This window comes from Artemia franciscana, chromosome 15, assembly GCF_032884065.1.
Source record: "Artemia franciscana chromosome 15, ASM3288406v1, whole genome shotgun sequence".
Lineage (NCBI taxonomy): Eukaryota > Metazoa > Arthropoda > Branchiopoda > Anostraca > Artemiidae > Artemia > Artemia franciscana.
Window position 1 is genome coordinate 35263495 of NC_088877.1, and position 101004 is coordinate 35364498.

The window sequence follows — 101004 nt, forward strand, 5'->3', positions numbered from 1 at the left end:
TTCGATATGATCTAAAAAGAATATTATGAAATTAAAGTTTTTCCCAAATGAAAGTGTGCCAAGGACAATTTTTCAGGTGGAATCGTCCAGAAGAAATTTCCCTGGGAAGAGTGAAAGATCTTAAGCTGAACTGGCCAGCTTTGACAACGAACAAAAAAAAACACAGAGAAAACTCAAGAAAGAAACAAACAAACGAGACTACGGCCAGTAGACAGAAAAGAAAAAAAACCTAAACGGCTCGGATATTCCGTCTGTATCAAAAGAGGCGTCTTCAGCGCAGAAGAAACTAAGATCAAAACTAAAATAAACTAAAAGCAAATAAAGACCATCACCAATATTAATAAACTACAATTATCCTTGAGGGGGTTTCAGCGAGGACAGAATTTTCAGGAGGGGGGAATTTTCCAGGAGGAGAGGGATTTTTCATTAGAAGAACTTGGCTTTGAGGAATTTTGTGTGGGAAAGAATTTTTTCTTGGAGCAGGCTGGATTTCTTTGGATTCTTTGAAAAACGATCCTAAACTGAATTTTATAAAACAAGTTTCTTCAGCTGAAAGTAAGAAGCATCATTGAACCTAAAACAAACAGAATTTATTCTGTATATGAGGGGAGTTACCCTCTCCTCAATACCTTGCTTTTTACACTAAAGTTTTACTTTTTGATCCATTTCCTTAAAAACAGCATCTGAAACAAGGGCCGTTTAATTAGAATAAGAAGCTTTTTCTAAAGTCCTAAGATACTTTAGCATGAAGAGCGATGTATGTAGGAGGGGACAACTTTCTCATAAAAGAAATAATTTCTTTTCATTTTCAGTTCAATTTTGCTCCTTACTTTTAGTAAAAAAAACTTTTTTATTCAATTTAATATTTTAAGGCTATTTGACTCATATTTGTGAAGCCCACAATTCACGAGATGGAGACGAGAATTTGCATCCTTTGATATAAGCGATACAGCTTCATCAAATTTAAGCCTATTGTCAAAGTAGAAACCAATGATCCTGCTTAATCAGTTGTTGTTGGGTAAATTGAACAAGTTGACAAGTTCATTTTTATGCGTGATTCAAGGTAGTCAAAGCTTTCAAAGGAATAATTTAAGCTTTTGCACTCAGCTACAATGGATCTTTTTTTCTTTTCTTTTTTATTATTACGTATATTTAGTATTAAAGGGTATTTGGTATTTGAACACGGACTCCAAACTCTCAATCTTATGAATAGTCCTACACTCATATTTTCTAGTCTACCGCATGCTGAGTTAAGGGTAAATTTCACGATCTATTAACCTCCGCTAGTTTTTTCCAAGTCATGTCGTAAGGTGAATATTGTAGATCTAAGTAGCCTATCTATAAACACCGCCTAAACACTCGGACAAGATATTACATAACTAGGCAACAATGAAAGAAAGAGAATTCAGGGCTTATAAATATTGTGAAAAACGCTAAGAATTTCTATAAAGACAGTATTAAAAATTACAAAGAAAATTGGAAAAGTCACTGAAAATGCCTTAAAAATTGCGAAAACGCCGAAAAATCGGCAGTGCGCCGCTGATAGTGCTTCGGTGGCGCGCTGCCAAAAAATTTACGGCACGCCGGTGGTGCGCCCTCGCCAACATAAATTCTCTCCGCCGCCACCGAATTTCGATTCGGCGCGGCTTCGGGGACTAGAGGTGACACACGCTTCTTAAATATCTTTACAGTAGGATGTAAAGCGATTCGGTATAAATATACAACCTTGAACTTTATAATAGACGACAATCCGGTATCTTAATCACACCTGTAAACTATCTGTGTACCACCAAATGAGGCACACATTGGATTGTTGGCAGATAAATTGGGATCATTGTCAGGGTACTTCATATAATGATGTGTGGCAGCTGGCAAACATTTACAGCGTTGGTGAAAAAAATTAAGTGGTGAGATGTTTTTCAAGTTCATTAATGGAAGTAAAATTATTTCTTTTGGATGTATGTATTACGTACACTTTGCTTGCTAATATAGGCCACAGCACTGTCACCATCCAACCTTCTTATCATGGGTCTGTAATCCCTTGGGCTCTTCTTAATACCACAGAAACGTTTCAGTCTTGGTTCTATAACACATGCTGTCTTAGAAAATTTTGATTGCGTTAATATGTTTCATTGTTTGTATTTCCAAAAACGATCGATTTTTCAGTCGTTATTTCTCGTATATAGTACTCAATAGTACAATTTAGGAAGGATTCTTCAAAAATTCGTTTGGGAAGGGCGATTGCACCCATCACCTCCCCCCCCCTTTATACGTGGTTGCCTGAGGTGTCTTGTTGCTGCGGCTAGTTGTTAGTAGTTGTAGCTTAGCATTTAACTTCTAATTCTCTGGAAAACAAGATTATAAAGATACCGAATGTAGACAAGCACAAACACAAAGTGGGATTTATTCAGATGTCGACTTGATCAGTTGCAGTAATATTTTTTTAAGGAAGGTCATCTATCATCTTCTAAGCGCCACAATTTTGAAAGGCATAAACGTTAAACTTAAATTTGAGTAAGTTATTTGAAGAATAAAACAATTTTTTTTATTCTGTATGATAGCTCATGGTATTTTAGATTAATAACTTTTTGAAATAGCCCTGATTTGACTTGAAATCCCCACTGAAATCATAGAAACTGTCTTGGAAACCTATAGCAAAATAAAAAGAGACTAGGCTAAAAATTTAGACCAAGATAAAATACTAGGTGTAGACTTGCGTTTTATGGAGTTTAGTAGGCCTACAAATTGCCTTGAATCAGACTTGCTTGTAACATAGAAAAGGCCAGTGTATGCCAGCATTAATGATTATTGTTTGGGACATCTGCTGCATCCTCTTGATTGAGCCATGATTTATTCACACCTTGCCAGGCTTGGTTTTAAAGATGTTAATGGTTAGTGTACTCACAGTTGTCTTGCTTAAACTGTTTTAAAGGTTTATGATGCATTTCAAGATTTTTCTTGCATGTACATAGGCTAATTACAGAACAACTTTGTTGACTGGCCTCTGGTTTATTATTGCTGGGCAAGTTGAAACAAGTAGGCTATTTCTCATCATAATTGACTAAGTTGTAGGTCATTATCTTGTTAGCTCTTCATCAATACCATTACTATGTCAGAGTTGGTTTCTTGTTGCTCTGCAGTTGATAAGTATAGCCTAGGGTAAAATACCTCTTTTGGGAATGACCACTTTTCTTTGGGATTCTAAAAAATAGAGACAGGTTTTCAGACTGTCCCTATTTTACTGTAACATGACACAATGTGAGTATAGACCCATAACATGTTTTCTTCTCAATATCCCTAATTTTACAGGCTAGTATAGGTTTGTCAGCTGACTTGAGACTGATAAACCAAGGATATTTCAGTGGCATTGTAATCTTTAGGTGCTTCATCCTTTAATAACACACTAACCATGGGTTAAAACTCAATCATAAATAAAATCAATCAACATTTAACTCAACACTCATTTAAATTAATCTTGTGCAGTTGGTCCCTGTGCAACTGAGCACTTATGTCAATGAATCCCTGTTTGAGTTGACCCCCATTAAACTCAACATCAATATAGCTTAACCCAATGTCTTATGGGGGGGGGGTAAAGTTATTTTGCTGGGAACATGGGAGCTTTATAGTTAAGGGATATAGATTGGGAGGGTTCTATTGACAAGTCTCCATAACTATGGATACAAAATCATTATCATGATGTTCAGGTCTCCCAAGTTGGGCAGATTCCCTTGGGAACAATCCAGTAGACAATAGGAACTGTACCTGGTACCTTGACTCAAAGACAAACACAATTATTGACAATAATTTTATTTTCTTACTTCATATACAACTTCAGGTAAAATGACTTCAATGAGAGATAGCAGTATAATGCACATCAAAGACTGAGTACTGAATAAAGACTGAATCAGGACTGAATATGCTCCTAACTTTTGGTCCACCTTATATATCCAGAATCAACCCGGATTTCTAAATTAAGCACTGGGTAGACTGACCTCAGAAATGTTGCAATACAACTCTTCTTTTAATTATCCAACATATGGCCTAACCTCCTTGCAAAAGATTTATAACAATGAGGGTTTTCACCTCTAGTTTGTTGACCAAACCAGTAATAGAAATCTGGTTTCTAATTGGCTTTAGTCAAAAGTTACATTTTTGAATCCAATTTTGATACTTTAAAAAGTATAATTTTTGCTTGCTGTAAAACTTATGCCAAGGTAAAAAGTATCTTTTTTGCTTGCTGTAAAACTTGTGCCAAAAAGCACAAATCCTATGAGATGATGAATTTGCACTTTAAAATCTTTAGATGTATAAGAGATTCTTATTTTAAAACTTTCTAAAGTGAACAAATGAGAAATTTGGTTTTGAGTTATGTAAGCGGGAGGGGGGCTGCTGGTCCATATATCACAAATGCTACTCAAATGTCATTCAGCTCAATTCCTGTTTAACTCAACCTTCATTTAATGCAATTTGTTAGACTCAACCCTACTCAAATTGACAATATAAATAGAAAATGTTATTTGGACTGAATATCAGAAGTTGTAAAAATGAATACAAATGAACTGGTTGTTTTTTATTGGTAAATTCTTATAAAATACCTTGAATTACCTTAAATTGCACTGTCCAGCAAAATAAGGATTAAATCCTGCAGGTTAGTGATGATGATGGTCAGATGTCTCAATAGCATCCCATGCACTTTGCCATGGCTTCAGTGACCTTTCTCTGTCAATGGCTCTTTTAAGGCAGCAGTGCTAGGGGTAGTGACTGCTTCTTTGGTGAGCAAATTCCATAAACTCACTATTCTGTTAGTGAAGAAGTTATTGCATAGTCTAGTGGCAGATATATTCTGCTGTAGTTTCCTACTATTTTCCCTAGTTCTGGCTGATCAGTCAAGTTGAAATGACTTATTTGATAGACAGAGAGTTGGAATCAAGAAGCTTATGCATCATAATAATGTCATGCCTTTTACATCTGTAGACAAAAGTGGGGAGTTTCAGTTTCTTCAGATAGGATGAGTAGTATAAGTATTTGCATCCATCAGTTGCTTTTTTAGCCCATATCTGAACTGATTCTAACTTCTGTTGGTCACCTTTGTTGAGGGGGCTAGCAACACACACATGCCAAGCTCCAAATTAGGCCTGACTAATACCTTATATAATTTAGTCATCACCATAGGTGGCCTACTAGTGTTTGTTCTTTTTAGAATGCTTTGGCTACAGCTGTCTGTGTGTGCATAGTTAATTTTAATTCTTTATCAACTATGACCCCCCAAGTCTCTCTTTGCTTCAGACAAGATGATAGTCTGTCTTGATCAATCTATCCCTTATATATGATAAGGGCATTTCTCAATTTTCTTTCCAATGTGGATTGTTTGACATTTAATTACATTGAATAAAAGCCTCTTGCCCACTGGGAAAGTACCCTTAGGTCATTCTGCAAGAAGGCTCTCTTATCAGGTGTATCAACAGGTCCAATAAGTTTAGAGTCATCATCATAAAGACTTACTTTATTTTTGACTATGGTTGGTGTTTCATTAATATAAAAGTTGAATAGTATTGGTTCCAAAATGGTTCTATGGGCCACTCAACTTAATACTTCTGCTTCTTGTGGAAAGAATACATATCCATTTTTTCTAAATATTTCCACCCTTTGCTTTCTCTCAGAAAGAAACTGAAGCACCCACTCTACAATGTGATTATGTATTCCAATTGCAAATAACTTGGTCCTTAGTCAATGGTAACATACTTTATTGAAGGCTTTTGCAAAATCCAATAGAACCAAGTTTACAGGGGTTACTTGATCTAGATGCTCAGTAATATAATCATATGCATCAATCAAATTAGTCTCAACTGAGCATCCATATCTGAAGCCATGCTGACTATTGCTGAGCAGCTTATTGGTGGTCAGGTGTCCAATAATGTGATTATTCACGATTTCTTCTAAGATTTTTCCAGCTATAGGTTCAGGTTCATTTTAATAATAAAATAAGTTACAAAATGTTCAGAGCCTGGCTGAAAAGACAAATTTGTAATGCATGGGATGGAAAAAATTTCTTTAAATAAGTACAACATCCATACTTTACTACATGCAATTCAAACAAGTGTAATTAAACATATTCCCCCATCAATTGCCCAGTCAACAGCACCACCCGTTGACACGTCCAGTGAAATAAACATAAAATACATAAAAGATACCAAGAACCCTGGAGAATGCCTAGGTCCAGTATCATAAAAAACCATATAAAATGGGAACTTAACATCCCAAAGGCGACCCCCACCAACCAACAACAATTCACTTATCACGAAACATTTTATCAATAAATCAACATAAATTTAAGTTTTCATTTAGCTGTTTTAATTGATTTTGAAGCATCCACATTTAGAAGTATAAATATTCCAATACCAAATTACTGTGTTTTGAAGGGAAAATTTTGATCTTTCATTTATTATTCTTGGCTGATATAACTTATTGAAATTTCTAGTTAGATGTCTGTGGTCAATACCTTTAAGTGGGAAAAGGTTTTAGCTATAGATGTAAGACTAATGGGTTGATAATTGGAAATGCTGTTGCAGCTATCCCCCTTTGTGTACAGGTGTAATGTTAGCATTCCACCAATCCTGAGGAATCTGCTTAGCATCAAGAGACTTCTGAAACAAGTTTGTAAGGGGGAGGGCTATTTCTGCATGAGCTTCTTTCAATACTCATGGGAGAACTTCATTGGGGCCAACAGATTTTTTAGGATTTTTAGCTTCAGTCAACTCTCCACATCAGTGGCAACCGCAGTTATTGTTCACATAGGTTCCCCAATAGAATATACTCGTACTCCTGGTAAGGGGGCATCATCAGGGGGCGTGAACACCGACTTAAATTGACTACTCAATTCTGTTGCTATATCTATTGGGGTACTAACTGTATTGCCATTCACAAGTGGATCTGTAACTGAGTGTCTCCCTGGTTTCTAAGCTGAACCATACTTCCAAAATCTCTTAGGGTTAGATTTTGAATCAAATGCCTATCCCTCTTCATATTCTGTCATGAGTTTTCTCATGAGATACCTAATTTTATTTTGGCCTTCATTTCAAGCCAAGCCTCCTCCATATTCTTAACATCAATGAATGGCCAATCCTAGTGTGCCAATTCTTGTCTGACCTGGTTATAATTTGTGTATACATGCTCAATCCAATTATCCTTTTGTGGGTACAACCTAAGCCTACAAGTAATTGCAACATGGCCACTTGCTCCAAATGGTGGTTCCTAAATGACACTAATGAGTATCTCATGCTTTTAGTAAAATTAATAAACAAAAGGTCTTTTAGGCTTAGGTTCTGCCCACTTCTATACCTGGTTGGAAAATCAATTGCTTGGTATAGCGAATGTTCATGAAGGCACTCTAGAACTGGGTCATTGGGGTTTTCTACTCCTTCTGTGACAGCAAGCCTATCAATCCACTATAGTTCTGTTAAATTAAAATCTCCAACAGTAAGAACTTTCTTATAATATTACTTCATCAGATTATTAAGAGGATGTGCAATTGCTAGAAGGGAACTTGTCTGACAAGGGGAGCTGTGACTTCTATAAAAACAGCCTATGACTATAGGGAGAATTTACTGTAGAATCATTATTCATATTTGTTCAACCCAAGGTTAGTAATCTGAATTTACTGTAAGAGTTCTTATCTGGAGCAGAGATCTGACGTACACTGCTATCCCTCTACCACTTGGCTTTGACAGATTGGTGAGTAGGTCAAACACAGGTACTTGAATTTCTATATCTGTAAGAGCAAATGGATTATGTTTTGTTTTCACCTCCATGAAGGCAAAAACACTTGCTTCATGCCTTGTTGACATCACCAACTTAATTTTGTTCATCTTCATAGTTATACAGTCTGTGTTACTATACAGTACCATAAGTCCCTCAATAATAGTATTGTCATCATCAGCTTCACTTGATCAAGAATTACATGATTTAAAAGAAATGTTATCTGATATGGGTTCATAATTTCTGTTATCTAATCTAGCACAAACATACAATTCAGTTTCTGTATATTTGGTAGAGCTATCTTCACAAGTCTTAAATGAATACCAGATATATCTATGATTCCATGATATTCTCTTGCAATGGTGACTGACATGTCACAAGGGTCTAGAAGTTTTTTGACACAATCTCATTTCCTGTGATTACTATGTCCACTTCTCCACTCAATCTTTTTTTATGCTGTTCTTTAAACAATATTTGTCTTTTTTTGTAATCATGCTTTGACATGTCATTTCTAAATTGAATGGCATCCTTTCTTTCAAAAGATTTCTGAAGGATTAGCTTCTTTATTTTGAAATTAGCCACTGAGAAGATAATCAGGATAGGATGTTGAGTACTGGGCCCTGGACGGTTGTTATGTTCCCTTGTCTGTGAACATTCAGGACAGTAACATCAGGGATTCCATAATCATTAGCCAAATAATCATGTACAAATCAGGCATCATCAGTTTGTGGAGGAACTCCAAAGACCATTATATAAAGGCAAGCATTGCCTTACATGATTTTCGAACTGTTTGTCTAAAGCTTCTCTTGATGTAGCTACTTTGGAGGTCACTAAGTTTTTTAAGGTGTTATTGTCCTTTGCCCTAAGTAAGGATTGCTCAAGAGAATGAATCCTATCTTTTATTGCCTTATACTGAGTGTCAGTTTCCACTTTAAGTTCATATCTAAAGCTAGCAAAAGAGTCCTTAACTGTCTCCTTAATTTTAACACCCAGGATCTTTACTGCACACTCAAAACCACTAAGAGAGTTCTTAATAGACACATTAACAACTCGCATAATCTCTGAGGCTTTAACATTGCCCACTTAGGTGTTTCCCCTGCATAGACAACCCATATGACAAGTCATTTTTGTAAGTAACATGTATTCTGGTTCCAGGAGCTCAAGACATTCAATACATAACCAGCAATTGCAATCATCACAATTCATAGCACTTGATTCTTCACTTAAATTAAATAAAAAACGCAAGTTTTTTTTAACAGAAAGTAAGGAGCAACATTAAAACTTAAAATGAACAGAAATTACTTCGTATATGAAAGGGACTGCTTCCTCATCAACGCCCTGCTCTTTACGCTAAAGTTTGAATCTTTCTCTTAACTCTACTTTTTAAAATAGTAAAAAAAATAGCGTAAAGAGCGAGGCGTTGATGAACATACGAAGTAATTTCTGTTCGTTTTAAGTTTTAATGTTGCTCCTTACTTTCCATAAAAAAACTTGTTTTTTTTATATTTAATTTCTGAACGTTTTTTAAATCAATGCATGTTTGATTTTGGCTCTCCACAGATGAATAATTAAAAAAGAAATTTGCATATTTTTTTTTGGCTAAATGGCTTTCTCATAGTTTTGATTGGATTTTGAGAAAAAAAGGAGCAGGGGAGGAGGCCTAGTTACCCTCCGATTTTTTGGTTACTTAGAAAGACAACAAGAACTTTTAATTTTTTATAAATTTCTTTATTAGTAAAAGATGTACATAACTTATAAATTAGCTTACATAACGAACTTCTGTATTCTCATGTTTTTATTAAGTATATAAGGGGATTCACCCCCTCGTCAGTACCTCACTCTTTACACTAAAGCTTAAATTTTGTCCCAATTCCTTAAGAATGACCCCTGAATCACAAAAGCCATAGAATAAATAGTTGAAATGACTAAAAATACTTTAGCGTAAAGAGCGAGGTATTAGGAGGAGGTGAGCCCATCATATGCATAATAATTTCTGTTCGTTTTAAGGTTTAATTCTGCTCCTTACTTTCAGTTGAAAGAACTTATTCATATTTATTTTTTATTGTTATTTTTTTAAATAATGCTAGAAGTCCTGTGCTCCCTTCATAGAAATTTTCTTCCCCCCTGATAAATTCCTCCAAAGAAAGTTCCCCCAACATTTCCCCTCTTCTCAAGCCCCCCCCCCCCCCCCCTCCCCAACCAAAAAAAAATATCCCTGAAAACGTCTGTACACTTCCAAATAACCATTACTATATGTAAGCAACTGGTCAAAGTTTGTAACTTTTAGCCCCTCCCATGGAGACTGTGGGAGAGTAAGTCGTCCCCAAAGACATAGTTATAAAGTTTTTCAACTACACTGAATAAAATGGCTATCTCAGAATTTTGATCTGGTGACTGGGAAAATAATTAGCGTGGGAGGGGCCTAGGTGTCCTCCAATTGTTTTGGTCACTTAAAAAGGGCACTGAAACTTTTCATTTCCCTTAGAATGAGCTCTCTCGCAAGATTCTGGGACCACTGGGTCGATAAGATCACCCCTGGGAAAAAAACAAACAAATAACCATGCATCTTTGATCTGCCTTCTGGCAAAAAATACAAAATTCCACATTTTTGTAGATAGGAGCTTGAAACTTCTACAATAGGGTTCTCTGATACGCTAAATCTGATGGTGTGATTTTCGTTAAGATTCTATGACTTCTAGGGGTTGTTTCCCCCTATTTTCTAAAATAAGGCGTTTTTTCTCAGGCTCGTAACTTTCGATGGGTAAGACTAAACTTGATGAAACTTATATTTAATATAAGTTTATATATTTAAAATCAGCATTAAAATGCGATTCTTTTTATGTAACTCTTGGTATCAAAATTCTATTTTTTAGAGTTTTGGTTACTATTGAGCCGGGTCGCTCCTTACTACAGTTCGTTACCATGAACTGTTTGATAATCATGGCAAAGAAAACAACGACTCCTACACTTACTAACTTTTGAAAAATCGTTCCGAGTTCCGAGGCTAATATTCGTATTTTGTTGCATTAAGATTTTAAAAAATCAATCCAAAACAAGCGAACATCCAAATCGAAGGCCAGCAATCAAAGTCCAAGAATCGTGCCAAGGTCGATAGGAAGATTCAGATTCTAGGACCACTGGGTCGATACGATCACCCCTGGGAAAAAAAAAAACAAAAATTAACCACACAAGATGGACACTTGTCCTGTCCTTTTTTCCCGGATCGAACGCGCCTGTTTGTTACCAGCCATAACTCTTGGAAAAATGGTTAAATATTCAGTGGCAAGTTACAGATAAATAACAAAGCACAAAGTTTAAAAAAGACCTATACCATGGCCGCTATCCAAGGAAGGAAAGAAGGCTTCATTCTTCACCTAAATGTGTATAAACTGCTTATGTAAATCTCTGATGTTTATTATACAACTGTGTGTTCTTGGGGGTTAATTAAATGATCTTAAAAACTCACTAATAATAATAAATTTCACAGAGCAGAATTTCAAATGTGTTAATATTTTGGCATCATCACTGACGAGTGTTTTTTTTTATTTATTTGTTTTATGTTGCTTCAATCCAAAACTATTCCTCCTCCTCCCCCCCCTAAAGAAAAATAATTAACTTTCTGTCTGATATATTAGAATATTGGCTAAAACAACCAACAAGGCCTGAAACAGACTTGAATCTTATGGTTACAGTAATAGCTGCTACCTATCACATAGTAGCCACACCTTAAAAACATGTTTTAAAAAATATCTTGTAGTCATAGGTGCTGATTCAGGAATGATAGCTATTATTTAAATCTTAAAGTAAAATTTTATTGTAGAAACAAATCTATGGTAATTTTCAAAAAAGAGCTAGAAATAGCTCTTTTTCTTTTTTATTTTTCTAGTACTAATAGTGCACTAGAATATCATAAAGAGTGTTTAAGGTCATACAGAAGCTAATACTGGTAGTTTTTGTTTTTCTTTTTTAAGTGTCTGTCTGACACTGTGTGTCTGTGCCTGTGGTTTCCCCTTTTTTTTATTTTGACAAGTTTTTTTTTATTGTAATACTTGATGTAAAGCGCTAATTTGGCGCCACGTGCTGTGAAAGTCATTTTTAAAATAAAAGTCTTTCTCTCTCACTACCAACATCTATGTCCTTATTATAATTGTGTCATGACAATTGATAGCACCATTACAAAATGCTTTATGACACCAAGATGCAATTTGATTGTCATTTCTGGATTGTAAAGGCTTGAAACTGTAAAAGGTGCATTGCTGAAATTTCAATTATTGAAAACCCTTTAAGTGGTGTTTAAAATTCTCCTCTAATACCCCCTTTCCCAATTCACTTTGCAAAAGGAAAAAAAAATAATATCAAGTGTAAAAAATTTATTCAGATACAAAGTTGATTTGTTAATGCTAGATGGATGTTATTCATTTTATCTCAACACTATGATTAATACAAAGCAGATTTTTTTCTTCCTTTTTATTTTCCTTTTTTCGTCCTTCTTTTCTAGCATTAGCAGGTCACTGGAATATTGTAGAGGCACTAAAATGAATAATCATCAGAATTTTTGACGAATTAGGGCGGGTTTATTTCCCCACCCCCATAAAGGTATGCATTAACTGCTCACTGTTTTTAATGTTACATAGCATAGGCTACTTCACTCAAAAGTTTCAAATACAAAAAATAAATGATTCAACATTCAAAGCTGCTTCTAAGTATGATAGTCACCACTGTTGCAATCTTATCTTAGAACTGAGAAAAGGGAGGGGGTTAGGATTTTTTTTAAATAACTTAAATTGTATCATGAAGACAGCTTAGCCCATAAAATAAGAAATGCTGACAAAATAATTAAGATGTAGATAATTACAATTTCTTACAAGTGAAATTTCTATCAGGTGCAACAAAGCATAGTCATATGTGATTTAATTAGGGTTTATTTAAATGAAGCTTGAGCTGCAATATCAAGGGTTGCGTTGAACTGGGGGAGGGGGTTAGTCTTGAAGAGGCTAAATTAAATGTAGTTTAGTTGAATGGAGGGTGATCTGCTTAGATTGAGTCAATGATAAATACAGTTGAATTGAATACGGCTGAGTCTCAATGGAATCATTCATATTGGCCTGTTGTCTAGATTAGCCAGCTTCTCAATAATATTGGAGAGTCTTTGATGCTATACTAGTTCTTATAACGTACATTACAACCTAGATTATCGAAATCAATGAGTGAATATTTTAAAAGTGCTTTTTGCATAATGTGTAATGTCAGTATTTTTTTATTCAAAACTGTATAGGGAAAGCTTTGATTTTTGTGCTGGAGACACACCCTCTGTGTTGGCAAAATTAGTATCTTCTTAGCCAAAGTAAATTTTCTTTGTAAAGAATGTCTCTAAAAATCCTTAAAAAATACGAATGCCATTGCTAATATGCAACGGGTCAATAATATAGGGGTCTAATATGCGTACTGCTCAGCAATTTAGAAAACTCACAATAGTTTTTTTCCAAGCAGCTTTAACAAAGACTTACCTCACCTTTAATTGCACTTTATACAAATCCAGCGTACACCAGTCAGTGATGATAGAGCTGCAGTCAAGGCTGTATCCAGGGGTAGGGGTTATGGGCTTTGAACCCTCCCTCAAATTTTTGTCTCACCTATAAAACATAACAAAATGCATATAAACACATTTTGATTTGTCCAGAAAAAAAAACTCTTCCTGAACAAAAATCCTGGCTACAGCCTTGACTGGAGTACCTCTGCTGTATCCCATTGCATGAGCCATGATTTTGTCACCCAATCTTGAGATTTGCTTGGAAATTGTCTATATTGGATGAACTCACAGACATCAAACTTAGACCATTCTACAGACTTTTGGTGTAGTTTGCAAAAAGAAAAATGGCACTGTGTTTTTTTTGGAACAGCATTGCTGTGTGATCTCTTGTTCTTGATGACTTAGCAAGCTGAAACAGTTTTTTGTGGTTGAACTGGATAGATTTTAGGTTATTATCATGTTGCCTATTTGTCAATTGTAGTGGTTGAATATAAGGTCTTCTGTGCAATTGTCCCCAAGATCTCTTTCCAAGGTTGACTTGGGTAGTGGCTGTCTGACATCTGTACTTTTTGAGAATAAGTATTGGTGTTTTGAGTTGTTTCTTCAGAGGTAGACAGCTTATACTTTCTAGTATTAAACTTGAGTCTCCATATCTTGGTCCATCCATCAAAATTGTTGAGATCTGACACTATTGAGCACACAAATTCCTCAGTGTCAACAGGACCATTGTACAGACTTGGATTTTCAATGTACAATCTAGGTTTCTGTGTACTATATTTTGAAGTGATTTTACTTTGTTCTTTGAAAAGTGTGTGCCCCAAAACAGTTCCTTGGAGCACCAACTTAAGACCTCTGCTTTTAACAAAACATTAATATTACATTTTCAGCATAAAAACATGTAAAAATTACTGATATTATCAACCTTATTGACATTAAACTTTTACTGAAAGCAGTGCTTAAAAGGAGATAAAGAGTGTTCAAATATCCAGTAAACTTTTACTGGATTGAAACATTACTTTTGTTTTCATCATATTATATCCATTGGTTAATTTAGAATCAATTGCCTATGTTAAACTTGTTGAACAAAGACATGTATTTTGTATTCAGTGAAGTGCTTTCCAATCTTTTTTGTAATTCGTTTAATTTTGCCCTAGGTAGCCTCTCGTTTCCTTTGGTTCAGCTGCCTTATTCTTCAGTTTATGCCTTAAAGGGTTAAATTGTAAAGTTCCTTAAATGTTTTTTTATGCACTCTACAAAAGCCAGTAAGATGTAAATTTAGCTTAAGTAAAAATTGATGTCTGACCTTGTATTTGCACATTGACTGACATGTTACCATGATGAAGTAGCAATATTGACACGCAGAGTTAAGATCCAAGAGATTTGTAAGAGCCAACCTTTAGATTTTAAAAGCAAGTTACTAAGTTGAAATCCTGATTTAGTTCCATAAACCCAAAAATGTTGGGGTTCCTAGGGCTCCAAGCCAAAGTAGAAAAATAGGGAAAGAGCAGAAGTCCCAGTGATTATATATCACCTACTATAGACAAAGGTGAATGGGTCACTGTATTGGTGGGAGGGGGGATAAACTCTTATTAAATAATGCCTTTTAACAGTAGCTGGCTATCAGGGTGGACTTCAGCAGATTTTTTTTTGCTGGGAGGTGGAGCACCTAAGGCTATAGCATGTTTAGAAATGCTTCCAGGCTCACTAAGGACTCTTAGGTGCACATCTGAAACATCAGGCATTCAGAACTAGCTTCCCACATCTCAATGGTTTACTAACATTTAGAACATATCTGGATACAGAAAAAGGGAGTTTTTCTACGTTGGTCTGAGGAATGTCCATTGCTCCCCATAAATATGGACTGTGTGCATCAATGTTTGAAAAGTTTGGCTATGTTTATTTTTCTTCTTTTTGCAGGATGTCTGAAGCCGCACAACTTATTTTAAAGTCAATTACATCAGCTATTGAAACTACATTAAATCCCTTGGCATCACAATCTGATCGACATGATGCATATTTATTTATTGAGGAATTTAAGGTGAAATTTGGAATGTTTCTGTTTTAAAATATCTGCAAATCAAACCTTGAGGTCATCCTACAAAAAGTGAACTTCCACTCACATGTTGAGCCTAAATAATTTTTGTTCCCTTAGAAGTCCCTCCCTCCCATTTGAAACAAGTCAGCTAAATTTGGAAGTTTTATCATGGTCTCTATAATATTTAATAATACCACCAACTTTCTGTTTTCTATAAAATACTGGAACGTATTAGAGAACCCTACTGTAGAAGTTTCAAGCTCCTATCTACAAAAATGTGGAACTTAGTATTTTTTGCCAGAAGACCGATCACGGGTGCGTGTTTATTTGTTTGTTTGTTTGTTGTTTTTTTCTTAGGGGTGATCGTGTGAACCAAATCCTCTGTGAACCTAAGGATACTAAAAAGGTCAGAAGTGCGGGGTCAGCTTCCAAGTTTAAAATGGTAAGGCAAACAACTTTTAAATAGTTAAATTCTGCATGAAAAACAAGGCATATTTTATTTTTGAAATGTAACACATAACAATCAAAAATTACATGCATTAGGAATTTATCTGTCGGTTTTACAGGGCAAAGTCCAATAAAAGCCTAAATTTTACTGTCACCTCCGAATACTGATTACTTTTTACGGGAGTATTTTTTAAAAACCAACAATAGACTAAACATGCTTCCTTTTTGCTGTTCAATTCATCTCAAAACCTGCTGGACAACAAGCTTTACAGAAAAAAAACAATAATGTATATTCTTGTTAGGACCAGAGAGAAACTATTTTCCCCTTTGCCCCATCACAAAATTTGAAATCATATTGTGTTTTTCGTTCTGTGTTGATTATCTATTTTTGCAGCTTTAGTATGAATATAATATAACTTTTTAGGAACAAATTACACTGTGAATCTGTTTGGTATTCTTCTTTTTTCTTAATTTTTTGTGTTCTTCTTTCGTTCTTTTTTTTTCTTTTCTTTTTTTTAGTGATCAGAAGTACTGCAGAAATAAGAATAATTCATTCATATTACGTCTATTCTAGGACTAATGGGGGAATGAATACCAAAGAGAAATTTTTTTTTTTTTAAGATTTGAAAACACAAGAAGGTGCATTTCTAAGCTTGAAATATCTGGATTCTAATACGATTTTGCTGGCCAATTTCTGGATCGAAGGAAACCCCTTTCTTTTCAGGTATGATATATGTTTGTAGGAACATTTTAAATTCTGACTTCTTTATATAGGAAAAATCACCCCTCTGCTCAGAGGTTGGATGGATTCTTGTAAAAAACCCTGGCTTACATATAGCAAGAAATTTTGGATTACAGCTTTTAGAGCATTCTATACGCTACAGATGGAATATTATTGGCATCCAAGAAAAGCTTTTTATAAAGGTAAGGGTCAAAAATTAATTTTGTTGAAATACATAAAAGCAATCCGAGATTAATGTATAAATTTGTAAAAGCGGCTCCGTGATTAATGTATAAATTTGTAGAAATAATGACAATGTAAAGAAATCAGACCATTCATTTCAGCAAAATTTTCAGCATTTGTTGATATTTTTTTCAGTTCGTTGCCCCCTCCTCCCTCAAATAGAGTCCATTTTACTAATCTGAGTAAAAACTTCTCATTATTTTCATTGTGAACCTATTGTAATTAGAGGTAGCCTACTTATAAAAGGAGATTTGGATGACAAACTTTGCGTAAAAGGGTTACCCCTCAAAGAAGACGCTGTATATGGACAGAATTATTCTTGTGCTTTCACCCAGTTACATAACTCTATTTTCGACTTTCCAACATTCTATCTCAAATATTAAAAGCTCATATATTTTCTGTAATATTTTGACGATAATAGTTTTTAAAGTACCTAATTTTCTAATAAAAATTATTAATTAAATTACTAAAGCAATAGATTATTGACCCTGTGTTTGGCCATTCAACTGCCATTTTGACGAATTTAGAAAAAAAATGCATGTGTTACCTCTCCCATGATCACTCGATTTGTTTCTTTTTTTCTCGTAGGTTATGGTTTTTACTATTTGCTATATAAATCTGGGAGGGGGTGGGGGCATCTGAATGTAGAAACATTGCATCTCTCAAGGGTTGGCAGCTCACTTTCCCAAATGGTGTTAACATCTCCGGACCAAGATGCCATATTTACACATTTTAATATCAAAGACTTGAACTTGAACTCAATCAGGGAGAAAAAGAAAGATCGCTATTACCGTTGTGTTGTAATGTGTGCTTTGGTTTCGTTGGCTTATCTGTGTGACCTAATTTTGTGAGCCATTCGCATCATTCCTTATTTCTTAAGAGGCAAATAACTCCACCTTTTCAAAGGCGTTTCTAAGCATGCCAAGCGGTTTATGGGTACGAATTTTACCCTCAATTTTTTGAAAAAGTTAAAAAAGTGCTGTAAATCTTTCCAAAATGTGTCACAGTCACAGAAGAAGCTAAAATCCGGAGTTATTACAAATTTAATTGATTCCCTTTAAATGAGAAATAATTTGCCCTTATTGGATACATCTACCATGAGTTGTGTCGGTTCAGTTTAGGGAATTTATTTTTACCTTGACAGGTTTTTATAACTATGAACAAATTAGTGTCTTTGCCCTAAGTGACTTGGTCATGTCTAACTAAAAGCGTCACCCTTCATCGAAGGACGGAGGGAGTGATTTATTTCTAATGAAATTTTGATATTTTATCTACTGTTTACTAACTAAAATCTGGGTCTTTGCATCTATCAAGATATCATCAAGAAACCTAAAATTTTGTATACTACGTCATAAGACTTATTTAATAGAAAAAAGTTATCATATTTGTTCGTAAGACACAAAGAAAATGTGTCATTTTCTCTTTTGGGCTTTGGGCTTCATTTTCTCTTTTAGTGTCATTTTCTCTTTGGGCTCGAACAGATCAAAGATACCAGTTTTCTGTGTTATAAAATTGTAATTTCGAAAATTTGTGCAGAGATTATTTATTTTATGTTTAATTCAGTGAAAATTCTGTTCCCAGAGATGTTTTTTTTTCACCCTTTCCATTTTGCTTGTCGCATTGCCAAGAAACAACTGATTTCTTTTTCGTGATTGTGTTAAAATTCCTCCTCTCTAACATCGTAAGAATTGAATTCTGCAAAACCCAATTGCTTTTCTTCATTCAATACAGAGGGCACGGTAAACTTAAAGGAGATAAAACTGGCGCTAGCGTCGAGAAGCAAAATCACCAAAGCCATCTATCATTTTGCGGTGTTGTTCTATTTTTCAGACTAACCTAAACTGTGTCATTCTTGTGTTTTATATACTTAAAAATCTGCATCTGAAATATACAGAAGGTAAAATTCAGTCACCAATAGGCTTACCAGGTTAAAATCAACTACTTAACTTGCCAGCGCTTTTCTGAACTAACCAAAATCAACTGTGTAAACTGGATTATCACTTAAATAACTCTTGAAAGTAAAAAATGGTGGTTAATTATCACTTACGAAGAATATAAATTTTAATTTTAACCGTGTAAAATTGCAGATTAATCGTGTCAATTATTACATTAAAAAAAAAAAGTTTTTATTTAAGCCGTCAGGTGCTCCACTGTAAGTGCCGCTCGTAGTTTTGAATTATCTTCAAATGATTATTCTTCAAATCATCTTCAAATTCTATCGTATTCTTTTTAACAAATCCTCCCGTGTTAATTTGTTGAAATTTCAACTGCTATGAGTTTCTAATTGCTTTGAATTAGTGTACTATTGAAATAAGTGTATTTGTCGATTTCGTTATTTTCTTTTGTTTAATTGACAAATAACAGGGTTAATTATGCATGATTTTAAAATGTAATTTGAATACAGGAATGTTTAATTGCCTCTAACTAAATTCATTCATAAGTTTTATTTATTATTGTTGGTGTTGTTACCTTAAATTAATTTAATAATTATATTTAATTAAAATGGTTGATGTAGACTAATTTTCACCCTTAAAAAATTAATTACAAATAAATCATAATTAAATAGAGTGTAGATGGTTTGCATTCATTTGAGTAATTACATCCATCTTGGGCTACTGCATTCTTTATTTCAAAAGAATGCAGTAAAATGATTCTGAACTGAGATATTTTTTCGCTAAAACATTTTATTAAAACGTAACTAAAATCAGCACCGAATTGCTAGTTTTTATAATTATTTTATTTTTTAAAATTGGCTTGTGTGTCTTTTGTATAATAATAGTGTATTATTTTGCATAATAATTGTTTATGGGGATATCTGTTACTTTTGAAAAAAAAATACGTGACACACTACGACCTATATAATTGATTAACTACCACAGTTAAGATTAATTACACAGCCAGTATTATTGATCAAGCTACAAAAATTTTTTGAAATCAGAAAAAAAAGGATCTTTTAGTACAATTTAATAAGACACTGAAACGTTGATTAAAATTAAAAAAAAAAATGTTTCTCTGTTCTTATAAACAAGTGATTATAAGAAAGGCATGTTTGACACACCTAAGAGGCGTAGTTGAGGCAGCTAAGAGGCGGGATTGACATGCCTCTTACACTTGCATAGTAAAAACGGATCCTGAGAGTAAAATCATGCTATCCTGGTTACTAGTCTTCACCATCATAAGCCACCGAAGAAAAGATTAAGCTGACATATTTGGACTATAGAAAGATCGAGAAGTAGTGTTCAATATATTTAATCGTATATTTCTTAGAATGAATTCGGAACAATAAGACAATTTTGCTCTCAGGTTGCAATATACGTATACCCACTAACAAGGCCATCACTCTCAATCCCTATCATACACTTGGAAGTTTAAAAAGAAGGACTGGATCGTATCCCTATCATCAATCAATCCAAGTATAAATTTGTATGAAGGCAACTCCTTGTTATTGTTTTAAAAGTGTAAAAGTAAAAACAAACATATAAACAAATTTTTATGTGTTTTGTAAAGTTGTTTTGGTAGCCTCCTTTTGCCTACCCTCCAACGAAAATCCTGGATGTGGCCTTGGAGACAACTGTTAGATTTTCTCTTTTTGTAAATAAAAACAAAGTTGTAGTTTTAATAAATTATTTTTTCTCGTGACTTAGAGTTTGAGTTGAAACGTCCTGGGGCAATTTTGTTGTCATTTTCCGACTCTCGCAAATATTTTGGTGTTGAAAAATTTAAGTCTATTGGATTTTGAAGTATTTTTGTATTAGCCTGTCATTTTACTCTTTAAGCGTGTGTAAGAAAAGGAAGCCAGGTAATAACGCTTTTTTTTACAGGCTGTTGTTATATCAAAATTTTGCCCAACAGAACTGATGCAATCCCTAATTGGCTCTTAAATTTTAAAGACCGGTTTATTCGAGTTATTGTTTACAAATAAACTCTATGTTTCTCTGTGCTGTGACTTAAGTTTCCTTATAGAATCCGTAAGAAAAGTAACTTAAAACTGTATTTCTATTATGTCTTTGCGAGGGGGACTTCTCCATTTTTCTGTGTTGATTTAAATCTAAAAGCGATTCTTCAGTGTCTATTATCCATAGCGATTATCCATTCCGCATATTAATGTTATAAAAAGAATACTTCGAAAAATAAGAGTTTTTGCCCGGTTTCCACCAATTGCTTAAACAAGGAATTGCGTGTGAGGGGATGAAAAATTTGTTTATTTTGAATTTTTACTAGCGAAAGTGTGGTGAAATTTATGGAATTAGTTTCTGCTTTGCTTTCTTTTACGGTTCATTGTGGAAAGACTTTCCAATTGTGCAAAGATTTTTACCTGAAGTGTAACAACTAAAATAAAATCATAAAAAAGATGCCGGTATGAAAAAACCTAATATGGGGTCAGGAGGCAAAAGATGTTTTTATTTTGATGTCCTTGGTACTTGAAGTTCCTTTATAGAATTTATAAAAAAAAAATCAATTAGATTCTTTTTTTAAGTTTTTGCTGGTGGACTCCTCCCCCTTTTTTGTGAATTTACAGCAAAAAGCAATTATTTTCTTTTTTTAAATAGGATTGCGCCATGGAGCTACTCAATGGAAAGATAGAAAATATAGCCAGGGAGCCTAGTTATCTCAAAGATGGAATTGGTCGTCTGATTGTGGAAATGGCAAAACGCGAGTGGCCACAACAGTGGCCTACTTTTCTGACAGAAATATTTGAGGGCTGTGATATGCCTAATCATGATTTCAAAGTTGAAGTTTCTTTACTTGTTCTTCTTCGACTATCTGAAGATATAGGCCTACTTGAGGTTAGTATTGCCAACTTGCATCCAAACATAGTTAAATAAAAATCTATATAAATAGAAAAAGACGCTTTCTGTTCCAGACGATTTTTTCCAGACTTTTTTTATTGGTTCTTCTTTGTCCATTCTAAGTTTTTGGCCCACAGAAGACTTGTAATACCGATTTGGGTCCTAATGTAGTCCCAAAATCGATGGCCTTATCGAAAATGCTCAGAATTTCGGGTCTTAGAGATAGAGACTAGAGCGCATGAAAGCTATAAGTATCACAGACAGTACAGCTTTATCAAATATAATAATGTTAACAAAAAACTTAAATAAGAACAATTAAAAACAATAATAATAGGAACATTTTTAGGGAATATTCACTTAAGGGTCTAAATTTTATTCTGAAAGTAAGTAGATTAGTTTTCCTCGAACTTTTACTATTTTAAATAGATACAACCAGACTAGTATGAAGAACATAGGCTAGTTTTAACAATATATACAAGGATACCTGTTTTGTCATTTTGGGAAAAGACTTCTTTTGACTTTGGTCAAGCTTTTGAGCAAGCTCACCTGAATAGATTCGTATTAAAAATCTGAGTTTTTATTTGTTGTGAAAATCCAGCTAAATCTTGTTAATACTCTTCGAAAAAGCTGTTAGTTGCTATAGGAACCGCGCGACGTGGTTGTCTTCGCGACAGTGAATGGATGGGAGCTGTGGATACTTGACAGTATTATTAAGCAAGTTAGTTCGTTTTAGTTACGTTTTTAATTAAATTTATGCTAAAAATAAAATAAAAATGAATGTAGCAGATTCAGATCCAGTAGTCTATGGGGGCTAACTCAGTTTTTAAAACTGTTATATACACCTATTTATTTTGGTCGAAAAAACGTGAAAAAAAGGCATCAAAAATTTGTTTTTATGCATTTTGTTGCGTTTTTACGAGTTGACCAAACATTTAGGAGGAGAGGTTCAAACCCTTCTGGAAGTGGCCTTGGCGTATTAGTTACGTTATTACTGCTCCAAGTTTTCTTTATGTTTCACCTGTACGATTTCTTGCGATCTGCGTAGTAGCGAAGGTAAAGTTGCCAGTTATCGCTGGGCTGGGAGAACTAAATAACTGAGGGTGGTGGTCTCGGACGGGCGGGAAAAAAGGGTTCAATTGATAGACAACTTTATGGGAGGGAGTAAAGGCAATGGTTGTTTATGGTTTAGCAAGGAGGAGGAGTAGCAGCTGTGTTGGCCTCAGATAGCTTTATTAGTTGTTTTTAATAGTTTTAGTAATAGAATAGCTTCAAAAATCTTGTTATTTTAATTCTTCTCATATATATATTAACTAATTGAATAAATGGTAAGATATTGGTTCATCTTTTTGTAACAATGCTGGTATTGCTCACACGTTTAACGGGGATCAGATATGTGTGGTTCTTGTCGGGGATCAAATTCCTTTTGAGTCCATGCGACATCAAAACAAAAATTTAGTTTATAAAAAGAGGGAAAGACACTGCAGCAAGAATTTTGCAGATTATCAGAAGCATAATATATGTCAAAATACCTTGCCAAATAGTCTCTTTGCTTGTATAACGCCATTAAAGAAACTATTTTTAGCCTTGTAGTTGAGTGATAAATTTTTTTCGCGTTTGACACGTAAAGGAAGCAGCATGGTATATTGCAATTTTTCAGCCAAGTTTCTTTCTGCATTTTGTAGTATTTTTAGGGTGTTTTGTTCTTGGACAAAATTATTCGACATTGACAATTGTCCGATTTTCAGTAATCATTCGACTGTTTACATGGATAGCCTTTCGGAATTTCTGTGTTTGTACAAGTCACCCTAAAAAATTTCCAAAGAGCCAAGCAATGTCGTTTTTGAACAAAAGCTAATAATAATGTAACCAATTCTTATATTTATAAATGGTAAATTTGTGATAATAAATAACTTGTTGAATAAGGATTAGTGATATTTTAAAATTAAGTAAGTTAAACCAGTGGGGCAAGTCGAGTTATATTTTATCTGTTTTCTACCACAGTGCTTCTCAAGGAATCATACGTAACTTTTTTTTGAAAATACCTCGTATAAGATAAAGCAAACTCAAAACCCTGAAAGTGTACTTATTATGTTCTGATTTTTGAGAGTCGATATGCAGATAAGATGTGAACATTAGAATTTCAGGCCAGCATTGTCATACTTCCTTAGGATTGTTTAAATTGTACTTTCTTTTTCTTTTCATTTATATTTTGCAGTATCTCTTTTCAAACTAAGTCTTAACAAAACAACATTTTAATGAGATAAGCACTTAAACTAAATCTAAGGAAAAAGTTTCCTTTTAGAAAAGTTCATTTTCAAAAATATCCGAACTTTTATTTTCTTTTAGAAAGTTGAAAATCCGAAAAGACGTCGCGATTTATATCAGCAATTCACGACAGATCTACCACTAATTCTCGAATTTTTGAATGTTATTTTGGGTCGATATGCCAGTCCTACCCTTTTGGCCAGCCCACGAGAGGAGGTCCAGACCGTTGCGTCGACTTTAATATTGGTAAATATTTCTTTTTTTTCGATTTTGTTTGGCATTTTGAGCTATAAGATGTATAAAAAGATGAAACGTTTGACTCACCTTTTCTGCCAATGCGATACTTTTTTTTTTTTAAGACGCAATGCTATCCTTCGAAAGTCCAATAAATAATGTCTGGTTGAAACCCTACCTCCACGTAACAACATACACACTCAAGGGGTGGTGGATAGAGGGATGGTAGTCCGCTGCCCTGATAGTAATCGTTATAGTGTCCATATTACCCCCCCCCCAGAAAAGGGGGGAACTGTTTTGTATCTAAGCCAATCAAGTATATTTGCTGCAAGAAGGTAATGGATTAAACCTCTTTCGAGAAAGTTGTCTTGCTGCTCGTATTGATACTACTAAAGTAGTTCATTTTTGGATTCAATTTTAGAAATGAGTAAGTAGTATATATTAAGGCCAATGTAGTAAAGCTGTAATAACTTTCCCTACTAAGTAGCTGCACTCCTCTTGCATGAAGTACAATCCTGTTCCTTAAAGCAAAAAAAAAACAAAAAAAAAAGAAAACAAATAAACATGCATCCGTGATTTGTCTTTTGGGAAAAAAATGCGAAATTCCACATTTTTGTAGATAGGAGCTTGAAACTTTTCACTAGGGTTCTCTGATATGCTGAATGCGATGGTGTGATTTTCGTTAAGATCGTATGACTTATAGGGGGTGTTTTCTCCTATTTTATCCGCTGAATTTTGATCCGGTGACTTTTGGGAAAAAATGAACGTGGGAGGGGGCCTAGGTGCCCTCCAATTTTTTTGGTTACTTAAAAAGGGCGCTAGAACTTTCAATTTCCATTAGAATGAGCCCTCTCGTGACATTCTAGGACCACTCAGTCGATACGATCACCCCTGGAAAAAAAACAAAACAAAAAAACAAATAAACACGCATCCGTGATCTGTCTTCTGGCAAAAAATGCGAAATCCCACATTTTTGTAGATAGGAGCTTGAAACTTCTACAATAAAGTTTTCTGATACGCTGAATCTGATGGTGTGATTTTCGTTCAGATCGTATGACTTTTAGTGGGTGTTTCCCCCCTATTTTCCAAAATGAGGCAAATTTTCTCAGGCTCGTAACTTTTGATGGTTAAGACTAATCTTGATGAGATGTATTTAAAATCAGCATTAAAATGCGATTCTTTTGATGTAACTATTGCTATCAAAATTCTATTTTTAGAGTTTCGGTTACTATTGAGCCGGGTCGCTCCTTGCTGCAGTTCGTTGCCACGAACTGTTTGAATAAAACACACCTAAATTAGCTATTTTGTTTCCTAAGCGTTGTTATAAGACGTTGAATCATGTAGAAAGAGTTTGGGATCCGTGGATGCTGCAAGAATGCAGCATCCTGCATTCTTGCAGGATGTTTTGCTGGGCTACGAGCTGTTTTGAAAGAGTTGTCAGGCTGCTCGTATTGCAGCTACTAAGATAGTTCTTTTTTGGAGTTGGTTTTAGAAATGAATTATATAAAAAAGAACATTTTTTTTCAACTGCAAGTAAGGATTAACATTAAAACTTAAAACGAACAGAAATTATTACGAATATGAGAGGGCAACCCTCTCCTCAACATCTCGCTTTTTACGCTGAAGTTTTTTAGTATTTATAGAAAGGCTTCTTATTGCTCTAATTAAACGAATCTTGTGTTTCAGGAGTTGTTCTTAAAGAATTGGAAAAAAATTTTAACTTTTGGAAAATCTCTTCTTCAGATAATTCATCCCCCCCCACCCGAAAAAGGTATGCATACTTCCCAACAAGAAATATATACGGAAACAATGTGCTAATGGCCAGGGGCTGTGGGGGTAATGTTATCTCCAAAGACACAATTTTTCGGCCTGTTCTGGTCGAACTTTGGTGTAAAGAGCGGTATAAAGGGAAAGGTCTGGTGTAGAAGGTAGTGGTAACCAATGGAGTCTATCCACGAAAATTAGGAACAATTTTTTCCAATTTTATTCTGCTAGAATACAAATAAAGCCATTTTTCAATAAAAAAAAAGCCTACTAAAAGAGTATTTGTCAAGATCTAGGGTGGGGGTAAATGTGCGAGGCAAGTGCCCCTCACATTGAAGCCACTGGCTGCAACCCTTTAAGTTTTAGCGTCGATCTTTTCAGTTTTTGTTGTTTAATTACAGAATAGGATAGATATCTTTTTTTTAAATGTATTGAAGTCAAATACTACTATTTCTCCAATTTAAACCGTAAATATGACTTTTGTACAGCAGAGAACGATACATTTTATGCCTATTGACATGCGTATCGACATATGCGAACATGCTGTATGTATTGCCATACATAAAGTAGACCTATTGACATAATTCACACCGGGGGTGGGGTGTTCTCTTTTTATGAAGGATTTAGAGTTTCTGGACCTTCGTATGATGGTTAGGCCCCGAAGAATGAAATTGCCAAAGTCTTTCACTTTTGCTATGTTGGGCCAGTCAAAAAGCAGTTCGTCCCCAAATTGGGTCAGAGAATGTCACAAGAAAATATTGAAATATAGACAGATTTATGTGAAGGGTTAAAGGTGTGAAGTTGTGAATAAATTGGAGCAGAGGAGGGGCATGTGCAGCTGGTTCTGCAATGAGTAGTAGTTGTAGAAGTTTGAGAAGTATAGTTAGCCTATTTGTTATTGGTCTTTTCCCCCTTTTTTAGGCAGCATTGAGAGCATTGAATTCCATCTATGAGTGGTGCAGTTTAGCCATTATTAGCAAGGATGAACCAGGATTCTTCATAAGACTTCTCCGTCTACTCAACGAGCCGCGTTTTCGGATTCTCGCCGCTGAGTGTCTTATTTCAGTGAGTTGAGTTTCTTCACAGTTGCTTCCCCCCCCCATTCTCCCCCCCCTCCATTTTTGTAATACCAAAAGTATGTTTTGATCTCTGGTTAATTCTAGTTCTCTATCAGTTCTAGTATTTCATTTTTGTACAACCTGAAATATGCGAGTGTGTGATTAACTAGGGACCAGTTTGTCTCTTCTAACAAACAATTCTAAATTTCTCAGTTCATTTTCTTATTTTACATATCCAATTTTTCGGTTTCAAGAGATTTAATAGAAGTTTATGGAAAAAGTATAACCCCGTTCAAGGATTGAATCCAATCACTTATGTGGGAGTGTCGAAGGAGAGGGGAGCTAATTTAATAAAACTGAAAAATAGGCAATTTATGGAATATTATGGAAATATAATCATGAATATATGGGAAAGTCAAATAAAAATGATTAAAATCTTGTGGGGGGGGGTTATGTTCTCAAATTTAGCCCCGTTATACGTATGATCTCATACTTTTCATCAGTTGATTACCAGGATGACAATTTCTGTATTTTGTAAAATATGTTTTTTTTTGTATGTAAAGGAATAACGTTTCCTTATAAGCTTCAAGGGTTTAGCCTAATATAAGCTTCCTTTCAATTGGACAAGTCTAAATTGTTCAGTAGCAGTTTTTTTCAGTCAATTGTACCTGTCTACTTTTTAGTCTAAGGGTATAATTTGGACTTTATAGAAAAATAGGAAGGCAAAATAAATCATACAAATACCGGGATGGGGGAGGGGGGGGGCGGTTACGAGCTTGAGCTTTATCTCCACTTTGTAGTATCAATGACTTCATGCTATTTTATCATTTTATTACCAAAATGAATAGAGTCTGTGAAATTTCTTTCGCTTTTATGTATAAAGAGTTATGAGCGAGTTTAGTTTTCTGAAAATCGAGATCTATGATGAAAATCGAGATCTATGATGAAAATCGAGATCTATGATGAAAATCGAGATCTATGATGGAAATCGAGGTCTATGATGAAAATCGAGATCTGTGATGAAAATCGAGATCTATGATGAAGATCACTTGGTTTCTTGAAACCAATAGCTGATAATAAAAATTTTAGCTTTAAACCACCCTTGATCCAGCTTACTTAGAATAAGAGTGGCGAAAATATAGCCCACCAGACCTGGATAACACTTTAATTACATAATTTTTAAGGATAGTAAAATCGTTCTAAATAAATAATTACGCGGCTTGAACGTCAAGTGGATATCTGAGCCTTTCATATCCATGTTTAAGTCGGGTCAACATTGGAAAAAATTGAGTGTCTTTCCAGGTCTGCAGATGAGCTCTTAATTAGATTATCGGTACCAGTGCCACCATTTCTACACTCTTAATATATTGAAGCTGTGATAATTGACACTTCTGTGACGCATGGAAACCAAAAATTATAGATATTACCAAGATTCTGGAAATAAAGCACCTTTCTATTGTTCGATACTGTTTATATTTGAATATGTGCATTTGATTATGCTGCATATTGAAATTTAAGTCAAAGCTCCCTGTTATAAACTCATTGTTGAATTAAAAGTCTAAGAATAAACCCTGGCCCATGGTGTATCTTGGTAGAACAATTTGTACTTTAAAAGCTCGTGCTTCATTTTCCTGACCTCTAAAAATTATGGTGATTCATTTTTAACTAAAAGATTATAATAGAAAATATTCCAACTTTCAACGTAAATAGACGGTCGCTTTTTTTCTCTTTCAGGGTTTTCTATCATTTCTTTCGTTATCTCAGTTTATGGATTATGTCAAACATAGTTCAGCTTTCCAAGTTAACCATAAAAGTAAAGAAAGCTATTTGTCGACTTTACATTTCTGAAAGATAGTAAACACTTTTAGTTGACTTTTACTAGGAAAGTTTTTTTTCACGGTCGCTTTTTTCTCTTTCAGGGTTTTCTATCATTTCTTTCTTTATCTCAGTTTATGGATTATATCAAACATAGTTCAGCTTTCCAAGTTAACCATAAAAGTAAAGAAAGCTATTTGTCGACTTTACATTTCTGAAAGATAGTAAACACTTTTAGTTTTGCTACCAACACAAGGGTTGAAACACCCGTGTTGATAATACCTAAAACTGTGGTAACCCTTTTAGTTGTGTTACCAACCCTTATACTCTGTAGAAATTAAATTTCTTCCGATGAAGTTTCTACCATTATTAATGCACGATATTATGATATCAAAATACTACTAATCCTAAAGACATCTGAATGCGTCACTAAGCTGCCTGAAGCCGATAAAGTTACATACACTCCACGTGCACCCCAACTTTCTCGAAGCTTCACTCTTTATATCCTCCCATGTAGTTTCAGTTTCCTTTAAATATCATTATATAATATGATTATATTTTTCAAGTATAATCTAATTTGACATGTGTATGCAGTGACGGTCCTGATATGTAACTGAGAGGCCTGGGTTGCGGATATGGCTTCAGGAATTCCCAATTTTTTACTGGAAATACTGGAATTAAATGAATTCAAATTCAAAATAAAAACTGGATTGATACTAATAAGATAAATTTAGAGCACAGTTTGCATTTTGCATTATCTTTGCAGATATATACTAATCAAATTCTTTTTGTTTTTCTTAATTTATTCATTTGTTTATATTCCTATTTCAGGTTTTGGTACTAATTTACTTGAGCCGTAACCAGAGGAAGGGTTTCCATTTAATCAACGGTTTTATTTTATTTAATTAAACTCAAATTGACTGAAGAACTTTGTCGTATGATAATCATTACATAGTTCGGGGAACTTCTTTGGGTAGGGAACAGATTGTCGCTCTTCATTTGATTTTGTTTTTCATAAATCTATAAAAGATTTGGATGTATGCACTACGTCACCTTCTAGCCTAAGGTTTCACACTTATTTCTAGTAATTTCTGCTTGTTTTAGGTTTGACATCTTATATAAGCTAGTTTCTGGCCAATTTAACGTATAAATTCCCTTTTTACGGTGTACATAATACTTGCTTGGCTTCTGGCAGGAAAACGAAAAATGTTCATTTGAAAACCGGTTGGTTCTAATTGTGAAAATGCTCCAGAGAAAGAATATCATCAGATACCTATTGTACGTAAATAACATCACGTGATTGTTTTCAGAGCTGTAATTGTGTGGGTGTTACAAATTTTTACCGCCTATATAAAGTGAGATTTCTCTTCTTGTTTTGGGGTCTAATATTAATTCATTGCTATTTGATTAGATTTTTCGTTATCCAACCTAAGCCCATTCGAGTGACTTAATACTTTCAGGTAAAATTCCCGCTATATCACCTCAGTCTCATCTATTCCAAGTATCTTGTGCTCAAGGGTCTCTAATTTCAGTCAGAAGACAATTTATAAAATATATTAAGGGGACTGAAAGGGAGGAACAAATTTAACAGAGATGTGGTCTATCTAGATCCTTTTCTTTCGCCATAAAATGGTAGTAGGCAAATTAGTACTTATCTGTTATAGCGACAAAACTCAAGAATTACGCTGTATAAAACTCGAGAACAAACCGGTTTCGTCTGTCTGAATTAAGAGACAATTAGCTTTAACTCGCTGGAAAACAAGTGGAGGATGACAGAATACCTCGGACTAGCATGATTTGGGCTTTATATTTGCACATTAGGGGTGGGGAGAGGTAAAGTATTTGGACAGCGTGAAGTTAGAAAACAACTCTTTCTTCATAATATGCAGAATAATTGTAGTTAACACATTTTGCATGCAGACCCGATATACTTAAGAGAATCTCTGCAAATCCTGTACGCTATGCAAATAGTGCTCAAGAACATTCCGAAACTGTTGAATCTTACCAATTCCCGACACTTAGTACGCACGAATAACCGACTGGCATTATACCGATTGTTCTATTGCCATCCTGGATATCTTAACCATTTAATACTCTCAGCTTTCATTGGAACCAGAGACGAAGCCAGTAATATATTTTCCGTATCACTTTTTATTTGGTTTGACCACTGAACCATTCCTGTTCTCATAGGTGTTAAGTCGGCGTGATCACCATACAGTTATTTTAGCGAAGATTTTCAACAGCAGTCAGATTGAGAGCATTATTTCTGCTGTTGGTTTTAATGCAGGTCAGTCAGTCTCCGAGGAAAGTTATGTTTTTGAGAAGAAATGTGCTGAAATTTTTATTAGCCTTGGTAGTGTTATTTCCTATTTGTGGTCCAGGAACGCAGATTTTACTTTACCAGATTATGCACCTACTCTATTTAAGGTGAGTTTTTTTGTGGTTCTGCAAATGCTTGAACAGAAACTTTATATTTTTTTGTTGCATGTTTGGCGTAAATTTCATAAATTGTGACCCCTTGGCGTGATTTTGACTGTAAAAATTAGTTTCTAAAATCAATAGTAACATGGTAAAATATGTTATTAATTTGTGGTTCAGGAATTCAGGCTTCTCTTTGCTAATTATATATTTATTATTTAAGGTGGTTTTTGTTACTATGCAAATTTTTGAGAAACACTCCTCATTTTTCTGTTGTATGCGCGGCGCAATTCCGCCTCACGCGATGTGACATTCACGCTTTTCTAAATTTGTGACTTTTGGCTCAACAAATCAACAATGATAAATCTATGTGTGTTAAAGATAAATTTCTGAGTTTCAGTAACAATATTATATGCTGAGTGCGAATACAATGCGTATTCGCGAATACTATGCGAAAACTGTACAATCATAATAATGTTGAGGAATAAAACTGACATTTTCTTTTGCTCAATAATTCAAATACGTGATTCTAGTAGAATTTCTTTCGTTGAATTCAAAAATGTGATCAGATTATTCCAGAGCTCCAGATGCATCTAAGTTTGAAGAGATTTCTGCCCTAGAGTTAAATTTCTACCTCCGAAAAGATGTTTTCCTAGGTTTATTCAACTTCTTTGGGTTTATTCCCCTGGGTGGGTTTATTTACATGTAGAAATTTTTTCTAGGACTTGAAAGACATTTAGAGGCATTATTACAGGAATTTCAGCAACATCGTGGCAAAAGTAATACTACTGATCGTCTAGGAATTGTTTTGTAAACAGTTGTATTCTAAGGGCAGGGGTTCACCCAGTCGGATTTTTGAAAAAGTTCAAATTTGATTAACTTGCAAAATTGTCGTTTAGGACTTATAAGATGGCATATCAATCTAAATAAAAAGATTGACTCTCCATACAAGAGTAATTAAACTTCTATCTTTCCCCGAAGCTAGTTTTCTATTAAATTATAGTATGAGCAGAACGATAAAGGGAGAGCTTTGGTAAGATTATAGCAATTCATATAACTGGCTTACCAATAAAGTGAACATATGACTTGATTCCGTTTTTATGCTCTTTGCGAATATAATAATCGCTTCTACCTTCAATTCAAATTTAAGCGCTTTTTAACCCAACCTAAACTAACCTTATTATTAATAATTCTAGCGCTGAGAAAATGTAGCATTAATTTTTCAAAAATGATGGAATAGATGGCGCTGAGATAATGTAGTATTATTTTGTGGAAAACGAGCGATAAGTCATACTTTAATTAAAATTAGTCATTTTTAAGAGCTCAAAAAGTGCTTAAATTTGCATTTGTGGTAGAAGCGATTAGTATATTCGTAAAGAACATAAAAAAAGGCATCAAGTGGTATGTTTGCTTTATTGGTAAGTCAGTTATAAGAACTGTCATAATTTTTTGAAAATTCATCATTTTTAAGAGCTCAAAAAGTGCTTAAATCTCAATTTAAGGTAGAAGCGATTATTATATTCATAAAGAACATAAAAAAAGGCATTGAGGGGTATATTCACTTTATAGGAAAGCCAGTTGTATGAACTGCTATGATTTACCAGAGCTTCGACGTTACTCTCTTCCCCCACAAAGCAACATTGTCGTATTTTAAAATTGTTTCCAAAAATACCCACACTGTTCAAAAAACTTAATTTGTTTCTAATTTTCATAGTATTTCATCAATGTTCTAGTGCTTTTAGAATACTTTGTAATTCAGTTTGCAAGGAAAGCAAAAAAGTTATTCGTTCTGAAGAAATAATCAGTATAAGGAAATTTCACGGTAATTTCACGGTAATACAGGCTGTTTGGTCGAGAACAGCAGGAGCTGGAGACTATTATGGCAATAATGTTGTTAGTAATAACAGTATTGATACAAAAAAAAAAAATTCGGCACTTACAATGCTAAACTCTGCAATGCTAAAATTTCACTCAAGTTCTAATAGCAAAAAAACCTTAAAGTAATAATGAAAAAACAATCCATTCGGGGAACTAATCCTCAATAATTTTTACTTTGTTTTCAAGGTTTTAGTAGATTTGGCCGACCATGACAGTGTTGTGATACGCGAGGGAGCTGTTCTTCAGCTAAATCTACTATTGAAAATTCCAAAAATGGAGTCTACGCAGTTTCTGGAACCGATTATCTCATCATTAATACCTGTTTTAATTCGAAGACTACCAAAGGTAAATCTTTTTGGTAAATTTTATGTTTATTGGGTCCTCAAAAGACAGGAATCGCCTCAAGTTTACCTGATAAAGATAGTAAAAAAAAAATCTCTTGTTTATTTCAACTTCTTTTTTAACAAAGTTTAAAATTATAATTGCTTCAATCACTCCTGCCTTTTTGCTCGAAGACTTTCCAAGTTAATTTTTTTTTAAAAACAACCGTTGTGTATCAAGTCCCTTAAGAACTAGACATTTAAAAAGCTTGCATTTTGAAATTTTGAAATTAGTTACGCTGTCTAAAGCCAATACCAGTTTTAATCGGAAATTAACGATCTTGCTTTATGCGTTGCTTTACTTTAGCCATCTTGCTTTACTTGTTCTTAAATGTGAAATAATATTTCTGGGATATTTACCACAAAGCTACTTTACAATGCACGACCCCTTGATGGTGACTTTCTGGGGTATGAGGTGTGAAGAGACAATGATATAGCAAGACCTCTTCTAGGAACCTGGGTCAGGCTATTCAAGCGCGGCTAGGCGCGTAGCTGCGATTTTCTAACATTTTGTCACAATACCCCTCCCTCATTTGGTACAAAATCTGATAATACCAAATCAAAAACAAACACACTGACATATGAAAAGCTGATAAGGAAGCAAAGTTTTCTCAGAGGAGAAACAATGAACGCTATTTAACAGCACCTAACAATTTCATAATTATGAAAGTCTAAATCATGCCACTGCTTGTATGAATTTTTTCGTTTTTGTTTTTTGTTTTTGTTTTTTCGTTTTTTGTTCTAGTTTTGTACTTTTTTTGGGCAAAGATAATAGAATCATTCGTCTAAAAGGGCACAGAAATATGAGTGCACCCATTTGTTATAACTGACCTTTAGGGGATATAATACCTTAAAGTTATGCTGCGACCCTCATCGTCTTCAATCGGCACAAAGACAAAGGGTCCATTAGCAAATTCACCCAAGGTATTCTTCATCATCGGTACTTGTCGAGGATCTATGGAATTACATGGAATATACGGCAAGCTTATCAATCTAAGCGGCTAGAACCATAAAGACCAGCCAAAGAGGTCAAACTCCTCAAATGATAATTCCTTTGAGCTGATTTTTGGGTTTTCCTAGCAGGTAAATTCCTAGAGATTGTCCTTTCATGAACTTTGAGTAGAAAATCCTGCTCCATTTAATTGACAAAAAAAAGAATACTTTCTGATGTTGTAAGTCTCATCAAAACAGGATATTTCTGTCCCAGGCATAAAACACGAGAAGTTAAATGGCTTTTCTCAGATTACTCAGAAAGTGGGTATCATCTTTTAGTTTTATAACATTTATAGGGTCTCTGTTCCTAGATCTACAAGCTGTGGCAAGACTTCCCAATCAATCAGTTCTATATAGTTTGGCCACCTAAACTAGGAAAGTTTATAATAGACGAGTTGTGGTAACCCTTTGAGGTAATACATCTTCTTAATAATAACCAGACCCTTGTTACTTTACCAATAATGAAAATTAGTTTAGAAACAAAGGAATCATCCTAATTTACGAAACTGAAGGTTGTATCCAAATCAATTTAGACTGCTTTGATACCCAGATTTTAAATTTTAGCTAAACTTATTCCATTTTTTCTCTTATTTTTTATTCCTAATTTTTATTTTTTATTTAAGAATTAATGACGCTTCTTGACTACTAAGGTCCCTGCGTCGGCCCTGCAGTGCATTCCTGCAGCGTGATTCGATCTCTGGGTCCCGTATTACCAAGTTAAGGTCAAATCCACTGCGCCACCACATGACTTTTTATTCCAAAATTTTCTGCACCAAGTACATTTAAATATTTATTTTGCCGCGTTTTTTTTTATCACGAGCTATTAGATGATTGTTGAACCTTCTTTTGAAGTGGTCGACAGAGAAGCTTTTAGGGATAACATCCCCTCGAAGACCGTTCCAAATCAAAGTGTAACGTCGAATGAAGCTGCTCTTCGTGCACTGTTCTCATCGTCTCAACCTTAGGAGAATCAGACCGAGCTGTTTCCCTTCGTGTCTGTTTTAACGACTGGATAATGGAGGCACAATACGAGCCAGTTTTTTTTTACATTTGATTTCATAGGGTAACGTTGCGCTGTCAGTGGCGTTACTACAAATTACTTCTACTACTAGCTACTCACCGCAGCACCAAGCCGTCTGAAGTCAGCATAGCTATGCACGCTCCTCCTCCATCCTAATGTATTCAAAGCCTCCCTCTTTACACCCTCCGAGGAAGCTCCCATTTCCCTTTAATATTTCTTTACGACATTCTCCCACCCCAACTTCGGATAACCTTCTCTCCTTTTAGTCCTAGACGGTTGGCCGAAAAGAACAATCTGTCATCCTTCTATCCTATAAAATTGTTCGTGTAACAGCACTAAAGTTTTAGATTTTATTCCTAACTTAGACTCTTTTTAGAAAACCTTAAATGTTCATTTTTTTAGTCGTCAAATTTGATCATGTTTTATAAGACAAACTATCCAAAATGCTCACACTAGAAATTGCTGACAGAAAACATGAAAAAAAATCTAAATATCTAAAATTGAGATATACGTAGAGGGGACCTTCGGGTCTGTTCCTCCCTCAAAACGATAGGTGTGTATAAATTTTTCTTTCTTGGAGTTAGAATAGCGTTTCCCCGTAATTCCATGTCCCAGAATAAAACCTGAGCACCGATTCGCTATCTCAGAACAGATTCTTGTCTATGGTACTCTTTACGCTCATATACTCCCCCTCCCAAATACAAAGCTAAACACCCTTTCCCCTCCAAACAAGATTCTATTCACGGCACCCTATACGGTCACCTCCGTCCTTTTATGGCAAATTAAGAGCGATTCTTATAATTTAAAACTCGTCGTTTTTGCGAATAAATACGCAGCGTCAATATTGGCTTACCTTAAGCTATTATTTTCATATTTTACTATATCTTAGACCTTTTTTTTTAATCTTTATTATTACAAGGATAAGTATTATTGCTAAACGCCAGTATTTGCTTTCATTGTTTCATTATTTTATTGAGTTCTAAAGATCATCATTATATTATTGTGTTACTTTTTATTTATTACATTATATTTTTATCATATATATTTATATCATTGTTTCATTATTTTATTGAGTTCTAAAGATCTTCATTATATTTTTGTGTTACTTGTTGTTTATTCCATTATATTTTTATCATATATATTTATATGTTATCATTATACAGATAATTTAAATCAAATTATAGTCAGTATTGAAGTGTAAAGCATCAATATTTTACTCTTCGATCGATGTTGACACTTTGCCCGTGTTAGGACTAAATCCGAAACCGCTGATGCACCTGGGTTTTTAATTCTGGGTCTTCTTTGGGTTTTTAATTTTGGGTCTTCTTTGGGTTTTTAATTCTGGGTCTTCCTTGGGTTTTTAATTCTGGGTCTTCTTTGGGTTTTTAATTTTGGGTCTTCTTTGGGTTTTAAATTTTAGTTTTATGGTTGTTGTTTCTTACTTCCTCTTGTCTTCGGAGTAAACCTTTGGTGCTAAACAATTAATGTAGTAATAAAATTGCAGAAACTAAAATTATCACTAATAGTTTAGCATTCTCCAGTAGAACTAAAAAAGCGAAAAAGAAAAAAAAATGCAAAACAAGCTTCAATTGACTGCATTTTTGTTGCATTTAAAAAATTTTTATAGTTGCGGTTGTAAGTTTTTTGGATACATCTGGAATTTTTGTAGAAATATGCAAATTTGTGTGTTCTTTTGGACATGCAAACTCTTTTAATTTCTTTTAAAATGGATATTGCTTGGTTAGTCTGCTAAATATAACCTTGAATATATATATATATATATATATATATATATATATATATATATATATATATATATATATATATATATATATATATGTTATTTAGCTACTATGGCAACTATTTAATTTATTTTTATTAGTTGAAAAAATGTTAAGCAAAAGTAAAACTAGAAATTTAAAACGATTATGAATGCAGCCACCATATTTTAATTTCATTTTATAGCAACCTTATTTGTTTGATAGTGCAAAAAATCGTAGATTTCTTTTCTTTTAGGTTCTGTGTATTCTTTAATTTTCTATTTCCCACATTTTTTAGTCTGTCCTTTCTCTCCTTGTCTTTTTTCTTCTCAATAGCTATTCAAAAATTGGCCTTGTTAAAATTTTTTACTATTGCTATTGCCAGTAATTTCTATTTATTTATGTTTCGTCGATAAACGAAAAGTATACTATCTTAAATAGTTCAAGAATGTTTTAGTTTAGTTACTGTGCTTTGGGGTCTTATTTTTGACAGCTATTTTCTTGTGACATGGCTGCATTAGGTTTTAGTTGAAATAAGTCAAAACTTGGGCAACCATTAGGGGCATTGCCTCTCCCCCCCCCCCCCCGCCCGCCTTGGAAGCAAGAAGACGCTAGGGAAAATGTATCACAACTGGAAAATGCTGAATTATGTCAAGTCAAAAACTGAATTTAAGGGGATTATTAGCAGCGTTTATGTTCATGTACCATTTCTACACGATAATTTTAGTTTTAGGATATACTTAGGTATACCTCTTGTAAAATATGAATTGTTGTCTATTAACATCTTAATAATAGTAAATTACCCTAAATGCTACAGACAAGGTCTTTTCAAGCACAGGGGGATTGAACATCAAGTTTTGTCTCCTGATCTACAAATTATGTCACCTGATCAAATGATTGAAATCATCTCATCTACTTAACCTGTCAAAAGTTTTCCATGCTAACCTTGGCTTCAATTTTTGCAACCTGCATTTTCAGTAAAAAAAAAAATAACGGAATCAAAAAAATCCTGATCAGTTATGTTTGAGAGAGAATTTGATCGTTAATCCTATAAAAATCCAGATGAAAAAACTTTGAAAATTCGGGTTTTTAATGAAGACAGCAGCTGCTACCTCAAAAGTGACGAAGCGTTATTATTTCTTCTTCCCGTATTGTGTCACCGAGGATTCCCCTAAGTTTCCCCTAATCTTTAGAAGTATGTGAAAATAATTATCTTTTTCAGGTTGGATACCCATCACGCGATGATGATCCGTCCTGCAAGCTCTCATCAATTGATTTTGACTCTGATGAAGAATTTGTCGAGTTGCATAAAAGATTTTCCTCAACTTCAATGATTGCTTTAAGATATTTAGTTGACAGAAATCCAGCCCTTTGTTTTTCCGAAGGCTTGAAGAATATGAAATTAACTATGCATCAAGTTGTGCAGAACTTGCATCTTTATCCGCACAAGGATTCTGCACTTTGTGCTACTGTGTATGCTGCTGCACTTTGTGTTGACTCGATTTTTGAGCATATATTCAAAGACGGATCTTTTAAAGAGTATTATATTGAGGCTTTTCAGTTACTACAAGAAATATCCCATCTTCAGCCAAAGGATATATATTTACAAAGTCTTCTTGTTAGTTGTGTTTCATCTCTTATCTATTCTGTGAGTAGCGTCGACCAGGCCAAGTTTGTTTCAACATATTGTTTAAGAACTGTAGATGAATGCAAAATAGAGTGCAATTATCGAAAACAAGAAAAATATGATTTACGAAGACACTCCTTTGCCGTGTTGGTTAAATGCGGTCGAGTTATTGGAGAGCATATGCTTCCACTTTTGGATGATTTTTTGTCTTTTTTAAGTAAAATGTATGACAATAGGGACTTTTCATCATTTGATATCGGGATGTTCAAAGAAATGATTGTGACTATAGTGAATCAGCTTAATGACAGTGCAACAAAGAAACATTATTTAACGGTTTTGTTTCAGAGGATTCCAGATCAGTGGAACAACCTCCCTGTACAAAGTTTTGAATCCTTTCTAGAATTTTATGGTATTTCAAGTCTTACCTATTTGTCCGAAAATTTTATAAAGAGAAGAAAGGATCTGATGGAATTTTTGCAGTTTTTGAAAACTATCTTGCAAAAACTTGAACCAATAAATGGCAAACATCCAGTGGAAAAGTTTTTAGTAGATTCGGTACCAAGTTTATTTCGTCTATTTAGGGGAGTTAACCAACTTTATGCCTCGTCGGATCCGTCTGTAGTGTCTGTACTTGGTCTATCAAAAAACGAGAAAATAGGCCTACTTTCTGAGGGAATATCACATGGTACGAATTACAGAAATGTACCTGTATCCATTTCAAAAACTGAATTCAGTATTCAAATGGAAAAGTTCCTACCCCAGTGTCATTCAATTTTGGCGGATATTATTGGCTTTTTGGGTGTTACACTTGGTAAACAGTTCTATTACAGTCCAGGACTTGCGCAAGCGTTGTTGCAGACATGTGTTACTAGATTCTCTTACTTACCTGGCTATAGGCAAAAAATGATTATTAAGAATGTGCTTGCAAAGATTATTGAAAGTTGTCCAATTGAAACGTACGAAACTATCACTTTGCCTCTCCTGAGTGAACTAATTGACCAAGGTAATTTTTCTTTATCTTTTATTCCATCTTGGTAAGCCTTATTAAGGCTCAAATGACAAAAGTATACTTCTTGAAAAACCTTACCTTCCAGAATCATTGTTGCACCCACCACTCTTTTATAGGTTAGATCTGTTTGCATCATCACTAGTATGGTGCACGTAGATTTAACCCCTTCGGGAAAGAAGAACAGGAAAGGGGTTTAGAGGACTTGCGGGATTCAATGAGAAGGATTAAGTCACAGAACCCTCTCCCGTGTTGACTTACGGCTGTTGTAGCTGCCACCCCTTGAAAAGTAATTATTTGTTTTAATAAATTTCTTCCAAAAAGCCATGCTGAGCAGGATATGAGACAGCACAGTTCTAAGACTGGTGAGGTGAAAAAAGTTTAGTGAAGTTTCTCAGAAGAGGAGGCAGGAGGACCTTATATCTGCGTATGAGGTAGATAGTTGGTGAGGAGAATGAGCAACTAAAAAACAATGAGTTTGGCAGATAGAGGTGACGATAAAAATACCTAGGTATGAAATAAGGTTTACGGTCGAAATAAAGAAGGAACCATTGGATATAGCCTGCGATTAGTAATTTTCAATCCAATTAAAAAGCGGAATTTCTATCAACAAACTATACAATAACGCTACTTATTTGAAACGCAAAAAAGGTTATTGACATAAGATCAGAATAATGTCGTATCTCGAATTGAGTCAATTACAACCAATGCCTTACTTAATTATTGTTGTAATCTTTGGCATTAGGAGGGACTTAGGTTTTCTGTTTGATCTTTTTACTGTTTGGAAGAATGCGCTATATTCTATTTTAGGTCTGCGTATTAATTTCATAAGTATTCTTAGTGTTTTGGGTTGTGCATAAATGACTAGTATGGCAAACTTATGCTGTTCAAAGGGCACTTATTGATCCTTTCTAAATAAAACTTAATTGTAAAGGAAGTTAAAACTCAGATAGTACAATAGCCTAGAGTATTAATATAATAATTTATAAAATATAATATAATGTTCAAAACTTAATAAAGCAAGCTGTGGCCTCTTTTTACTTAATCTCCTTTGTCTAAAATCTATAGTCATTCTTGTATATAGTTTGTGAGCTTTACTTTCCCCGCGTTTATTCATAATATTAAAAAAATATATATTTTTTAGTATTTTTTATTCATGTCGGGGTCATTTGAAATGTTATACATAAGAAGGAATTGTTCCCACTATGGCAATTGTATGGGCACGATGGCAAATTCTTATATAATTCATAATATAATTAATTCTTATATAGTATTAATATAATATAATTATATTAATTCTTATATAATTCATAATATTAAAAATATATATTAAAAAAAAAATATATATATAAAAAAATATATTTAAAAAAAAAAAAATATATTTAAAAAAATATATATTTTTTAGTATTTTTTATTCATGTCGGGGTCATTTGAAATGTTATACATAAGAAGGAATTGTTCCCACTATGGCAATTGTATGGGCATGATGGCAAATTCTTATATAATTTGGTATTTTGGTAAAAATTATAATGAGGAAGGAGGGGGAAACCCGTTCAACTAGTGAAAAGCTGGTGAATTTTAGAGAAATGATAGCAGTATTAAAAGGACCGTATAAAAGGTAAAACTTCGGGTGCATATGCGCTCTCCCTCCCCCTTCCCCTGCGCGCTTGTGTTACCTCTGTGATCTAAAATCAAACATTATGCTAAAAATAAATGCTTTACTGATTCTATATGAGGAATTGAAGCTCAATTGAGATCGGATTGAGGGTAAGTGTGCACAGATGTTTTGACCTGAGGCATCTTATGTTATGATGAGTCGTTAGTAATAAAACTAGTAAAAGCCCCCTTTGACCTCCCCTCGGAACATTTCTGATCCCATGTATAATTGAAACATGGGGTGAAAAATAAAACTTTGACCTATTTGAATCACCACAAGATCGAAAAGCATGCGTCTCAAGGAAAGGTTTCTCAGACTCGAACTATTCATACTAATAGTTTCATTTAAAGTATTTGGATTGTTTTTGTTTTGTTTTCAGTGTGTTAGTTTTTTACAAATTTTAATTCCCAAATTAAGTAATTTCAAGCGTGTCTTTGATCCAATTTTTAGTTTTTGAAAATTTGTATTCTTTAACTGAAAAATTTTGACACTTAGCTCAATGCATCAGGGTTTTAATACATTTTCACATTGTAATTTGTTGTTATTGTTGTATTCGCATGGCCTGAATTATCTTTTACAACAAATCAAAGCTTTTATAACGCTTTTACAATAAATCAAGCAACTATGAAATTGCAGATAACATGTTTGGGTTTAATATGGATAAGCTTTTCTTCCCCCTTGTAACTGATGGATAAGTTGTTTTTAGTGCCTTATAACTTGCTTTATAACTGATCATTCTCGTCGATTTTATAGTTATCATTCCCCTTGATGAGAGATGGAAGACTCTTTGGGTGAAAAAACAAAATGAAGAAACGGACGAAGCAGCCACAGAGGAGGATATTCTGGGGGAATCTGTTACTCGACATTTAACTAGGGAGTTTGTTGATCTTCTTTTTAAGGTAAGAAACCGTTCTTAGTTTCCTATTTTTTGCAATCAATTTTATTTGTTTTACTAAATTTAGTTTGCTAAGTTTAACTAAACTTAGAAGATTAAGAATTTACAAAATTTAGATTTTGCTAAATTTACTAAATTCATTTTACTAGAATTTACTAAGTTCTGTTTTCTAAGACTTTATTCAATTTTAAATTTTACTGACTTCACTAAATTTAATAAATTTAAGTTTTTTTTATTTATTCAAAAACCTTGAATTTTCCCTGTTTTGAAGTGTTTATTGCAACCTTACACGGTTAATTTTCGCTTACTGGGCTGCATAAAAATTTTCATATGGGTCAAAAATATCCATTGTATTTTTACAGCACTTGGTATTTACCAAGTGACATATAGCGATTGCAAATTCTGTCGGTCGGTCTTTCTGTCCCGGGCTCGCTATTTTAGGCACTTCCAGATAAGCTAGGACGATAAAATTCGTTTCTTCGTTTCCCCAATTCGACCATCTAGGGGGGAGTTGGGGGACGGTTAATTCGGAAAAATTAGAAAAAATAAGGTAGTTCTAACTTACCAACGGGTGATCAGATCTTAATGAAATTTGATATTTAGAGGGATATCGTGTCTCAGAGCTCTTATTTCAAATCCCGACGGTATCTGGGGACATTGGGGGGAGTTGGAGGAGAAACTGGAAATCTTGGAAAACGTGAAAATTGAGGTATCTTTATCTTACGAATGGGTTATCGGATCTTAATGAAACTTGATATATAAAAATATCGAATGTCTCAGATGCTCCATTTTCAATTCGAATTGGATCCGGGGGACATAGGGGGTTGGAGGGAAAAACAGAAATCTTGTAAACCGGAAATCTTGGATAATGCTTAGAGTGAAGAGATCGGGATGAAACTTGGTGGGAAGAATAAACACAAGTCCTAGATACGTGATTGACACAACCAGACTGAATACGCTCTCTTTTGGGGAGTTGGGGGGGTTGTTAATTCGGAAAAATTCGAAAAATGAGGTATTTTTAACCTAAGAATGGGTGACCAGATCTTGATGAAATTTGATATTTGGAAGGTACTCATGTCTCAGAGCTCTTATTTTAAATCTTGACCAGATCTGGTGACATTGGGGGAGTTGGAGGGGGAAACCGGAAATCCTGGAAAACCATTAGAGCAGAGACTTCGGGATGAAACTTGGTGGGTAGAATAAGCAAATGTCGTAGATACGTGATTGACGTAACCGGACTGGATCCGCTCTCTTTGGGGGATTCAGGAGGGAGGGGGTCCAGTGCTTTGGCGAGTTCGGTGCTATTGGACGCACTAGGACGATGAAAATTGGTAGGCGTGTCAGGGACCTCCAAAAATTGATTTGATAAAGTCGTTATCCCCGATTCGACCATTTAGTGGGCTGAAGGGAGAGGAAAAATTAGAAAAAATGAGGTATTTTTAGCTTACGAGTGGGTGATCAGATCTTAATGAATTTTGATATTTAGAAGGACCTCATGTCTCAGAGCTCTTATTTTAAATCCCAACTTGCATTAAGCCTCTGATTTTTCTTTTAATTTAATCTATTGATTCTTAGAATTTCGCTAGAGTTCATGCCATATTAGCCCTTGGCTTTTGGCTCTCCCGTCCTCGTCACAAGTGCCATATGAGCTCTTAGCTCTTGTTGTATTAATAAAAACTTGTGAAAGATCTATACAGCACGAAAATGTATCAAATGGAATGCAATTTTAAAATGAAGTTATCTTTTTTTTTTTCTAAGAAGTTTACTTTAAGGGCTCTGGTGGTTTCCTTTTGTCTGTTGTTTAAACTATTTTGTAGGCTGGAACAACTATTTTTTTTCTGGAGTAATTTTGATTAAATTTGAATAATGCAAATACTTTTGCACATAGAGGAGAAAAATGGAATACCCTTTTATCTTGCTCCCCGAAATACGTCTGAAGAGCCCCCTATTGGAAAACACTAAAAAATAGTGCGGCTAAGTGCAAATTTTCCGATGTTGTTCCCCGCCTCCTCAAAAATCGGATCCGTATGAATTTATGCTAATACACCTCTAACTTATAGCTTAAATGAGACTATATGTATAAAAATCTATCGTTCTTTATCATTTTTACCTCAAACTTATTCTATTATCATCTTTCCATACCATGATCCATGAATTCTCAGGAAAAATTCCCCTGTCACTTGCCCCAGAAAAAAGGAATAACGTCAAATCACTCAAAAATCTTTAGAATAAATACTGCATATTTAATTTTGAATATCTGAATAACTAAATATCAATATTTTGTAACAAATAAGATACTTTCATTTGGAAACATAGTGATTTAAACGGTAACCCATTTCAATTATCTGGGATGAATATTGATGAACGATTACATGGAAAGATCATGTGAGGGCATTTTCCATTAAATTTCCCAAGGGACTGGTATTCTAAATAGACTAAAGCAGTTTATTCCTCATGAAGCACTTAAAACTTTATATTCTACCCTTGCTTCTTCATGTCTAGAGTATGGATGCGCTCTTTGGTCTAATTTATTTAATTATAATGCACGTAAAATTCAAGTAATACAAAATTGGGCAGTAAAAACTCTTTTTTCATACAAATACTCAATACTAGTAATTCATTGAGTCAAATACTACTAATTCATTCCGCCTGGCAAAAGTTCTGAATGTTTCTAAAATATATATACTCTGAGACGAAACTATAACACTTCAAAATAGGAATGAAACCTCTTAATTGACAGTGAAACAAATATTTACTGCTGATGACAGACACTGTATATGTGTCCGAAATATCCAGTTAAAAAAATTTACATTTGTTTCACCGTCAATTAAAAGGTTTCATCCCTGTTTACTCATATCAGAAATGCACCACAGCCATAGAGGTGCACTTTCATTACAACATGTTGGTGTTGAGGTGTGGAACATGTTGCCCAACTATATAAAGGAACAAGTTTCGCCAAGTTCGTTCCGAAAATTAAAAAAAAAAGTATCCTATTGAGTAGATAAAAGTTGTTTGTTTCGTTTTTCCGTTTAATGCTATATGAATAAGCTATATGCGACAATCTTGTGAAGTGATTTATTTCATTTCGTATCCGGAATACTATTATAGAATAGAATAGAATAGAATTTGATTTATTGGCTAAAATAGCACACAAGCTAGCATAAGCATGTCAGAACAATTATAATTACAATGATAAAATAAATGTTAAGGGATAAACATAGTTACAAAGTTAAATCAATTATTAAAATGCGAAACAAAATAGGGAACGAAAGAGTTTTTGTACCTCATTGTCAACATTTGGGGACACAAGTCAAGTTGAGTATTTGGAGCTCTACGAGCATTAAGTCTTGTATTGGGAAGGATTGGGGGGTTTTCTTTGAAGGGGGGAAGAAGACGTCGATGATAGTCAGAACTAAGGCACTTGTGCCCGAAGTTCATGGTAAGGAAGTGACGTCGTGATTCCAATGTAGTGAGTTCAAGTCTAGCCAAACCTTCATCATAAGTAGTATAGGACGTCCCCAGTATAATTTTTATAGCTCTTTTTTGAATGCTTTCAATTTTAGAACATTGGGATTTGGTCAGTCCAGGGTGCCAGACAGGGCAAGCATATTCAAGACAAGGTCTTATATAAGAACAATAAATTATTTTAAGGTTCTGGATTGATATGGAGAACCGTTTAAGAAGGGAGAAAGATCTAAGGAGAAAACCACCTGTTTTAAATAAGTGAAAAGAGTGAGATTTCCATTTAAGGTCATTGTCCAAGTGCACACCAAGTAGCTTAACCATGTTTAAATTTGGGATGCAAAGGTAATTATTTATTGGGGGTATATTTTTTAAAAAGGAGAATAGCATTAAACTGCTTTCCGGTATGCTCAGATTGAGTTTAACATCGGCAAGATCATTCTTTAAGTTGTTAATGAGTGAGTCAAGTTTAACGCCCAAAGTGTTTGAGGTTTGACAAAGGTTAAGTAATGTCAAATCATCCGCAAATTTAAAAGTGTTGTCAAAGTTTGGTAAAACATTGTTAAAAACAATTAAGAATGCTAAAGGACCCAATTTAGTCCCTTTGGGTGCTCCACAGGAAATCGAGGTAAAACCTGATGAATCTCCGTTAGGGAGGAGTACACATTGCTCACGACCAGATAAAAAACTAGCTACTATACGTAAAACAAAATCTCTGACACCTAAAGCCCTTGCATTATCAATAACTGTCTGATGATCCAAGTTGTCAAAGGCTTTACTAATATCAGCAAAACAGCCTCAACGTAGGAACTACTTAACTCAAGATGTTTGAAAACAGTGTCAAGTATATAACATAAACAATGGGTGGTGCTATGATTCGGCCTAAAGCCAAACTGATTTGGGTTAATTTTATCTTGAATATCATCAAAGAGGAAATTGTAAATAAAACTTTCAAAAATTTTAGAGAAAATAGAGGTTTTTGATATTGGTCTTAAGTTAGAGGGGACTCTTGGGGTCTTGTTTTTCGGTATAGGCGATATAATAGCTCGTTTAAAACACACTGGAAAAATACCATTTACAAAACATTGGTTAAAAATTGCAGTTAGAGGTACACTTAAATAATGGACACATTTCACAATCAATTTGGTAGGGATATCACCTGGGTAAACTGACTTATTTGTATCAAGATTTTCGAGTTTAAGCTGGGTCTGATGTATTCCAATCACAGGAATGTCACTCACTGCACTGTTGGCCGGCATATTTTGGAGTGGCGGGTGAGTTTTACAAGTTGAAGTAAAATAATCGTTTATGATGTCTGCACTCACTGGGTTGCCATTGCTATCCAGTAAGAGAAACTTAGAAGAGACCTTTCCCATGAGATCTTGGATACATTTGTGGAAATTCTTAGGGTTAGAATACAGTAACTTATTGAGCACGTGAGCACCATGCTCTTTTCTTGCTTTACGAATTTCACTAATAACAATGTTTCGAAGTTTTCGAGATTCCTGGAAAAATCCTTCCTTAAAGAGTCTATCACGTTCATTTATTAGGCACAAAATTTTTTTATTTATCCATGGTTTACAATTGGATTTGTAATTGACTTTTTTCACTGGAAAGGTGTCACAGTATAACTGGAAAAGTTCAGCTGAAATTTTAGAAGCCATTTCATCACCATTGGTAAGACATAGGATATTGGCCCAGGATTTGGAGCTAAGTTTTACTTTGAAATGGGCAATCTTCTCGTCAGTAATGGGTCTATATGAATAACTGATCAATGGTTTAGGGGGAAAGGATGATAAAGGGGTCCAAAAGATGCATAGATGGTCACTTGCCCCTAATGGAGGGGCTATTTTCGGGGCACAGTAGTAATCTTCAATGTTGGTAAAAATCAAGTCTAGGGTTTTATCACTGCGTGTAGGTGACTTGACTACCTGGTCAAGACTAAGAGCAGCGCTAAGCCACTTTTGGTCTAGCTCATTAAAATCACCACATAATGTAATTGCAGCATAGGGGTACTTGTGGCGAATTCTTTCAGTATAAAGTTGCAGATATGCCGTCAGCTCCTTCTTAAATCCACTACGGGGAGGGTAATAAATAATACAAAAAATCATGCATGATACGTCTTTTGGGAGGTTTTTGGGTCTGGTCCAGAGCCATAAAACTTCAGTTTTGGAGTTGTTCTCTATTTCAGAAAAAGATAGAATGCGATTTGGGAGGGTACACTTACAAAAAAAGCAACTCCTCCACCATGAGATAGAGGAATACCATCTTTGTCCAATCTGGGCTTAAAATGGGAGTCATAATTAGGAATCGAGCAAGAATCTTCTGTAGCAGACCATGTTTCTGTAAGGCAAGCAATATCAATCTGGTTTTCGCCAAGAATAATTTGTAGTTCCTCCGTTTTATTTACTAGTGACCTTACATTCGCAAGAAGGATTCTAGGAAATGAGTAGGAGTGACGTATCGTACCAGGGTTATTGGCAAACAGCCGGGTTTACTTTCCCTTTGTCAGCAATAGAGCTGCTGCTCATGGTCTTATGCTCAATTAGTTTTTTGGTCCTCTTGAGAGAGGTTCACTAATACTACCAGCTGTTCTAAACCGTTTGGGTACATCATTGCGAAAGAATGTTTGAAGGCTTTTTCTTTTCACATAAGACATTTGCACAATCTATCTTTTCAGAGCAATTTCTGATTCTGGCAGCTGAATTAGAAGGGGCTGGTATCTTGAAACAGAGTTCTGAGTGGTTGGTAATTTCTCCCCCAGCCTGGTTGCCTTTAATATTGTTGGCACTGGAAGTTGAAGCTGCTTTTGAATTATTTGCTTCACTTGAGTTACATCATCAACTCCTTCTTGTTCCGGTAAATTTTTTACAATAATATTCATTTTTCTCCGTTGTGCTTCATGATGGCAGAAGGTTTCTTCCCTTACAATTTCTCGTATCTCATCAGTCTGCTGGGAAGTCTGGGTGTATTTTTTTTCAATTTTCTGCAACCGAGAGTTAAGGTCCAGAAATGCACCATCTACATATTTATGCGTTTCTTCATAGCTAGGCTTCTGGGCAAGCTCAGTTCGTAGCAGAGCTATTTCAGATGAAATCTGTCGGACTGAAATATCAATTCTTGTAATCAAATCATACAGCACCTGGGACTCAGCAGAGAGTTTGGGTATCGGTCTACCAGGTGAAGTAGATGGGGGGTTTGGGTCCTTTCTCGAATCAACTGGGTCCCCATCCACTGTCTGGATATGTCCAAATATATAGAAAAATTGATTTCGCTAATCTTGTTCATTTTATTGAGTAGATGAAAAAAAGATTCTTATATTTTGGTGGTGTTTAGTTTTTGTTTGTTTGTTGTTTGTTTAGTTTTCCTGTTTAATGATATTAGAAACGGGATATTTTGTTTGATGATATTTTTGTCAAATTTTTTGTGATATTTTTGTCTGATGATTGGTTTCTCAAATCCCCGCATTGGCTGTTTATAACCTCTGGCATGTTGGCAGTACAGGAATAACTCCATGTACTGTTTGTTTTGTTTTTTTTGTTTTTTTTTTTTTGTCAATAATTCAAATCAAAATCAAATCAAAATAATCACAGACAGTCTGCTAAGAATACTTCTTCAATCAGATATTTTCAGAAAAAAATAGAAAACTTTTCGAGAGATATCTGTTGCAAAAGTTAAATTGCTTTAATTTCGATATTTTGACATCCTTCCTTCGACCAACTATTGCTACTACTTTGTACAGCCCTAAGATAGACAAAAAACCAGTAACACAGTACGATTAACATACCTATAAGGGACTATTAGATACTAGGGGATACTAGGTATATTAGATACCTATAAGGGGATTTGGAATTTGGAAAATTGATTCGTGGCAAAGAAGAACCTAAGTTTGAAGCACCCTGGTGCCACTAACATTGTCATAAAAAGAAGTGCTACAAGTCGATAGAAGCTGATTGGTTCAGCCAGTATTTTTTGACAAAAAATCTACCTGGTCGACTTTGACTTAAATAGTTGTATTTTTTTTTTTTTTTTTTTTTTTTTTTTTTTTTTTTTTTTTTTTTTTTTTTTTTTTTTTTTTTTTTTTACTAAAAAGAAAATAGTTTGGACAATGCCTACATTCTTTCTTCGTGTATATTTTATGTATGTATTGTTTTACGCACAGAAAAATTTCAGGAAATCCCCATCCTCCCCTTCTCTCTATTTCTCGAAAAAAATTTGGTGCACGGCCTTGGTTATTTAAATATTTAATTGAGTTTTTAATCACATGCAACTTTGTGGTGAATTATTTTTGATAAGATGCTTCTGTTTTCGGCTTAAAGATAGTTTTTATCTCCACGAGCAATGAACCTTATTGGATTTTTCTTTCGTCCGATTCGTAGTCAACGAGTTGTTTGACCAGGATTTGATTAACGCCCGGCGGATGATAAAATGACTAAATGTAATGCCTTTTGTTAATACTTTTTTGTTCTATTTTTTTGCTGTTATGTTTTTCACAAAATCTACCCATTATCTCGTGTTTATTTTAGATATGTAGAATTTTATATAGAAAAATTACAGCCAATCCTCACCCCTCTCTCCCTCCATAGTGCTCCCAGAAACTGAGGTGTGCGCCCCTGCCTGTTCAAATTCTGATAGAGTCTTTGATCAAGTGCAACTTCGTGATGAATTATTTTTCATTTAACGAACACTATATCTGTTTCTCGTGCTTGTAAATTGTCACTTGCTCCAAGACCAATGAACCTTATAGAATTTTTTGCTTTTCCCAATTTTGTAGTTTTCTTGGCATTGACTTGAAACACACTATGTGGTTTAATGTCTCGTGGTTTAGTGTGTAAGATGAATGACAAAAAGATTAAATTTTTCAAAAAAAAATTTGATACTGTTTTTTTTTTTTTTTTTTTTTTTTTTTTTGCTGTTCAGTTTTTAATTTGAAATGCCTCGATTATTGGGGAAAATAAAGGTGAGGAATTATATTCAACTGGCTTATTTGATATTATTATCTGCGGATTTTGGTTATCTCATGTTTCTCAAAATATAGGTGTGGTAATCGTTTCTTGGATATTTTTTTTTAATTCATATCCACTTAGCAAGCCAAAGAAAAGAAAAAAAGTCACGTACGCCTGAATATTCTAGCATATAATACCCCCTATAATCAAACAGTTTTCACCTTCATCACCTGAAACCAATTAAACCCCTTTTTAGTCTAAAAATACATGACAAATAATTTAGCGACTAACCCGGACTGCTAGCACTTGCTCGATACTCAATTAGGTACTCCGAATATCGGTACTCAGTAATATCGTATATAGGGATCGATACTAAAACAAATGAAATCGTAAAGAAGAGAGAGAAATGAGGATAAAAATAGCCAGTGAAAAATTGAAGCAAACTATGCAAATATTTAAGTCAAGACCTCTGCTTGACCATCTTCAGTGTACAATAATAATAAAAAAAATACAGATATAAGTCCAAAGGATAATATAAAAATACTTTGGAAAAAAGTCCTTTGGACTTTATAAGTCCTTTGGAATTCGTCTGTTTTTTTTATTTTTTTGTTTTTTTTCTGCCCTGAAGATGGTCAAGCAGAGGTCGCGAGAAAAAAATTTGCATCGTTCTCTGTGAATTTTCACTGCGTGTTATTGTCCTCGTTTCTCTCTTCTTTACGATTTTTTCGTTTTGTCGTGATTAGCCAGTGTGGTCTCCACATTGGTAAATTATTTAGGATCGACACCAAAAGTATCGATACACAAATACTACCTGTACTACGAAAGTCGTTTCTACATAGTCTGTAATGCGGTGACTTGATTTACCGATGCCGTAGTAAAGTCTGTTTTAGTTGGAGTACGAAGGGATTGCACGCCTGGTCGCTTGATATGGTGGGGGTGGGGGTAGGTTGCTGGGTGGGATGGGGTTGAGTTGTGTGTTGATGATTGGTGAAGAGTAAATTTATTATTTTATTTTATAATAAGATTATTGTTATTTTGATTTGATTTAATCAAATAATAAATATATAGCCAGTAGTTATCTGGACTTTTGCACGACCCCAAATCCTCATAGGTTTTTTTTAGTGGGAAAGTTTTGTTTATTTTATTTGATTTTTTGTGATTGTTAAAAAGTGAATGTCAAAGTTGTTGTTTTTTGTTGTATTAATAAAGATTTATCACTACTAGAAAGAACTAAAGAATTTCGCTGTGCAGAAAAAAAAAGTCAAAAACCTCTGAAACTGCTGATACCAATCCTGATTGTTTGACAAAATTTCTTTTCGGTTTCTCTGTGCTTTACCTAAACAAGCTCCATCTCCTCTTTAAAAAGAAATCAAATGAAGAAAAAGTACCCCTATACAATGAAATAATTACCTTAATTTCAGGTTGTTACATTGGGCAGTCGTCATGAAGTAGAATTTAAAAAAATAAAAAAGATTGAACTTGAAGAAAGTAGAAACTGCAAAAATGATGAAGCAAAAGAAAATTTTGAAGCCATAGAGATGAATGAAGAAATGAAAGATCGTGCAGTTGGAGTTAATTGCATTAGTGAACTAGCCAAGACTATACTTTCTTGTGACGAAGTTGCGCAGAAATTTCTTTTAGCGCTGATCAGGTAAGTGATTCAGCTTTATTCTTTGAAACATACATATGTGTATGAGCGAAACAACTGAGTAAAGTCAAAATATCCTCACGCCAAGGCTGTACCCAGGGGGTAGTGGGTTCCCCCCCCCCTCCGAAATCTTTGTCCTACTCGTAAAAATGTGCCAAAAATTAATAGTTTTTTGTATATCCATTGAAATAATAAAAAAGAACTACCCCCTCCCTCTCCCCCTAAATTTTGAAAATAACTGTTTTCTATCTTAATTTTTAAAATGAAAAAACGATCCTTGCCCTTACCTCCCTCCACATTTTTGTGAATTGACACTCCTGGTTACAAAACAATCCAGCAACAGGGCATTAAATGTTCTACTCGAGGTTGGTAAGATGTTTGTCTAGGAAGATAGGCTGTTTTTTTTGGGGGGGGGGGCCTAACACTAACTGCTTTGTTCATTATTCAATTTATGCAAAATAAAATGTCTTATTCTGATGGTTGTTAGAACTCTTACTCTGTTCTTAGTCATCTAGATTAATAAAAAAAAAAATATTCAGAAGCAAAGTTAAGAAATCGTACTCTAAATGGTTTAGCCCATTATTCAATTTATTAGAGACAGTACTTCTTACTGTGAGGGCTTATAGATAAGAAGGTATAGTTTACCATTGCCCCTCTTTATTTTTGTTTTGTTTTAACCTTTCTTTTAACGTTTAACATGAATCATACTTATACGTCATTCTAGTTTTTGCTACTCCTTCGTTATAGTATGGAAACTGCGAGAATACGATTTTGATTTTATTTGTTTAATTTTCAAGATTAATGACATACCGTAGTCATAGACGGTGCTGTGAAATTTGGTATAAGAAAAATTCCCACTTTTGTGACTGACTGGCTAAAATGGCGTGGTATTGCTTGTGAATGTTTCAACGGTTCAGTAAACGCTTTTATTATCACATCTCTAACTCTGTTGTGCTTTTGAAGCACTCATTCACCAACCACCCCTCCCTCCTCTAACAAAATATCCCTCAAGCTTATAACCCTTCTCTGCTACTTCCCACGTTTCCTGTCATTAAAACGATAGGATAATAAGTTCAAAAACAGGTTTCTTCTATAATCAAGTTAGATATCTTCTTGAAATGAAGCAGACGTTATAGACACTACAGTATAGGTGATTCAAATGCAAGAATACTCAATTTTGTTCGCGCTCACCAACTCGCTCCTCCCCCAACTCCATCTTCACCTTCTCCGTGAGAAAATTTATATAGTCAAGAATAGTAATGTGACTTGCCAATTCCTATCTAATATATAAAATAAATATTGTATAAAATGATATATATATATATATATATATATATATATATATATATATATATATATATATATATATATATATATATATATATATATATATATATGTATATATATAAGTTGTTTGTTTGTGTGTCTGTCGACTAACGTCATATTTGTGCGTCGACTGACGTCATGTTTGTCGACTGACGAAATTACAGACCGGGACACAAATGACGACCGGGACACCGGGACATAGGGAATATAAATGACGACCGGGACGCTCAAAGAGAAATTAGAGACTGGGACACTGGGACACAAATGACGACCGGGATACTGGGAATATAAATGACGACCGGGACACAGGGACACAACTACAACGGGGGCACAGGGGGATATATAAATGACGACGGGGACACAGGGAATGTTCGATTAGCAATCACCATCAACAAAGCTCAAGGGCAATCATTAGAATAATGAGGTATAGATCTGAATACGGATTGTTTTTCCCATGGACAATTTTATGTTGCATGTTCAAGAGTCGGTAAACCTGACAATCTATTTATATGCACAGACAATGGGACATCGAAGAATGTTGTATATTTGCAAGTTTTACGTAGTTAAAAACATGTATATATATATCTTATCTATATTCACAGGTGTGGTACAGGGACACAACTACAATGGCGCGTAACGACTTAAGCGTGCGGGGGAACTTTGGGGGTGCGAAGCGCCCCCACCAACTAGGTGTTGGGGTACAGCTAGTATATATATATATATATATATATATATATATATATATATATATATATATATATATATATATATATATATATATATATATATATATACGCTTTTATATAATGTGTTTGATTGTTTGACGTAGTTTTTTTTTTAGGGCGATAGCATGGCCTGATTCATCACCCTGTCGTCTTGCTGCGGAAGGACTTTCAAAAATTATTGAATTCATGCAAGTGCATGTGCCAGGTGTGTTTATTTTCTCTTTTTTTTGCATTTTGGTGCCCGGGCGATATAATCATTTATGGTGATACAATCGAAATTACCCACGGCTACAATTATATATCCCGTGCGTTATTTCTCGAGCTGAACAGTTTTCGATTTGAAAGCATAGTAGTTTTTTTGACAAATCTGAGCTAAGATATAAAGTAGAATTTTTTAAATTAGAAAAGATAGAAGCTTAGTATAACAGTTTCCTTATCTTCAATATTAAGGTATTCATTCCGTTAAAACAAGCCTTTTTTGTGATTGGACAGTAACAACTTACACCAAAAGACCAAATTACATATATCACTGGGTTCATTAGTCTCAGATCTATACATTCAGCGAGCCAGAGTTATAATATCACCTAGGCGTTTTCTTAGATGATTTCAAACTAGGGGGCAGGGATTTTGAAGATGCCTTTTTTGTTTTTCTTCGTTTAAACAGTCAAAAAAAGATTCACCTGCCCCCTACTTAGACTTGCTTCAAAATAGGAAAATAGTTATTTTCAAAGATTTTTAACTTATTTTAATGTAATTTTTGTACGAAAAACCCTATGTATCAAGTTTTAAAAAATTAATTTGCCAACTGAATAGAACTGAATCTGGGACGTTAACTAAATTTTTGTCTTTTTTTTTCTTTTGTCTTCCATTTCTGTCTAAACTTTTGACATATTAAGGAGATCAGAAATAAAAAATAGGAGATCAGAAATAAAACATACATAAACAAGCATAGGGACCAAGGCCATATCCAGGGGTCTTAAGAGGTTTAAACCCCTCCCCCTTCTCCTGAAATTTTTGTCCGACTCGTAAAAACGTAACAAATGTGAATATAAACTTATTTTTGATGCGTTTTTGAAAGTTTGTTTGTACACCCCCTCCCCTGAAAAAAAATCCTGGATATGGTCTTGACAGGAACGTAAACCTTGATTTGACAAAAAAAAATGTATAAAGACTGGTAACAAATTATTGCTAATGCAAGCAATTTCTGGTCATTTCACTCTTCCCCTTTCTGTAGTACAAATATAACGTTAAATTCAAGGAACATCCCATTCTTTTCATAAAATTTGGCTTTTTATTGACAGTTATAACCGGGTGGTAGCTTAAGTTTAATGCTTTATACCATAGAGAGATATGAACGCTAATTTTGCATTTTGTTATTTTTTCGCTTTTTATTTATTTTTATTTGTTTCGCTATTTTGGCTTACTGCAGTGGTGCTGTATAATAATAACACTAATAAATAGTATTGAAAGAGTCTTTAGCCGTATGCTAAAACGTATCGAAAATACAACGTAAACAAAATACAATTAAATAAAACAAAACTGTAAATGAAGATAAAATGAAGGTTTAAGGGTAAGATGGCGACGTGTTACAGAACGTCTTACGGCTTACGGTGTAAAACGTCTTTACGCAAAGTCTTGCGGTTTACGGTGCAAACCATCTTACAGAAGGATTTACTGTATGTAAGACGACTATTTTCTTGAGATTAATGTTAAAACTACCAAGGTAATTTTATAATTTGGTTACGTTTAAGTTAAAATAGTTAGAATTAGTGCTTTATTTCTCACTTGAACACTCCCCCCTTAAATTTAAAAGTGACTGAGGTCTCGCATTTTGTAATATAATGCCTTTTAGACTAGGTTAAATAAAAAAAAAGAGTAGGATATCTGATTGGTCTGAGCACCTCACCAACCGATTCATTGGTAAAAATAAACCTGTCGTATTACAAAAAAGGATGGGTGATTGGTTTGTGCACCTCACCAACTAATTCATTGGTAAAAAATTCTAGGTGAATGTTAATGTGAATGCTAAAACCACCAAGGTAACTTTATAATTTGGTTACGTTTAAGTTAAAATAATTAGAATTACATCTTCATTTCTCACTTGAAACCTCCCCCTCCTTCAAGTTGAAAGTGGTTGAGGTCTCACATTTTGTAGTATAATGCCTTTGAGACTAGGTTAAATAAAAAAAGGATATCTGATTGGTTTGAGCACCTCACCAACTGATTCATTGGTAAAAAAAAAAAACATAGGTCGTATAAAAAGAGGACCTCTGATTGGTTTGAGCACCTCACCAACTGATTCATTGGTAAAAAATAAGCATAGGTCATATTAAAAAAAAAGGACATGTGATTGGTTTGAGCACCTTTCCAACTGATTCACTGGTTAAAATACACATAGGTCTTATCTTTGAATAAAGAACGTGAAAAATGTACGAGATGTGTGACTAAAGCGATGGGTGGAATTGACAAATGATCTATCTATCTCTTGGTTTACAAAAAAGGCAGGAAATTTAACTTGCGAACCTAGAACTACTTCTGGGCAAATGTTTCTGTATTTTCCAAGTCACATTAGTAGACCATTTATTATCTATATACAAATTGCTCTTGATTTATTCTTGATTTCTTTTTTTTTACGTTAAATGTGCACGTTATTACTTATGTTTCTATTATATCTTTATACATATTATTTTTATATTATGATGAAATATGAATTTACTTTTTAATATTATATTTCTTCTACTAAAGAAAAATATCTTGGTGTGTTTTTTTATGTATATATTTGTACTGTTTTTCTGGTTAGTTTCATATCACTTTTATGTTTTAATTTCAGTTTTTAATTTTATTTTATTATAAATCTTGTTATCAATATTTTTCTGTATGCTAGTCTGTCTATTTTAATTGGACTATCTGGCAAAAAAATATAAATTCTTTACGCATGCTTTACCCTTGTTTATGAATGTAGTTTTACCAGCATAGCTTGAATAGCTTGAATCGCTCAAAATAACTGCTACACTTTTTTTAATTCAAAGATATATATTTAAGCGGTGTTGAAAATGGGCGCTGAGGGGACAGTTCTGCTCTTTTGTCGAAAGGTTTTACATTTAAAATATTTGTTTCACTGAGCGAGGGAGGCAGGGAATTTTGGCCCGATATGAAGATCATCGAAACATTATCGTATCGAAACAAGTCATATATGACAGAGTATGATAGCCTTAACCTGAAAATTGCCTACTATATTTTTTATGAAGAGCCCGTTAGTTGGGGGGCCGTTGCACAATTACCTTGATAATTTCATAAAAACAGATTTTATTCAAGAAGGTTACAAAATGTGTATAGAATAAGGACCCTGCAAGGTCTTAATCTAGCACTGGACCTTCACGGTAGAAAATAAAACCATTTTCTACATGTTTTATTTTAATCGTTTATATTCGCTTTTTTTAAAACTTTCCAATATAAATTCTTTTGCTTTCTAATAAATTTTTTGTACCCCTAAGAAAGTGGAGTCCTCTGGAGAACTAGTACATTGTTTGAAGTTTCTAAAGTTGACAATTCACTTTTAAAGGTTTTCATTTTTTATAGCCTTATCAGGTTTGGTTTTACTTCAGCTCAACGACTAAGTGTGCTTCTTGGTATTGAGGATTACAATGATATGACATTTAATGAAGATGGTGGACACTGGGATTGGTGAGAGCCAATGTAGAGTCCTTGGGACAGATTTTTTAGTGTCTCTTTTTTCTTAAAAGGTAATAAAAATGTATGAAAAATGGATATAAAGACCTACATATTTTTAAAGATTGAAATCTCTCTTAAGTCCTCTTAAAAAAAAAATTCCTGACTGCTCCCTAGCAGTTAATAGTATTCTATGATAATGCAAGATAGCACCATCGGCTTTGATCTCTCTCTGTTTCTATTAACGACTTCACTTTATGGGCTTGATGTCAGTGATGAACACGGTAAAGAGACGATGGCTACCGAGGCCATTGAGAGTTAAGTAGAGACAAATTTATGTTGGTGCTTTCTTTCTAAAACTGCCAGAAGCCTCTTGTGGAAACTTCTAGGGAAAAAGAACGCGTGAAAATGGGCAACAAGAAGTTTAACAAATTGAGAAAAGAAAAGTTGCCTCGACTGCTCCCTTACTTTATAATAATTCTACTCTTTAATTCTAGATGGCGCCATCGGCTTCGATCTTGCTTTGTCTCTGTTAACAAGTTCGCTTCATGGCCTTGAAGTTAATGGTGAACACGAAACTGAAAGGAATGCCCTTCTAAATCTTTGTCAAAAAATTTTGAACTGCTGTCTGAAGGCATATCCAAACCTGATTGAAGTAGGTCATAGTTTTTTTTTTCTTTTCTTTTTTTTCGTATACATTTTGTTTTTCCACCTAATTATTATATATAATAAGATGTGTAAGGGCCTTCATTTTGATGGTAAAAAAGTGACCCAGTGACAGAATTATTTTGTTAATAATACTATATAAAGAAGTTTACCGCATAATAGGAGTCTCGGTACCTGCAATACCTCATCACTAGAAAATAACCTTGTTTTAGTGCCAAGTTCAACGCATTGTAGCCCGCAGTCGAGATTTAATGAAGTGACCCAAAATTTGAATTCTGTGAATGCAGGTCAGGTTACACAGCGACCTTGTAAATTCAGTACGCTATGTAAATTTTTTTAGAGTGGCTTTTGTAAACGGAAAAAGAAGTGCAAATTTTTACATGTGTGTCGTAATTTTAGGTCGAAAAGTTGTAGAAATAGCAACTGCTCTGTTGATCATGTAGATTTGTGTAGTATTTTAACTTGTGTTGACAGAACTTGTAGTTTTGCCCACGTTTCCATACCAAGGCAAGAGTTCTCTTCCCGGACTAGGCTAGTTCACGATAAACCTGCGAGTCGTTGCCTGATTGAACCTTTGCCTTATTCCCATCCAAAAAACTTCGCAAGGTGGCGTTCAATGACTGACCCCCTAGTCGGTTTTCTCCGATTATTCCCCTAGAACCCCGAAAATAAAAAATAAAACAGTTTCTTCTTCCTTTGGTTCAAGATATCACTTTTCAAATTTCTTCCTTTGTAATGCTGAGAGTCTCAACTTCGAGAAAATGACAGAACTGGCTATTACTTTGAATCTCACAAATTCCAACCTTGTTTTCCGTAACTGAAGTCCAGGCGCAACACCCTGACTCCCTGAAAGCTTCAGGCTACAAAAATTTTTTGAAACTGAGGCCAACCGATCACTCGCTTGGTAAGCGTGGTGGAGGACTTCGCTTGTTGTGCCGTGAGGAACTTAGATCAAGACTGATCACAATCCCCGGCATTGATGATTGTGATGAAATCATGTGGATAAGTATTAAACCGAAAGTACTCCCTCGTCCATTGTCTAGTATCCTAGTATGTAATTTTTATTGCTCCCCAGGTCAGCATGCGGGGATTCGACGAAAGTTCGTTGAAAAACTTCAAGCCAGTGCCGATTTTGTTCTCTCGAAACTCTCAAACACTGGGGTTTTACTCCTTGATGATGCCAATGAACTGAAACTCGAATATCTATGCAGAGGTCTACACCTAAAGCAAGTGGTATATACCCACAACCAAAGGAGGCTCCTCTTTAGATGTCATCTGTACTTACTTGCATAAGTTCTACAGTCAACCAGAAGCTTTACCACCGTTAGGAGGGAGCTACCATTATATTCTCAGAATGCAATCACTGGATCAAATGAAGGTCGAATACAAAGTCACGGAAACGCTGCATTACCCACTAACCGACAAAGGTATTCTCGGTTTCTGTTCCTCGATTTCTGAAGAGCGCTGGTCTGAGGTCCTAGCTACTCCTGATGTCAATTCTAAAGTTCAAATCTTTCGAAGGAAGCTGTCTGATAATTATGGAAAATCTTTTCTCGAAACGAAAATGGTGCTGAGGAGGGTCTCAATGGGGTTTGACTAATTATGCTCACCTCAGTTTTTTCGAAATTATATGAAAGCTTTCTGACTGATTGGCTCAAATCAAAAATTGAAGAACTTATTGACCCAAAACAATATGGTAATCAACTTAGCCTTTCCACTGCTCATTGTCTTGTAAGCTTACTGGATGCAATATACAAAAACTTAGAAAACCATGATGTTTGGCTAAATCTACTTCTAATAGACCTCCAAAACGCTTTTGGTCTGATTAATCACAATAATGTAGTTGAAAAACTCCTAAAATAATTTCATTTTAACCCAAACCTTGTTAGAATAATTGCGTCTTTCAATGTGTAAAGTAAAAAAGTGTCTATTCAGATCTCCTTCCAGTTCACTGTGGTGTGCCCCAGGGTACCCTCCTTGGCCCACTCCTGTTCCTGATTATGATAAATGGACTTGTTCCTGAATACGCTGATTGCTGGAAATTTGTCAACGGCATGTCCTTACTGGAAACATGCTTGAAAAATTTGAAGAGCTCAGCCATGGAAATCATGGGAGACATTTCCAGTGACGCTACAAAGGCCAACATGACTGTGAATGCCGGAAATTCAAATATCATGACTATCAGTTTCTTGAAGAGTACACCTTCATTCAAGTAACCAATCGCTCTGGAGATGCCCATCCAGCAGTTCAAACTCCTCGGTATCATTATCTCGAGCGATCTGAAGTGGGAGCTCCACGTTACTAACATCACAAAGCAAGCTAATTTGGCACTTTCTACGCTTAAAATTTTCTTCAAGTTTTCTTGCCCTGCATTCCGCCTTTTAAAAATTTATACAAGTTTCATTCGCCCCGTTCTTGAATATTCTTGTCCGGTTTGGCATTTTAGCTTAACTACTTCCCAATCTTATTCAATAAAGTCAGTCCAGAAGCGAACATTAAGAATTATCTATGGTCAAGGTAAACTCCCATATCACTTTCTTCTTAAGCATTTCCAGCTCACTACCCTATCAGAGAGAAGAACCCTCCTGTGTACCTGGTTTGGCAATAAAGCCATGACAAACCCCGTTTCCAAGATTTATTCCCCCCGCCCTTTCAACCTTTAAGATCCCGACCTCAAAGACCAAAATCCTTGAAAGTCACAACCCTTCAACCTCTCTCTTCAGTACTTAGTTATTTCTGTTAATTAATAGTTAGTTAGATAGTAAAAAGTTAGATGGATTGTTAGTTATTTCTATTAATATTCTTTCGCTAGTCAATTCTATTGAGCACCTAGTATCTAATTATAATGTCTAGTTGTCGAGGCTAAAGTATTATTCTTGGGTTCTGATTCTGACCAAGTTAGTTTATTTCAAAAAAAAGAAAAGCTTTCTTTTAAGTGATTTATTTTGTAAGAAATAGTAATTAGTCATTAGTTATGGTGGCACAGTGAATGATAAGATATTTATTTCAAACATTACTATGACAAGCCCCGAATGGCTGAAGTCGTCTGGATTAAAAAAAAATTTTAAACAATACAAAAATTGAAAAACTGACATAGGATGCCAAAACGAAAGAAAAATCAGAATGAATAATCATTCGTTAGTTGATAATTAAACTCTGAAGTATCAGTTAAAAAGTAAAAAAGATATGAACTGGATGAACTAAACTAAAACAAAAATGAATGCATATAAAGAAATTCAACAGGGACATTTCAAAGGGGGGGGGGCAAACACAAAACCTGGGCAGAACCATATCCAATAATGAAAGAGAGAAACTGGTGGGATACTTTATTTATTTTTCTGTAATAAAAAGGACAAAGCTTATTTCATATCTGGAGGTAAAGTAGCGAATAGATGAAAAGACAGGTAAGGGTTCAGAATCAACGTGAGGTGGACGGTATCTTAGTGAGGAGTGAAGTTTGGGAAAAATGCTTTTTTTCTGCGAGGGTTTCTTATTACATTTTTTTTTTTTTTTTTTTTTTTTTTTTTTTGCAAAACGGAGGCACAACGTAACTCTCCTGTGCTCAAGTGTTTTCAATCTAGCTTTTCTTAGATAAAAGAGAGTATGGCACCTTGCCTTCTTTGAAAATTATTTGCAGGGTTTGGTTGGATTTAATTTTTTCTGATTCTTCGTGAGAGATGCCAGGGTGCCAAGCCGGACAAGTATATTCGAGAGGTGGGTGGACACAGAAAATATAAATCCTTAAGGAATGAACTGGAAGGACACCATCTATTGCAGGGCTAAAGAAGGGAAATAAGGCGCATTAGGTCTATGGATGCTATCTTCAACGTAGATATCCCACTTTGAATTGGAAGAAATTGTGACGCCTAGTAGTTTAAAGGGGCACATAGAAGTTTCAGGAATGATTAAAAATGGGGTGATGATTTTAGAAAACACATTGGCATTATCATGGATATAGATGGGTTTACTCTCATGTCGAAGTCCGAGGCGCGTCGTCTATATTATCATTGAGGATGTTCCAAGGGCTTCTTAAGCAGGTTTCAACATATAAGTAAAGGTATATGACACTTATATTGTGTCCAGTATTGATTTCTCGGGTTCCAATACTGACCAAGTTAGTTTATTTAGAAAAAGCTTTCTTTGAAGTGATTATATTTACTTTACTTCTTATATTTACTATCTTTAAAAAGTTATTGATTCTAATTACTGATTCTGTTAAATTGGTAATTAATTAGTTATTAGTTTTGGTAGCACAGTGGATGGTCTGCTTGGTAATACAAGCCCGGAGACCAATTCTCAGTGCCGCAGGGCTTGGTGACAGGCTGTAAAAAAGACCTAGTAACTAAAACACTGATTTAACGTTCCATGCGGCGTCAATGACCCTGAAAATTTTTTATTCCGACTTATTATTCCATATATCTGTCAAGTTATCTTTATATATATATATATATATATATATATATATATATATATATATAAATATATATGTACTATCAATGTATGTACTATCACTAATAACTCACCGCAGCACCAAGCTGCCAGAGGGCAACCCAGCTACGTATGCTCCTCCTCCGAGAGAGGCTTCGAAGAGAGGCTTTGAATCTATTCGAAGCCTCTCTTCACACTTCCGGGAAGTTCCTGATTCCCTTAAATCTTTCTTTGCGACATCTTGCCGCCCCAACCAAAGATGACCTGCTTTCCATTTAGACCTGGACGGTTGGTCGAAAAGGGCAAGCTTTGGCAATCTGTACCCTTTCGCCACCAGAACGTAGCCTAGCGGTCTCAACCTTTCTCTCATTATATCCTTAGAAAGCGGGATTGAACATCACTTTTCATTAGACATACTGTTTTGAATAGGGTTAGTCAGTTGGGTTACCAAAACAATCCGTAGGTAATTTCTCTGGAAACCATCTAGCAAATCTTACTCCGTCTTTCGTTTCGAGCGCCCATGCTTCAAAAACACACATACACATATATATATATATATATATATTATATTATATATATATATATATATTATATTATATTATATATATATATATATATATATATATATATATATATATATATATATATATATATATATATCTATATATATAAAAATAAGTTGTCTGTCTGTCTGTGGATGTGTGGATGGATGTGTCAGGTGACGTCACCTGAAAAAACTGGATCAGGTGACGTCAAAACTGAAAAAACTAAAAAAGGCAAAAACTACAAAAAAAACTAAAAACTAATAAAAAAAATAAAAAACTAAAAAACTAAAAAAACTATAAAGGTAAAAACCAATAAAAAACTAAAAAAAAAACTGAAAAAACTAAAAAAAGGCAAAAACTACAAAAAAAAACTAAAAACTAATAAAAAAAGTAAAAAAGCTAAAAAACTAAAAAAACTAAAAAAACTAAAAAAAGGTAAAAAACTAAAAAAAATAAAAAATAAAAAAAAACTAAAAAAAAGGAAAAAACTGAAAAATAAGCTAAAATAAAGGTAAAAACCAATAAAAAACTAAAAAAAAAAGGAAAAAACTAATAAATGACGACACTCAAAGAGAAAGCGACCAGGACAAAAGGAATGTTCGATTAGCAATCAACAAAGCACCGGGACACAGGGAGTATAAATGACGACCAGGACATAAGTAAAAAAAAAAAAACTATCTATATATATAAAAATAAGTTGTCTGTGGATCTGTGGATCGTGGATCAGGTGACGTCACCTGAAAAAACTGGATCAGGTGACGTCAAAACTGAAAAAACTAAAAAAAGGCAAAAACTACAAAAAAAACTAAAAACTAATAAAAAAAATAAAAAAGCTAAAAAACTAAAAAAACTAAAAAAAGGCAAAAACTACAAAAAAAACTAAAAACTAATAAAAAAGCTAAAAAACTAAAAAAACTAAAAAAAAGGCAAAAACTACAAAAAAACTAAAAACTAATAAAAAAAATAAAAAAGCTAAAAGACTAAAAAAACTAAAAAAACTAAAAAAAGGTAAAAAACTAAAAAAACTAAAAACTAAAAAAAAACTAAAAAAGGTAAAAACTAAAAGAACTAAAAAAGAAAAAAATAAATGACGACACTCAAAGAGAAAGCGACCAGGACAAAAGGAATGTTCGATTAGCAATCAACAAAGCACCGGGACACAGGGAGTATAAATGACGACCAGGACACAAGTAAAAAAAAAAATTAACAAAACTAAAAAGAAGGTAAAAACTACAAAAAAACTAAAAAGAAAAAAAAACTAAAAACTAATAAAAAAACTAAAAAATCTAAAAATCTAAATAAACTAAAAAAGAAAAAAAAAGGAAAAAAATAAAGGAGAAAAACAAAACTAAAAAACGAATGTATATACAGACCGGTACACCGGGATACAAATGACGACCGGGACACAGGGAATATAAATAACGACCGGGACACAGGGACACAACTACAACGGGGACACCGGGGGAAACAGGGGGATATAAATGACGACCGGGACAAAAAAACTAAAAAGAAATAAAAACTAAAAACTAATAAAAAAAACTAAAAAATCTAAAAATCTAAATAAGCTAAAAAAGAAAAAAAAAGGAAAAAAATAAAGGAGAAAAACAAAACTAAAAAACGAATGTATATACAGACCGGGACACCGGGATACAAATGATGACCGGGACCCGGGACACAGGGAATATAAATGACGACCGGGACACAGGGACACAACTACAACGGGGACACCGGGGGAAACAGGGGGATGTAAATGACGACCGGGACACCGGGACAGGGAATGGTCGATTAGCAATCACCATCAACAAAGCTCAAGGGCAATCATTAGAATCATGAGGTATAGATCTGAATACAGATTGTTTTCCCATGGACCATTATATGTTGCATGTTCAAGAGTCGGTAAACCTGACAATCTATTTATATGCAAAGACAATGGGACAGCAAAGAATGTTGTATATTCGCAAGTTTTACGTAGTTAAAACCATATATATATATATATATCTATATTCACAGGTGGGACATAGGGACACAACTACAATGGCGCGTAACTATTATGGCGCGTAACGACTTACGCGCGCGGGGGGGCTTGGGGGGGGCGCGAAGCGCCCCCACCAACTAGGTGTTGGGGTGGCGCGAAGCGCCACCCCAACAGCTAGTATATATATATATATATATATATATATATATATATATATATATATATATATATATATATATATATATATATATATATATATATATATATATATATATATATATATATATATATATATATATATATATATATATATATATATATATATATATATATATATATATATATAATATTTGGGATCTTCTTCAAACCCAAAGAACTATTATCTCTCTGTTACAGCTAAGAACTTCAAAAATAGCGAGTGAGAAAGTGGCAGAAACGCGATTCAAAAAGGAATCAAACTTTGGTTAGAAACCAAAAAAATCAAAGACGCCGTAATGGATTTTTCGTATATCTTGGAATATTGCTAAATTTTCAGTGGTAGCCTTACAACTAACATGCATTTGAATAACGGTGATTGTTGTCAAATTGGAGTATGTAAATGTGGTATATGTGAGTAATTTATGCTTACAAACTACAAAGGTTCTTACTCACTCTTCATAGTTAAAAAAGAAAAATTATGTAGTTGGCCCAAAATAACCAAACGGTGACTGTTTAACGTTTTTATTTGGTTTGGAGGAAGGAAACGGGTTCTCTTATCAATAAAAAAAGAATAGTTTTCTATATTTCCATGCTTCATTTATTAATTTTATCCAGTTTTATTTAGACTGAATAAAACTAAATCAACCCCCTCTTCTTTCTTACCTGCCTCAGTGCATACTTGTTGGATGAGAATAACAAAGTTTAGAATAATAGGAAGATAAGTCTGCGAACCAAGATTTGAGCATTTGAAGCTAGAGTGATGACAGTGGTCAAGTATTTTTTGTGGGTGTTTCAAAGGCAATTTAATTCTATTCGTTGAATTTTTTCAATAGAAATTGTTTAAAGATGGGTGTAGGTACTACTTTGACTGACCATTTGTCAAACAACCATCTGTACCAAAAAATTTGGCTGGATCTCACTTCCTAGGGCTATTATGAAAGAAATAGTGAGGTAGCTAGTACTTATTTTATGGAAGAACGTCCAAGATTGTGCTTTTTGGCCTAGCGAAAAGTAGGTCTTCCCCAAATGAGGTTGGAGGAGTTCATAAGGTACTATTTAAATGAAATCAGAACTTCATGGCAGGAGGTGAAGAGTGAAGCTCTTAATAGGACGGGGTGGAAAAGGAGCGTACCCAGCTCTATTGACCTCATACGGACTGGTGCTGTGTTGAATTGTTGGTAGTAGTAGCGATGGTAGTATCTAGAGTCGAATCTCGAGGAAGGCACAGGTTATGGATAGCGCGGAAAGGGTTCTAATTTTTGTATTGAATTGAGATATTTAGTTAATATGGTTTGATTTTTTGCTGCAAAATGGCAGTATTAGCTTCAGATTTGTTGTCAACAAGCTATTTCATCAATAAACCGCAATGGATTAGTGACATTCCTATGAGTTATTCTAGTGTGAACTTTATTATTTATTTGGTTCGGTGAAAAGGAGGGATTTTTTATGAGCGAAAACCATGTTTTTAGTATCTCCTTTTGATAAGTGTTTTATATTCCTGATCTTTGTTTATTAATTTTGTCCCTTTTTCAGACTTTAAATAAAATCCCTCAGAAAGATGATGGCTTGGCTTTAAGACAGTACTTACAGACTTTCAATGATTGTGCTACACCTGTTGTTAAGCTTCAGAAACAAAGGCGAGACCTGCTTAAGAAAATTACTGAACAGGTGAATTTGTACTTATTTATCACAAATTTATCCGCCCTTCACTGTTCTTTGAATCCTGTGCTAGCGTATTAACTCTTTATCCTTGCTTCTGGACAATCGTGTACGGATACATCCTCATTCAATTGTAAGTTTGTTTTGTACATTAGTACCAATGAAAAAGGAAGTTCTTCCTCTTTTAGATTCTGTTTTTACTACTAAAAGTAATCACAACTTAAAAGTAATCTTATGTCAGTTTTTGTGTGACAAAAAGAACTCATCAATATCTGGTGCTATACATTTGGCAAGCATTATTTGACCACGGGTATGGCTCCTCGTTTATGGTAATTCAAAAGGCCTTATGTGATATACCATGTGAAATTAGTATACATAGCATGCATTGTTAGACTTAGGATGCTCTGCCAATTGGTTCTGCAGTGAAGTCCAGCCTGCGACCCGTTGATCATTTTCACTCCAATTAATATGATTTAGCAGAATTGCTGAAAATTAAAAATACTAACATTTACGAATATTTACTTATCTCATTTTTTTTTTTTTTTTTTTTTTTTTTTTATGCCGCACTTAAACAGCCTTCGTACACCATACACCACCAGTATGGCACACGTATGGCTTTCACGTATGGCACAATCACGCCAGTGCTAATTGAGAGCTGGTAATGAGTTGGTGCGCGCAGCTCTGTGACTGCTAACCTTTCTTCGTACGGTTTCTTAAAAGCGGGGTCCACACACTTAATCTTAGTGTCAATGAAAAGATGAAAATAATGGTTTTTACATTTAAATTTAATAGGTTCTGCGGCGTGTTGAATTATCTCAAGTGTCAATGCGACTCTCTATAATAAAAGATTGGTCCCGTGTCTTATTTAGTTTTCAAGATATTAGAAGGTTCTGTTTTTTCTTAAATGCGTAGTATTCCCTTTTTGCATTCGTAGAAATTGTTTTAAAATGGAACTTGTGGTATAAAGACTGCTTTTACTCTCTCTACAAATACAGATTGTTGAACGATAATGGAATTGTTTTGCTGTTTTACATGTTTCACCTGGTATCTAAGTTTCAAATATCTCATTGGATATTGTATAGGTATTAAGTTTTTGGTATTTTAATTTTTCATAGTTCAAATAAGCCCAACTTATTTAGTAGAGTGTTTGGCTCATTAAAAGTGTCTATTAAAATAATTTTGGTAAATTTATAGTATAGGACAGAGATCAGAGAGAAAAAGATAGGGCATTTGATTCCCATTGAATGTTCTTTTTGAGTGTAATAATCACTGCCGTCATAATTACGTCCCAGGCCTCCTCTCTTAATGGGTCCTGCATTAGGCTACATAAAAAAGCTTAAGGTTTTTCTGGTTTTGCTTTTTTATTCTTGTTTCTCACCAGCAATTTGTTTATAATGCTAAATTAAGCCAATTTGAATATGCAAAAAAAAACCCAGCAAACTTAAGTGTGAATCCTAAGGCTATGTCTAGCTCAACTAGGTAAAAGAGGGTGGTACGCTATTTTGACGGCAAAGACTATTACTTTTGGAAAGAGCAGTGAATGGGGAATCCAATGGTGCGTACTTTTTCTACCTGACTTCTGTCCAATTTACCGAAACGAGTACTTTATTAATAATAGTCAACAGAATATTTTTTGGCTTCTGTTAAGTATTATTAATAATAGTCAACAGAAGTCTACAGCATATTTTTGGGTTTTTTCATTGCCCTGTATATATTTGTGTCTTAAAACATAAATTAATGCATGAATTTAGTTGAACTTACTCAGAACGTATAGTAATGATTTAAAAATACCAAGAACGAGTTGAATTAGTAAGAAATCCGTAATGAATCTATATTAGTAAGGGCCAGGTGTGTTAGTAGTGATCATTGGTGATGTTTGAACAGATACCTAAAGCGGCAACCTTTCTTATAAAGGGGTAAGAAATGCGTGATGAATCGATATTAATAAGGACCAGATGTGTTGGTAGTGATCATTGGTGATGTCTGGACAGGTGCCCAAAGCGGCAGTCTAAATACCATCATGGTGGCTGACAAAAATGCAATGTAATGCTCAAGCGGTGTCTAAAGAACCATAGGGTTTCAATGTATTCTTGTAATTTTTTCCAAAAAGTCATTTCATATGGAAAGGGTAGTTGTATAAACTTCGAAGGGGGTTCATTTGGTCGAAAATTGATAAATTTTAGTGCCTTTTTTAAGAGTGAAAGCTATTAGGGACAATCCCCTCCCTTCCCACGCCTCTTCCCAAAAGACATCTTTGAGACACTCATTTTGTTCAATATTGTCCAAAAGTCAAAAACCATGCCTCCGTGGCTGACATAACCCTCATAGCTCCCGGGGCAAATACTATAAGTTTTGTACGTTAGACATTGTTAACATATAAATATTTTGTTTGGAAACAAGAGGGCATGTTTGATTCTGGTCTCCAAAAAGGCTTACTGTATTAAGTTGAGACTTTTGGGGTATGTGAGGAGGATGCTGAAAAGTAGTAAAAGCGCAACCAGCCCCCTTCCCAAGCCTAATTTAGCTACCCCTCCACCAAAGACATCCGATCAAAATTTTGAAATTGCCATCTTGTTTAAAATACTCTAAAGGTTAAATAACTGTGCCTCAGGGGATGACATGACAGCCCTTGGGCTAAGGGTTTTAAGTTATGCTCTTTGCCCATTGTTCATATATAAGGTTGGTTATTGGGAAAATGAGGCAAATTTGATGCTGGGTCTAAATTTAGGTTTTGGGTATTAATGGGAAACTTTCGTAAAATGTTGAGGAGGATCTCGAGCAGGATGTGAGCAATATCTAAGGAATGGCTGAGTGTATTAAGTCGAAAATTTCATGGTATGTCGAGGGGGGTGTTGAAAAGTGATCAGAGAGCAACCAGTCCCCTCTTTCTCTTTTAGATGCCCCCTAACACTGATAGTAATTTTAAAAAAAACTTTTTTTTTCAAGGTGGTCTGAAGATTTAAAAACTTTGCCTCTGGGGATGCTATATCCTTACGGCCCTCAGGGTAAGGGATGTAAATTGTGCAATTTCTCAATTTTGTACGTGTAGGATTTATCACGAGAAAAGGGGGCATGTTTCATCCTGGGTATGTCCGAAAAGGCTAAAGGTATTGAGGTAAAAATTTTGGGGAATGTCTAGGGTATGTTGGGCTAAATCAAAAGACACTATGTGCATCCAGATTATCAAAAAGACATATCACCAGTATCTTAAGAACGGGAAAGGGTATTAACTTGAAACTTTCACTAGTTTCTATTGCAGCTACTACTGTGAATGCAACTGCAACTGAGATTACTTGCGACCGCGACTGCTTGTGACTACAACTACTTGCAACTACGACCACTCGCGACTCTGACTACTTTTACTTGCGACAACTTTCAGTAAATTCCTAGGGAGATATGGAACAAAATCAAAACACACCGTGTCAAAATTCACTTCTTTATTGCCAAAAAATATGTGTGATCTAATTTGCGATCTACAATTGTCTTGTAACTGCTTAATTTAAGGGAAATATCATATCATGGAAGCTATAATGTGCTCTAGTTTAAAAGTTGTGACCCATATAGATCGTTTTCTTAGGTCATAAATTCCCAGGTTTCTGTTTTCAAAAAAAAACATAAAGGCGATTTTTAGAAAAAGACATACATATATACATACACAATTATAGCTCGTTTAAAGAGAGTAGATAGATAGATATATATCAAATTCTTTTTTCATGACAGTTTTTTTTTCATTTCAGATTGTTGGGAAGCATTCAGGTCAGCTCCACAAACGAGAAGTACATATGAGCACACTACCTCCTTTAGGCAAAGGTCAGAGAAGGGTAGCGCCGCCAATTTCAGATGAAGAAATCCCTGATTTATGTAATCTCTTCTGCTTAGAGGAAACAGCTGCTTAATGTGCAAGGAGTTTTTGAACCAATCTTGTTTTTTTTAGTTTTTATTTTTTAGGCACTAAATTTTCGTTTAGACATTGCTTAGGAATACCTTTGAGTGTATTGTTTTTAATCAGACATACTTTCAAGTCTCCATAGTTACTTCGCTTTATTGTTTCTACTTTACAAAGTTTATCGGTTCCTGTCAAAACTTAGCATTAGAGTTTGGTCAGTCAAAACCATAGGAAACTGGTTAAAGAGTAAACTCAAATTTATCTCTTAGAAAAATAACCAGCCTTGTAGTATTACCCCCGCCCCAAATCCTAAGAATGATTTGAAATCTCAAAAATATGTTTTAGAGGATCTTTCAATGATATTATAGAGGATGGAAAATAAAATTAAAAAAGGAATTTAAATTTGTTTCAAAGAAAAAACACCTCAGGCATGTAGCATTGCCCAACGAAACCATAAAAATGTTCGCAAAGCTTCTTTTAAAATGTTAATTGTATTTCTTTTTGTTTTTACTTTTTAATTTTCATTGGACTTAAGATAAAAGAACTAACTTTGCTATTGAACAAAGTGCAAAAAAGTTTGTTCACTTTTTTTCTGCAAGTCTATAATCTGCATAGTACCCTATCTCGAATTATTTTAAAGTAAATACAAATTGTTTATAATACGAAAGAATCTACTTCCTTTCAGAAAATTCAAAGAACTATTTTTTCCATAAGGATGTAACAGATATAACTTTTTATATTCAGTTCTCAGCAAGTCCATGGTCTATATACTGACCTAGCCTCAATTATGTTATAGATAATTAAACATAGATTTTAAAAAAAATTGAAAGAATGTGTTTGCATTCGGAAAATGTAAAAGACTAATTTTGCTAAAAGGGCGCAACAGGTTTAATTGTTTGTATTTTACTTCGTTGCAATTCTATGTTCAGCATGCTAGCGTTTTTATTGTGTCTAAAATCTAGTTTTAAAAATGGAAGAATTTACTTACTTTGAGAAAATTTCAGGCTGCATCCAAATACTTTATTAAACCCAAGTTTTAATAAAATGAATTTAAGCTCCTTTTGAAATTTTGGCATTCTACTTGGTGACACGCAAGGTCGTATCCAGAACAGGGGGGGGGGTACTGGGTTTGACCCCCCCCCCCCCCGGAACAAAATCCTGGATACTCCTTTAGTGACGCAAATGGCGTCACCAAAGTACATTTTTAGTACATATTGAACCTATTTTTTAATTTCACTTTCGCTTTCAGTTTGCTATCAAGTTGGGATCAGTGACTTATGGGCGGAATGATTAGAAGCTCTAATTCACAAAATAGGGGGGGGGATTATATGATGGTAAAAATTGACTTTTCGAGCTCTTGAGCATATCTTTAGTTGTTGTTTTTTTTTTTCAATGTCCATATTTTTTTGTTACACAGTGAGGTCATTAAATTTTTGACAAAAACCTTGGTCATTGTTTGTCTTTAGGTTGTTAAAAAACTTGATAATATCAGTTGGAGGAAAAAAACATCTTTTTCAGTGCATCTATGAACTAAAATTTATTCAGTACCGTTTATGGACTAAAAATGTTTTTCTTGTATTTGCCGAGATATGTATTATCTGCTGTAGTGGTCTGTTAATCAATGATTTTCTTACACTACAACAGTCAACCAAATGCTGCGTTGTTTTTTTTTTTTTTCAAAGTTTTTACCAAGAACTTCTTAGGCTTCTCACAGAAAACGAATGTTATATTGCCTACCATGGCCCTCTCTTGGACACATAAACTGAATAAGTGGTCGTCTAATTGCAAACAGCCAAAATAACTGATCAAGTGGATCAAATCAAGCTTGGTAGCTATTGAACTCAGAATTTATTTGAACTACAAGTTTGCAGTCCAAAGTAGAACAAAGGAATTTTTATGTCATACTTTTCAAATTCCATTCGGTTTCAATTGGTGTATAATTTTAGCCTGTTATTGTTTGAAACTCCTTGTACTTGTCATAGAAAAGCAAATTATCTGCCATGGCTCTGTTACAGTCGCGTAAGCGGAGCGAGAGGCTTCCTGATGACAAGCAGCCTAAAAGGCTCAATAATTAAAATTAATTAATTTGGTTGTAGAAACCCGAACTTGTTGAATTTGTAAATTTAAATTACTGAAATACCAAACTGAATTTTCGAGTCATATTATTCAAATTCCACACTGGAGTCAGATTCCAAACTATAATTTTAATTGGAGGTACAGTAATTGTTACTTACCTTCAGGTACCTTTATCTCGAAGGATACTTCGAGATGAACATACGAGTTGAACATATACAGCATGTATGCAGGGGCGTATCCAGGACTTCTGTTTGAGGAGGCTATTTTTCCGAGGGAGGGGGCTTACAAAAAATCTTTACAAAACGCATCAATAATTTATTTTATATGCATTTTTGTCAATATTTTACGAGTCAGGCAGAGATTTAAGGGGTGGGGGTTCAAACCCAGTAGCCCCTCTCCCCTGGATACGGCCTTGTACTTATGTTGAACTCTTTAGGTCGGTTGTTCCATATTGTTCTACAAAATTATATTTTCAGATTACTTATTCTTATTTCTCTTCATTACAAATTTTCCGTGTCAATAAATGATTAAATTTCAAACACTTTTTTGGGACTTAGTGTACTCAAAAATTTGTGAGTTAAAAACTAACGATAATCATATGTTGTGGTTTTTGGACATCCTATTTGGACCTCGAAAGACAAGTTGTCTTACTGCTTGAAAACTCATTCAGAGAAAAACGCAATTAAAGACTCAATAGAACGCTCAATAGGCCAGTTAATAAATTCATATTAGCTTAATTTTTTCTTTGGTTGTTAATAATGGTGAAAATATATAAGCGGGATTGGATGATTTCACTCTCAGGATTTATAATTAACTGTGGATTAAGATAAAACTGAATTTTCTGTTTATGCACAACAAAAAGTTTTATAGTCTCCAGGTACAGTGAGCGGAAAAAAATTCCTAAATGGCAGATCTCCATTCTTGTTTTTATGTAGTAGGATGATTTCATTCTCAGATCGCGATCCTGTACTTATTCACCCGTTCAGAGACTCTAATCCAAATGAAACAAGACAATGAGAGTGACTGACTCCGGTATATGGACGACTGTTGAATATTTGTCAGTTCAGAAGCATCATGTTTATCAAGGGTGTATGGTATTAGAAAGTGAGCACTCGGAAGCTAGACACCTCTCTAAGTGTGATATTCTCTATCATTTTTTTTCATAATTTTGGTGCTATTAGTGATATGCACTGACGCTATTATTCTAGTGATTTTCTAGAAAAAAAAATGAATCGGTCCTCCCATTCCCCTCTTTTGTAAACCCAACGTTGAAGTGTATTACCCTAACTTATTCCTTTCTATTTAAATATGGGAAATACAGAAATAGAAAAAACAGTAAGGGATACTCTTGTGAGACAATAAGTTCTAGTTAGATACCCAGTGTCTGGAAGCAAGTAGTGCAGTCTCTTCTGGTTAACTTCACTGAATCTGATAGTATGGTTTTCATTAAGATCGCTTGACCTTTTTGAAAACAAGACAGATTCTCTCGGGCACGAAGGTTTTGATGGGTAACATCTTCTTGATGCTTCAATTAACAAGAAGCTGCCTTAAAGAAGCTGTTCTAAGTTGTGACTGTTGATTTGGTGCCTCTTGAAGGGTGGGGAGACTAACTCGGAGGTGAAGAACGTTATGCACAGTAAAACCCGACGATAAACAATGCCTCTTGTGAATTTTCAAAGACCTAACCCGGTCTGTATTGTAATTATATATCATAGAAAGGAAAAAGCCTTCGGCTTTTTATTATCGTGATATAGTAAAGAAAGAACCCCAGTCACAACTGACGTAATCGTATGATTTTACTATAACGTAATAATGGTTATAAGCCACGATTATAACGTTGTCAATCATCTTGTATGAGAAGATGTAGTTTTCTGTGGAAAAACTTGTTATTTTTTAAACATTATGTTTTTTTAATTTCAAAAGCGAGTAGCAATTTCTTGTAAAATGAGCCCTTGAACAGCTCTCTATGATATTCCAATATCCCGCTAGCAACCGAGGAAAAATAGAGAACACATCATGTCTACAATGCAAAAAAAAAGATTTCCCTTGTTGTTCAAAGAACACCCCTTTAAATTTTCAAATAATTTTTTTTCAAATTTAACTGTGTCTTTTTGGTTGAATTTGTTTTCAAAATGGTACTGTGCAATTAAGACTAATTTAGATGGTTACTATTCCTGAATCAGTTAGAAGTGGCAATTTTTCTATCATGTCATATTTTTAAGACACGATTTCTCCATTTTTGATTACTACAGGACGAGGTTCGTATTTTACGAGATCGCAGCTACCGCTGCAACAACGAACAAAACAAATTAAATTTTGACTCACTTTTTTTGACGAGCTTTAATCAAACAGTATTGAAACTTTTGAAGAAATGAGCTACTGCTATCGATGAAAAATAAAAATACTGTATGTGTATTTTCAAATTTGAGATTCAATTTTATTATCAAGAATTAATTGAAATATTACATACAGCAAATTCTGAACTTTTACAAAAGTATTTAGGACACTTTCTTGCACAATATAATGGTTTTAAGCGAAGGGTAGGGGGCTCAGCGCCAGGGTCAATGCTTTCTCTCTGCCAAACCAATGTGCATGTCTTGTTTTTCACTCGGACGTTGAGCCTTCGTCTAGACTCTCAACATGCCTATGCGTAAAATGTTGCTATACATAGCAGAATTTAAAACGGTCGAAGTCCATTGTATTAATTTCTAGAGATTTCTGTAAATAATATCTTTCCAAAATCTTCTGGAACAGTAATCCAGTAATTTCTCGCAAAGAGAATACCCTTTATATTCAATCCCAAGACACTAAAAGGAAGTTTTGTATTTGGAGTCAGGTTTTTTTCCCATGGTTGTCGGGTAAACACTGGCACTACCGGGTAAGAAATATTCAAAATCGCCAAAAAGGCTGTTTTTTTAAATTTTGTTTGTTCCAAAATCTTAATAAAGGTATAGGTATTTTTGAGGTGCTCTACATTAGGTTAAATATTAAACCTAGGACATAAGCAATATCAAAACTTTTGATGAAACGAGCTACTGCTGCCGATACAAAACAACCAATTAAAGTCCACTTGGTGGAAGTGATGATAAACTTTAGAGCCATGGATAATTGCAGTAAAGCCAAGAAAGATAGTCTCAGTGAGAGGCAAAGCTGGCATAACCCTTTTTCAGAATCGTATAAAAATTATGTCATGTCACTTATTGATGGATATTGTATCATCCATCCTAGGGCGGAACTAAGGTAAATCAGCTTCATATGTGAGCAGTAGATATTTTTATGCAGATGGTATAATTATTGTAATGAATTGATTCTAATTAATATTTAGATTAATATAACACTAATTAATATTAATATTTAGTAATTAATATATGTTAATTGATGATATTTGTGAAACATTCAAAATAGTTGGACATGCCAGCTTCAACAAACTACAGAAATGAATTCCTATCATTAATCGCCAATCTTGCAACTAGTAACCTAAGCAAATTCCTAAAACCTAAAGATTTTGATTCAAAGTGTGCTTAATAGCTAATAAATAGGCTACCCAAAGACTTTAAAACCCAGCAGATATATTTATTGTTCTTTTGTATATATGGTAATATTTGCAAAGTTAAAAGTGTTTAACAATTTTCCCCCAGGATCGTGCTAGTAAAGCCAAGGGATGACCCTTCCCGGATGGATTATCTTTGGATTGGTGCCTGTTTCAGTGTCACACTTGACTTTTTTTTCTTTTTTTGTGATTTTTATTTTTATAGTTGATGGCCCATAAGCTACCACTGGATTTTGTCTAAAGATTCAGCAGGAAAATTGTAGAAATTAGTCCCATTCCCTGAAAATTAGTCCTCCCATGTAGGAAGGTACATCCAGTTCTAAATAACTGGGAAGGGACGAATGTGTTATGGTGGAAAAAAAAAGCGAAATAAAATAGCGCAACAGACCGACCAGACTTGTTCTAGGCCTTTTATAAGCACCTAACGTCGTCCTGGCTGAGTGGTTGGCGCGCTGGTGTTGGAATTATGTGTCCAAGGGGCGCGGTTTCAATCCCGGTTGTGACCAGTTATTTAGTTTGGGACGGGGGTCAGTGGCGTGACTCTGTAAGCTCAGCCAGAGTCCACCCAGCTCTAAATTGGTACCTGGAGAAATCTGGGGAAGGTAAGAAGGAAGGATGTGTGAAAGCACGGGATGGTTGGCCCCCAACATCCATTGCACTTCCTGGCTGAAGGGCCGTGAAACAGAGATCAGCACCGTCGGTTTAGACCTTAAGGGTCTAGTGCCGTCTTACTTACTTACTTTACTTTATAAGCACCTAATGTTAAGCTTCTGGAATAACTCCAGAGGATTATCATCGATTTCTGCGTTCGCAGCTTATCCTCGTGTGTGGACCACCTACTGATTCTATGTGGTGACCTTGTTTCTTACAAAAAATACAGAAACCCTGATTACTGGATATGGAAGTATTGGCTTATGAGTCAAAAACAAAGCAGGGAACATATAAAGGAGACAGAAGGAGAAAAAACATTTCCTGGCAAATATAATTATCTACGAAGAACATACAGATTACATTAGAAGCTCTCCTTTACTGGCAATTGATTATATTATTTAAAGTTATCAATCATGTTAAAACAACCTTGTCTCTTAAGCTCAGCCTGGACAGGAAAATTCTAGCAAAGCATTATGCAGCAGTTGCCCTACTACACTTTATGTGTTGTTATTATAATCTGATAGTCTAAAATTTGGGTCTGTTTACTACGAATATTTGAAGTATCCGCTTACGTATCCTCTCTGGTGTATTCATTTGAAATTCTAAACAGTGGGGGTCTGGATATACATCACGCCCTCTACTGAAAGAAGTGTGACTACTTCTGGGAACCTGGAAAATTTTGAAAATAATTCTGAAATGCACAAGCATAGTTTCTGTTGAATACCCTTAATCATATGCATTGCATTTTCTGCTCGTTTAAGTTTTGCTCATTACCCTTATTTAAAAAATTCTTTAAACAAATTTAACTCGAAACGGAAGTGATCCTAGTGTTCTCGCATTTGGTGGCTCAACTATTTCCAGAACCTAGCTTAACACATTGTTTAAATGTGTCATTTTTTCTCTGTTTCCTAGCCTCGTTTATTATCAGGAAACCAGAAGACAATAAACATTGTATATAAATAGGAAAATGGTTAATATTCCCATTTATGTTTTTTTGAAAACAAAGATCCTAGTAGCACTTTTTCACGTAAACCCCGTACATATTACTTGTAAATGTATATGCAAATATTTTTCCCTAAATTATTTAATTATCATTATGTCTCTCTTTGATAGACTTTCCGTTCAAAGACAGTTGGGCTGTAAACCATACTTTTCATGGTTCTGAAACTGTGAGCCTAGTAGGTATTTAAAGCGTTATAACGATACGTAAGTACTTAGATAAAACACAATAAGGTAAGGATCCTCCAGGGCCATTGCTGGTACATAGGGCGTTGAATCGACGCTTTGGTTGCTTGGTCGGACGACCTGCTTTTCGTGTGGCCCAAGATAGTTGGCCGATAAGGACAATCTTTGGTAATCTGTTATTCTTCATCCGCAGAATATGCCCTCTGCATCTCAACCTTTCTCTTATTGTAGCTTTAGAAAACGGGATTGAACCGAAGTTCATCCTGTAGATGACCAGCGCTGGTCCCCTCCCTGAACTCTCCGTGTATTTTACAGTACAAATAGTATAGCCATTTGGCAATCGCAGGTGTTTTAAGTGAGACTTGTCTTTCAAAATGTCTGAAGTGATAATTTTATTTGAAAGAAAATATTTAAGAATGTGCCATTGTTAAAAGAAATTTACTTTTCACACTTACTCGTATGCTAGAGCATTCAGGAAAATAGTCTTTCTGATTAAAATGACTACCACATTTTGGCAGGGCACTTTTTTCACCATGATGGGCTGTGGGGACAAAAAATGGCACGGAAGAAGGCTTGGTGGTCCTATAAAACTATTGATTTTATTTTAAAAACTTTTTTTTTAATTATGAAAAGGTTTGTAAATACATCAATTTCCTTTAAAATGAATCATCAAACAGCTCTCTATGATGTTCCAGTGCCCTGCTTGCTGTAGAAAAAAAGATGCCGTCGATGCAGAATATTGTAGTTCAATCAAATTATCTTGTTTTTTCAAGGCAACAGATTTTCCTAGTATTTCAAGCCAAGGGACGGTAAATTTCCTATATAGGGGTTTCGGACAAGGCGGCTCTAATACTGTATTTTTTGTTTGGATCTGACACTATTTTCAGGAGTAATGGGGTATTATATTTTTTACTTTTGGACGTGATCGTCTCTTACTAGTTGCTTGCTACCGCTCTAATCCGTATTTTCTTTTTGAAAATGCGTCAGACCCTAAGATTTCCATTTGAATGAAACCCTTCTCCCCCATCGAAAATACCTTATGAAGAGAAAACGTCCGAATAAGATATAAAAGTTCGAAGATATGATTTCGTAATTAGCGGTTTAAAGATTTTGATTGTGCAATTTTCATCAAGATGGGACAATTCTTGACGGTGTTTTTTTCCTTTTCTGAAATTACAAAAAAATATTTATGCTATAACTTCAAGGTCACGACCTTTAAAGAGTAAGAAATCTTTAAAATTTTGGTCCTGAAGACGCCTAATCGTATCAACAAAAGTATTGGAAAATCGCAGTCTAAAACTAAATTTATCCCACAATCCCCCCCTCCCCGCCAGAAAATCTTTTGAAACCCTTCTTCACTCTAAGGGTCGGGCTGGTAGATGCCCATGCTTAACAATACGAGACGAAATCATGCAATAGGGGTTCTCATCAGAACTTCCGTTCTTATTCAACTTCACTTTCTTTATTCCATTTTTATTCAACTTGGAGTTTGAACCGTACTTTCTTTTAATTTTGTAATGCACAGAATAGTGGCACATTCTTGGACCTTACTCTTCAGGACATCTAAAACAACTAGAAAACTTAAAGAAATATATTTTTTTAAGCGTATAGAAATATTGATTCAGTTTTATAGCATAAAGACTGAAGATTACCTTGATGTTTGTATAGTTTTACACAAGAGCTTCATTAAGTAATGGCATAGGTTACTCTTACTTACAGGGTCGCTCTTCCCTCTTAGCACGAACTATTTGATTATTCACGTTTTTACATAAGATATTTCTTATGCTTCTGAGCGGGTTTACTACAACGATATTCAAAACGATGGCCTTGAAAATGCTACATTACTTCTCTGTGTCTGGGGGCTTCACCTCCGAAATTTTGGTTACCATGGTAAGTAACATCAGCATCTAACACGCAAATGATAACTCCTAACATTAATTATGCAGCTTTCAATTCAGCTTGTCAGACTAGAAGCAGAAACAAGTTCAAATCCTTCAACAGTTGAAACTTGAAAACTTGTAGATTAGCTAGCTAATAGATTAGTCTCTCAACCGCCATCAAACAACCATTCTTAGTTAAAAGTCTGACTGGCCACACCCTCACGAAGACCACTGAACATGAAGTATACATCGGTATACTTCAGAGCCTTGGATACAAGGAGCTGCTACATCACATATAAACTGCAGTAACCTCTAATAGATCGACACTCCACATTAAGACGGAGAAGAAGCAGGGGGGCTAAAATAGTTTCTATTGAATGACCGTAACAACACAAGAAAAAGAATTCAAGTATTCCGATGCAGTGCTGTCAATTAATAAGAGAACATGGAGCTCAAGCATTTACACAGAACTTTGCTCCATGGAGGAGGGGGCTTGTATTTTAGTAACCGCTAATAGATTAATACTACACAGTGAGACGGAGGAACGGAAGAGGGCTAAATATTTTCTACTGAAAAACCCATATGTTCTATATACCGCATCCTCTGACGCCTAGTGCATCAGAGTGATGCACTAGGTGATGCATCACTAGAGTGAGTGCATCAGAGTGATGTAGCAGGAGGTGATGCCTAGTGCATCATCTCCACGCTGGACTATCCCAGAACAAATTTCCCAGCTATCAAAATCATGCTTACTTATTTCCTACAACTCTCGGTTAAAAGCCAGACTCACATCGTCACAATGAGTACTGAGCCTGAAATACAGACTAGGCTAGCTCAATTACATGACTCTAAGGAGCTAGTAAAAAAAAAAAGAAATTGCAGAAACATCTAGCAGATTTAACACTCCACATTCAGACAGAGAAAAGGGCTAAACAGTCTCTACTGGACATCGAATAAGTTCTAATAGACTAAGAAGAACTCAAGTAATCCGATGTAGCTCAGTCAATTATTGAGAAAACATGGGGAAATTATGAGAAAATATGAGAAATTATATTATGAGAAAATTATTGAGAAGAAATTAACGCAGAAATCATGAGATTTAGCGGGGTTGGCTCCCGATGCTTATTGTACCATTGGTATATATCGAGTTAAACAGCATTCATGTCGATTGTAATTTTCAACAAAGCCTTAATTCCTTGAACAACTCTAAAATAAACTCATTTTATTAATATAATACAAAGTTAATATATCACATAACCGTTTTCTAAAATATACGTATAAACTAAGCAGAGCTATAAATCATAGCAGGTAAATAGCAGACGAAGGTTTTAATATGGTTTTGTTACAATTTCAACCACAGGTGGAACTAAGGAACAGCCCTTCCCCCTTGAAAAAGACTAGGCAAAAAGAGAAAAGCCACATTATTTGAGTTTGGTTTGACGATAACCACCAAGACTAGGTGTAGTTTCCCCTTCCCCAAATATGATCTCGTTTAGTGATCTGTCATTGATTTTTCTTTTTTTATTCATTTACTTACTTATTCATCATTTTTTTTTCTATTCTGCTCACACAACCTAAATTTTATTCTGAATATAAAATACCTAAAACCGTGTATTTTGAAAGAAAAAAACTGCAAAAAAACTGGATTTTGAGAAAAAAAGAACAGAAAAAAAACTGGGAGTAGAGTAGCTCTGGAAAGTTTAGGCATTTCGATATATTTGAATTTCTTCAAGAAAACAGCATAGAACTGATTATTTTTCTTCCAACAATTTTTTTTTAACAAGCATCAGCATTATACAGCATTTTTCATACATTCCCCTCATCACAGACAGAAATCTGACAATAATCGGGATAATCAAATCAATTATAAAACAATAATATTTCAGAAACAAAATGAAGTTACAATACATTCTTCTCGTTAAAAACATAAATCTGACAATGATCAATAAATTACAATTAATTACAAACAAGAAAATCAAAGAAGCAAAATATGACCAATAGAAATAACGATACTTTCAGAAGTAGCAATGTTAAGTTGCGAATTATTTTGAATAATAAAATAAAACACCATAATATCACATTTAAATTAGCCCTATTCCCATTCAATCTTAGCGCCACTCTGTTGACAAATACCTATATTATTTTCTGCCAAAAAAACATATAAAAATATTTCTTCTTGGTTAAAATCTTATTTTTAAAATGTTCATATAGGATTTCACTCTGTTTGAAATTCTAATCCAATGAGAAGTTTATAAAGTTGACAGCAGAGTTTTTTTCGCGAAAAAAAAAAACAGCATAGATACACAACGTTGGTATCAAACGTTAGCAGATACAAACAACGTTGGCATCAGGGCAGCAGTAAGATTGACATAGAATACCAATAATTGTCAACAAAGATGGGTTCAAGCTCCTCAATCATAAAAGCACTTGACGATTCTAGGCTTTCGGAAGAAATCAATAGGTACTTTGTAACCCCCAGGAAAACATTTATCATAGCTCTTACGATGTTGACAGTCACTCAAATATCTCCATCAAAATCGTCTATCAAAAAGTCAACACGTCTATACTGTTGTCTATTCCAGGACTTTCGCATATTTCTCACTGTTAAAACTAGAAAAACACATAACACCAAAAGCCCTATACACAACCCCACAGATAGCGCAACGAGACCACTTCGACTATCCTCTAAACCTTCCGAATCAGTTGCTTCGTACGGTTTACGATGATCATTTCGAGTCGCTGCAAAAGTTTCCACTCCTTTGCGTGGTTTCGACAGTTCCTCTTTAGGGGCCCCCTTTCTAGGGGATGATGATTTTCTACCTTCCTCTGTGGAATTAGCCATCAATGGTACTGGTAAGTCTACCATTTCCTCAGAAATTGGAGCCACGCCTTTGCGCGGAATAACTTCTTTACTTGCTTTTCCTCTCCCAGCTGCTGAAAAATTTATCAAATTGATTATAATAGGCACGGTTGCCAGGTTCTCTTGGATTAAACTAGACCAAATACACAAAATTTTTTTTTCATTTTGCCAAGTTTTGGCAATTTTTACCCCATTGGACAGATTTTTTTCAGGCAAATTTAATTTTTACAAGCCTATTATTTAGAGATCAGCATCACCTGACGTGATTGATCATTATAATATATTTCTGGCTAAAGTATGGATTATAACAAGGATATTTTCTCAGAAATATTAATTGGAAATTGCAGTCCCGGTTTGATCAACTATTCATTGAAAACCCACAGAACATACTATATGCATGGCTAATCCTTCAATTCGTCACATTTTAAAGTTTTACATGAGTGAATAACAATAGTTTCATTTCTCCAAATGTGTAATTTCATCATTTTCCAAAGACTTTCGCAGTATGATTGCGTATTTTTCTTATTTAAATTTGTCATCCTTAAATTTTAAAAATAAATCTGGGAGGAAAATTTCCTCTAAAGAGGGAAATTTTTTCATAACAGATGACTCTCAAATACAGTGCCAATCGTTCAATTCGTCAAATTTGACACATAACTTATGACACAATTAAAACTTCACATAGCAGAATAATAATGATTCAGTTTTCTCAGTAAGTACTAATGTGTGATTTGACCATTTTCTAGAGCTTTAACTTATAGAATTGTCCTTTTCTTATCCTAATTTGCCACCCTTACATTTGAAAATTAAATGTAAACTAATCCAAAGTCGGAAATTTTTCATAATCTATATTTGCAAAAATTATGGCATTTAATTTGATGAATTTGAGAGGTGACTACATTTCAGGTTCAACAAAAAGTAGCAAATAGCTACGAAAAAGTAACCTATTTCGTTCCAGCTGATGCTTTATAGTACCTGAAGCAACAGTAAAGCCACTTTGAATCTACTTTTTGAATAACTTCTACTAAAGATAGTTAAGGAGCATCTTGGGTGAAGTAACTTTGCACCATTATCAACATTACTGTTAATATCAGTTTAAATATATTGAAATTATTATTAGACTAAATTATATTGAAAAAGCAATGAACACAAATGTAAATCGTGAAGATTATACCCTTACAAACCTAATAAGCCATTATTTACTTCCCAACCGTTCGCGGTGGATATCACTTCAAGTAGCATCTGTAGTGAATTTAAAATTAATACAATTTGCAATGTGGAATACAGCCATAAATTTAATAATAATAGTTGGTTTTATTTATGAACAAATGTTCACATTGCAACAATGCCTAGAGTCTATAGCCTGTAAGAAACTAAACACTGTACAACATTAACAAAAGCGATTCAAGTCAAATAAGAAGAAAAGAAGTACAAAAACAAGAAAAGAAAAAAAGAAGTTTGACTTATTCGGCCTCAGACACCAAAACGACACTAAGACCCTAAAATATCTACAAAATAACGCAGTTGATGTTATCATGTAAATTTGTAACTTATAATTAGTAAATTTTAGTTTTTATCATGTTATTTTTTTAGAATTTCTTTGTTTAAACTAAGCACAGAGAACCAGCATGGAACAATGAGCCAAAATATCTGCCAGGTTTTGATTTCCGTCATAATCTAGCCAAATTGATGGCTTGATATTTTTCTTAATCATGTCTAACAAATTTCGATAAAAAAAAGTTCTCGAACAATTTCTCAGCGTTAAAACTCATTTTAGGGAATATTCTGGCAAATGTACGAAGTTAAGAATACCAGAGACACAGGGTTTCCTTGAAAATATGATGAGATTCAAGCAACTGCTTTTAATGATTTAAAATTTCATTTAAAATTTCTAATCATGTTTTGCGTTTTTCAGTCGTCACTGTAGGTTCCAATATTCTAATCTTGCTTCGCAGACTTATCTTCCTATTCTTGCAAACCTTTTTTCAACTGTGAAAAAACACCCTGGGCCTTGGCTATTCCACTTATGATCTCAAACTTTTTGAATAAAATTAATTAGTAATTAAGCTTTAAAATGAGAAGAAATTATCCTGAGTAGGAGGGAAACTGCCCACTCTCTCGCCAGGGGAGCAATTAAAAAGGGACCTCCCCTAAAAAATTCCAAGGTGTCAGTACGCAGTGCCAAAACCTTGGAACTTTAGTTTAATTTATGTTTTTAGTTTAGTTTAGTTTATGTGTCAGCATTTGTCAGCACGATAGACGATTTTGTCAGCAGATCTTTTATATCCCCCTCCCAACACTCAATATACAAGCTGAACCCCTCCCTCTCACTCAAGTTGTACCGCTAAAGTTTTGCTTTTATTTTGTTTAAAAGTGCTTTAAAGCAATACTGTTTTTTTTTTTTTAGCTAAACCAAAAACACGAAAGCGCTATTAATTAAATTAAAATAAATAGCCTAATAATTGACTTTCATTAATTAACCAATTGAAATTAATTAAACAATTTTCAAAAAGAAATTAAAGAATGGAATCAAAAGAAACATAATTAGTAGAATGTTTCTATTGTATTCAGAGCAATTTATTTACGGCAAAAATTTTTATAGAGTATGTCTTGGAACTTAGAAGTATGGTAACCCTAACCTCGTTGCTTCTTGAGCTAAATCGAAATTGAGCTAAACGGGGACTGAATCGCGTGGTGTTGGGTAGAATGAAAGTTAAATTGAAAATTGGGTTAAATTGGGTTGAGTTGAAAGAGGGCGGATTTGCATGCTGGTTGAGAGAAACGAAAGTCGAGATGAGTGGGCTTAAGCTGAATGTGGATTGAAATAGATGGGGTGAGTTAAGCTGGAGTTAAGTCGAATGAGTGTTGAGTTAAACGAGAAATGAGTGAAGGAGTGTGGTATGCCAGGGCAAAGTTTGGTAGATGGAATTCATCTGAAAACAAAGCAACGTTTCGCGAGTGCGCTTAGGTGACACCAGGCTAAATAAGTAGCTGAACTATCAAGTAAAGCCACAAGTGAACCTAATTTCGTATGGAAAGTGCCCAGAACAGATAATTCAAAAGTTTATAATGCTGTAACAATTATAGTGACCAGTGGTATGGTTACTTTAAAAGTGAATTTTCCGAGCCAGACCCATCATTATCAAATCAATATGATTTGCCACTGTGCAAAGCATCTAAGGTGTGGGTCCCCTCTCCTGATTGAGCATCTGACTCTTTCAGATTATACTCTGTTGTGGTATAATTCCTGATCTGTTCATTACTGAAGTAATAACCCCGGTATTAAAAAGGGGAAAGCCCTCGGACCAGTGTTCTCCTTTCAGACCAATTACAGTGTCACCGGTACTGTGAAAAGTTGTTGAGTTACTACTTATTGCCGAGATATCTGATAAGTGTTATATACCGGATAACCTATTCGACTTCAAGAAAGGAGTAGGCCGCGACCATGCTTACCATTTGATTGCTAATTTACTTCTACTTGCAAATGAAAATAATGAGGTATTATATTTTGTAGGGTTAGACGTATCTAGAGCTTTCGACACGGGTATACATCCGCATATCTTTTTGACTGCTTATAAGTGTGGAGTTAATATTTCTGTCATCAAATCGATACAAAATATGTATAAAAAGCTAAATACCAGAATTAAGGTCACCATCTCACCTAGTACAGTGGAACTCACTCCTTCAATTCCAGTAAGAAAAGGGTAGTAGACAGGGCTCTGTTACTTCTCCGCTTTTGTTTAATAATACTGTCATTGTGCCACAACAGAATGTTCTAACCACATGTATATTTAAAGGTATTGATGTTTCACTAACTAACTATGCGGATGACATCCTAGATGTGCAGTGGAGTAAAGAAATGAGAGATATTGGAGGCAGATTATTGGTGAAAGCTCCTCTGAAATTGTCCTTCGTTGAAAATGAGTGTATTCTTACATATAATTGCCCTTACTGGTATTTTTTTTTCTTGCAGCTATTCTTTTTTTTGGTTTGGTTTGTATTTGTCAGAATTTATTTGTTTTGTTCCGTTTTCTTTTTTTATACTCCGTCAGTGTTGTATTTTACATTTATGATAGGCAATAAATTCATGCATCCATAATTTACTTAATAAGCTATATTTTATTCAAATAAATTTGAGGTCACAAGGGGAGAAAAGAAGACACTATCTAAAAAATTAGCCTAACTGGAACTCAAAACTCCACCAACTCAGCTGTATAGGCATATATACTTTCCAGTAGATACTCTACAGCAATATCTTGGGGATATGATCTGCAATCCCTTTATTTGAACTAAAAACAGAAATATGCATAATACTCACACAAAATATCTGGTGGTTCAGATACTATATCAGTTATGTTTTGACTTTCTATGTTTGATGCCTCTAAAATATCTGCTGAACAGCCAATCACCATTATGGCTAGAACTGTCAAGAGGAATGCTCCCATTGTGGTTTGCAGTAAAAGCCACTGAAAGAGTAATTTGACAAATTTAAAAAAAAAACAGAAGTAATTTAATAAAAGTGGTATCACATTAAAAGAAAGTCAACAAATATGGTAAGGATTATGTTTAACATCTTCAGCATACTTTTCTACAAGGTACACAAGGGACAGCCTACCCCTCCCCCTATTCTGTTGCATGAACCCGCCTTATAATTTTTCTTTAAATTACGGTGAAATGTGCAAGCACTTGTGATATTTAAACCCAAGTGCTCCGTTATAAGAATCATGTGCCTATAGTTTTAGGATGCTGTTATTGAAGTGTTAGTCCTATGTTCACAATTAGTGACTTCAAACTCTGAAGTCCATTTTAATCAGCTCTGCAGTAGAAAGAGGATGTCACCAGTAGATATTCAAAAAGTTCTAAGGCTGCCAATACTTTAGCAGCATAACTTGTGTTTTGACGGTTTTGCATTGAGCAAAAAGTATTTTTTATATGTAAAATTTGTAGAACAGTAACAAATGTAACTTACTATAGTTTGCAGTTAGAAATATAAATAGCTTTCTGAATTACAATTAACATTGTAAACTGATTCAGTGCCAAGCCATATAATAGGCCTAAATATCATGTTCCATAATTATATTTATACCCTTTTATCAAAGGTACTCTATAGTGTAGGAAAATTGTGAAAAAAAAGGTCAACCTGAAACAAATTGCTATACAAATGATTCCTGACCAAAAAAATCCACTACCCGACCCAAAAATATGTGCTTATTCCGAATCCGAAAAGTTTACCGCTATTCCTCTTTCACAAATTTGAGTTTTTTGGTGTAAAATTTGAAGTTGAGGAAAAACTGTTGATTGAGTTAAATACCAACAAATGTGGTTAGACATGTCATTTCTATGCTCTTTTTTGCTGATGAACGTTAAGCCAAGCGTTTGAAGCCAAAAAAAATTGTTTCGGGCTAAAAGCTTTGAGAGAGTGAGGTTGGGGGAGATATTCTAGAGAATTGTGAAAAAAATGTGAAAACCTGAAACAAATTGCTATACAAATGAATCTTTCACTACCCAACCCAAAAATATGTGCTGATTCTGAATTCGAAAACTTTACCGCTCTAGCTCTTTCACAAATTCGAGTTTTTTTTAGGTTGAGGCAAAAAATTTAAAATTGAGTAAATACCAGCGAATGTGATTAGATATGTCATTTCTACAATCTTTTGTTTTGCTGATGACCATGAAACTAAATGTTTAAAGTCGAAAGAATTGCTTGGGGTTTAAAGCTTCGCAAAACTATTCAAAAATTTGGTCTTCTTCTTCACTACCATTGTCTTCAAGATTTCCATCACCCACTGTTTCGCAGTTAGAACAGCTCGTTCATTTACAATTGCCACAAGCCTAGGTACAATTTAAGTCATACTTTTTGCAAGAACATCGCAGCAGCAAACACTCGCTCTTGCAATTACAGTGAAGCACTGAGAGAAGGAGCGGTGATGCTGGTGATATATCTGAATGCACAGGTCGTAATTCTCTTTTCCGCACAATCCAGCCAAAGCCGACTGGATGCTCCAAAGTATCCAGTCAACACTCAACATTTTTCCGCGCTTGTACTTGGAAGTATGCTTGAAGCGAATGATACTTGGTAACATAGCTTATTACCTTAAATCGCATTTACCGCAAGATAAGGTGGACTGCATGCTCCTGCAGAACACCTCACTGTTGAATTGATGGGGTGACACAATTAGTGGGTGCGCTGGGGTGTGGCGTCCCACTGGTACTTTAATTCCACGTTACTCAACTCCAAATCGACTGGATTTTTCAAAGAATTAATCGATTCACCAGTGAGAGTCTTATTGGAAAGACTGTGACCAAATGTGAAGAATTACAGGCATCTCCTTCAGCCAATTCACCGCAATGCGCTGGATCTCAGTTAAATTTATACCAGGAAGAATCATGGAACTAAAAAGCATCAAAAGAGGAGTGAGCACATGAAGCATGAAACATTTTCCATCCATTGCGCCACTTACAAGCTGCTGCTTGATATCTTCTACCATCATATAAAGATGCTTTAAAGCTTCAAGCAGAGCGTGTGTGATGTCTAATCCTATATACCCACTAACGACTGGCAAGTCCAAAACAAAAGAATCAAGACGTCCAGTAAGGAAAGGAATAATGCTAACAATCTGGAATGTTTGCCTATTAGGCGTCATTTTGTTGGCAATAATAGCAAATGGTGGTGGCTGTTTTGTAGCAGGTAAATTTGTAATGTAATAAGGCACCTTTGTAGTAGGGAGTCAATAGGTTTGGCGAAAACAGGACTATGACTTGCGACAAAAATGCGACTATGGTTCAGTTCACCTATAGGAAGGCCTTTCAAAATATCAAGAGTTATATCGCCTTTATATTGGATCTGGGAACCACGATCCACTTTAAGCTGTTGATAGGCTCTCTGACCACAGATTAGCCCCATTCTATGGTTTCTATACATAATCTGATCTGCTTTGGACTTTTTGGCAGTGTTATCTAGCAAATTTTGCTTATGAGCTAACAATTCTAGATGCCAGACTATTTTTGTCTTCGAGATTTGAGAACTCCTTAGGTTGATTTGAGTTGGTAAAGTTAGTTCCAAGTGAAGCATTATAAGTGATTGGATTAGCGTTTGTGCAGGTTAAACACTGCGTCCAAAGCTCAGTCTGTTTGTCAAAAATAAGAAACTTATATTATTCATCTAAAAGAGACTGAAGTCTTGTTGTCATATTGGCTCTATGTGTCAATATCGCCAAAGCTTTGGAATCATTAATACTACTAGGTTTGATATTTTATGATCCAGAGCTTCATGATGATGTTCCTTTGTTCTGACGGTTTATCAAGGTGTCAAAATCTACGAAACCTGTCTGACTAGTTTTTAGCAAGAAATTAGACACTTCAATTAGCTATCAAGCAGTGAATATAATTAGGAATTCCGATATTTAAAGGCAATCACGCTGCGATAGAGGTGGGGAGAGAAAGGTAAGCAGAAGGGGGGTGAGTGGGTTGGTAGCAAGAGCCGTGGTACCCGTGGGGTGTGCCCCTTAAATTGCGGGGACAAGGTAACCAACCCTCAACACTTCTCTTACTTTTCTCATAAGGAAACCACCAGTAAAATGGGTGATAACCTAGTGCAGAATGCAGTACTGAATTTTATCTCAAGAGCTATGACAGCAGGTGTGAAAACAAATGTTTTTACTAGGCAAGGACTCGAGTTTTTCAGCCGTGAAGTGATTTTAGAAGCAAAAGAGATTATCTATTGCAAGTCGGAATTAGGGGGAACGTTTAATAAAACACGTAAAGGACGAGGATAACTTGATGGACATTGCAAAGACGTTCGCTCGCTGTGCCAAAGAAAAGCGACAGCTTCCTGAGTTCGTTATTTTTGAGCCCCAAGAAGTTCCGGCCTGCAATGAAGAGATTGCTGCTTGTGTAGTGTCCACTGTCAACGAGATGAATTGCAAGTTCAATGGCCTTCTTGACTGTTTGAACCAGAAAACATTACCATGGCCTGAGGGCAACCCAACAACAAGGGGAAAGTAGTAAGTGAATTGGATTAAATTAATTCTACTTTTTATCATCAGGTGCTGAAGTCACTTCTTGTAAATATACAAATCCCCTTCCATTTACTCCAAGTGAATTCGAATTTTGATCCCATGGATGCAAGAGTACTCATCAATATATTTTGTGCCAAGATTACACACTCACTTCTCTTAGCTAAAAAAAAAAAGCAGTTCCTACTAGAAAGGTTAAAATGAAAACAGAAATTCTCGGAAAATCCAGCCCTAGTTAAGTGTTGCAACGATGCTAAGTTTTGGTTTAGAATCTGGCAAGATTGTGATAGGCCCAAATCCGGTCCTGTTAACTCTGTCTGTTTATGGACGAAACGAATATTTGACAAGCAACTGAAAGCTCATCGTACCAAATTAAAAAAAGAGTACTCCTCCAAAATCGTAAGTGACCCGAAACTAATCTGGAAAGCCCAGTTGAGCAAACCAGTCGCCGGAAAACCCCATGATTCGATTAGCGAAAAAGATTGGGAATTGTACTTTTCCAATGAATTCAGTGCCCTGACCCAAATACGTCTAATCCCTTCGCAAACCAGCTAGAATCAGTATTATCCAGCCAGTGTGTCCCTGATTTTGTTGTTACTTATGGAAGTGTACATGAAGCTATTTTAAAGCTGAAGAAGAAACATTCCTGTGGTGTAGACAAACTGTGTGCGCTAAATCTGCTACACAGTACTACTATGCTTATTGAATATCTGATGCTGCTATTCCAGATTATTTTCACCACTGGTATAGTGCCTGACTCTTTTTGTGTTGGTTTGCTTTTGCCCATCCTTAAAAAAGGGAAACCAACAGACCAATGCTCTTCGTACAGGCCAATTACTGTTGCTCCAGTACTGTGTAAAGTTCTAGAGATCTTAGTCTCAAAAGAAATTCAATATTCGTGCCAAATGCCTGACCACCAGTTTGGTTTCCAACCGGGTCTGGGTTCTGCTCATGCTCTCTTCAGTCTTGCCGCTATTCTAGCAGATTCTCACGAATCTGGTGACCTTATAGTGATTGGTGCTTTTGATGTGAGTAGAGCATTTGATTTGTCAATTCACACTCAGGCCCTTTTAGCCACTTACCAGCAAGGTGTAAACCTCCATGTCACTAGTGTACTGTACAATATGTATTGCCATTTAAAAGCGTGTATAAAAATAGGTAACCATATCACATCAGTGGTTGTTCCAGTAAAGAAAGGTGTATGCCAGGGTTCACTATTATCCCCAAATTTGTACAATAACAGTGTTTTAAATGCTCAGGCATGAGTAAATGTTTCATGTATCTCCAAGAATATAAATGTGTTGCTACTTACATATGTGGACAATCTATTAAATCTAAGTTGGTCTATTAGGGGTCTGCAATCACATTTCTTGATCCTGCATGATGAGAACCAAAAAATTGGCCTGGCTTTCAATACTTCTAAATCTGCAGTTCTTTTTTTCAATGATAGTCCTTCTCAGTCTGAACACCTCCTGCTGGGTAGCAAGTTAATTACCGTTTCATCTCACATCATGTATCTGGGTTTACCCATAGACTGTAACATTAATGAAACTTGTCTACTGCTTGTCAAACACGTCAAGAAAAAACTCAACACCTTGTATGGGTCTATCATTGCCAACAGACTCCTCTTATGCTGAAAGTATCTCGCAAATATGTATAACACTGTCACACTGCCGCATATTCTATATATCACGCCATTTTGGAATTTATTAACTGACACCCAAAACGCAAGCTCTGGTCTATGAATCATGTTTTGGGGTTGCTTCTGTTTTAATCACCTATTCCCTGAATTTGAATATAACCTATAGCTTAATTTTGCCTCATTAATAGCAAAGAGGAGGAGGGGCTGCAATCTGTAATGGTAAGAAGATTATATTTAGGAAAAGTTTTGAATGGCAAGTTCAAATCTTCTACATTTTTTTTAATTCTTTTGTTTTTATCCCAGGATTAGCCTTCATACAGGGTTAATAATTGCTCAAGCATTAAAAGTTGTGGAAGTAGCCATTACTACTTAAACATATTTCCAATGCCCAAATTTGAAAAAAATGTCTATTTGGTAAAATTTTATTCACTTACTTAACAGCTTTCCTAGACCATAAAAACATCCTAAACTGCAGTTGAGCCACTTAGTCAAGCATGAGCGCTGGCCAAAAATATTGCAGGGGGGGCACCAGAATTGCAATGGAAGGGAAAGAGGAGGAGGAGACTACATTTGAAGATGAAAGGTTATATGCAAAATATAATTCTCAAGGAAAAAAGAAAAGTAATTAATTTTTACATACCAAATGGAACAAAATTCAAAAGATTTTTAAATGGTGAAGATTCCTGGAAAAAGACCCATTTCTTTAATCTATCACACATTCAATTATTATGTATTTGAGATTAATATATTATGTCTAAAACCTAGAGTAAAAGAAAATCAGACTCAAACTAAATTGCAAAAAAATCCAAGAAAAAGGTATCATCTTAAAGGGTCCATTTAATTTCTGAGTAAAAGGATGGTTATATTTTGAAAGAGCTAAAAAGGCCTCAAGTTGTATGTTCATCTAACTTATAGCTTAATAATGAAAATATATCTAAATGTATCATAAAATCTCCTCCAGACCTCATTTCTACATAGATGCCACAATTTGCTTTTACAATGGTCATATAAAATGTCCCTTTTCAATTTAAAATAATTTTTGGCTTTGGCCAGATTTGCCTGTCACTCAATTAGACTATTTGTCTTGGCTTTTTCTCCAATTAGCCATGGCTTGATGCCCACAACTACTCAATTTTCATTCAAAATCAACATATATTTAATTTTACTCTCTTATATTTTCAGATCTTTAAAAATTAAACAGAATAGCAAAAGAAAACAAAATTAAAACCCATGGTACAGCTGTCCAAAATAATCCTTTTTGGCATTGATGCACATAATTACACTGGATGTAAACTTGTTCAAATGAAATTCTTTACCACAGGCAACAAGAAAATCTTTAATGAAATGGTACAATCTTATTATGATTGTACAAGCACAGGAAGAAAGGTCAGTAATTCAACAATCTATGTCTGGTTTTGGATGTGTAGTAAATAATTGAGACAAAACTTTAGAAAGTAGTGAAAAATTATGTCAAGTTAAATGAAAGTGATTGTTACTAGGGGGTGAGAAGTCACTAATGATCAATCACTAGAGGCAGCAAAAATGAACAAAAGAGGATTTTTGGGGATCTGATTATTTTTTTGAGAAGATAGAAGTTTTTGGGAAAATCCCCAAAAACTTGGGGATAGTGCAAGCACTGGTATTTTCAGCCAACAAATTTTTACTGTAACTGAAAATTAAGGTAAAATGTTGTATTGTCAAAATTTCAATATGCATAGACCTGTCATGTAGGCAAATTTCAGGGCTCTAGAGGGAGAAGGAGCTGAGTGGGTACTCTAAAATACCCTCCCAGTATATACTTTAGCCTGTAGACCCATCCCTGAAAGTTTCATTTTCCTAACCTAACCCCTTTCTGAGATAGCAAGAAATCCAAAAAAGAATGGAATTCTTATGTTATTATGTTCAGTAAGCAGCAATGAGTCACCTTTCCCTATTTTTCCTAAAGTTATGGATTTTATATCAATTTTCATCTGCTATTAACTTAGGCTTTGTACATAGCCTAGGGCTACATGAGACCTCTTGGTGAGGGTTGGGCTGGAGTTTAATTGTCAAAATGTGAATAAAAACAAAACGAACATAAAATAAGTAACAAAAAAGTGTACCTTTTTTGCCCTAACATGTTTCTTTCTTAAGAGCTGCTATTCCACACCTTCATCCCCAACTCTTGTATTATGATAGTAGCCCATTTCCTTCTAGGCTACATTTGTTTTATCATAGAAGGCCTATCTCCTTCAAAAGAGCAGGTATATTGTGCTGACAACAAAGATGATTCTAGGAATCATTAAGGCTCTAGAGCAGTCACTCCCTTCTTAAGATCAAGTTCACTAAGTAGCATAGCCAATAGACCAACAAGGCTACAAATTTTTTGAGCTTATGAAAACTAATTAACCTGGGTAGATGACAGGGGTACAACATAAGAATATAGTAGAATTCATGATAATGAGTTTTTTCCTAATTCGAAAAAAACGTATTACCCCTAAACTGACCTATAGTTCAGACAAAACTTACAACAACAGTTGAATAAATTATAATACAAGGTAAGCGTATAGTGTTTTGCATGTTCACGTTTCTATATGAATAAAATGGATGAAGCCCTAAATATATTAGATGTCAGTGTAAATTGAAGCTATGTATGAATTTTAGAAGGAACAGCTCGGGAGGTCTAAGTGTAAGATGCGCTTCAGATCTCTTACGTGTTTTAACCCCAAAAGTGGCAAATTTTTCACAATTGACGTACAATTTGTGTCAACAAATTTTTTTAATAAAATTTATACGAAGAAAATCGATAACCTTTGTTTGGACCACTTTGCCATAGTTTCTTCATTAAACGAACCAGCAAAAATTCTGCCACATATCCCAAAATATATTAACACTAAAGCAAGTTGGACTATGTTCAAAAACAACCTTAATGATGAAATTTTAAGTCTCACTCAGGAATCATATATTTCACTTCTAGCAGCTGACACACATGGTGAAGTTTTGGCATCCATACTAACAAATACTACTACTATTAATAACTAACTGCAGCACCAAGGCGCCTGAAGCCAACATAGCTACGCATGCTCCTGCTCCAACCTAACCTATTCAAAGCCTCCCTCTTTACACCCTCCCAGGAGGTTCAAACTTCCTTTAAACCGTCATTTATGACATCCTCCCACCCCAGACGAGGACGACCTGCTTTCCGTGTAGCCCCAGACGGTTGGCCAAAAAGGCCAATCTTCGGCAATGTGTCACCCTTCATCCACAGTAAGTGGCCTAGCCATACTAATAAATACAGCTAATCCCCAAGACAAAACTCAGGGAAAGAATCCCCAAACACGCTCCTAAAGCATGGTAGACAAATGAGTGCCAAAATAACTGGAAAACATATAAGGCAGCTAGGAGAGCATACCTAAAACAAGAGCCAAGAGCTCATATGGCACTTTTAACGAGGTCGGAAGAGCCTTCAGCCCGCCAAATGGTCGAATCGGGGAAAATGACTGTTATGAAGTCAATTTATGCAGGTCCCTGACACGCCTGCCAATTTTCATCGTCCTAGCGCGTCCAGAAGCACCGAACTCGCCAAAGCACTGGACCCCCCCCCCCCCAACTCCCTCAAAGAGAGCTTGTGCTTATTCTCGAACTCGCCAAAGAACTAGCAATCCCCCCAACTACCCTAAAGAGATCTGATCCGGTCCAGTTATGTGAATAATGTTTCTAGAACTTGTTATTATTCTTTCCATCAAGTTTCATCCCGATCTATCCACTTTAAGCGTTTCCCAAGATTTCCGTTTCCCCCTCCAACCCTCAATGTGCTCGGATTCGACCCGAATAGAAAATGGAGTATCTGAGACTTAACATCTTTCTATATATCAAATTTGAATAAAATACGATTACCCATTAGTGAGATAAACATACCTTATTTTTCACAATTTCCCCTCCCTCAAGCCCCCCCCCAGATGGTCGAATCGGGGAAACAACTGTTATCAAGTCAATTTGTGCAGGTCTCTGATACGTCTCCCAATTTTCATCGTCCTACCACGTCCAGAAGCACCAAACTCGCTTAAGCACTGGAAATCCTAGCAAATGAGCTATAAATGCCTCATTTGTTCTAATTTCTCTGAATTAACCGTATTTCCACCCCCCCACCCCCCAGATGGTCGAATCTGGGGAGCGACTATTTCTAATTTAATCTTATCCGGTCCCTGATACGCTTATCAACTTCCACGGTCCTAGCCTATCTAGAAGTGCCTGAACTAGCAAAACTGGGACCGCCAGACAGACAGAAATTACGATCGCCATATGCCACTTGGTAAATACCAAGTGCCATAAAAACCGTCCCCTGCTACTTATTTAAGTGAATTACAAGCAGATGCTAATCTCAAGGGGACTTTAATAAATGCTAAATATAATTACTGGAATTCTTTTGCTAATAGTCTTTCCAGAGAAACACGTGAGCCAGTTCTACATAGACTCATAAGCCATATCTGTGGAAAAAAACATCCCCAACCCACTCCAGTAGGAGCTACTATGTAATAATACCTATTATGATAATGAAAACGCAAACTTGTTTGCAAATCTTTTCTCAAATAAGCTAACATCAAATAATAACAGCTTCAACCCCCCCCCCCCAATCTTGAGAAATCCGATGTACCAGCCTCACCCAGGATCAGAGTATATCACCTGTCGATTCTCAATTCGTGGACTGAATAATGCAATGCAACATATTAGGGCTAACGCTAATAGCCTTGGCTATTATTCACATTCCACATCGGCACTATCCACATTCCCCAATATTTACGAATGTTCATCCCTCCTACCAATAATAAAGAAAGATAAACCCAAATGTGACCCTGAGTCTTACAGGCCTATAATGATTACTCCTGTGCTGGGAAAAGTAATGGATAAAATAATTTCCCATCTATTCATTTGATTCGTTGAGAAGAATAATATGATACCTCATGCTCAAACTGGTTTCAGGAAACACCACTTCTCAACAGATGCTTTTACATTGTTAAAAAATGCAATAAATGAATCCATATCTAAAAAAAATTTTCCTATTTTCTGCATTTTTAGACTTTGAAGGGGCATCTGACAAAGTGAGCCACTAGGTCCTTTAAGCTAAATTAGCAAGTCTTGGATTACCCCCAAAACTAGTATCTTTTATAAAATCTTTCATATAAAATCGAAGTTTCATTGTTTGTGTAGGTTCAGCCTCCTTATCCAAAACTACAATAACCAAAAGTCTTCCACAGGGTGCAGTCCTAAGCTTCCCCTCTTCTCCCTATTTCTGTGTGATATGAGGTTCCCACGTAGCAATGTAAGCTATGCTGGTGATCTGATATTATGGGCAACCGGAAACACCTTTGAGATGGCAGATTCAAAGTTGCAAAAGTTACTTTTCCCATTTGAAATATTTTCTCAAAATTCTGATTAACCCATTGCACCCACCAAGTCAAAAATAATCCAATCCCACCGTAAGCGAAATAATATTAATGCAAGACTAACTAAATGGAATAATTATTCCAGAGGAAAATCAAATGAATTACCTAGGTCTTATGCTTGTCCAAAAACTTAGTCTCCACCTTCACATCACCAACATAATAAAAAAAATGCTATAGAAAAATAAGAATAATAAAAAGACTACTATCCATGCCGTGGGGCTGTAATGAGAAAACTTTACTTCAATTTTATAAATCACATATAAAACCCTCTTTGGTGGACTTGTGCCCCTTTTCCCAGGAAATTCATATTGCTCTGTATAATAAAACCAAAAGAAAAGAATCATCATTAATTCTTAAATAAATTGAACTGATTTTTTAAAATTCCATGATAACAGTTTTTTAATCTATATATAAGGTTGTACATCGTGGTTCCTTGCACTAACCTTCCATGCCTATCTGTATATATGAAAATGTACTGTCTGTCTGTCCGTCTGTTAAACTACCTTCTATAAAAAAAGGAAAAAAACTGAAAAATAAAGAAGAAAAAGAAAACTAAAAAAAGAAAACAAACTAAAAAAAACTAAAAAAAGGTAAAAAACTAAAAAGAAAAAAAGAAAAAACTAAAAAAACTGAAAAAGCTAAAAAACTAGAAAAAAGAAAAACCTAAAAAAGAAAAATAAATAAAAAAGAAAAAAGTAAAAAAGAGAAAAAAAAACTAAAAAAGAAAAAGGAAAAAAAGAAAAAACTAAAACAGAAAAACTAAGAAAAAAGAAAAACTAAGAAAGGGGAAAAAACTAAAAAATAAAGAAGAAAAAAGAAAACTAAAAAAGGAAGAAAACAAATAAAAAGGTAAAAAACTAAAAAAAACTAAAAAGAAAAAAAGGATACAAACTAAATAAACTGAAAAAAGTAAAAAACTAAAAAAAGAAGAAAAAACTAAAAAAGAATACAAATTAAAAAAAGAAGAAACTAAAAAAATAGAAAAAAGAAAAAAACCAAAATAAAGGAACAACTTAAAAAAACATAAAAAAAGAGAAAAAACCAAAAAAGAAAAAACTAAAAAAAGAAAAAACTAAAAAAACTAAAAAAAGAAACAAATAAGAGTAAAAACAATAAAAAAGGAAATAACTAAAAATAAAAAATAAATAAAAAAAATAAAAAAGAAAAAACTAAAAAAAAGAAAAAACTAAAAAAAGAAAAAACTGAAAAAAGGAAAAAATAAAAAGAGAAAAAAACTAAGCACAATAGCAATCATTTGAAAAAAATTAAAAAAGTAGGCTTCAGTTCTTTTTCATTTTCTCTACCACTCTATCTTAATCAAGTATTCAATAATACTTTTTTTTTTAATAATAAGTATTCAAAACAATTGAGGCTCTTTCAATTTTATTAAACTGCCTAAAATGTAAAAAACTGGTAATTGGTACAAATATTTTAATGTATTTTGAGAATGGATTAAAGTAATTCGAAAACCTTAAAACAGAAAACCAAAAGTTTGAAGTTTATTATAAATTGTTGAACTTTAGAATGCTTGGTGCTCAAAGAAAATTTGTCAAACTGTCACTCTATACTCTTTTTTCTAACTTTATACTCTAGCCAAAAGAGTATGGGTAAGTTGTGAGACTTGAAACTGGTACTAGTTTCGCAAAACCGGCTTTGCCATTTAGAATTTGGTGATTCTTGGTCTTTTAGTGAAATACTTCAAATACTACTACAACGAACCCTTCCTCTTTACACTCTCCCAGACAGTTCCAACTTCCCTTAAATCCTTGCTTACAACCTCCCCCCCCAACCAATTTAGGGACTACCTGTTTTTCGTTTGGCCCTAGATGACTAGTCGAAAAAATACGATCATTGACAGTCTGTCATCTTTCATATACAGAACGTGTCCTACACATCTCAACCTTTCCCTCATTATAGTCTTAGAAAGCGGAATAGGACAACACTTTTCGTACAGCTTACTGCTTGAAATACGGTCAGTTTGACGGGTACCCAAAACAATACGCAGACAATTTCTTTGGAAAACAGCTATTAAGTTCTCCTCCGTCTTTAAGAGGAGCTGCGTAAGCTCCAGAGACTCACAGTGAGTAAGGGAGCAAGTAGTCTTTTATTTACTTTATTTATTTAATTGCTTTTTTAAGCAAGTAAGTAAGTCTCAGGCACTTCTCAACTATTAATCTAACGAAGCGTCGTTAAATTACCAGAAGTAACCAATACTGAGGATATAATCGCGTACAAAATGATAGAAACTAAAACGCGGGTGATTTTCAGCCAACGAAAAAGAAATAAAGAAGAAACAA

The 101004-nt window shown here is 34.7% G+C and overlaps 2 protein-coding genes across 7 annotated transcripts; one reads left to right on the forward strand and one right to left on the reverse strand.

Annotated features, from left to right (window-relative positions):
* Window positions 1-2467: 2467 nt before the first annotated feature.
* LOC136036405 (exportin-5-like) lies at window positions 2468-72873 on the forward strand. Of its 3 annotated transcripts, none has more exons than XM_065718613.1 (15): window positions 2468-2514; window positions 15203-15323; window positions 16542-16691; window positions 21282-21518; window positions 23868-24032; window positions 26706-26849; window positions 30848-31084; window positions 33140-33298; window positions 38330-39737; window positions 42151-42296; window positions 52122-52351; window positions 54516-54604; window positions 58566-58723; window positions 67414-67548; window positions 71277-72873. In XM_065718613.1, exons 2-15 carry the CDS (start codon window positions 15204-15206, stop codon window positions 71433-71435), a joined length of 3537 nt encoding a protein of 1178 aa, XP_065574685.1. In that variant the 5' UTR covers window positions 2468-2514; window position 15203; the 3' UTR covers window positions 71436-72873. The 3 variants fall into 3 exon arrangements, with proteins under 3 accessions (XP_065574685.1, XP_065574686.1, XP_065574688.1); XM_065718614.1 differs by lacking the exon at window positions 2468-2514 and adding an exon at window positions 3765-3835 and having other exon boundaries at window positions 71277-71565; XM_065718616.1 differs by lacking the exons at window positions 2468-2514; window positions 15203-15323; window positions 16542-16691 and adding an exon at window positions 16406-16491 and having other exon boundaries at window positions 71277-71565.
* Window positions 72874-81972: 9099 nt separating this feature from the next.
* LOC136036406 (uncharacterized) lies at window positions 81973-95846 on the reverse strand. 4 transcript variants are annotated; one of them, XM_065718618.1, is made up of 3 exons: window positions 95793-95846; window positions 87946-88093; window positions 81973-83698 (listed from the first exon to the last, which is right to left on the reverse strand). In XM_065718618.1, exons 1-3 carry the CDS (start codon window positions 95841-95843, stop codon window positions 83286-83288), a joined length of 612 nt encoding a protein of 203 aa, XP_065574690.1. In that variant the 5' UTR covers window positions 95844-95846; the 3' UTR covers window positions 81973-83285. The 4 variants fall into 4 exon arrangements, with proteins under 4 accessions (XP_065574690.1, XP_065574689.1, XP_065574692.1 ...); XM_065718617.1 differs by having other exon boundaries at window positions 81973-83701; XM_065718620.1 differs by having other exon boundaries at window positions 95771-95841.
* Between the last annotated feature and the right edge of the window lie 5158 nt (window positions 95847-101004).

Bases quoted from the DNA above. Each gene is read 5' to 3' on its own strand.
- LOC136036406 (XM_065718617.1), bottom strand. From the start codon at position 95,843: ATGCAAAACACTATACGCTTACCTTGTATTATAATTTATTCAACTGTT. The intron at 88,094-95,792 runs GTAAGTTTTGTC...TTACTCTTTCAG, and splicing joins TAATTTATTCAACTGTTGTT to TGGCTTTTACTGCAAACCAC. The intron at 83,702-87,945 runs GTGAGTATTATG...TAAATTTTTCAG, and splicing joins TGAACCACCAGATATTTTGT to CAGCTGGGAGAGGAAAAGCA.
- LOC136036405 (XM_065718613.1), top strand. From the start codon at position 15,204: ATGTCTGAAGCCGCACAACTTATTTTAAAGTCAATTACATCAGCTATT. The intron at 24,033-26,705 runs GTAAATATTTCT...CCCCTTTTTTAG, and splicing joins TTGCGTCGACTTTAATATTG to GCAGCATTGAGAGCATTGAA. The intron at 39,738-42,150 runs GTAATTTTTCTT...TCGATTTTATAG, and splicing joins GAGTGAACTAATTGACCAAG to TTATCATTCCCCTTGATGAG.